Genomic DNA, 131,838 nt, shown 5'->3' with positions numbered 1-131,838 from the left:
TCGGTGATGGCTGAAATCCAAGAAGGGGATTAGAGAGGTTTTCCTCCCCAGCCTGGTGGTGGTGATGGTGCGGGTGATTTCCAGCCCACACCTGTTCAGGTGTGTGCGGTGGCTGCCTGCTGCAAGGTGGGCCTGAGGTCAAGCCCGTCTGGGGCCCGGGCTCAACCTGCTCCTCTTGACGCACTACTCCTCGGAGATCGCTGGGGCTGGTGACCTTCGGACGGTGCAATCTTTCAGGACAAAAGCCAGCTTTGAGGAAAGCAGAGAAACTGAGGAGGGCAAGGTCCTGAGGAGGGTGAGAGGGGCCGACCTTATCCCCTCTTGCTAGGAGTACAAAGACTGCTTCAAGCCCCCCCCCCCAGTCCCCTCAGTTTGCCCAGTGGGATGGGGGCGCAAAAGGAGACAAGGTCACCTGTTGAAGGGTGGGGAATGAGTTCGCGCTGTTGGAGGGGGCAGGGGCCGGTTCCCAGGCCGCCGGGAGCGGGGTCTGGCCGTTCCCACGGGTGCCCTCTCGGCAGATGGGCCCGGGGCTCTTTGTCCCCGGTCCGCAGCCGCCGCAAGGTCAAATGTCACCGCGGGGCCGCGGGCAGGGGTCAAGGGGGCGGGGCCGGACCTCGACCCACTCCCATCCCCCCCCAGGGCCCCAGGGGTTTCGCGGGGCTGCGGCGCTACGGGGAGGGGGCGGGGCGGCCGCCGAGGGGGTGGACCTACCGGAGGTTCTAGGACCTGCGGCCGATATTTCCCTAGTCTCCAAACCGGCCCCAGACTGCCACTTCTGAGCCTCTCCTCCCCCGAACTTGTATCCCTCAAGCCCCAGGTCCCTGCCCCCTCCCCTCTCCAGTCCCCCTCTGACGTCCTTCCCTGAACCTTGTCTCCCTTCCGAGATGCCCTCTGCCCAAGAATGCTGGAAAGCCCAGTCCAGGGACCTGGGACCCCTGTCCTCACCCCCAAATAACTAGCCAGCACTTCCACATTCCCAGGCAGCCCCAGAACAAAATGGTCTCTAACCATCCAGACCCCCTTCTCCAGCAGGGCTTACAGGGGAGGGAATTCCACTCAGTCCCACGGAAAGTCCTTGCTCATGTCTAACCCCAGTTCTTGCTTCCTGTACTTGCTAAAACCTCCAGCTCGCACCCAGCCAGATGCTCCCTGGGAGGCCCACAGGCCCAGGGCTGGGTGTGTGGTGCCTGGCTTTTACAGAACCTTGGTATCCTCTAAAATGTTGTATAATCTCCAAGATCTCCAAGATCTCCCAGCACCCCTGCCCCCCAGCCAAGGTGTCCCCTCAGATGTAATCTGGAGAAGGGGATGCCTTTTCCCAAGACCCCTTCCTGCAGGGGGAGGGCCAGTGCGGGCAGAGGGCACTATTTTTCCTGCCGGCAGCTCTCAGAGGCCCAGCCATGTGCCCCGGTGTCCAGCTCTGGGCCCAGGGCCCAGGGCAGGGCAGGAGATAAGGCCGGCAACTGGACCTGGGGGACTCCAAGGTGAAAGGTCACGGTAGGAAGGGCTTTTGCAGCTGGTTAAAGGTTAACAGGCCCAGAGCAAGAGGCTCAGGCTTGCCCAGCCCAGAGCTGCCTGGGCAGGGCGGGGTGGGGGGGGTGGGTGTGTGTGTGTGACAAACAAAGGGCGCTTAATAAATGCTGGTCGTCCCCACCGGGGTCCAGGAGGGCAGGGGAAGCTGTAAGCCAGCAGCAACTGAGAGGCTTCAGGGAGCTGGAAGAGACATCTGCAGTCCAGCCGGTGGCCTGGCCAAGGCCTTTATGTGAAGCACAGAAAGAAAAGGAAATTAAAGAGGAAAAGGGGCAGGCCCCAGTAGGGATGGTGGGCATTCCTGCTGACACTAGCCTAGCTGGGCGTGTGGGTGCCCTGCCCCCGGAGGCCTAAAATTCTGGCGAGGGGGCCCCTGACCTCGCGCCCCCGCCGGCCACAGACCACAACATCCCTTGGCCCTGGAGATTCCCAGCACCAGGTGTTAGCCCAAGCTGAGAAAGGGGGGGGGGGAGTCGGACGCGGCGACTTTCTGGAAGAGGAAGCAAACACAATCCATCATGCAACTGTGCAAAGAAATGCCCCAGGGTGTGTGTGTGTGTGTGTGTGTATACTGCGCAGGGGCGTGCCCCCCGGGTGCAACTGGCCCCCCATTATTGCTTCTGCGGGGAATGCTGGGGTAGAGTTCCGAGGTGCGCCTCGAGGGCGGTGGAGCAAGGCATCGTCCAAGGCCGGAGGTGGAGGGGAGGGCCTTGGAGAGACATCTTGGCGAGGCTGCGGAAGGGCAGAGGGCAGCAGCGGCGAAGGCTCCCGTCGCGGCCCGGCAGGGGTTAAGGCTGGAGTCGGGCGAGGGCGGGGGCAGGGGGGGAAGGGGGGGGAGGGTCAGGCCGAGCGGCCCCGTGCTCCGCCTTCGCCCCTCCCGCCGGCCCGGGCGCCGGGCGCCGAGCGAGGCCACCCATGCCCTTATAAGGGTGGCCGTCGCCGGGGCAACGAGCGCCCGCCCCCAGCCCGCGGCGCGCGCCCCTGCCCCCGCCCCCGCCCCCCGCCCGCCCCGCGAATGGAACGTTGTGTGTCAAACCGGCCGCAGCGCGAGGCCGGCGCGCGGGGTCGGCGGCGGCGGCGAGAGCGAGGCTCGGGCCCAGGCGCAGGCCCAGGCCGGGCAGGCGCGGCCGCAGAGGGGGCGGCAGCTCGGGAAGCGCCGGCCCGCAGCCTTGCAGGCCCCGAGCGGCCGCCTGGGGGCCCGGGGGAGCCAGGGGGCGCGGCGACCGGCCCCAGCGCGCGCCTGCCGCCCCTCCCCCGCGCCGCGGGCGGCCGCGTAACTTGCGGCCAAACTTTCCCCCCGGCCTCCCGCGCTCGGATGGCGGCCCGCTAAGTTGGCCGCAGCCCCCGGCCAAGCGGCGGCCAGGCCAGAGGGCGCCCCCTGCGCAGCCTGGGCCGGGCCATGGCCCGCGCGCCCCCGCCGGGGCCCCAGGGCGGCGGGGCGCGAGTCCCCGGGGCCCCCGGCTCGCGCCTCTAGCGCCCCCCCCCCCCCGCCCCCAGGCCCGGCCCCGCGCACGCGTGGGAAAGTTGGCCTGGAACCGGCCCGACCAGTTCTGCCCGGGCGCGCGGACCGGCCGCAGGAAGTTGCTGCAAAACTTTTTTGGGGGGTGCAGCCGGTGCCCCCCGCGCGCCGGGCCCGGATGCGTGCCGGGTAGGGCCCCCCCGGGCCGAGAGGGGTGCCCGGAGGGAGGAGCACGGAGGGGGCGCCCCGGCCCCGCTGCCCTGGGGCTATGGCCATGGTGACCGGCGGCTGGGGCGGCCCCGGCAGCGGCGGCGGCGACACGAACGGCGTGGACAAGGCGGGCGGCTACCCGCGCGCGGCCGAGGAAGACTCGGCCTCACCCCCGGGCGCCGCCAGCGACGCTGAGCCGGGCGACGAAGAGCGGCCGGGGCTGCAGGTGGACTGCGTGGTGTGCGGGGACAAGTCGAGCGGCAAGCACTACGGCGTCTTCACCTGCGAGGGCTGCAAGAGCTTCTTCAAGCGGAGCATCCGCCGCAACCTCAGCTACACCTGCCGGTGAGCCCCCTATCAGCGCACGGCCGCTGTGCACCGGGCCCCGGGTTGGGCCGGGCCTCTGACCTGCTCGGTCACCTTGGGCCTGGCGCTGACCTTCCCCGGGCCTCCACTCCCCCCTCTGAGATAGGGGCACAGCCCCCTCTCCCCCCCTCCATAACATTCCTGGGATTGTGTATACAGTCGGCGCTGTATCGATGCAGGTCCCCCCGTCAGGTGGTCCCTTGCGGCTTCCGCCCCAGTTCCTTGCTCCTTCTCTCTCCCTCCCTTTTCTCCGAAGAGGGGTCATCCCCGCACGGGGAGGGGTCGGGGGGTGCTGTCAGGGGTGGGGTCCTAACCCCAGGGCATCCCTTCTCTTGGGGATCTCGGCGCGCAGGGGATCCTGCGGGAATCGAACGTGGAACTTGGACTGTGGAGCTCGCAGCGTCCAGGGGCCATTGTCTGCGGCCGCGCGGATCGATACGGCGCGCCCTTGGGGTCAAATATCACTTCCAAAGTCGCCCTGGCCACCGAGGCGGCGGCGGCGGCGGCGGGAGCGAGGCAGGGGTGGCACCGGGCGGCCTCCGGCCTCTTTCGCATGGGTAGCCCTGCTGTGGGGGGAGCTGGGCTTGCCCATCAGGGGGGAACTCCCCCCACCCTGTGCTCACCCTGGGCCTTGGGTCACTGGAAACCGCCGCTGGAGGGCTGGGAGGGCGGCTGGATTTGACCACACCTCGGCTGCTCCAACCCTCCCCCCACCAGGAGTGGGTGCAGACATGGGGCTCCTGGAAAATCCCTGAAACTTCGGTCATCTCTGACAGGGTGGGGGTGAATGTTTCCAAGAAGGAGCCCTGGGCCCTCCGAGGTTGGAGTCCCCGCTGACAGGGTGTGGCCTTGCTAGTTTCTCTGGCTGGTGCTGGGGTTGGGTGTCTAGCCCAGGGTCCCCTTTCCCACCACTCTTCCTTGAGTGTCCTTTCGCTCCACTGACAAGCTCCTATCCTGCACCCCAACAGGAACATGTGTAGGCTCTGCAGAGCCAGTATGGAGAGTCCCATTTTCCAGATAGGCAAAACTGAGGCCCAGAGTGGTCCTGGCGCTGCCCTGGGGCACCCAGGGAGAGACCCTGCCCCAGCTGGGGCTTAGCAAGGGGAACTGGGGTTGGGAAGAGGGGAGCAGCTGAGTCCTGGTCAGGGTGTCCTCAGGGAGAGGGCAGCTGATGGAGGGCTTGTTGGTGAGGCCATAGGGCGGGGCCCCAGGCACCAGAGGCTGGAGTTTGGCCCCAGGTCTGCGGTCAGGGCCTTGTCTGGGGTAGCTCTGTGTGTGTGTGTGTGTGTGTGTGTGTGTGTGTGTGTGAGCTGCCTTACTCCCTCCAGTGCTAACTGGGCCACCAGACTTTGGCCTCATTCTTGTTGCTGGAGTGACTGCCTGCTCTCTGGCCGAGTCTTTGGGGAGGGCAAGGGAGGAGCTTAGGTGGCTCTGGGGTCCCAGGGGCTCTCGGAAGGTGGGAGCAGGGAGCTATAAGACAGGGGAGGGGGGCGTTGTTCGGGGCTTGCAGGTTCTCCAGAAGCTCTGCACTGTGTGACCTGGTGAAGTTGCTGCCCCTCTCTGAGCCTCAGATTGGTTTAGCAAGGTCCCCTCAGGGCCTAGCCTGAGAGGTTCGATGCCTGCCCCTCAGAGAGACCCCAGCTCTGATCCCAGCTCTCTCTGTCTGGAAGAGGCACAGTGAGACACAGATTCTTCCTGCCTGTGGAGTCTAGGCTGGGCCAGAGGGAGGGATGGGTCTGGAGTCCCAGGAGAGAGCAAGGGGCTGTGCCTGAAGTTCAGGGAGGGCTGCCTGGAGGAGGCCCGTGGGAGGTAGGCCTTAAAGCAGGAGGGGTTTGGCAGGTAGAGGAAGTGAAGGGCACTCCTGAAGAGAGCGTGGCCCAGGCAAACACTTAGTGGCAGGTTAGGGGAGCAGTGTTGTAAGATGAGACCACCCAGGCATGGGAGAACTTAGAGCCTATTGGATCAGAAGTGCTGGACTGAGGATGACAGGGAGCCAAGGAGGGTATGTGAGCAAGGGAGGGGAGGGATCAAATTGGACCAGAGGCCAGAAGCCTCGGAAGGAGGCTGAGTTGGGCCACGGGTTTGGGCAAAGCATGTGCTCTTTAGGTGGGATAACAGGTGGAACTTACTGTTTCTCCATCTGGAGGGACAGGAGATCTGTCCCAACTCCACAGCTGGGGAAGTTGAGGCAGAAGGTTCAGGACCTCCCCCGGGGTCAGGGGCCCTGAGCTGGGTCCCTGCCTGCCTGCCTGCCCGCCCCAGGCCTGGCTGTTTCCACCCGGCTGCCCAGGACCCTCCCCCTGCCTGCCTGCTGGGCTTTGTTCTGGTTCTGCCTGAGCTCCCTCCACCCTAGCAGGGCCTCTTCCTGGGGGCTCAGGCCAGGCAGGGGACAGAGGCCTGGGCTTAAAGGCTGGTGCCATGGGACCTGGGCACTTGGAGAGCCCCCCAGGACCTCAGCTCTCCTGAACCTGCCATTGAGTACCCCCCAGCTTGGGCTTGGGTCCTGATGCCCTCCCCAAAGCCCCCCAGATTCCTCCAGACCCGGTGCATCCCATATAGAGCTGGCATCTGGCCTCCTATTTCCAGATGAGGAAACTGAGTCTCGGTGGAGAAGTGGCCACCCCAGAGCTGGGGCTGAGTGCGTCTGAGATGTGTTTGATTTTTAACTTCATCGAGCGTTCGTTTTACTCTGTGACTGTCTCTGGGCACCAAGAGGGTACCCCAGGGGTGTCTGCCCCAGATCTGGGACTTGGAGAGCCTGGAGCCCAGGGTAGAGAGACACCGAGGGAGCACAGGGATAGGGGCCAAGGCGAAGAAGTACTGGAGAAATTTGAAGGACAAGGGCCTGAACCTTCCTGCTTGGGACTGACCCTGGATGGGGAGCTCACTCTCTTGCCGGGCAGGGCCCCCTGTCCCATCCCTGGAAGAGGCCATGATCCCTGAGGGCCACCCAGAGGAAGCTTCTTAGGTTCAGTTAGGAGTTGGAAGGTCTTCCCCAGAGGAGGGGACCTGGGTATGGGGTCTTAAAGGGAGCAACAGGGTTCATTCATTCATTCATTCATTGGTGGTAGTCTTGTGCAGGGTGATAATACTGGGGTCCTACTGTGCCCATAGAGGACTGGCCCTAGCCTGGCCCCTAGTGTCTTTGTTAATCCCCAAAGCCCAGTGACCTGACCATGGACCTTTGCTGTTCTCACATTGCCCTTGGGATGAAGACCCCACCCGTTTGCCCCTCAGTAGCCAAATAAAATGAAACTGTTGAGGCTTTCGTATTTTCACGTTTCCAACCTTAAAAGCTCTCCTCGCGCTCTCTGCCTGGAATTGCCTCTCTGCTCTGGGGGAACTTCTATTCATCCTTCAAAACCCAGTTCCAACATACCCTCCCAGGCGTGCTAATCTACTTCGCTGTAGACTCCCTTCGTCACCACCCACTCCAGTTGCCCTTTGCCTCCTTGCAGACTTAGCCCCTGTGCCCCTCGGGGATACCTGCCCAGCCCGGGGTGGGGGGCACTGACGTTTCTCAGGTGCAGCCTTCAGAGGTGGTGTATAGGGTGGCACCGGGAGCAGGACGTGGGTGTCATGGTGACCCCCTGCCTGCCTCTAGGTCCAACCGTGACTGCCAGATCGACCAGCATCACCGGAACCAGTGCCAGTACTGCCGCCTGAAGAAGTGCTTCCGGGTGGGCATGAGGAAGGAGGGTGAGTACCCGCCGGGGGTTGGGGGGGTGGCCCGAGGGTGAAAACGCAGCCCTGGCCTTTGCCTTCACCGCCCAGCTCGGGGGTCTGGGAGCCGTGGACAGTGGGGTCTGGCGCCTGCTAACCTTGTTACCACCGATCCCACGATCTCGTGGGCCTCAGTCTGGCCATGGGCTGGAGGAATCCAATTAGCACAGTCACCTGGTGGCTGCGGCAGAGCCGGGGACGCAGGCGACACCCTGATTCAGGCCCCCGGTGGGGCTGTTGTGCTCCCCAGCCCCTCTTCTCCGGGCCCCTTGGCTTCAGAGTCAGGTTCCTTGGCCCTGACACCTCGGTGACCCCCGTGCCCCTAGTCTGGCCAACGCTGTCTGAACAAGGATGTATTTTTGTTTTGTTTTGTTTTGATTGCTTTCTTCCATCCTCCACCCCATGCTTTATGTTTGTCCAAGGCAGGAACTTGCCCGATTAAGTCAAAGGGCAGCTTACCCTTCCGCCTGCCCCTGGGCACCGGGAGCCAGAGGGAGGCCCAGCCCCTTGTCTCTGCCCTGGGGACTTGTGTGCACTCATGCCGGGTGGCTGGGCCCAGAACTGGGCCAAGCACTCTTAGAATTGCGTTGGAACCCAGAGGCTTCCACATGGAGCATGGTGGGCTTGGGAACAGGATCTGGCTCACTGGATGAGAACCCCAGGCTGGGCTTCCTGTCTCCGACAGGACTGTCATGGGGCAGGTTGGCAGCTCTTCCCTGCCTCTCGAGTCTCCCCTGCTCTAAAGGTGGTGTTTTCTCTGCTGGCCTCTGTGAAAGAAGCTGGCAGTCGCTGCTCAGTCTTTCCCTTAAGACTGTCTGATTACTCTCTTTGGTCCTTTTAAGTTTGGGGATGACTTACTTGCCCAACCTGGATTTTGCCTCTACTTGTCCATTTGACCTGAAGTTCTGATGTACGTCAAATCAGGGCTTCAGATCAGGGCTTTAGATCTCCAGAGTCTTCAGAGTGGGAAGAAAATCGTAATCACAGCTCATGCCCCAAGCACAGTCCTACCTCAGGGCCTTTGCACAGGCTGTTCCCACTGCTTGGAGCACTCTTACCCCAGATACCAGCATGGCTTCCCTACCTCTTTTTTTTTTTTTTTTTTTTTTAAGAGGTGAGGGGAAGGGCAGCAGGAGAGGGAGAGAGAATCTTAAGCAGGTTCCACGCCCAGCGCAGAGCCTGATGGAGGGCTCCATCTCACAACCCTGAGATCATGACCTGAGCCGAAATCAAGAGTTGGATGCTTAACCAACTGAGCCACCCAGGTGCCCCTTACCTCCTCTAAGATTTGCACAAAGAACACCTCCTCAGAGAGGTCCTCCTGATTATTCTCCACCATTCCCCTTTATTTTGCACTATCTACCGTGCTCTGTAATTTACTTGCTCCCCCACCAGAATGTCCACTCCCTGGGGCAGGGACTTGTGCTTGTCTTGTTTTCTGACCTAGCCTCAGTGCCTGTCCAGGGCATAGAACATTGAAGGTGCTTAGTACATGTTTCTTGGCTTGAATTACTACCCGTTTAGCCCTTGCTATATGCCTAGTGCTGTTCTATGCAAGTTAGATTCTCATAAATTTAGTGATTGGTATCGTCACTGTCATTACCCTGTGCATCTTACAGATGGGGAAACTGAGCACAGAGAGCAGGGAGGTGAAGCGTTTGCCAGGGTCGGAGAGCGGTAGAGTTGGGTTGGGACTTGAACCCACACAGTTTGGGCTGAATAAAGAGGAAGAGCTGGGGAAGGGGTACTCAGGAAGCAGGAACAGTGAGTGCAAAGGCTCTGAGATAGGAACAGGGCTGGGTGATGGATGAATGGTGGGGATGAGGTTTAGAACTGAGTGAGCAAAGGGCCTGAAGGAAGAGGTCCCTCCCCTCTGGGGGCCAGGGGGTTGAGCTGGGATCCACTTTCTGGCCTTATCCAGCTACACCCATTTGACAGTTGATCCTGAGACATAGAAATTCTGTGGAGCCTCGAACCCAAGCTCCCACTTCCCTGCTCAGCTCTACTAGCCCCTGGCTCCCACACACATTCTGTTCGCCATTCATTCCCTGGCCGGTTGACCAGGAGTTCACGGAGATGAGACAGGGAGATGAGGCAGGGCATGCCGACTCATTAAAGATCATTAGGTAGTTTCTGTCTGGCTCTCAGCCCAGTCTGCCCCTCCGCCCCCCCCCCCCCCCCCACCGTGGCACAGGTCAGGTGAGCATGTGGCTACCGCTCCTTCTCTTTGTGCCTCAGTTTCCTGCTTCCCATTCACCTGAATCCTGGGGACACTGGCTGAAGCCAGCCGTGGGTGCTCCCCTCTCCCCTTAACAGCAAGGCTACTGATGGCAGTTAATGTTTATTGAGCACCTACTATTGGCTGGGACTCCACTCCTAGCACCGGTCACTGCAGACAGAGGAGACCTGCCCTTGGGAGCCATGACCTGGGGGTGGGGTGAGGCTGGGAGCTGGAGGAAAGATCCCTTCTCTGTAGGAGAGATCATTTGCTTTAAGGATACGCTGGCCAGGGGTCCCAAGTAGTATGAAGGTGGCCCCTCCCTGGCTGCGTTGTCAGTTCTGGGACCCCCATGATTGACAGATGGGGGCATGATTGACAGGTCAAGCCTCCACGGAGGCTGAGTGGAGCTCACAGGCAGCTGAGTGGAGCTCACATCGTCCAGAGGGAGGGGGCCAGGCGTCCCACCACCCATGCTCCTCTGCAAGCAGTGGGGGTGGCAGTGGTGGCTGGACATGGCCTTAGGCTGAGGGCACAGGGCAGAGAAGGGTGGGGCCGGCAGGCCCCCCTGGCCCCTGGCCTCCCATTCAAGCTGTGCACCTATGGGCTGGGGTGGGAGGTCCAGGGAAAGGCTGGGTGTGGGGAGCCTTTGAGGGGAGGGGCTGAGTGACCCTCTGATGACTTTATCTTTCCCCCTTTCTTCCTCTCCACCTGCCCCCCATGACCCTGGTTACCCACTTTTCCCCTCGTTCCTTCCCTCCCTGTCCTTTCTCTTCCTGCCACCTCCCTCTCCCCTGTCTGGTCTCCCTATGTCCCGCAATCCCTTTCCCGTACCCATATTCGTCACGCCGCCTTCCCCATCCCCCGGCCCCCTCCCCGCTCCCCGCCCGATTCCCGGCGGCGGCGGGGTGGGGGGCCCTCTCTCCCCTCCCTCCGCTCCTGCCCCCTTCCTTTCCCTCCTTCCCATCCCCATTCAATCCCCGCAGCGGTGCAGCGCGGCCGCATCCCGCACTCGCTGCCAGGCGCCGTGGCCGCCTCCTCGGGTAGTCCCCCGGGCTCGGCGCTGGCGGCCGCGGGCGGAGACCTCTTCCCGGGGCAGCCGGTGTCGGAGCTGATCGCGCAGCTGCTACGCGCCGAGCCCTACCCCGCGGCGGCCGGGCGCTTCGGCGCGGGCGCGGCGGGCGCGTTCGGCGCGGGGGGCGGCGCGGCGGGCGCCGTGCTGGGCATCGACAACGTGTGCGAGCTGGCGGCGCGGCTGCTCTTCAGCACCGTGGAGTGGGCGCGCCACGCGCCCTTCTTCCCCGAGCTGCCCGTGGCCGACCAGGTGGCGCTACTGCGCCTCAGCTGGAGCGAGCTCTTCGTGCTGAATGCGGCGCAGGCGGCGCTGCCCCTGCACACGGCGCCGCTGCTGGCCGCCGCCGGCCTGCATGCCGCGCCCATGGCCGCCGAGCGCGCCGTGGCCTTCATGGACCAGGTGCGCGCCTTCCAGGAGCAGGTGGACAAGCTGGGCCGCCTGCAGGTCGACTCGGCCGAGTACGGCTGCCTCAAGGCCATCGCGCTCTTCACGCCTGGTGAGATGCTGAGATGCGCTCGGGTTTGGGGGTGGGGGGGGGGGTGCGCGGTGGGGGGCGACCTGGACCCTGACCCCGGCCCCCACAGTCTTCCACTCCCTGACCCTCAGCCGGGCGGACCTGGGGCCCTGCACGTGCCTGAGCACTGATGGGGGGACAGTGGAGGAGATACAGGCGTGTGACACCCTGATGCCCCCACCTCCTGATCCCAGGTGTCCCTAAGAACCCTGACCCCGGCTCTCCAGACCTGGAGCTGGGCCTGGACCTGTGACTCGGCCCCTAACAGCCTCTCTGCCTGATTCCCAGGCTCCCTGAGACCCCCCTCCCCACCCCCTCATCAAGTTGCTCTTCGTCCCCATGAGCAGATTGAGGGTGGGGGGATGAGGGAGGGAGGTCCCGGACGCCTGGTCCTCAGTCCCTGATCTTTGTCCTCCCCAGCACCTCTGACCCTCATCTGCCGAATCAGGTGGTTCTTCCTGCGTACGGTGCAGATACGGAGGGCTGCCAAGCCCGGATACCCTGACACCTGGCTCTGGCCTGCCCTGCGCTTTCCACTCCCTGATTCCTGGGCCCTCAGACGTCTGACCCGGGGCGCCCAAACTGTCCCCCAAGGCGGCCTCCTGGCAGCCAGGGCCGCGTGGGATTAGGCGTGGGATCGGGCAGGGGCGTGTCTTGGAGTCCTTCCCGTTGTGGGCGGGGCTAGGGCGGGGCTGTCCCAGTACCTTCCTTGTCATTAGTTAACCATCTAGCCACCGAAAGCCCTACCTTACTCCAGAGACTGGTGGCCCAACTGGTTCTACACGCTGAAAGGTTCTGGATCCCACTAGGTGTTTTCGTGGGGTCAGGCATGCACGAACCAGACCCAGGCCACTCTGAGAGGTGGCTTTCATTTGATAAATATGGCTTTGCCCTTTCTTCCCCCAGAAGATTCTTTCTCTACCTTACCCTTCATGGGTCCCCAATTTAGATGCTGTCACATTCACTGACACCCTAGGCCACGCTGTCTGAATACTCCCTCTGGGCCTGGCCTTCCCAAGTCCCCTCCCTAGCTCCTCTTCCCCTTGAGCTTGATTAGAACTTGTCACCCTGCCAAAGGCCTCAGTCGGGGCTCCTCTGTCCTTGAGACGCCACTGTCCACACTCCTGTGTCACGGGCCTCAGTTGAGGCCACCTGAGCCTCTCTTATGGTCTGGCACTGCCTGAGATGCCCCATTTGTGCCTCAGGCCTCCATTTCCCACCTGAATGCCCCCCCCATTACCCCCAACCCCAAGTGGTGCCCTCCAGTCACCCCTGGGGCCTCGTGGCCTCCTGCCACTTCCCACTTGATTGACCTTGCCCTTATCTCCCCAGATGCCTGTGGCCTCTCAGACCCAGCACACGTGGAAAGCCTGCAGGAGAAGGCGCAGGTGGCCCTCACAGAGTACGTGCGGGCTCAGTACCCGTCCCAGCCCCAGCGCTTTGGGCGGCTGCTGCTGCGGCTTCCCGCCCTGCGCGCCGTCCCAGCCTCCCTCATCTCCCAGCTGTTCTTCATGCGCCTGGTGGGCAAGACACCCATCGAGACGCTGATCCGAGACATGCTGCTGTCAGGAAGTACCTTCAACTGGCCCTACGGCTCAGGCCAGTGACTTCGCAGGGTTGGCTGCGCTGTGGCTGGGTCTGCAGACCTTAAGGGACACGGATGCTTCGGCCCCACGCGGGGCCCCCAAGTGGAGGACCTTGGCTTCTCTCCTCAGACTCCTATTTTTTAAAGACTGTGAAATGTTTGTCTCCTCTGTTTTTTAAATGATCACGAAACCAAAAAGAGAGTGCTTGTCCAAGCTCCGGCCTCGGCCTCCCCAGAACTCCTGGCCAGAATAGAGGGGGGAGGGACCGAGGGTCCGTTCCTGGGACAGCCGGAAGCTCAGCACCCCAAGCATGAACTTTTAAGCCGGTGGGGTTGGCTTCCCTTGTGTGATGGACAGAGGCCTGGTGTTTGGACTCAAGAGGCAGGGGTCGTATGTGCCAGGCAGATCCTCTGGACACGTAATCCACGTTGGACACTACATGATGAATGAATCAAGGCCAATAATAAAGATGTTTCCTACCTGTGTGGCCTCCATCATCTTTGTGAGAGGAGGGCAGAATGGGGGGCACCCCACCACGGCTACCCACTCCCAGCCATCTGGAAAACCCACAACCTAACAACAGCCCTACTTGCTGTTTTTGTGGGACAGTTTTGTGGGGAAGCAGCTGGGGGCAGGGAGGCGATCCTACGGTCAGCTAGTGAGTCCGTAGGAACTGAGTCCTACTGATGGCTCGGTTTCAAGCTCTGGCCTGTGCGGGTGGGCCTCATAGATTCACACAGGCCCTGGACCAAATACCTTATTGTTTCCTTTGATCAGCCCTTAATCACGGTGTCTGGGCCCCTGTGTCCTCAGGAGAAACATTCGCGGTAGTTCCACCACGTGATCGCAACCCAGACGGAGCCCTCCATTCCCCTGGCCACAGCAATCGGTTCAGGGAGGGTGTGTGGCCCAGAGCTGGCCACTGAGACTCGATGGCAGGGAGTGGAAACAGGATGTAATTGAAAGCAGAGCCAAAAGAGGAAGACCAACTTCCCAGGATGCCTTTGGAGCCCCTGGATCAAGCCACATCTGAAACCATTAGGAGCTTCAGTTCCATGATCCCAGATTTACCCTTTTGTGCCTGAGCCTGAGCCTGAGTTTGGTTTCTTCCCACATGTAACTAAAAAAACCTCTCGTTTCGGAGATTGGCATCTGGAAGGCGGGCTATCGAAGGACAAACCGCACTGGGGACTTAATTAAGTTGATGTGGGGTGATGCACGGGACCTTGCCATCCTGGCCTCAGAGGCTTGTGGCCCAGCTCTGGCGGGAAAGGTGCCCGTAGGACTGATTGTCAGGACTGTGGCTCTAGAGGGCGGGTAGAAAGAGCCTGGATGCTGGGGGCAGGCCAGCAAGACAAGCCGTCCACCAAAGATGCCCCTGTGATAACCGGGAAGAACTCAGGTCTCGCTCTGCAGGCTGGGCCTGTGCTCAGCCCTTAAACCTCCTCCAAAACGCTCCCCATGAGTACCCAGCCTCCTTCACGTCCCATCTTGGAAGAGACCTGAGTGGGAAGACGGGGTGTTTGAATCCATTTCCTGGGGAATGAACGGGGGTCTCGTGGGTATACTCTGTCCCCAAAGGGACTGAAGTAGGAATGGGCTGGAGAGGATACTGGGCTGGAGAGCGATGACCTATTAGATTCACAGGACATCTGAGAACTGAGTGAGACCATTCTGTCTGTCCTGCTGTCCAGACCCCAGGCCAGACGTAACTGTCTGTTGAAGCCTGACTACACAACTCCTAGACAACCCGACCCAGATGGCTCTTCTGGCAAAAAGCCTTTTAAGGTTCTGTGGTTGAGACTGCCATCCGGCCCTCTGTTGCTGTTCCATCACACTAGGCCCGGGTCCATCTTCCCTGAGGACAGAGGCCCCAGGAGGACCGATCCTGGGACTGAGGACTCTATGATTTGGTGGCTGACACTGCCTTCCCTCCCATCCCCTAGAGCTCCCCTGGGAGGCTAAAAGTAAAGGGGGGGGGGCGCCTCAGTGGCTCAGTTGGTTAAGCTTAAGGCTCTGCCTTCAGCTCAGGTCATGATCTCAGCGTCCTGAGATCGAGCCCCGAGTCAGGCTCTGCGCTCAGCAAGGAGTCTGTTCTCTCTCTCTCTGCCCCTCCCTCCCACTCATGTTTTCTCTCTCACACTCTCTCTCTGATAAAATCTTTAAAAAATAATAAAAATAAAAGTCAGAGCAGCTGCTGGTCCACTGTCACACGGCCCCCCACAGGCAGCCTGGCCCTACCACTGCCCCACCCACCCTACCTAGGGCCTGGCATGGGGCGGGCGCCACGGGATTCTCCCCCAGGGCCAGGCACAAGAGCTGTGCTCCCATGGTGCCTGGTGTCAATCACCGTTCAGCCTGCAGGGCCTGGGGAGAAGAGGGGCTTTTTAAGGGCTCACGTCTCTGGGTTGGCATCAGGGATTCCAGCAGGGCTCCTGGGCTGAGTATGCCCCCTTCAGGAGGTCCCCAGCATTCTGCCCCATGAATTTTGTAGGATGCCTACTAACCAAGACTAGGGAGGGTCCTCTGCCAGTCCTGCCTCTGTTACTGGAAACTTTTTAAAAAAAGATTTATTTAATTATTTCAGAGAAAGAGATGGGGGTGGGGGGAGAGCAGGGGGAGAGGCAGATGGAGAGGAAGAGGGAGAAGCTGACTCCACTGAGCCTGGTGCCCGAGGCAAGACTTGATCACATGACCCCTGAGACCATGACCTGAGCCGAAATTGGACGGACGCTCAACCAACTGAGCCACCCAGGCGCCCCAGTTACTGGAAATTTTTGGCTCCTGGAGCTCCCCCAGCCCAAGCCTGGCTGAGCAAGTAATGCTGGATGTTGGCCCCTCAGCTTCCCACCAGAAGGCCACGTGAGGCTCTGGGTGGAGAGTCAGACAAGAGTTCACACCCAGCTTGGGTAAGTCCCTTTCCTGGAATTTCGATTTTTAACTCTGGAAAATGGAAGAACAATTTTTTGGTGACAGTTGAGTGAACTCAGGAGTGTGAAGCAGCTGCACACAGTAGGCATTTCATAAGTGTTTATTACACTGAGATGGAGGCAAGACCTGCTTCCAGGGGATGGGCTGAGATCTGGGCTCAGAGCCGCTGGTCCCTGAGGAGGTTCTGGGGCGGCTTCCTGGAGGAGGCGCCATCAGAGCTGGGTCTCAAAGGCCGAGGCATCTGCCAAGGCTACCCTGATAGGGGGTAAAAGCAGGAGCTAAAGCCGGGAGGTAGGAAGAGGAGTGAGGGCAGGGTGGGACCGCCACCTCGGGGTGTCCCTCTGCCCGTCTGCCAGGGCACTCAGAAGTACACAGAGCCCTCGCAGTCTCCTTGCTCATTGAACTTCTGGATCTGCATCTTGAGGTGCCTCAGTTTGCCCTTCAGGTAGTGGCAGCGAGCCTGCTTGTCCAGGAAGCTGGGGTCCTAGGCAGGGCAAGACCCAGGGAAGTCCTTGTGGTACTTTGGCCTTTGGCCCTCCGCGGCTCCACCCTTTGCCTCTTTCTCTCTGGGCCTCAGTTTTCTTTCCTTGAAACTGGGCACACTGAGCCTCATGGGAGGGTCGGGGTGCAAAGGCCAGCCTGTGGGGCTCAGGGAACATGACTCACCATCTGCTTCTTCTCAAATTCCCTCCAGACACGGGCGGCAAACTGGGCTTCCTTCTGCAAGTGGAGAAGGGGGTGGGGGGCTCAGAGAATGCTGAACCCAAGGAGGGATGGGGAAACTGAGGCTCAGATAGACAAAGTGACCCGTCTAGTGAGGACTTCAAGGGCTGACCTTGGTCCTATGCTGTGGTGCCCACCCAGCCTAGAGGCGGATGGGGCCCAGAGACTTGGACCCAGAGGCCAGAATCCACTCCAGGGAAGGTCTGTGGGGCAAGGGTTTCTGCTGGGGCTGACCTGGCTTCGGGGCCTGGGCAGTGAGTTCAGCAAGGCCTCCAGCTGCTGGAGCTTTGCCAGTGCAGAGCCCACCTCCTGCTGGAGCTCCAAGAACTCTGTGTACTGGTCCTGGAACACCGCAGCATAGCGGCTCCGTTCCCTCTCACTGCTCACTTGTGGGTACTTACTGCGGGGTTAAAGTGGGGCAGAGTGTGAGTGGAAAGAACCCATCCCTTTCCCCCAATCAGTTTAATTTGTTCTTCTTTGCCCATGTTGGACTCCCTGCCCCAAACGCCCCTTTTCTCTTTCTACTATTTAGTAAACTCTTACTCATTTGTCAAAGCCCCAGCCTCAGTGCCCCTTCCCTGTTCTCAGGCATCAGGAACAACGCGGGGGACACTCACAGCTCATAGTCGGGCACTGGGTGAGGCCTTGGCATATGCCCCGTGGGGATGGCTTCAATAGGCTTCTTGGTGCTCAAAAGGGCCCGGGAGGGCAGCTCATCCTCAAATACAATCTTCTTGGGCCTTGGCCTGTGCGCTCCTGCTTGACGCTCGCACAGGGCGCGGGGGGCGCTGTTTTTCGGGCCTGGAGGCACCAATCGCTGCGGATGCCGCAGGAATCATGGTTTGGAGTTAACCAGGGGATGGGGAAGCCAGAATCCTTCAAACTGGGGGGGAATGAATCTTTTGCCTAGGCTCGGCCTGGGGACCCTCCTCCCGTTCAGACTCACCGGGGGCCCAGGGCCAGGCGGGCGGGTCTGTAGGTCCCCCCGGTAGCCGCGGGTCTGGGGGGACTCCCGGGTGGGCATCGGCTTCAGGGAGGCACGGCTCGGGCGTCCCCGGGGCGGCGGGCGGGTCCTGCGGGGGGCGCCATGGCCCCCGCGCGGGGGGGGTGGTCGGCGAGCGGCCTGCGGGCACCAGAGAAGGGCGCGCCTGGAGGCGGAGAAGGCTGCAGGACGCACCGGGAGGCGGACCCCCGAGGGGCCAGCTCTCCACCGACGGGCGGGAGCGCGAGCTCCGTCGCTATTTGCATAGATGCACTCGATTGGCTCACCGAGCAGCCCGCCCCTGGCTGCGTAACCCGGAAAGGCGCGACGCCCCTGACGCCACCGCGTATCCTGGGTAGGCCCGCCTCTAGTTAACCCCCGCGCTGCTGCAGCCTCGCCCGCTAGGGCGCGTGAAGCCCACGGACACCGCCCCCGAGAAGTCCCCCGGGACCTCCGCCCCAGCCGCGGGCCGCAGGGACCGCTCCCGTCCGGGGTTACCTGTCCCAGCGTCCGGGTCTCCGAGCCTGGGTCCGCTGCGGGAGAAGTGCCCGAGTCTAGGTTGTGCATTAACTTCAAAGGCTGAACCCAACTGGTGGGGTCGTTCCACAGGGCGAGGCGGGGCCTAGGGAGATCGGGCGGGGTTGGCGGTGAGGGGGCGGGACCCAGCCTTAAGGGAAGTGGATCCACTTTTGTGTTTTTTGTTTTTTTAAAGATTTTATTTATTTGACACAGAGAGAGACAGAGACAGCGAGAGAGGGAACACACGCAGGGGGAGAGGGAGAGGGAGCGGGAGAAGCAGGCTTCCTGCTGAGCAGGCAGCCCAATGCGGGGCTCCATCCCACGACCCTGGGATCCCGACCTGAGCCCAAGGTAGAGGCTTGACTGAGCCACCCAGGCGCCCCTGGATCCAGTTTTGAAGCGCAGGTTCGAGTCCAACAAGACCAGACCTGTTTGTTGTGTGTTTGGAGCCGGTGATTCACCTTCTCTGACCCGCAGGTTTTTTTGGCCTGAAAAACAGTGCTTTTGGCAAACTTGTACTTATTTATTTACTCAACAATTAAATTTTAAAAAACATTTCTTGAATCACTAGATCATTATACCCTGGCCAGCTGTGAGAGAAACACTGGTTTCCCCACAACTTTTGTTACTCCAGGTCTATTCCGGTTTCTCACAAGTCTATCTTCAAAGTTTTAAGTCTTGATTAATCTGGTGAGAGAAAAAGTTCAGAAACTATTTGTCTTTCTTTTCCTGCACCTTTTTTTTTTCTTGTTGATTTTTGGGAGCTCTTTGTATGCCAAGGATGTAGTTTAACCAAGCAGTGAAACAGTGTATTTTCTTTTACTGTTATAGGTGAGATGGTCCAATACATTTTGCAGGCTTTTTTTCCCCCCATGTAGGAAACTAAATATATATTAAATCCCTTGCTGTTTTACTGAATTCTCTTGTTGAAAGAGCTTTTTTTAGTTAGTTTGGGTTTTTCATATAGGTAGTCGTATCATCTGCAAATAACTTTGCCTTTTTTCTCATTTCTTAATCTAATCTCTTCTTTCTTGTCTGTTGTATTGACCAGCACTTCCAGACAATGTTCAGTCTTTGAGGGAGTTGGGTCAACTGTGGGCACCCCTCCACCTTCCTCTCTTTGATGGCGGGATTGCCAGTATTTGTTCATTAAATTCAATGCTGTCTTTGGCTTGAGATTTTGCAGTTAAATGAGGAAAATATCTATCTTGGCTTATTGTTTATTGAGAGATGTTGAGTAATGGATACTGAACCGTACAAAGTACCATTTCACTCTATGATTTTGTTTCCTGATGCATTAATGTGGCTATTAACAAACTTCCTATTGAACCATTTCTCCATCTTAAGTGTGAGCCTTCTGAAGATCTACTTTTTTTTTTTCTTCAAAGATTTTAAGTAATCTCTATACCCAAAGTAGGGCTCGAATTTACAACCCAGAGATCAAGAGTTGCATGCTCTACTGACTGAGCCAGCCAGGTGCCCCTTAAGATCTATGTTTTAAAAGTTGCCATTAGAGCTTATGAAAAGTTTTACTTGGTGTTTTTGCACCTATGTTGACGGGGGTCCACGTGGGCACTTCCACGCCTGTCCCCATAGTGCCCACTCACACTCCCACGGGTCTGGGACAAACACCCTTGTGCACCTGTCACCTGCCCAGCCTCCCTCACTGAGCTCCCTTGGTCACCCCCCTTCATAGGCTTCGCCTTTGACATCTGATGTGAGGGCGAGCAGAGCCCAAGACCAATGGTTCTCCTGGGACTCTCACTCTACAACCTCTTCCAGGGTCCCAGTTCTGGAGTAGTGCCCACGCAGTTCTCATCTGAAATGATCAGGCTATGACCTTGGCAGGGCAGTTTCCACAGACCCTCATGTGTTTGTTGAATGATCTGGCAAAGACTCTAGTTTCCTGAGAGCTCAGGTCATGGCTGGACTAAATCCTGTCTCTGAATTATCACCTTCAGTCTCCGGAAGGCCCAGCCCTGATGCTCCCTCCTCCAGGCTGGCCTCCAGACACAGCCCCGTTTCTCCCCCACCCTCCAGCCTCACCCGAACCGCACAGGGCTGAAGGCAGTGTTTGGCTCTGACTCTACCAGCCTGGGGGCTCCTGCGGCTTCTTGGGGCCTGGCCTTTTCCGGTGCGGGGTAGGTACCAGCGGGGAACTGGAGGGGGAGTTTGCTGCGTCACTACGCCTTCCAGACTGACCTTCCTCTCCTGCTCATGTGTTTTCTGTGGCTCTCAGGAACCTTCAAAGACCCTCCCATACTGCTGCCCAGCCCGAAGGGCAGCGCTGGACACAGTGGACGGCAGACGGAGGGCAGACGGAGGGCAGCCAGGGTGGGCCAGGACGGGTCTTTATTTGAGTTTGGGCATGATGCGGATGAAGAGGATCATGCTGATGAAGATGAAGCAGACCACGATGAGCATGGCCCAGAGCAGCCAGTTGACCGACTTCTGCGCGTGCTGCTCCAGCCGCTCCGATTCCGTCTTCAGCTTCTCCAGGTTCTGGTCAGCCATCTTGAGGGAGTGTGACAGGGTCTGTGGGTGAGGTGGGGAGCGTGTCAACAGCCCTGCGGCCTCCAAGTGTGGCCTCTCCCTGCCACCCAGGGGGGCAAGACTGCTCTCTAGGCCCTTGCTGGTACTGCGCCCTCTGCTGGGTATTCCACCTTTGCCTTCTATCAAACTTCTATCATCCAACAAAGCCCTGGCCACAATGCCCCTAGGCTGGGAAGCCTTCCTGGATGTCCCAGGGCAGAGGCTGGAAAGTTCCCACAGTCCTCACACCTGGTTGTCCTTCTTAATGACGCTCTGCGCGGCCAGCGTGTTGGTCTTGAGGCTCCGGGCCAGGCCCAGCATCTCCTCCGCCAGCTTCTCCTGGAGGTTCTGATGTCGCTGCAGGACGAGGTCTAGCTCGGCGGCCGACTGTTTCTCATCCCCTGGTCTGGGCCCTGCCGCCCCGCTGACCTCATACATGGGGGGACAGGTGGGCATGAGATGGGGTGGGGGAGGGGAAGAGACCAACATGTTCCCAAGGAACCCAGAGATTACAGCTCTAGCCACGGCCCTGCTTGGGGCTCCGTTTCCCCTTCTTTACTTTGGCTTTTAGGAAGAGCATCCCCCGAAGTGGCTTTTGCTCGGTGGCTTGGATGCTTGTGGGGGCCCTCATGGTTAGGTGCCTCAGTGGCCCAAGGTTTGTCCAGCTGCACCTTCCCCCCAACCCAAAGGCTGAAGACACTCACGTTCTCTTCCTCAGATCCAGCTGGGGATCTGGAAGTGAAAAAAGGCAAAGCAGGAAGAAGAAGAGAATTGGTTTCCTGTTTTCTGGCTTCCTAATCATTGCCTGCGATGTGTCTGCTACTCATAATATCATTTCCCATCTAGTCAGCTGCCCAGTGAGCTCCTGATCATGCTTCAAAGCCCTAGCTCAAAAGCCCTCTCTCTCAAGAAGTTTTCCTCACCCCTATCTGGGCTCCCCCGGGCCCCAGGTCCTTTCTGCTGGCCTAACCTTGGCCCTGTGGCCTGGGAGTACCCAGCTTTATTTCCTCTGGGGACCAGCCCCTTTGTCCTGGCACCCTCATCAGGCATAACTAGGTGACACCCCTGGGGCTATGCTCCCTGGGCTGTGGAAGATCCTGGGGGAGCCAGGTGAAGGCTATGAGGCAGCGTGACAGTTAAGCTTCAAGTCCTGTTTCACTCAGGGCGACTCACCTCCAGCAGAGTCCTATGGGAAAAAGAGAGAGGCATTAAGTCACCTACCTTGTCCTGTCCCCCCAAACTGTCCTTTCTGCTCTCAGAACCCCCCCACCCCAACACACACTCAGTCAGGGCCCCGGGCAAGTCCTATGACCTCTGGGCCTCAGTTTCTTCATATTTTGAAGAGTTTACCCGATCCACATAAAATGCTTAAAAAGACACTTGTCATCTCATTTTACAGATGGAAAAACTTGTCTATTTGTGGCAAAATGAGATAAAGTCATCTATCTGTGGCAAACTCGCCTATCTGTTGCTCTGGGCCAACTCTGGGGCTTAACTAGATATGTGCCATTTTCGCCTTGGACCAAACTCCTATACATTCAGCAAATTCCTGGCTTGGCCTTTCTGTTGGGAAGCCAACTGATGGCCCAGGGCAGAGGCTGTTGGGCCCCCTGGGGTCCCTGCACCTGCCAGCATTTGTTGCTCTGGCCACACCTACGCATGAAACTGTCCCGACCAAAGGGTTCCCAGGGACCAGGGAGGAAGCCCTACCGTGCCTAGAAGCTCACTCCTCATTTCGCTGGTGTACCGAGCCCGAGACTGCAGATGCACGGTCTTCGTGGCAGGCACACGCTCCTTGGCTGTGGTGGGTACACGGCCAGGGGCCAGAAACTGGTTGGCTAGTGCCTTCTCTGAGGCGGAGGTCTGCAGGAGAGGGAAAAGGGGTCACCAAAGGGGCAGGTCCTGGGCAGGTGAGTGTGATGAGGGCTGAGGAAGTCGAGCACCCCGGCTCACCAGCTTCTCTGCCTGCAGCATCCCCTTCAGGAAATCTACCTTGCGGGAATATTCATTGATCACCTCGGAGGCTGGTTTGCTGGAAGGCGAGAAGAGGAAAAAGAAAACCTGCCCACTGTCCCTAGCGGGAAGGGTCTCAGCAGGAGCTGGAGCACAGGGATTCCCCAACAGGAACCGGCCCTGGCCCCGACTCCCATCCCAGCTTTGAAGCCCCAGTAGTGCCTGCTCTCACCTTGCCTGGGCTTTCAAGGCCTGCAGCATGTCCTCGAGGGCTCCCACGTACTAGGGAAGGAAAGTGGGGGTGTAAGCCTGGTTTGCCACACCCTCCCACTCCTCCCTGTCCTGCTCAAAGTGGGGGTGGGGGTAAGGGGTGGGGGCGTCGGGGCCAACAAGGGGCGGGGCCAGGACGGGGGCTGGGCTGAAAGGGGAGGGGCCACGTGCCAGGGGGCGGGGCTAGCTGAACTCGAGGGAATGGGGCGGGAGCCGCAGGTGGACGTGGCGGAGCCGGCCGGAAGGGGCGTGGTCAGAGCGGCTGTTAGGTCTGGGGCGTAGGGCCCTGTGGCCGTTAGCCTCTGACGCCGCAGTCCGTGAGTGGGGCTTTGCTTGACAGTACAGATTTCCCTCACCTTCTCCAGACGCCACTCGTCCGGGTCCCGTTTCTCCGCTGCCATCGCCTCGCAGCGGCACAGCAACCGTACTAGGTTCAGCTCCAGCCTCGACGCTGCCATCATCTCTCGGCGGTATCCTGCCCCTTCCGCCGGCGCCATCTTGGAGAGGGGCGGAAGTGTCCTCATTTGGGCTTCTTCCGGGCGCGTCCGCCACTCATTCGCTGTTGCATCTTTGGGGCGGAACTAATGTTTTGTTTCAAGGAGAGGCAGTAGCCTGTCTGTATTCACTCAGGGCTGAATCGCGTTTTCCCCCCTCAAGCGTCTTAACCCTTCCTGAAGGGTTAAAAGGACCGGTCCTTCGATGTCAGGCCCATGTGCAGTATGTCCTCTGTCTATTCCTTTCCTCCTACTCAAAATCCTCCCCCACGCCCACTCCTGCTTGGGTTCTTTCCCACGCTGAATTCTTCCGTATCCAGGCAGCCTTCCCCCGTTCTTCCCGGGGTACGGGCCTGGGACTAAGGAACCCAAGGCTTAGGGGCCCCTCCAGAGTTTGTGGTTATAAGCTTCCGGGTCTGACTCTGACTCCACCCCCCGCAGTGGCCCTGAGGAAGTTTAACTTTTCTGGGCCCGGTTCCTCCTTTGGGAAACGGGTGGTGTGACAAAGCCTGCCTCAAGGAGGGACATTAGCTAGCTCTGGGGGTAGGAGGTGGGGCAGGATCACCCTTAACACCCAGACCCCCATGGAGAGAACCCCCCCCCCCCGAGTCCCCAGGCAGTCAAGGCCCATCCTGTGACACCCCCCCACCGGCCCATATGCCTGCGGAGGACTGGGTAAGGATTGGAGCTTCGGAGGGACTGGGAGGGACTGGAGTGTGGCATGCGGCACTCACCCCTCTTCCCACCCCTTGAGTCACCTGTATCCTGGCCACACAAGTGGGCCTGGTGCCTTGCAAAATACTACGTGGATGAAGGGGGCAGTAGAGGCAGATGGCGGCAGGCTCTGAATCCCAGCCCTACCCCATCCCAAATGCGTGGCCTCCAACAAGCCTCCCAGCTCTCCCTCATGTGCCCTCTGGACTAGGGTTCTTCGCTGTCCCTGCACCCCAGCCCCACGGGCCCCACCTGCCAGCAGGTTCCCACAACTGCCCATCTGATTGCAGCCTGGGAGCTGGTCTGAGAGGGGATGGTGGGGGTGTGTGGATTCTGGCTCTGTTGGGCCCACCAGGAGCTGATCCCTTCATAGGGAGATGGCCCTTGTAGCTGACATTTAAGCCCTAGCTGGGGAGAGGCTGGGTGCTAAAACAGGGCAACAGGAGGCAGCTCCCAGGACAACAGCCTCTTTGCCACCCCCCCCCCCGCCATCTCTAGATCAATGAATAAGCACCTCCAGCAAGAACACCACCCTAGTGTGAGGAGTTCATGTGAAATTCCAACAGCAGCGTTTGCTAGAGGATCAACGCAGGTCCTCCCTGACAAGGGGCACAGCACCACCCCACCCCTCTTGGCTAATGCCACTGGGTGGACCCCCACCTGCCAGCCTCTCCTCCTCCAATGAACTCTGAACTCAGTCTGAGCAGGAACTGCACGCAAACACCTTTCAGGCACTTTTTATTTTGCACGGCTTGTGGGGCACCTGGGGCACCTCTCGTCCCAGACCTGTGGCCATGTGTCTGGGGAGTGAGCCAAGCCTGAGAGAGGGGGAGCCCAACTCCAGAGATCCCCAGGCTGTCACCGTTGACCAGGAGGAATGTCCAACCCCAGGCCTTGCCCCACCCCCCGCCTGAGAGTGGTCCTGAGTCGTGGCTCCTGTTGGCCACACAGAGTGGGCAGTGTGCCGAGGGTGGCCTCCTCTGGCCTCCCGAGTCCGGGGCACGGTGGACAGAAGAGTGATAGCCACATTCAAGTCTCCCTGGGATGTGAGGTCTGTGGTGGAGGCTGCAGGTGGAGGCTGCCGACTGAGCCCCTCGTGTCCTGACTCCCGCCACCAGCCTGATCCTCAGAGAGGCTCCAACACTCCTTCAGATGCATGCCAGCTGGCCAAGGGATGCGTCTGAGACACACCTGGGGCAGTCGGGGGCCCCAACGGTCCAAATCTCTTGTGCGAGGCCCCAGTCCTCAGACTGTGGGCCCTAGGCCGTCCTCAGGGCGGGTCTGAGCCCCCGACGTGCGGCGGCTATGCAGGCTTTGCTCTGAAGACTCAAGTCCAGGTTATAGGGAGATGTAGGGCGTTAATATAAAAGTTTGTACATACACGTATAAAAAACAATTTGGTCTCTTGTTAAGGCTGTTACAGTTTAAAGTTATGTAAACCACGCACAAAGAAACAGTTACCATATAAAACAAAGAGGGAAGTGGGAGATGCCAGTTGCCAGGCCGCCCACCATGATTTGGTGCTCTGGGTGGGCGCATCTATGTGGCGTGGGGGCTCAGCAAGGGCGGCCGGGCATTGGCTGGCCTCTCCCTGCTTGGACTCTGCACTTGGGGCTGGTGCCCACCTCACATTGTCTTGGAGCTTTTCATTCGGGATCCTTCTCAGCCAAACGCTGGCTCTGCAGCTCAGTGCCCAGCTCTGGCACCGGCTGGTCCTCAGACTCGCGGGGACTCCGGCACTGTGGGCCCTCAGCCGTTGGCCTGGCCCGAGGTGGGGGGCAGGCAGTAGGTCGGGGGGTCTGAGTACCTCCGCTTGGCCCCAGGAGGCTGGTCGTCCTCATCCAGGGGCTCCCGTGTGCCCTGCACGGGCAGGTGAGCGCTGGGTGTGATATACACAGAGTGTACCTGGTCCGGGCGGCGGGCAGGCGGCTCTCGGCGCCTCACTGGGGCAGCAGCCTCCTGGGCACCCGGTGCCCGGCTGGGGAGGTGGGAGGGCAGGCCGGGTGGGAGCTTGATGTTGGTTGTGGGCATGATGGGGGTCCGCCGGGGGGTCTTCACTCTGACCGTCACGAAGGACGACGGCCTTCGTCGTGGAGGGGCGGCTGCCACGGGGAGGGGGCTCAGGGCGGGCGCGCCGGGGCTGGGGAGAGCAGGCGCGGGGGGCCCTTTTGAGAGACAGATGGCAGGGTTACTGCAGCTTCGGGGCCAGTAGATGGACCCTTGCCCCCGGGCCTGCCGGTGGTGGACATGGGAAGGAGAAAAGCAGACGCGGCCTTAATACTGACCTTCTGAGGCCCCCCGCCCGGCCCGCTCTTCCAACAGGCTCTCGGTGCTGGCCGACGTTTCTGAGTCCAGGTTTTCCTCATCGGAGCCCCGAGGGTCCAGTTCCGGCAGCCGGTAGGTGATGTCCTCCCTGGGGGGTAGGGGATCATGGTGTCCAAGGCTGTTCCCAGGGTGAAAGACCACCCAACAAGAGTGCCAGGCCAGCAGGGGGCGGAACGGGCCTTCCTGGTCCTGGATGGGAGTCCCTGCCCTCAGCACCCCTGGCACCCATCCCCAAATCACACCTGGCCCAGAGAAACTCCGGGGAGGACTGTGTCAGGCTGCTGAGGGAAGCCGTCCACCTGGCCCTGTACTGAGCTAGTGATAGGCTCCTGCCTCAGAGCCTTTGCAAGCGTTGTTCCCTCTGCCAGAGTGCTCTACCCTGTTCCTAAGACTAGGGTGGCCAAGTGGCCCAGGTCACACCTGTCCTCCTGGCATAATGTTAATGGTGTCCCTACTCACACTCATATGTTGACTGGGTGACAGATTAATTGGTCACCCTAGCTAAAACCAACTAGAAGACAAAGTTTGGGCACTACTCTTCTGCTGACCCCGGTGGTCAAGCAGGGCGTTGAAAGAGAGCCCTAGGCTGCATTTTAGGACAGCAGCTCCCCCATAAGGCAGGGACCGGATGATGGGAATGAGCCTAGCCCGTCAGCCTCCTAATGGCCACATCCGCTATGCAGAGGGGCCTGGGGATGGGGGCCGGATGGCATAGCCCAGGGAGGAAAGGGGACAGAGACACTTGCTTCTCCTCCTTGATGGACTGGATCCGCTCAATGAGGATCTCCTTCTCACGGTCCTCGTCGCCGCTGGGCACTTCCTCTTCCGGCAGCACCCCCAGCTCCTCCGGGCCACCAGCACTGCTCGCCCGGGCCTTGGGGCTCTTGTTCTACGACAGAGAAGCGGCAGGTGTGGCTGGCCCTTCTGGGTGCGTGGGCCTGGTGCTCCCGGGAGGGGAGAGGGTGGTGTGAACAGCTTGGGAGGGGGGGGTTAGTTCTCATGTGGGAGGGTGGGCTTAGTGAGGCTGCTCCCGGGATCACGTGGGGACCGAGTGGCTGGTGCTTGGCTGATTAGTCATCCTCCGCGCAGGTGGTCAGCAGACAGCAGGCCTCCCCCAGCATGCACTTCCAGAAGGTTAGGACATGCTGTCTATCTTATGAGACCATGGGCACGAGGGGAACCCAGCATGCACTGCACCCGGAGACATGCAGGGCGGGCCCACGGAACGTGTACCTACCAGGACCCCCTCATAGGGAGACGAAAACCCCAGTTTGAGAGGCCATGGCTGGGGAAGAGACGAACAGAGGGTGACCACACAGGGCCACGACCACCACATGGGCACTGAGCCACATCGGACTGCGGGGACAAGGACAGGGTCCTCCCATGGGAGCCCAGGACCTGCCCCTGTAAGTCCCCCAGCCCCAGTGCGGGGCCACTTCAGTGGTGGGGATTTTTCCCTGTGGAAGGGGCTGGAGGATGACCCGAACCATCAGTGAGTGGATGACAGGTCCCCTGCTGCCCTTCGAGGGGCAGTCAGCATGAGGCTGAGCGAGGAAGGCGGTCATTTGGCCGATGTGGGGAAACTGGCCCCCGACCATGCTCCCATGAGGCCCTTGGCCAGGCGGCTAGTGGCCAAGAGTATGCAGGGTGTGCAAGGGGTGGAGAAGTGAGACCCCACCCCGCCACCCAAGCCCCGCGCGCTCACAGCGTTCTGTCGCAGGAGGGAGAGCCTGCGGAAGGCAATGCTCTCCGCGGCTTCCAGCTGGCTGATCTCCTCCATCTTCACCTTGTACTTCCGCATCTGTTCCTTGATGAGCATCTCCACGCAGCTGCGGGGAAGGGGACTCAGTGACCGTCCGTGGGCTGGCCGGCGTCAAGGCCTGGCGTCTAGGGAGGCACTGGCTGGAGACCGGGGCCCGGGACAGAGACCCAGGGACCAGGCAGGGTCACAGACACAGCTGTGGGCCGTGGCTCCCATCCCCGTGGCGGTGCACTAGGTGACCTTGTGCAGCTCACTCCACCTTTCTGAGCCTGAGGCCAGGTCTCAACAAGCCTCCCGGTTTGAAGGAGGACGCGCAGCACCGCGGATCAAAGTGAACCAGTCCCTCACAGCCCCCTGCAGGGCGGGGATTACCCCGCGGCACACAGAAGTATGAAGAACAGGGAGGCTGCGTGACCTGTCGCAGGGGCTGCAGGCCACCCACCCCTAGGGCTCCAGGAGGTGCGCCGGGAGCGCTAAGTGTGGGGGGGCAGGCTCCTCAGCCCGGATGGAGAGGCAGTCACAACTCAGGGTTTTCCATCATCACAGCCGCATAAGAAAAAAGGGAGCAAAGAAGGTGCTGGAAGAGGCTGGAAGCAAATCTCTCACTACCCGGGTAGTGTCAGGACCACACAAGAAACAACTTAGGGTGACAGGTTCTTAGTTTTACAACTTGAAGCCTAAACAGTATCCTCTTAGTCACTGACATCTGACGACTTCCGAGTTTTTTGGAAGAACTCTTTGAAAACTTTTGAAGATGGTGCCGGGGGCAGAAGAGACCCTCAGACAGCTGCTTCTTTCCTGACAGCTCTTGCTGCTACCGGAGGCCAAGGACGTCGGGCTTCCCCGCCTGCCCCTCACCCTGCAACTGGACAGGAGGACTTTCTCCTTTCCTCTGTGTTCTTTAGCCTCAAAAGCACTTGGCAGGGTGGCCCTAGCTGCTGGGGGAACTGCGGGGGGGGGGGGGGTGGTGGTGCCCGGCACCTAGCACTCACGTGGTGACCTTGAGGACGTCCTTCATGCTGGTCAGCGGGTCAGAGTTGTCGGGGCAGCGCAGGAGGCAGGGTGCGAAGATGATGGCTAGAGCGCTGGGCGACATGCGGTTCACGTCCTCCAGCAGGGCCACCCTGCGTGGTGAGCGGCAGTTAGGGGTGGCCAGGGAAGCCCCCGGACCCGAGGCCGGAGCCCTGGGGTTGCCGCGGGAACGGGGCCGCCGTGGGAACGGGGCCGCCGCACCCTGGAGGTGGGCAGGGGTGGAGAGGCATCACCATAGAAGAGCCTCCCAGACCCCCGAACATAGGCCCAGGTCTTGGGGCAGAACCACCAGAGAACGCCGGCCCCAGGCACACCGCGGCGGGGCTCCGGATGGGGACCCCCACCCCGCAGACAGCAGGCAGCAGGCACTTGCTTGACGAGGTGGAAGATGAGCCGCTCCAGCGAGTTGTGGTTGGCCTCGGGCAGGTGCTCCAGCACGGCGTAGATGGCGGCCAGCTGCTCCTGCTTCTCCGGCAGCTCTAGGAGGGCCCAGGCCGTCAGCTCCCTGAGGCCTGGCCCGGACGCGTTCCCGGGCTGTAGGGGAGCCTCCCGCTGCGTGCGGGCTGGGACGGGTGCGTGGCAAGCTGCAGGGCCACGGAGGGGGGGGGTCCCGGCCCAGCCCTCAGCTAGGCACCTGCGCCAGGCCAGCTGCTCCGAGCCTTGGTTTCTCAGCTCTGCCTTCCCGACTGGCCACAGTGAGCGCTCGTGGCTCCGACCCCCACCGTGGCCATCCGCCTGCCCTCCCTGCTGCTGCTGTGGGACTCACCTACGGCTCGGAGGAAGTCGCCGTACTGGGCGAAAGTCATGAGCGGCTCCGGCAGCTCTCGGAGCCACTGCTTGAGCACACCGGTGATGGCATGGATGGGGAAATTCTCCAGCTTGACGGCTGCGGGGTCTGCGGGGAGGCCGGGCGGGGGGGGGGCAGGTGAATGCAGGCAGGAGGGCAGTGCCTGAGCCCCCCGCCCCGCCCCCGGTGTCCACCTGCCCCCGACACCCACCTGTCTGCAGTGCCTGTCGTAGCTCCCGTGTGCGGTTGGCAGCGCCTGACTTGCGGTAGAGGCCTTCGGTGTACAGGCCGTGCATCTCCACATGTTCCAGAAGCTTCTCCAGCACAATGGGCACGGAGACCTTGTCATTGGTCAGGCTGTCCACGCACACACCAAAGTGGCCTGGCTCGGCACCCGGCTCGCTCTGTAACACCAGAGGTGGGGGTTAGGTCTGTGTGGGCTCCCTCCCTCCCTGCCCCTCACCCGCCCTACAGGCTGCTGGGGGTGCCCAGCTGGGGAGGTGAGCTCCCTGGCCGCTAGGCAGGGGCTCCCCCTGTGGAGCAGCCACAGCTCCCTCAGGGCAGTCGGTCCTGCTCCTGCTGCAGCCCCAGGGCTTGGGACCCGGCCTCCCTTGTGCACAGAGCTGGAGGCTTCCCTCCACCTGGAGGAGGGAGGAGCAGGCCTGGGGGTTGGAGATGCACACCTAAGCCCAGCCCTGCCTCGGGGACCTCAAGGGGCTCTGACAGAACCGGGGCGTGCTCTGCTCTGGACCAGCCCTCCTGTCGGCTCCCTGCTCCTACCTGACACCCAGCCTTGGCCTGGCACCAAGCACACCTTCTCCTCCCCATCCCTTGGGATGGCCTTCCCAGGTGTTCTGGAAAGTTCCTGGCCCTGGGGGCTGCTCACCTTGCTTCCGCATGTGTAGGAGCAGTAGGTCTGAATCTTGTGTACACACTTCTTGTGGCAGGTCATCTTGCACACTAGAAGGTCATGGGGGGGAGGTCACAGATGGTGCATCGAGGGCCCCAGGTTCCCATGGACAGGCTTCTGAACTTGAGACATACGAATTTCTGCCCCAATTCCCAGGCAAGGAAGCCATGTGGGCAGATGCTCACAGCTGGTGACAGTTAGTGGTGACAGACAGCCTGGCCAATGGGACAGGAGCAGGGATTGGGGGGGGCCATCCTTGAGAGAGAAAGCCATCTGAGACCAAAAATGAGGGGGCACCGTCCCTGTCTCAGGACGGTGACAACTGTCTGAGTACTGGTGACAGACATAGGGGGATACACAGGGACTGAGGAGACAGGAGGCCCTGGGCGGAAGAGAGGCCCGGCTGATCACGGCAGGAGCCCATAACCGCCAGAGACCCGACTGACTGCGCCCAGGGCCAGACCCTCCTGGCAGCTGGGTCAGCTGGGGCTGCGTCTGTGTCTCAGGGGTCCCCTGGGGCTGACTGGCCTTGCCTGCCACATGGGGGAGGGACTGAGGGGGTCTAGGGAGGTGCTGGCTGTTCAGGTAGCAGGAGCAGCGTGCACGTAAGCTGGGAGGTAGGACATGGGGTAATCTGCTGAGGTGGGTGTGTGGAGGGCAGGGTGCAGAGGTGGGTGGGGGCCTCAGGGTGACTGGGAGGACTGAGTGGGTGAGGCGTGGCCAGGGCAGTGTTCCAGAAAGTTTCACCCCATGGCTTGAGTGAAGACCCTGGTGCACACTCAGGGGTTGGGGATGTGGTGGGGGCTGAGGGGGTGTCGTGGAGCATCAGGGGGCATGGTGGGAGGGTCAGGAGGTTTGGTGGAGGGTTGGGGGGGTAAGGAGCACTCACCGCTGCAGAGCAGGGCCTTGTCCATGAGCCAGATGTAGGAGAGGCACTGCTCGCACGACTGCGGGATGCTCACCTGGTAGCTGACGAACACGTGCCCGTTGTGCTGCTGGACCTGGGGGGCCACGGGGGAGGGCGCTCAGCGGCGAGGGGAAACCCTCCACACTCTCACCGTGAGGCTGCCCAGCCTGAACGCGGCGTGTGGCACCTCAGGGCCGAGGTTCATGTTCACGACCAGGGTCCCCTAGGGCGGGGCGGGAAAACACGCTCACACACGCTCGCACGCGCCCAAATACTCACGGCGCGATCCTGCTTCCGCTTCTTCTTCTGCGCTTTGCTCTGCTGTGAGGGAGCACACAGGCGGAGCCAGTGAGGGCCCCGGGAACACCTCCACCTCCCGCTGCCCGCCGCCCCCACTGTCCCCGAAGTGGCACCACCAACCTTGGGCGGCTCGAAGTCATTCTTGGTGTGCCCGCGGGTGAACTCGTCGAGCAGCGACTGGAAGAGGTTGAGGACCAGGTTGGTGTCCTTTTCCCCGCGCTCGGCCGCCAGGTTGTTCACGACAATCTGGTAGTTCTCCATCAGGTCCTTGTAGCCGACGTGGATCTTCCCGTTCTGCGGGGATGCAGGTGTGACCCCCATGGGACAGACAGATGGGGGTGCCCTGGCAAGGGCATGGGGGTCCCCACAGGGGTCCTCCCCAGGGCTGGGGGCTGCACGTACGGGGACGGAGTACATGGTTTTGAGGTTGCTCCTGAACTTCTCGGTGGCTTCTATGAACAAGCTCTCGATGGGAGTCTTCTGAGAACGCAGGTCGTTTATCTGGAGAAGGAGAGAGACATGCCCTGACCCGGAGTTACCTCAGGCTTGGCATCTGATTGCCGGCTGCTCTGCTCTGTCCCAAGTCCTTCCCTGGCTCCTCTGGGATCCCAAGAAAAAATTCCAGGCCCTCTTGCTAATCCTGGTCTTTCCAATCCCTTCAGTCCAGGTTTAAACTAAACACCCAAACATTTGGGGCTGGATTACACTGGGGGTGTGGAACAGCACTCCTGGCCCCCACCCACCCGATGCCAGCAGCACTCCCCAGTCATGATAACCAAAAACATCTGCAGATGTAGCCATCGGCCCCCTGGGACACAACCGTCCCTGAGGCCCCTCCTGCCACCACACACAGCCATGCCCCAAATGCGTGCGTGGTGACCGATTCGCCTCCGCTGTATACACTAAGTGCTCAGTCAGCATCTGCCCTGACAGTCTATGCGTTTTGTAAAAGTGTATTCTAAACAAAATGAGTTCACGGCCAGGGCTGAGCCACAGCGAGGCTGCAGGACCGCGGAGTCACCCAGTGGGACTCAGCTGTGGCCGGTGCCCTCCTAGTTCCAGGTACTTCCATTTCCGTCCGTGTGAGAGAAAACAGGCTCCCAAGGGCGCTGGGAGACGACACACAGAGTGTCTTCAAACAGCAGATGCTGAACTTCCCTGGCAGGTACTGCCGGATCGAGTGCATCTGCCTCGTGCCCAACCTGCACGCACAGGTGCGGCGGATGATGCCGGCCCAGGCCACAACCCCTTGCCTGAGGCCCCTGGGACAGGCGTGTCCCAGAATCAGGTACCCCGGATGTAACACTGTTCCACAAGTTCTGCGCAGCCCCTGTAATCAGACGCGCTGACTTTTTTTTTTTTTTTCAAAGTAAGCTGTACACCCAACAAGGGGCTTGAACTCACGACCCTGAGATCAAGAGTCACATGCTCTACCGACTGAGCCAGCCAGGCGTCCCAAGACACCACTGCCTTTTCACATGAAATGTAAATATCCACGGTGAGCAACATGAAGGTAGCGTATAAACATTCTCTCGTGAGTCCAGGTGGAAGTTTGCAGTAAAAGAGCCAAGGTCAACTGCTTTCTGGAACCTTCTGTGTTGGAATGGTGCCGCTGGATCTTCTGTTCCTGGCACACTAAAGGCCTTGGTGTGGCAGCTCCGAGAGTACCGGGTGGTGACAACTCTCCTGGGGAGGCCTAGGTCTGACCCCGCGTATGCCCCCAACCCCATAGTTGCCCCAGGACGACCCACCTTGTTGAGCAGGAACTCATCCAGATACTTGAGCTCGTTGGCGTTCGTGATCTTGCGGAACACTGATTCTCGCCACTTCTCTGACACTGTGATTTTGCCGATCTTGAGGTTTCGGTTCTTCTTCCCTTTGCCTCCTGGCTCCTTGGCGTGCTTCTCGCCTGCTGGGTGGCGGTGCTGGTGGCTGGAGGAGGCTGGAGGGAGAAGGAGCAGCTGGTGAGCTGGGTTCCGGGAGAAGCAGGGTCCCACACGCAGACAAGCAGGACCCTGCCCTGTTGCAAGCTGGGGTCTGCAGTCAGAAAGCACCCTGGGGTTGGTGGGGGGGGGGGCGATCCAGGACCAGCCCCGAAGCTCTGTGCCCAGTACATGTCCCTAGGGACCCTGGTGGCTCTGCCCTCCATCCCTGAGGCCGCCAGCGACCAACCTTCTAGATTCTTTTTTGTGGTGGTGGCTTCTACCACAGTGTGCCCGGGCACTGTGTTCTCGGTTTCCTCCACCCCCTCCAGGCTGGACTTTTTATCCTTATTCTTATGCAAGAAAAGTCTTTTAAAAGTGGATCTGTAGGAGAAAGTAAGGAGTTTCGTTTAAGTCTCGAGAAGCACCAACAGAAGCAAGGCTGAAGGAAAGGTCATCTTACTATAAAGAGAAAAATCACCCTTTGCTTGGTTATCCACGGAAGGTGCTACTAAAATTGAGACTGATTTGCGTGAACTGACAGGGGAGTCAGGTGAAAAAGCAGACACAATGCAGACATTACAGCGTGAGCCCATTTTCATATTAAAAAAAAAATGAAACTACCCTCTGCCCCCTTATGTGTGTTTATGGGCCTGAGTTTTAGGAAAGAAAATCAGAAAGAATGAAAAAGTATGCGCCGAGTGGTGTGCCCCATGGAAGATGTGTCGGTGTGCTCATGTCAGGACCTGTGAGTGTGATCGTACTTGGGAAAAGGGTCTTTGCAGATGGGACTAAGTACTACGTCTCACGCTCCGAATGTCTGTCTCCCCCCAAATTTATACGCTGAAGTTGTACCCTCAGTGTGATGGTATTGGGAGGTGATTAGGTCACGAGGGTGGAGCCCCCATAATGGGATGGGTACCCTTACCAAAGGGGCCCCGGGGAGCCCCCTGGCCCTTCCTGCCACGTGGTGCCCCAGTGAGAAGGTGCCATCCATGAACCAGGAAGTGGCCCCCAGCACATACTGGTGCCTTGACCTTGAACTTGCCCCCAGAAGATATGTCTAGAGTTTAAGCCACTTCGTCTGTGGTGGTTTTGTGCCAGTAGCCCAAATGGACTAAGGCCTCAAGATGAGGTCATCTTGGATGACCCAGACGGGCCTTACGTCCAGGGACCAGCACCCTTATGAGACAGAAAGAGAAAACACAGAGGAGAGAGGAAGGTCCTGTGAAGACGCAGGTGGAGATCGAGGGTGGTGCAGCCACAAGCCGAGGATGCCTGGAGCCCCCCAGAAGCGGAAGCAGCGAGGAGCGCCCTTCCCTAGAGCTTCCGGCGGGGCGGCCCTGCCAACACCCTCATTTTGGACTCCTGTCCGCCAGGACTGTGAGCAGGGAATTCCAGCTGTTGGAAGCCCCCTGGTTTGAGGTGCTTCGTTTTGGTGGTGGGGTGTCCCCGCAGTGGTGGGCACTCTGTGAGCCCGTTCTAGACCTTCCTCAGCCTCCTGTCCCTGCATTCAGATTAAAGCTCCCCTGTCCCATGGCCCATCCTCTCTGCTCCTGTGATGGAACCATCTAGAGCACTTCTGCAGGGGCTTTCTGGGGCCAGAGCCTTGGCCCAATTTCTTCTCTCCAGGGACCCAGGAGGGGCCCCGGAGGTAGGGGGAGCCGGGAGCTAGTTCTGATGGATAAAAAGCCAAACGGAGACTGTCTATCTGTGGACCCAGAGGAGGTGACCCAGATTGGCTCTAGGCTGCAGTGGGAATCATGACGCTGGCATGAGGCCACAGTAGCACGAGGAGGTGACGACCGGGGCTCTGTGAGGGGCCACTTATCCTAGACTGGGAACACCTGCCCAACTGTGCTTCATAAACGCCATCAGTTTAGGAAATGAGACAGCCCTGAGATGTGCGGGTCCTGGCAGGGACCCTGGGCATCCTCTGGTGACCGGAGCCCCCTCCAAAGCTCACACTTACTTAGAGTCGGCCTGGGGGCCTGGGGACAGCCCGGAGTCTGTGCCGACAGATGTGTCGCCTGACTTCTTCTTCTGGACGGCCAGCTTCTTGGTGCTGGGCTCCCCGTCCACGGTTTCTAGAGAAGGCTGCAAGGGAACAGGGCTGGGTAAGCAAAGGCAGGCAGGACTCGCTGGAGGGAAAGCAAGGGCGCTCTGCTCACCATGCCGTCCATCCACCAACTTCCCTTCTCTTTTAAGCTGCGCTTTGGGCAGAGCCGGGGCAGCCAGGGTGGGAGCTGCAGCCTGAAGCTTTACCTGCATCTTGGTCTGGGATGGGGACGGGAGGAGCTTGGAGACATCACTCGTGGATAAGGAAATGCGTCGCTCCCTGCGAGATCACAGAAACGTGGCTTTTATTTACAAGAGCAAGTTAGGAGATGTTTTTGGTTGTCCTGACTCGGGTGGGAGGGGCTTGGGCATCTTGTGGGTGGAGAGCAGGGTTACTGCTCCACCCTCCATGGTGCATGGGGACAGCCCACCCCAGAGAACTAGCCGGCCACAGATGTCGTGAGAGGCCGAGAAAGCCCAGCCTGGCAGAAGGCCTGCATCTTCTTCCATCTCTTCTTCCCTCTGGCTAAGCAGGCCTCTGGGAGGAGGGGCTGGGGAACTCGGGGTCACCGGTATGTAGCCAACTAAGGGTCAGGCAGAGTGGGTCAAGAGCTGAACCCCTTCTTCAATTCCTGGGTGAAGGTAATCACCCCTTTTCTCTGATAAGGACACGGAAACCCAGGCAGACCGGGGAGTGGGATGTTGTCCTGACAGGCTGCCTCCCACAAAGCCAGGGGATTTCTGTGTGAACACAGCTCATTATGGGGTGGGGGTCGGGGAGAGGACTCAGGGTCCCAGCTGGCCCCAGGCTCCGTGGCTCCTGGCAGATGCCAAATCTTCACGTTCCCCTGTCCCTCCTTCCTTCCTCCTTCCTCGGGACTCCTACACAGCCGGTGTTGGCTCTCGGGCAGGCACAGAGCTCACGTTTTGGGGACATGTGGCACTGCCTGGGTCCTACTGCTAGGCCTCTGTGCATGCCTCCACGCTGCCCACCCAACTCAGCCTGGCACCCATGGTGTTCAGACAAAGGAGGGCCCGGGGCTTACTCTGTGGGTGTGAGAGTGGCCCGGTGCCGCTCGCTGAGGTCCAGGGACTGGCTCAGCATGGTGCTCGAACCAGGAATAATCAGCTTCTTGCCCCGCCACAGCTCCACGGCGCTGGCCAGCCGCTCAGAGTCTGGGTCCCGGTACCGCTGGATCTGGGTGGAGCCTCCAGGGCTCTCAGGCCTGTCTTGTGCCCTCAGTTCGCCCCCCAGCTTGCCCTTGTCCTTGGGGGTCTCAGGGGTGGTGCTGGGGGCCGGCACACTGACCCTACTGTCCAAGGGTAGGCTGGTTGGCCGTTCCACGTGGCCAGGCGTTAGGTCCCCACCCTGTGGCACCTTCAGGGTTTCTCCAGAGAGCTGGCTGGCCAGCATGGCCTGCAGTGGCTCCTCAGGCTCCTTCTGAGAAGCATTCTCTGTCTCTGTCCCCAAGTCTGAAGGGCTTTTGTCTTCTCTGTTCTCCTTTCTGTCTTCTGGGAGGCTCTCCTCTTGCTCTAGCACAGTCCTTCCAGAAGGTTCTCTGAGAGCGCTCTCTTCCTTGCAGGACTGTATGTGTTTGTTTTGGAGCTTCACGTGCTCCAGCCCCCTCTGCCGCCGTGACTCGCGCTTCTCCCGGCTGCTGGGCACTTTCTCATGACTTTCAGCTGCAGTTTTCTGGGGTGGGAGAGCTTTTTCCGGGCTGGGGACCTCCTTTTCTGGTTGGGAGCGCTCTGCCAGGGGCTCCTCGCTTGGCCACACCTCGGGTTCCAGGGAATGCTCCCTGTCCTCCGATGGTTCTGGGTCCTGCCTGGGCACCTGCTGCTGCTTGGCTGCCTGGCCCGGGCTGCCCTCTGCTGTTTCTTCCCTCACGGCTTGCTGGGCTTCCCTCTCCTCTGCAGCCTTCTGCTTCTCTGCGACCATCTGGCTGAAGCTGGTGTGAGAAGAGTAAAGGGGGCGGGTTCAGGGACAAACGTGCACGTCGTTTCCAGAATCCACCCGGGGTGTCAGGGACCCCCGGGCTGGTGGCCAGGCTCTGCCCCTGCCAAGTGGGGTAACCCTGGCCCTCAGAAAGGCTTCTGGGAAAGGTGGAAATGCCTCAGCTAGGAAAGGGAGCTAGAGGAGGTGGCCCCTTATTGTCACGGCCACCTCTGCCCTGGGTCTTCCTGTTGTGGGGGGGATCTGTTAAGAAACCCCTAAATTCCTTTGGGGTCCCTGGCCGGGTGGATGCCTGAGCTTCATATATAAGCATGGGGTGAGGGGCACCCGCCACGGGCTGGTCTTAGCAGCCTGAACCCTCCACCCCTGAAGCCAGCTGTTTCATCAGCGGGCCCAGGGTGGGTGGAGACAGTGAGGGAGGTCCCTGGCAGGGACCAAGTCCCGCCAACAGTGACCTCGGTCTTCGTCTACAGGTGCTGCCCACCAGCCCTGGAACATCTCTCTGGGGCCGTGTGTGTCCAGGTGGCCAGACTCCTGACAGGCCCTCCCAGATTCCCTCACCTAAAATGAAGTCCTGGTGGCTCCACTGGCCAGGTGGCGTCTCAGGCAGCGTTTGGGTGATGTTCAGGGCCAGGGTGGGGGCTGGGGGAGGGATGGGAGGGGTGGCCTTGCTCTGCTCACCTCTTGCGCTGAAGGTGACCCCGGCAGAGGCTCTGCAGGCGGATAATGCTCTGTCTACGACGCCGGTAGGCCACCCGTTGCCGATAGCCCCTCCACGCAGCCTGGAGGTACACGGCGGCCTGTGTCCTCTCCAGTGCCCGTCGGACGCGGTAGGACCGCCAGCAGGCCTGCGGGTGGAGCGAGCGTTCAGGGACTGCGCAGGACCCAGGCAGGACCCAGAACCATTGCAGGGCCCCTGCGGTACCTGGATGGTGATGGCTGCCTGCCTCATCTGCAGGAAGTGCCGGCGTTCCAGCACCATCCGGAACCAGCTCTGAAGGAGCAAGATCTTCCGCACGACCTCCCGGTGCAGCGTCTCCTGCAGGGCTTGGCGCTCTGTCTCCTTCAGGAAAACCTGGTGGGCGTGGGCACAGGAGGGGTCAGCGCAGCCCCCAGAATCCCTGTGCCCCAGAAATGCGTGAGACCAAGCTGGTGTGCCGACTGACCTGACCAACGGGTTTTAATATGTCGAGAGAATTCTTGTAACATGAATTTAGATCAGGGGCATTTGGTACGTTCACAACATTGTGCAAACATCACCGCCATCGAGCTCCAGAACATTTCCACCCCCATCCCCGTGAGCAGTCACTCCCCCTTCCCTCTCTGCCCCAGCCCCTGGTAACCCCTGATCCGCCTTCTATGGATTTGCCTGTTCCTGGACGTTTCATATACACGGGATCACACGCAAGGTAGGCTTTCATGTCCGTCTTCTCTCACTCAGCGTGTTTTCAAGGCTCATCCGTGACATAGCGTGTAGCAGGGCCACACAATATTTCCTCATATGAATGGCCCACAGTTTTGGAATCCGTTAATCAGCTGATGGACCACACGGGCTGTTTCTACCTGGCTATTGTGACTAGTGCCCCTACGGACATGCGCATGTAAGGATCTGTTTAACCACTTCGTTTTCAGTTCTTTGGGGTCCATACCCAGGAACGGAATTGCTGGGTCACGTGGTAACTCGAGTTTTAGCTTGCTGGAGAACAGGAAGGGACTTTTCACATCAGATGAGGCCCTAACGGGAGCTAACCTTAGCTGTTGTTGGACAAGGACAACGGCTGGCACCCCAACAGTAAGAAACAACCAGCACGTACCTAGAACTGGTAGACGGTGTCTGAAAGGAACACCAGAGAAGGAAGCCTTCTGTCAGACACTAAAAGCTAGCAAGTGGCCTCTGAACACCCTGCAGGAACCCTGGGCCGTGTGAGGGAGTGGGAAACGGGAGTGATGCCCGAGCCCCACCCCTGAGATGCACCCCTGTGCCTTCTGGGAAGAAAGAATGTGCTGGGCCCCAAGAAAGACACTTCCTCGGCAGAGCCCCTTGTCTCTCAGCGTGTGGCCTGGGACCTGAGGCCATGGGAGGACCCTGCGTGTGGTGGGAGGTGGGGTGTCGGTTTGTGGTCCCCCCACCCTGATAGGCGGTAGCCCTGACCTTGGTCTTCCCGATCTGGTAGTTCCTCTTGTCCACGTCCATCTTTTCCAGCAGGGCAGAGATAACCTCCCTGCAGGGCTGGGCGTTCTTGGGCAGCAGCACCTGGAACTGCTCTGTGAAATCCTGCAGGATTTGGGCCAAGAGAAGAGAGTCTCTGTGGAGGGTTTCCAGCACCGGCAAGGATGTGACACTCCAGGGACTCCCTGGCCAAGCCAGGTTTCCAAAGCCGGAACGGTACTGACAAAGCGAGAATCTCAGGCTCTCTGAAACAGCCTAAAGCTTCAGAAAGACCCGCCCTCCCCACACCACTGCGTCTTTCAGTTCCTTGGTGAGTGGCTCTTAAGGGCCTGCCAGTGCTGGCACTGTTGGGGGTGGTCAGGAAACTGGGCTGCCTTTGGGGGGCTCACGGTCCATGGCTAAGTCGAGAGCTGAATCACAGCTGGAGAGACACAGCTTTTACAAGAACAGTAAATTTTTATTGTAAATAAATCTCAAATTTTTAAGAACTAAGCATTAGTAAAATACACCGGCATTTCCTCCCATTTCTGTGATTTTGCTTTTCCTATATCTACAGGGTCAGAGATGGTATTTCCATTCTGGGGATGAGAAAAAGGGAGGTGTGCCATGATGCAGCCATGTCCCCAAGGCCATATGGGTACAGCTGGATTGGGAACCAGGTGCCACCACCTCTAGCTTTAGGCCCAGTGCTGACTCCAGTGCTCACACCGGGGATGCCAGCTCAGGGCAGGAGCCAGGGGTTCTCAGCCCAGGCCGGCTTCCCAACGGGGATGTGTGGCGATGTCTGGAGACACCCAGGGTTCTCCCAACTTGGGAAGGCTGGGTGCTGCCAGCATCGAGTGGGTGGAGCCCAGGGATACCGCTCAATGTCCCATAATGTATAAGGCGGCCCCCACCGAAAGAATGACCAGGCAGCCCCCAGGGTCAATGGTGCTGCGGTCGAGAAACTGCTCTAGCAGTTTGGGCTTCACTAATTTGAGATCACTAATGATCCTTTGTGTTTCTAAAAACCCCAGGGAGCCATCTCTGAAGTTACCACCTCCCTGGCAAAACAGGAACCAGGACCACTTGCTGCTGGTTGGAGGAATAGAAGAGATGGGTATAAAAACATGTGTCACTGAAGATGGTCAACAGAGGGCAGAGCTGTGCAGGGATCTGCTTGTGGAACACCCTCTTCCCAGCATGGCTCGACACCTCTGTATCCTTCCGGGCTTGGCCTGGGCCCAGCCACCTCTTCTGAGGACACTTGCTGCCCCCCACCCCCTCAACGACAGAGAATAATCTGGTATAAATGCCAACAGTGCTGGGGTGGAGAAACCCTGGTGTGAGGTGACCCCCTGGATTCATGTTCCAGAGCAGCACTCTAGAGAGGGAGGTGGCCGGCCCCCTGCCGCGTCACGACAGCCACGCGGGGGCCGCCTACCTGGAACGTGTACTTGGCGCTGTAGCCTGACCTCCGGATCCGCACCGTCTCCAGCATGCCCGTGTAGCGCAGCTGCTGCAGCACCAGCTCGTCGTCGAAACACAGCTCTTTCTGAAACGGGGTAGGGGCGGTCAGGACACGGCCCGCTGCTGGACCACGAAGCGTCCGCGGCCGGGGAAGGGGAGCTGTGGGGCAAGGTCCTGCAGGATTCCAGACAAGAGCACGGTCGGGGAGCAAAGGCGGGCTCCGGCGGGTCGGGACAGTCCCAGCATGGCAGCCATGGCCACCCGGAGGACCCATCTTTCCTCGCTCCAGACCTTCTTTTTGGAATAAAGAGGTGGGGCTGCTCGGCAGTGGTGCTTAAGGGATTCACCTCTCCTGGAAAATCTGGCATCTGATCTGCTCTATTCCCTGGTGTCTGGGAGACACGTGCCTTCTTACTGGTTAAGTTAAGACGATGTGCTGCAAAGAGTTCTTAAGGCCTCCGATCAACACCTGGTGCTGAGCTCATACTCTGCGCCAGGCCCTGGGGTACATACTAGGGATTCGGCCAAGAGGAAGTAAGGTCTGGAGGTGGGAGCTGGGCGCGTATGTGAATAGGGCAGACACTGCCAGGGCCCCCTGGAAAGGGTCTAACAGGTGAGGGGACCCTGCTGAGTCCTGAGGAAGAAATGGGCAGGGAATGGCCGGGTGAAGGCCGAGAGGAGGATTTTTGCCCAGGACAACAGAAACCGCAGAACCTGGTAGGGAGAAGCTGGGCTCTGGATGTTGACAGAGCATCCCAGGAGCAGGGGAAAGCCAGGGAAATGGGAAGAGTAGAGGCAAAGGGGGTAGGCTCAGATCCTGAATAGCCCCCAGCAAAGTCCTCAAGGGGGCAGAATGGCCAGTGGACCCACGGGGCAAAGGAAACCTGGCAGCGAGGGCTGAGCCACCACTGGAGCTCCGTGAGTCTTTCTAGAAACTTTCAGATCAAATGAACAGCAGGCTCTATGCTTCTGCTGCATGACCCTCCCTTCTGGCACATTTTCTATGCTGGCCGACTTGGGGATGTACCGAACAGCGTGCTTGAGCTGTCCCTCCTAGGGCTCCTCCACGTTTCAGATGAGGTCCCTGCTGTTGGTTGGCACCTGGCTGCCCTCACTGCTTCCTGCCGGACCCCCTCCACCTCAGGCTGGCCATTTATGGTTCCTGGAAACTGTGTGAACACTTGGTTCCTTGAGACTTTTCCTGGCCCTCCAAGAGGCCACAGCAACACAGGAGCACCCCCTGCTGAGCTGCCAGACTTTGGCCTTCACCTCCCGGAAGACATGGGAGCTACTCACCTTCTCGGCATTGGAACGGATGCAGCGGATAAAGAAAGGCTCCGCCTTCCCCAGTGCCTCCAGGAGCTTGTTAAGGGACGTCTGGGGAAAGAGGGAGAAATCTTAAGCTGAGACCCCCAGAGGCAAGCTGCTCAGTGGGAGGGGACCCAGGTCACTCGCTGACATCACTGATGCAGAACATGGGAGGCTGTAGCTGGGTGTTCTGACTGGAGGCTGCACTACCTCTGGGAGCCCTAAAAAGAGCTGTGGGGTCCCCAGCACTGACAGCTGTCATCTTCCTAGGGTCTCCCAGCTTTTTGTCTCAGTGGGAATGTTGGGGGTGGGTGGGACCAGATAAACTCCTTCTGGGGATTTAAAATGCTGGTCAGCCTCAGAAAGAAGCACAGGTTTTGGTTTTGGTCTGCTGTTTACAAAAAGGATTTGCAGGAGCTCCCAGGTGAGGGTATTACAAAACATGCCAAGGTGGGCACAAAAGACTCAGACTGAGGAAAGAGGAAAGGGACAAAAAAGGTAATGAATGGTAAGTAAGGATCAGCAGCAGCCTTTGGGCCCCTCTTAAAAAAAAGTGCCTCTGAGCTTCCTGGCAGCCAGGGAAAAAAGGGAAACATGATCTAACAACACAGTTCAGTGGTCGCCTTAATGGGCTCACCTGCTATTTTAACTCAGTGGTTCACAACGGGGGTGATTCTGCCCCACCCCCCCCAGAGCATGTGGCAACGTCTGGAGACATTTTTGGTTGTCACAACCAGAGGATGCTACCGTGTGTCCCATAATGCACAGGATGGCCCCCACCGTGGAGAATGATCCAGCCCCAAATATCAAACAACGCCGAGGGCAGGAAGCCCTAGAATAACCATTTGTCGGGTTTGTTGTGGCCAAGGCGCGAGAGCAGCAGGCAGAGCTCGGCGCCACCCCCGGCCTCTCTGGGCTGCCTACCTGGAACTGGGCGCTGATGCTAGGCGGCTTCTTCTTCTTGTGTAGGTGCAGCAGGGACTTGGTGGTGCGATCGTGAAGAGTCATGCTGATGATGAGTTTCAGGGACTTGGAGTCCAGCAGGTTCTAGGACAGACACATGGGGTCTGGCCTGCCCTCCTGGGGGGCCCCAATGGGCACCGGGAGGCATCATAGATGCCCTGGAGCCAGGACTATGCTCCCAGGGGCAGCAGCTCTTAGGATCAGTCTCAGGACAGTGCTGCTGGAGGGCAGGGGTTGGTGGGTTTGGCAGGAGGCAGGGGCAGCCCTGGGGCTGGGCCTGCGCTGCGCCTCACACATGGCCCCAGCTCCGGGAGGACTGATTACGGCCCCTTTTGCAGCCCGGATGGCCAGAAGCCAAGAGCTCCAGAGTGTCACCTTCCTCCTGGACGTGACCCCTCCAGGGGTGCCAAGTCCCTGGCACTTTTGCAGGAGCTTCTCTGGCGGGTTCCCCCATGTGTGCCAACCCTTAGTATCAGCTCACAAGAGAAACTAGCACTGTCCCATCTGTTGGCCAGACTGCTAGGTTTTTCTCCCTTTTGCACATCTCACAATCTGTCTGCACATTGTACGTGGAGACTAGACCGAGGCTGGGTGCACTTCACCCGAGGCCAGCTGCTGGGGTCCAGGCTACTGGCCACACATGGTTGCCCCCCTTCCTGGTGGGACTTCCCTGGCTGAAGGGCCTCCTCTCCCAGAAACGCCTGGGAGGTGCTGCATCCCGTGCTGCCCTCCGGAGATAGCTGGTAGCTAAAGACCCCCAAAGTCAGGACAGGAGGGTCCCATTGCCTTTGGGCGGGAAAAGCTCTTTGGTGCTGTTCACACTCCTCGGCTCCCGTGGGATCAGGCCGAGCCCGCCTCCTTGCTCAGTCCTCCCCCTGCCCCAGCCTGTTTCCCCACCTCTTCTCAGGTTCCTCCTGGGAGCTCCTGTCAACATGCTTGTGCAAATATCCCCAGCACACGCCCTGCTTCCGGGAAACCCCAAAACCGCTCCAAATCACTTCGATTGGAGAAATTATTTTTGGAGGGGAGCGGGCGGTGATGGCGGGAAGAGGAAGGAACTAAAAAGATGGAGATGTGAAAAGTGCCTCGCCCCCCTCCCCTGGCCCCCTATCTTCCAGAAAGCAAGCTGAGTAAGGTGCTCTCAAGACGGGCAAAAGCAAGGTGGCCTTGGGCGGTGTCGCGAATGTTTACCTTTGGAATGAGCTGCTTTTGTTTGATACCTTTACTTTTCCTGTCAAAATATTAAAAATTTTTTGTGAACAGAAGGAACACGGTGTCTGGATCCGGGTTAGTTCAGCAAGCCGTGCCTCGCGGGTTAGACGGAGCGAGAGCAGAGAAAGCAGAGTCAGGGCGCACAAGTGCAACGAGGCCGCCGCGCCGCCTCTCCGAGGCCCTGGCGGGCCCAGCCCATGCACGCAGGAGCATCTGGCTCAGGGCTGCTGGTCCCCAGCGGGGCAGAACGTGCGTCTGTGAGAGGTCAGCCACGGGGGAGCTGACAGGTCTCAGAAAATGACAGTGGACTGCCCCTTGTGGAGCTCGGAGGGACCCACCACCGTTCTGGCGCCTACCAGGTGTCCTGGCTCTATTCCCTACACGTTGGGAAATGCCAAGTAGGCCCACAGAGCCCCTGCAGGACCCCCTGGCAGGCTGTGGGGGGATCTGCCCGGAAAAAACTGAAATGGGGCTTGGGTAGGAGTACATTTTAGAATCATGCTGGTGCAATGGAAAAGACAAAAGCCGATCTTTTGGGCACGGGCGGGGGTTACGGCTCTTATTCTCAGACACTTCATGGAATCTTGCAGACAAACAACATTTTTTTAAGTTTGCAGCTTGGGGACGCCTGGGTGGCTCAGTTGGTTAAGCGTCTGCCTTGGGCTCAGGTCATGATCCCAGGGTCCTGGGATGAGTCCTGCATCAGGCTCCCTGCTCAGCGGGAGGTCTGCTTCTCCCTCTCCCTCTGCCGCTCCCCCTGCTTGTGCTCTCTGTCAAATAAATAAATAAAATCTTAAAAAAAAAACCCAAACCCACACAACTTGCAGCTTGGCTCATTTTTAAAACCAGCTGAGGAGGGGCGCCTGGGTGGCCCAGTTGGTGAAGCGACCAACCCTTGGTTTCGGCTCAGGTTGTGATCTCATGGGTTGTGAGATCAAAACTCCATGTCAGGCTCCGTACTCAGCGGGGAGTCTGCTTGGATTCTCTCCCTCTACCCCTCTCGTGTCTTCTCTTAAACAAATAAATAAAATCTGAAATAAAAACCCAACCAGCTGAGGAGATGGTGCCCCACAAATGAGCAAGACGCTTGGTTGTGAGGTCCTATGTTGTCACATTCTATCTTAACCCACATGAGGTAGAATAAGCATAATAAAAACGAATTTGAGGGGCGCCTGGGTGGCACAGCGGTTAAGCGTCTGCCTTCGGCTCAGGGCGTGATCCCGGCGTTACGGGATCGAGCCCCACATCGGGCTCCTCTGCTATGAGCCTGCTTCTTCCTCTCCCACTCCCCCTGCTTGTGTTTCCTCTCTCTCTGGCTGTCTCTATCTCTGTCGAATAAATGAATAAAATCTTTAAAAAAAAAAAAAAAAACGAATTTGAGAACCGGTTCTCTTGTGGGCACAAGCCCTGAGTGGCTCCGGGCGCCCCACTGGCCGAGGCTGCTGCCCACCTGGTGCTCCGCAAGTCGTCACCCTTGCTTTGCAGACAGAGGCCAAGAGCTCAGAGCACTCGGGCCACGTGGCGAGTGGGCGAGAGAGAGACCAGGTCCAAAGCTAGTGTGTGTGGTTTCTGGGCCCTCCCTACCACATTCGCCGTCCACACAAAGCAGGGCCGTGGATGTGTGTGACATCAGACGCCCTCCTTCCGAAAGCTCCTTCCTAAGCTCACAGTGGCAAGGGGTGGGGGCAGCAAGCCTTGCTCTGCACGTCTGAGGGCAGAAAAAGAGATGCTCTGTGGGAGGAGCGTTCCTGCGAAGCTATGCCGGGCACTGGGGAGCTGGCAGGGATTTGGGCCATGGGGAAGACACTGGGGCAGGAGTGTTACGAGGGCCATTTAGCAGAGGCTGGCGTAAGAATGGAACCACAAGACAGCACGTTTGCAGCGGCCAATTCAGCACGACAGGAAGCCCGCAGGCTGGGGTCCTGGGAGCGGGGGGAGGCGGTCGTTGCACTTGCTGCAGGGGTGGGGGGCGGGCGGGGAGGCGCCACAGCCTTGGGGGGACTCACAGGATGAAGGTGCGGGATTTCTGGAGCCGACTGAGGGACTGGAGAAGCCTACGGGGGTCCTCACCCTGCCAGGGCAATCCTTTGATGGTCTTGATGATTTGGTCATGCAAATCGCTGAGGGTAGGGTGGGGTGGGGGTGCAGTGACAGGGAGAAGACCGAGTTAGAGCAGCAGGCCCACCACCTTGGGGTCCCCAGCACGGTCGGGGCCATCCCCAGGCCACTGGAGCCGAAACATGCAGCGGGGGAGTCTGCACGCCACTGGCTCTCCCCTGCCTGCACCGAGAAGGGGGTGCAGCCAAGAGTGGCTGGCCACCCCACGGAGGCTCCCCCCTGCTCTGGGAGGGCTGGGCCTGCTTCAGGCAGAATGGGTTTTGCAACAGGGCTTCTCAGATCACTGAAAAAGGCCTCATCTAGAACGGCCTTCTGGAATCTGCAATAAGCATCGAGGGCTACTGAAAAGAGACCAGAGGGTGCCTGTGGGACATAGCTCATCAGTTTTTCTGGTTGATTCTGGGGCCATATGTCGATCTCCTTGTCGGCTCCAAGAAAGGCCTCAGGAGGAATGGATGGGAATTCACACTGTGGCCCTCCACCAGGGGCAATGTTACCCTCCAGCCGATGTCTGGAGACATTTGTGGTTGTCATGATTGGGTGGGGGTACTGCTGGCATCTGGTGGGCTGAGGCCAGGATGATGCTCAACCCACCCCTACAGGGACAGGGACGGTCCCACCACAGAGAGGGACCCAGCCCAGCACCAAGGGTGGGAAACCCTAGTTGAAGGAGAGCTTTGCCCCAAAGAATTCAATCTCCTTGACTTCCTTTTGTTCGATCACTGTGGGTTCAGGGCTGAGGATACGTCCTAGGCCCAAACTTTGGCACCAATGTGTGAGAACAAGAATGGATGAGATGAAAATCAGATGCTCTGGAAGTGACTATTCATAAAGGATGTCTAGACGACAAACGTCCTTATGGAACTTCTGGAAACGAGGCAGCAGTGACTGCAGGGTGAGTCGGGAGGTTCTGATTTGTTTGTTTCTTTTCAAAACCCCTCATTCCAGTTATTTCAAGTACATGTTTAAGCTCTGGGCAGTTGGCCTGGAAAGACCCCGATCGGCAGCCCTTCGTCGTGTTCCATGCACCATGCCCAAGGGCCTGGACAGCCGCACTTACCTCTGCTCCCTCGCCCTCCAGGGAGGCACAAAGCAAAGACAACAGAGGGGTCACATTTCACCTCCACACCCTGAGCGGTCAGCGCGGCGGCCAGGGCTCCAGACAAGGCCCACGGCTTCGGCCCATGCCCCCTGACCCCGCCAAATCTGGCTAGCGCGTCCCCAGCAGGCCCGGTGTCCCCCGGACTGCTGACTCCCACTCCTGGCCCCGGACGCCACGCTGAGTGCCTGGGGACGGCGGCTCCTCCTGTGCCTCCCTGGTCTTGGGTTCGAAGGCCCTTGCTTCTACTTACTTCTTGCTTTCATAGAAAGCAATGATGTCCTCAAAAGCGTTAATATCGAACTCCTCAGAGCCGTCAAATGAGAAATCTAGCATTGAGCAGCTGAAAGGGAGAATCTGTATAAACCAAACGTGCTCCTGGAGTGCGACGCGCGGCCTCGGGGCCAGGCCCTGGGGAGTCTGGTATCACTTTAGCGAATGTGGGTCCGGGGCCACATTCAGTCTTTGGGGGAGGGGTGGGGGAGGAACACACAAGCAAATAAAGAGATGCATTCTCTTCCTTTTGCTCCCTTTTGGGTGAAAAAGCAGATTTAAAAATGCACCTTTTAAAAGCAGGAAAACGATACATGGTGCTTTCAGACAAATCACTTATGGTCACTTACCTAGGTGCTAACTCTACCTCCATACATACATGTTTATGACTCTTGAGGAAGTTTTTACAATGAAGGGCTCAAAAATAAAATGATCTTTTCAAGTTTAAATATCGAGTAACTTGCTCTTTGGGAATCTGGAGTATTGAGAAGAAAGCTGGGAACTTGGCTGCCACAGGGCCTTTGCAGGTGCCTCCCCGACTGCTTAGCATGCCCTGCCTGCCTTGCCTGGCTCAGCTGGTCCCTCTTCAGTACAGCCTACTTAGCTCTCTCAGGATATCAGAAGGGTCCCTCCTCTGGCTTTGTCATTGCCGTGGAGGTCCGTCCAGCGTGGCCTTTTTTTACCCCACCTTCCTGGGAGCATACGCTTCTCACTATTTTACTCAGTGCAAACTGGGGTATGTGGAAGGCCCTTGGTCATTGCTAGGTGGCCACAAAATACCCTCATCATCTTGTGTGCAACGAGGCATACTGTGTTCTGAGAGCAAATGAAGGAACTCAGCCTATCTGTGTTTGGGCCACCCTGGCCACGCTAAGGGAGGAAGTGCTCTTAAATCAAGCCTGCTGCTCGATGCAACCAGTCAGCGGCTTCCTGGCCCCACCCGCCAACGGCCACAACGGGTCATGAAAAGAATCCTTTGTAAAGTGAGCCGTCCAACATCTCCCTAAAGCAGATGCTGCATCGAGGCCTGCCTCTCTGTGTGCAGAAAAGCAGCAGCCAGATGCCATGTGTCCCTGGGTCCTTTTGATTCAAGTGGTTGCTGGCTTCCTTATTCAGGTCAACCCCAACCTGGGTGGAGGGTGGAGGGTGTCTGGCATTGTTTTAAACAATACCGCTGTGTACCAGCTCCGGTTCGGACAAATCAAGGTCTCGCTCACCGGTACAGTTTTTCCGACGGGGTGCTGGTTCCTCTCTGCAGCTCTCCCAGGAGACCGCGGCTGCCCGGGCTGCCCGTACCTGCTGCAGACACAGAGCAGATGGAGTTGGAGGCGGGGGCCTAGGGCCTGGGGCCTGGAAGGCGTTTGTCTTGGCCACAGAGGCTTCCATCCTGACTTGAACTCGTTTAAAAAAAAAAAAAAAGGACAAAACAGTCTGACACTCAAGTTTGGGCAGAGCCGGGAACCGTGAAGGGTCTGATTTCCTCCCAAGCAGCACTATTTATTCCTACTTTTCAAAAGGCTTTATCCTCCTGGTCCTGCTTTTAATCAAGGCCCTTTGTAAAGCGGAGACCCGTGGCTGGTATCTAGAGCCTAGCTCCCTGTGGGAGTCACTCAGCCATTCTGGGTCTCAGGTTGTCCTTACGGAAAGACGGGAATGTGCCTTCCTGCCTTGTGACAATGAGGAGGGTGAACTGCATACCCTAGTGCAGAAATTCTGTTTGGGACGATCAAAGTTTTGGAGCAAGAGAGGTGGTGGTCACGTGACATGGTGGATGAACTGAAGTCCACAGAACTGTATGCTTTTTAATGGACTGAGTATCCCCCTCTTGACGGTGACAGGTGGGCCCCATACCTGCAGCCTTCTCGGCCCTCTCGGCCCGCAGGCGCCCGGCCTCCCGGAGCACGGCCATGGCCCGGATGGCGGCCCGGAGCACGGCCCAGCGGAACACGGCCACGGGATCCATGCCGATGAGCTCCCGCACATAGGAGCTGTCGCTGCCCCGCAGGAGGGCCACGATGTCGGGCCGCATGTAGTCCATGTTCTTTTCCCGGAAGTCCTGGTGGGGGATGGAGGTGGGTGGTCACTCGCCAGTGACCGCTGAGGTCCTGGCAGCCAGCCCGGGAAGGGCTGCTGGTGGGGTGGGACCCATCTCAACAACAGAGGTAGGTCCTGCCCCTGGGGCCTTCAACAGTAAGAGCCAGGGACTCTGGGCTGGGTCTGAGGGCCCCTGAAACCTTGCCCCGAACCATCAATAAAGGGGATAGGCCGAGCACACGCCAGAGGTCAGGGGCCTCCGGGGCATGCACCCTGCCCCTTTCCTGCCTCCACCCTTGACCGATGATGGCAATGGACAGACACGTACCTTGATCTGATATTTCACTTTCCCTGCGAAGTGCTGAATGATGAACGCTGGCTCCATGACGGGGGTGCCAAGGAAGTACCTGTTGTCTTCGTGCTGCTGTTTGAACTTGGCCAGCAGGGTCTGGCTCGTGGCGTGGGGAAAGCTGGGAAGAGGACGTGGAACTTTTAGCTGCAGGGAGAGCGATGACCACTCGCTCTGCCTCCCGGCACAGGCCCTCGGTGGATGAGGCCCGGGCCTTTGTGGCCAAGGCAGACATTTGGTGCAGGCAAGACTGGGACCTGGGCCCACTACGGGCAGCTCCCAGGAATAAGCTCAGGATGGAGGGGGACTTCTGGTCTCAGATTTGTATGTATCTGGATGGTGTGTTGTGGAGGGGGTCTGGCCCTTGCTCTCCTGTTATAGGGAGGGGCTGGGAGATGAGGATGGAGAAGAGAGGGGGGCGAGGGCAGAATAAGGGCCCCGTTGTACCTGGCTATTTCTGCCTCCCAGGAAGGAAATGCTGCCGTTGGCTTTGGCACGCCCTGCCTCTGCCCAGCCTCATCGCAAACACAGGCAGAGCAATGCGCCTGTGATGCCCAGCGCCAGGCTCCACAGCTTAACGGGGATGGGGGAGCGGGGAGGGGGGGAGGTGGGTATCTGCAGCTACAAAGCACACTGCTTCCAGGGCCGGGGAAAGGGTGTGGAGTGAGGAACCTGTTCACTCAGTCACTGGGATAAATGCCATTTTAAAGCACTATTTTAGAAAATCCAGATGAAAAAAAAATCCACGATGAACAAAAACAGCAAGATTTTAAACAAAGACAGATCCAACCCTGCTTGGCCTGGCCCTGCCTCACATTCCTCCCCTGGATCCCGCTTCTGGGTTTCCTGGGAGTGATGATTTAGCCGTTCCTAGCAACCTGCCTGTTCTCTTATCTGAACATTCTCTACCTGGATCCCAGCTGTAAATGGATGTGCCTGTCCCCTGTCCCAGGTGGGGCCGGGGTCTGAGACAGGAGAGGAGCCTGATTTAACCCAGTTCCCCAGGGACTTCAGAAGCCGACCAGGGGCTGATCAAAAGTTGTTGATAGAAAGTTGGGTCCATGTCCTGACCCCGACGACCTGTGAAAGTGACCTGATTCAGAAATAGGGTCTTTACGAACGTACTTAGGTAAGATGAGGTCATGGGGGAGGCATTAACGCAGTGGATTGGAATCTTTATGAGAAGAGCAGATGAGACAGAGACAGACAGAAGAGATGGTGATGTGACCACAGAGGCAGAGACTGGGATGACGCAGCCACAAGCCACGGAACGCTGGGGGTCCCCAGGGGCTGGAAGAGGCGAAAAAGGACCACCCCCTAGAGCCTCTGGAGGGAGTACAGCCCTGCCCACCCCTTGATTTCAGCCCAGGACCCTGAGAGAACACATTTGTTGTTTAAAGCTGCCTGTGCTTTGTGTTGTGGTCGTTCAAGGAGCCGCAAGAAACAAATTCAGGAGTGAATTTCAGTGACTGCGGCTGGGTGACCAAGCACGAGGCACCTCACCCACTCCCCTCCCAGCCTTCAGTGTCCTCTGGACAAGGGGTGCCAGGCTTAGCGGTCAGTCTGGCGTCTGGGCCCCGGATTCCACACATGGCCCTTTGCAAGGATGCACCAACCCCGTGCCCAGTTTCAAGACTCAGGCCCCGTGTCCCTTCCTTAACAACTGCCAGGCGTGCGTGTTTCAGACTTGAGTTACTCCTTGTGTGAATGTTTCTGTGATAAATGCTGTGTGCATTTTGCTAACGTGAGGTCAGGATTTGTGGCCAAATGAGTGTGACAAACTCAGAAGTTCTTGGGGATGCTGTGGATTCAGGGTGTGGCTCCAGGGGCTGGAGAACCAGGTTTGTGGGGGGCACTGGGCCGTGGACACTCACTTGCTCTCTTCGTCCAGTAGATAGAAGAGCCCGGTGGGCTTCTTGCTGATGAGATGGATGCAGCCGACGTTATCGGTGTAGTCAATGTTGTGCCACGAGATCCCTTCGCTCTGGTACTCCTCCTGCAGGGTTTGGGGGTTAGCTGATAATCTCACCACCTCATGGCTATGTTAACGTTCACACAGCATGCATTATATATGGTATATTTATGTATGCATTCATACATACATGTGTAAATAACAGAACATGGATTGATAGATCAATGGAAATATATTCATAATTATACAAAACTATTAATAACAGGAAAAAATTATTAATAACAACAGGAAACAAAACATACATCCTTAAACATCTATCATACAAGATGCTTAAAATCACTCTTAACATGTCCCTTTCTCTGTAAAGGTCCAGATGGTAAATACATTAAGCTTTATGAGCTGGATGGTGTCTTATCACGATTTTGCCATGGTAGTGTGAAAGAGGCCACTGATGATATATAGACAAGTGGGCGTGGCCACGTGCCAATAAAGGTTTATTTACAAAAACAGGTTTTGGGGCCAGATTGGACCTGTGAGCTGCCACTTGCCGGCCCCTGCTCTGGAACCTCAATGTCCAATAATGCGAGTGATATAATGCCATGTAGTGCGAGTGACCTGCGTAACTTCGAATTTTCTAATAATCATGTTGAAACGGTAAAAACAAACAGGTGACGTTAACTTTAATAATATACTTAATTTAACCCAATATATCCAAACTATGATCGTGTCAACATGTGATCAATGTAAAAATGACCAATGAGCCATTTTATATTCTTTTCCTTTTGCACGATGTGTTGCTAATCCCCCGAGTTTCACTACTGCCACACAACTCAATGTGGACGAGCCACGTTTCAAGGGCTCAACAGCCAGAAGGAAAGTTGAATAGTAAAGTCAGCTAGATACTTATATAAGCCCATCATTTTTTTTTCCTGTCCAAATCATCAATGTGAATGATAACACATGGGTGAAGATGGCTGAGTGTGTAGTAGGAAGAGAGACGGAAAACAGATTATCAAAACTGTTGACCAAAGCAAATCCTTACAAGGTAACTCCATTTCTCTCTCATTGGATGGATTTTTACATTTGAATGGAAAGAAGATATAAAATTGACCCACAGACAAAAATGCCCCCAGTGTCTGCCTCATCCAAGGCTAGGCCGGGTTTTCCCAGACTTTCTCTTCTGTAGAGAAAGATTCCGGGGCTGGTTAACCAGCAAACTGGGCCCCGTGGGAGATCCCGGTGCCGGCTCATTCCATCCCCGCTCTGGGCTGCATAGGCAACACGATGGCATTTCCTTACCTGTTCTAGTTTGAAAATGTGCTGGTTGAAGTAATACTGAAGCTGCTCGTTGGCATAGTTGATGCAAAATTGTTCAAAACTGTTCCTTTCGAAGTCTTCAAATCCAAATATGTCGAGGACCCCAATGGACAGGCACTGGGAAGACAGAGGACACAGTTAGTACTGGTGGTCCTTCCGTGGAAGTGACCTGTTCCATTGTGTGGGCTCTGCGCTGGCCCGAATCCTCTGCTGTCACCGCCCTGGAATCTGTAATATGTGAACCGGGGGGGCCATGTGTTCACTGTGCCTCATCCCGTTCCCTGGGCCTGCCCCTCAGAGCAACAGGCCTCTCGCCTGACACCAACCAAAGCCACCTTGGCTCCCGACACCACAGGCCATCTGCTGAGGGTGTGTGACCCTTGAGGGCCTGGCCTTCCCCAGCTCTACTTGGTGGAGCAGGCAGGGATGGGGGCTCTCACCGAGACAGACTCTTCCATGTCTTTCTTGTTGAGGAGGGCGTGGTTGATCCGCAGAACGATCCAGTCAAACAGAGCGCTGTAAAGGGACTTGGCCATGGAGTCGCGGGCAGTGATAGCCTGTGGGCACAGGGCGGGGAGCGTCACACCTCGACAATGGGGGCCCCCCGTGCTGTGCCACCCAGAGGTCTGCACACATGGCGATAAGCCAAGCTGTGACTTTGAACACCTGACTCACTGGACACGCCCCTCTCGCTCTGTGTGCCACCTGTCCGCTCGGGATGCCCCTGCACACCGAAGCATGACATATGAAGCCCGGGCCCCCGGCAGCCTACGGTTCAGCAAAGTCTTTCTCCCGAGCCAGCCCACTCCTCAGAGCAATGGATGGAACCCAGGCTCAGGGAGGCTGCCAGGCTGGCCTGTGAGGAGAACCAGCCAGGTCCCTTGTAGTTCTGGGAGCATAGTGGGGATGCCATCGTGTGCATAAAAGCAGTAATGGCTTTAAAAAAAAAAAAAAAAGGCTTACGGAGGTCTAATTTACATACAAGAAATTGTTTCTCTTTATGTACTCAGATTTAAGCTGTGACAGATGTGCTTGGCTACAATTAAGATCTAGAACACATGTCCTGGGAGGCTGTGGAAACAGGGCCACGAGGGATACAGAGTCCCACACCTGGCATCTGTCCCTCGGCGTTGCGGTCCCCAGGGGCAGCCACACTGCTGGGGGGCTCAGGTGTCTTGCAGCAACTTTTACAGAATGTTTCAGGGAATCTTTGTGGGGCTCAGATCGGTGGGGGCTCAGAACGTCCACGGAGCCCGCTGATGATGCCCAAGCAGCTTCTACCACCCACTAAAAATCCCCGCCACGGCTAGGGATTTTCCTGTGGCCAGCCAAGCTGCAAGCTGTGAGGCCCACTGCCCTTGAGATGTAAAAACACAAGAAAAACCCATCACAAGGAAAACATCCTGGCTGGGCCAAAGGCCAGAGAGAGGCGCCCTATCAAGATTCAGGGATACAGGGGTGCCTGGGTGGCGCAGTTGTTAAAGCGTCTGCCTTCGGCTCAGGGCGTGATCCCGGCGTTCCGGGATCGAGTCCCACATCGGGCTCCTCCGCTAGGAGCCTGCTTCTTCCTCTCCCACTCCCCCTGCTGTGTTCCCTCTCTCTCTGGCTGTCTCTCTGTCACATAAATAAATAAAATCTTAAAAAAAAAAAAAGATTCAGGGATGCATTGAATGGTTGTAAAGGTCATACGCTAGCCTGGGGAGTGGGGGAGGTGGTCAACAAACTTTAAAGACCAGAAGGTCAGTACGTTCAGCTGTGAGGGCCAGATGGTCTCTGTCGTGATCACCTGGTTCAGCCAATACAGTAGCAAGGCAGCATGTTATGAAAAAAAAAAAAAAAAAAAAAAAGGTGTGGCTGTGCCAATAAAACTTTATTTAAAAAAGCAAGTAAAAGGCTGGATTTGGCCTGTGGGCTGCAGGTGACCATCCCCTGCTAGTGAGAAGCAGCAGGGAAACACCAAGGAGAACACGTGTGGCCTGAGATCCGGCCCTAGGGCTGAAGTGTGCTGTAAAAGCTGCTCTGAGCTGTGCCTGGGCTCACATGAGAACCAGAGACACTGTCACTGCTCTCTAAAGACAGGGAAAGGGCTATCCAGGCCGGCTGTTTCCAGAGCCCCCACCCCAACTTGCGGGCCCAGGCAGTGCTCACCTCGCTGAGACTGTAGGGAAGGATGAGTTTGTCATTGGCTGTCACCGTTTTTCTTTTGGTCAGGACCTCCACCAAGATTTCTCGCTTCACCTGTTTCGAGGTCAAGGAGGGAGAGAAGGCTTGTTGGGCGGGTCCTCATGTCACTGAGGTAAGGCCCGAAGCCTGAGGAAGGTGGGAGGACCTCCAGCAGCCGCACTGGGAAGTGGGCCTGAAGCCCTACCCTGTGATGTGCACTATGCTCACATCTCACTCTCACAGGCTCGGTCGATGGCCCTGGGAGGATGGTCACTTAGGCCTGGGGGTCCCTGTGGGCCTGTGTGCTGCCTGGCAACCTGCATTTATAGATGTCACTGTTGGAGTGGGTTCCTGGCCTGTTCCCTCCTGACCGCCAAGCCCCAGCCAGAGGCAGTCAGAGCAGGGGCAGGGCAGCTGTCCCAATCTCCTAGGCAGGCGTGGTCACTCGTCCCCACGGACACGGCAGAAGCCGGGCTCCCGCACGCAGGCACACGCTCTTTAAGAAGAGCCACAGGTGGGATGTGCACTTAGAAAACAGAAAGATGAGGGCAGGACTTCTCAGATCTGGCACCACGGACACTCGGGGCCGGATCATTCTTTGCTGTGGGGAAGCTGTGCTGCACGTTATATGATCTTAAGTGGCATCCCTGGCCTCACCCACTACATGACGGTAGCTCCTCCGAGTTGTGACAACCCCCCAATGCCTCAGACATTGCCCAGTGCCCCCTGGGGGCTGACAAGTGCCAGCGGACAAGGGCATGGCATAGGTCCAATGAACACATGACCTCGCTGATCAAAGTGTGGTTTCGAAGGGCCTTTCACACGAGGGGCTGAGAGGGGAGGCAGCCATGCTCACAGGGAGTCCTTCAGAAAGGAGGAAGGGATGGCATGCCCTTGAGGGCATTGTGCTAAGTGAAATACGTCAGAGAAAACAAGTATGATCTCACTGGTATGTGGACTCCAAAAAAGCAAAGGAAAAAAACCAACAACCTAAAAAACTAAAAAACCCAAATCCCAAAACCCAAAAAACCCCCTCCCAAAACCCCCCAAACTAAACCAAGCTGACAGATACAGAAAACAGACTGGTGGTTGCCAGAGGTGGGGCAGGGGGTGGGTAAACTGGCTAATAAAGAGGGTCAGAAGGAACAGAATTCTAGTTATAAGATAAAGAAGTCCCGGAAATGTAATGTCCACCGTGGGGACTTCCGTTCAGAATACTGTATGGCATAATTGCAAGTCGCTAAGAGTAGATCTTCCAAGTTCTCACTGCTAGAGAAAACCGATTCTGTAACCATGTGTGGTGACAGATGTTAACAGGACTCACTGTGGTCATCATTTTGCAATACGGACAAATACCAGATCATTCTGTCGTAATGCCAAAACTAACATAAGGCTGTATGACGATTATACCTCAATTAAAAAAAAAGAGAGAGAAAGAGAACCAAGGAAGAGGTGTTGCACAGAGGGCGGGGAGGAAACAGGTAGACAGACCCCAGTTTACAGACGTGCGGCCCATGCAGGATGTTCTGGGTCCTTGCTGGCCACCGTGGCCAAGTGCAGGGAGCCGTACCTTCAGGAGCTGGGACAGCGTGTCCAGCACCTCGGGGGGCCCGACCTCCAGACCTTCATCTCGGCCCGTGGCTCTCTTCTTGTACGTGACGTTGCCCAGGTATAAGATGGCTGAGAGGACGGAAAAAATCCTGGAAGAGCAAAGGAGCCTAGGTTGGGGTGGTTTCCAGAGTCACAAGATGACAGAAGCTTCCAGCCAATTGGGCTGAATTCATACAACCAGCCAAGTCCAGTCGGACATAAGTTTAAAAAAGGTCCAATCTCACTGCTGGGGACGCTCTGTGGAATGTGACTTTGTAGACAGATGGTTCTCCTGGGTGTTTTTTGTTTTTTGTTTTTTGGGGTTGGGGGGGGTGATTAACATTTTTTTATGGAAGCCTAACATGCATGAAAAAAAAATGCAAAGAAACCCACCCCACCATGCATAAAAAACAGGCAAAAAAAAAAAAAAAGCAAACAATTCTTAAGCATAGAGTTTGATGACCTGTCACAACACACACCTCCCTGTAACAAGTGCTCAGAGCAAGAAATAGAACATCCCAGGCACTGGAACCCACCCCAGGTCCTGCAGAGGAATGGCTATCCTCCCATCCTAACACTGTCCGTGAACTTGATGTCAACGAAATCACATGTACTTGTATCTGGTCTGTCACTCTAAGACCGTGACGTGGGGGTGCTACGTGTGGTGTCCTGGTTTGGTCATACTCAATGCTGCAAGCCAGCATTTCTTAGCCTCGGTCCTGCGGACACGTGGGGCCGGATCATTCTTTGCTGGGGAGGGCTGTCCAGTGCACTATGGGACACGGAGCCGCATCCCTGGCCCCTCCCACTAGGTGCCAGCAGCAGCGCCCGTCTCCTCCTTCTGCTACACAGCGTAATCACCAAAAAACGTCTCCAGACACGGCCAGCTGTCCCGTGGGGGCGGAGCTGACGCCAGCTGAGCCCCACCACTGTGTGTGGAGTCCGGGGAGCGGCACTCTATGGCCCATTACTGGACAACCTCAGAGCTAAGAATGGTTCTTCAGTTTTTAGAGGGGGGGGTTAAAAAAGTAAACCCAGAGAAGAACGCGCAACAGTGACCATCTGGCCCCCGAAACTGAAAATTTGACTATCTGGCCCTTTACAGAAAGTTTGTCCAGCCCTGCATGATATATAGCTGTTTCTTTAGTTATTTAATTCCTGCAGGTGAGCATTTGTGTTGAGTGTGTGTGTGTGTGGGGGGGAGGGGTTCCAACTTTTGGGCGGTTAATAATAAGGCTGCCACGTGCGTATCTTCGAGTCAGCACACGCACGCATGGCGTTGGGCAGACACAGCTCTGGTAGAAATTGCAAATGGATTTCCGAAGGGGCTGGCCCGATATGTGCCCTCTCAGAAGCATGCAGGCGTTCCCACTGGGTAGACTGAATGTTGGGCAGGTGTGGTGAGGACCCCGTGTGGCTTTCAAAAAATTTTTCAAAATTTTAATTGTGGGGGCGCCTGGGTGGCTCAGTCGGTAAGCATCTGCCTTCGGCTCAGGGTGTGATCCCAGGGTCCTGGGATTGAGCCCCATATCGGGCTCCTCTGCTGGGAGCCTGCTTCTTCCTCTCCCACTCCCCCTGCTTGTGTTCCCTCTCTAGCTGACTGTCTCTCTTTCTCACTGTCAGATAAACAAAATCTTAAAAAAAAAAATTTAACTGTGGTAAAACACACATCATGTGAAATTTACCATCGTAACCATGTTTAAGCGTGAGGTGCCTCTGCACCGTTGGGCAAGAGACCCGTGGTTTGACATCTCCCAGGGACTAATGACGAGCCCCTTTTCAAGAGCTTGTGGTCATCGGGCTGCCCTGCTTTGGTGTTTTAGCTCCTATTGGGGTGTCAGTCAGCTCCCAGGGAGGGGCCTTATTAGGTAAGATGTAGGGGCGGGGGGGGGGGTCCACGCAGGAGATGGCGGGAGGCTGGCCTGCCCACTTACTGCTTCTTGGTAGCAGGGAGGAAGCCCACCATCTCCATGGCCTGCTTGAGTCTCTCAAAGTCATGTTTTAGGTCTTCTCCATCTTCGATCTTCAAGTTATGCTGAAAAACAAACTCAGTGGCACTCTGGGTATTTCTGGGCTGGTGAGGGTGGCGTGCAAAAGTGATTTTGGCTGGAACCGATGGGGCAGGGCTCAGGACACGGGGAATGAATGGGCCCCTTTATGCCACCTCCTCTGGGCCTCCTTGGAGTCGGTTTGGGGGCCAGAGAAGGCCCAGGCAGACAGCCTCTGACCTCCCAGTGGCGCGTAAACAGCCCGTGGGGAACAGAGGCAGCGTTTGTGGTTGGGCCGCAGGGCTGTTTACCTGGTTGAGGTAGAAATAATCTTCAGGCTGCTTGAGCTGAAATTCTTGACGCTCTTCCTTGCTGACGCCAAGTAACAAATAATAAAACACGTGGTAGTTCCTGTGGGTGAAAATGAGGAGAAAAAAATCCGTTTTTGGAGGCCATGCCACGGCCACTCTTCAAACCACTGCTAATATTGCTTTGGAGACCACACCAGGGGGAAAAAAAGCACCTCAAATATGTACCAATTTGAGACAATAAGTCGATTCTTATTATGTCTTAAAAAGAAAACTACACTGTGAGCTTCTCCGGTGAGTGGATGTCTGCGGATGGGGGTGGGTATTACTCTGGGTAAAAGCCTGGGGTAGAAACAAAAATAAGCTCAAAAAAGGTGGCTTAGGAGGTATGAGCTCAAAGCTTGCAGCCACAGAGCAGCTTCGCTCCTGGGAGATCGGCCACCGGCTCCCGTAGGCCCAGGACACCTGCGTCTCTCCTTTGTGGGGTAGAAGGCAGATGTGGTGGGTCACCAAGGAAATTTCCTCCTACCTCTCATCCTTCTCTTGAGAGACCAGGCGGGACTTTTCAAGCAGGTATTTTTCGACAACAGCCCTGTCATTAAAAGGAAGATGAAGGAATAGGATGTTAACATTTTGTTAAGAGTTTTCTGGAAGAACTAGAGTAATTTGTTACCATAATGACAAATGACAAACAATATAGGAAGGTCGCCCCCTGCATTCACCAGCTCCTCGGCAATTAAATGCTTCTCCTGTGAAAAATTTAAATATAAGATAACAGGTTGATTTTCTATATGTATATATTTTTTACAGCTTCATTATTGATATAAACCACACATACTTCAAGTGTGCAACGTGGTGAGTCTTGACTGGGTCCTTTCCTATTTTGTTCCACCAGCTTTACAAGCTGTCACTGACGTACAGTAAACTAGAAGCGTGTGAACGGATGACTTGTGACACATGCAGACACCTGTGTGCCCACCACCATGACCCAGTTTCCTGGGCCCTCGGTCACCCCTCCCTGCCTCCCACCCCCAAGTGGCCACTGATCAGCCCCACTATAGATTAGTTTGCATTTCTCTAGAATTTTAAAGAAATACAATCCTTTGGTATATATACTGGTTCCGCCTTGTCACTCAGCCCGAGGGTTCTTGAGAGTCAGCCTCATCGTTTACCCGTCCATTAGCTGACGGGTGTTTGATGGTCAGGGGTCCACGAGGCCGGGTGGGCTCTGAGCCAGGAGCCAGGGACCTCTACAGCCACACTCTCACAGCTAGCAGGTGTAATGGTGACTATTCCTTGAGCATCTGCTGCCTTCTCAGCACTGTTCTGCAGGGATTAAATGCCCTGAATCCTTCCACCCTCGGGGTGGGCACTGTGGCTCCTGTCGAAAGATGAAATACTAAATGCTGAAAAGGCCACCTGCTGCCTAGGACCCCACGGGAGGGAAGTGGCCTGGCGGGGGCCCGAGCCGGGCATTGGCCTTACTCCCTCCACACCCACTGGGGCTGGAGGGACTGGGGTTTCATGGGTTCCACCATCACCAAGTATGGGAACTGGACGGCTCTGCAGGCCACCCTCATTTGAGCCCATCCTGTTTTATAGGAGGGGCAGCTGGTGCCTGGAAGGGGGCAGGCCCGGGGGACAGCACCGGGCCCCTGGTCCAGGGCTTGCTGGATGCTGCCTGCCTCTCTCTCCAGGAAGGCAGTCTCCTGTTTGCAGCCTTGCCTGGGACACATGCATGGGTGGATGTCCATGGACTCGGCCTATGTCCTCTCTTCTTCCAAATCCATATGTTTTTTTCTATTCCTTCCCTGCTAGTAACTATTTTAGTTATCGGTGGTTTGTTCTCCTAGGGAGGGAGGCCGTGTCTGGTTCTAGAATCAGACCCCTGTTGGAATCTCTACCTGTGGCCAATTCCCTGTGCTGCGTTGGTGGAGGGGGGAGGACAGTGACCCCTTACTGGCATTGAGCTGTCATTTGACAACGACAACCCCTTCCTTTCCCTGATCATTTCTTTTTTTTTTTTTTAAAGATATTATTTATTTAGTTGACAGAGAGAGACAGCCAGCGAGAGAGGGAACACAAGCAGGGGGAGTGGGAGAGGAAGAAGCAGGCTCATAGCAGAGGAGCCTGACGTGGGGCTCGATCCCAGAACGCTGGGATCACACCCTAAGCCGAAGGCAGACGCTTAATGACTGCGCCACCCAGGCGCCCCTCCCTGATCATTGCTAAGGCCCCAGCCCCTATCGGGGTTCGTAGGGGGCCAGGGAACCCCCAGCACTGAGCCACTGAACCCACAGGAAGACGAGGCCTTGCAAATTGGGGAACTGGAGGAAGGCTTGGACTGCCCCTGACCCTTGGCCTCCACAGGAAATGGCACTGAGAAGTGTCACTCCCCAAAAGCAGAACCGGGTCTGGGCCTGCTTCTTCCCCAGCTGGCTGTGGCCACTCCCTGGACAGGAAGTGCACCTCGTCCTCGGAGCGTGGGCAGGCCACGGTCATGGGCTGAGGTGGGACTTCCTTTCCTGAATCTGAGGCCACAGACAGAGGAATTTCAAAAGTTGGTCTCTAAGACTCAGCCACCCAGGGCCTCTGGCCCGGAGCTCGATGGGGGGGCTGTAGCCAGCAGAACAGGCTGTACCAGTGAGCTGGGGGCTGACCCTTGCTGGTGCACTGGGTCACACGGTGGCCCCCAGGAGATGTGAGTGTGACCTTATTTGGAAAAAGGGCCTCTGTAGTTGTAATTAAGGGAAGGCATCTGGAGACATGATCATGTCCATGATCAGGGTGGACCCTAAATCTGAGCACAAAGTCCTAAGAAGTAGACGAGAACACTGAGACACAGAGGAGAAGACCACGTGATGGTGGAAGCAGAGACTGGGGTGACGTGGCCATAAGCCAAGGAAGGCCCGGGGTCACCAGAAGCCGCAAGAGGGCATGAAGAATCGTCTCCTGGACCCCCTGGGGGAGCACTGTCAGACAATAAATTCCTGTTGTTCTGAGCCCCCCGGTTTCTGGCACTTTGTTATGGCAGCCCTAGGACACCAAACAGACCATAGAGAGGAGTGAGCTGGGAGCAAAGGCTCCTGGGTCTGGCCCATGGCTGCAAAGCGAGCCCGGGACCCAGGAAAATACGAGGCAGCCTTCTGGCATCTCTGGGCCCCTGAGGGAGCCCCCAGAACTACAGATGGGGTATAATTCTGTGTCATGTGCCCGACGAGCTACTCTGGGCAACTCCTGCTATTCAGAGGCCCTGCAACGGGGCTGGGGGGTGGCTGTGCCCATGCAAGTGCCCAGCAGTGCTGAGCTGGGGGGACCACTGGATGGTCTGTGGGGGGCTGAGGGCCGGAGCAGAACTGCCTTTTATTGGGGGGGTCTCTCCCCGAGACCACTGCCCATTGGAGCCTGGGCAGTGGGAAAAAGGAAAGACACCAGAGGCTGAAGGATTCAACATTCCCGTTTGTGTCCTGAATATGAATCATCATTTGAGATGATCGACAATCAGGGGAGACAGACAGAAGAACCGACATACTTTGGACTCAATCTCCAGGCCCCGCCACTCGAGGACTTCTCCATTCCTGAAATGCTGGAACCTTCTCTAGGACTCTAGCCCTGTTGCTCAGGTCTCCTCCCCACGTCGAACAGTTGGGCTGCTCAGAGCATCTCCTGGAAGCGGTATAAATCCTGCTCCCACCACAGACCTTTACACCAGAATGTGGAGGCAGGGGCAATCCCTTTGAGTAACCCCAGGCTGTGCCAAGATTTTTTTTTTTTTAAGATTTTATTTATTTACTTGACAGAGATAGAGACAGCCAGCGAGAGAGGGAACGCAAGCAGGGGGAGTGGGAGAGGAAGAAGCAGTCTCATAGTGGAGGAGCCTGATGTGGGGCTCGATCCCATAACTCCGGGATCACGCCCTGAGCCGAAGGCAGACGCTTAACTGCTGTGCCACCCAGGCGCCCCCCCAAGATGTTTTTTGTTTCTTACTTTGAAAGAGTTTTATCAGCTCATGAGACCTTTGCATATTAAAAAAAAAATACCAAAAACATTATGCAGTATTAAATCACAATGACATTTTTTAATCAGCTGTAACTACCCAGCATATACACTGAAAAAAAAAAAAAAGTCACAGAACCGAATTCTGAAATGACATTATGACTTAAATACGATGACAAAATAGGTGATTCCTTATAACATTAATTCACTTCACAAAGTTGCCAGACATTTTTGTAAGCATAACCAATGCACAGAGTAACGGACACAATTTCCATGTTATACATTTAGTTGAAATAACTGTACCTTCACCTAAGGAACTCACATTTCTGGCACAAAATGCTGGTGTGTTTTAACTTTCACCAGACAATCAACTTCACAACCCAGTTACCATCTACCCACTCACCCATCTACCATTTCCATTCACCCACCCACCCATCCATGAATCCAACGATCTACAAATTTATCCATCTATGAATTTTCCCATCTAGCAATGCATCTATCCATTCACCCACCCACCCGATCCATGAATTTACTCATCTACCCACCCACCCACAAATCCATCCACCTACCCATCCACGCAACTCATGAATCTACCCATCTATCCATCTACCCACCCACCCACAAATCTATCCATCCATCCAACCCATGAATCTATCCATCTGTCCACTCACCACCCAACTCATGAATCTATCATCCATCCATCCACCCACCCACCCACAAGTCCATCCATTAATCTACCTACCCTCCCTCCCTCTCTCCCATCCACCCACCTACCTACCTTCAGTACTTCCTTGAACAATCACTTCAATCTGCTACCCAGCATTACATCTCCTCCTGGCTAAAGGGGCACATGTTTGGCACATGCCACAGTCCATATCAACTCTGCCTATATGGCATCCCCAGACCCACTGAATTTGAAACCTCATTAAGACCAAGACATAGGTTGGTGTGTCCTTGCCTGTTCTTGGCAAACTCCATCATGCCAGCACCTTCAGGTCACTGTACCTGCTTCTGGGGCACCTGGACCCATACTCGATGACCTGGGGACAGAGGTCCTGCCCCCCTCACAGCTACACTTCCCACTTGGACCCACAACTCAGATCTTCACATCAATGACTTAAATAAAACCACACTTGCTTCCCTGTACGACTCACGTATCTGCAGAGCCACAATTTCTACATTGAGCTCCCGGGCCGGCTACTCCTCGCAGGGATGCCCAGGACCCCAGACCGAGTCTGGAGGCCCACAGCTAGGCGGCTGTCAACTCACCCTCTTACGATGCCACTCTCCAGGTAGTTGACCTGGATGAATTTCCCGAATCGGCTGGAATTGTTGTTGTGGGCCGTTTTGGCGTTTCCGAAAGCCTGCGGAGAAAAGAAGAGCAGGTTTTCAGATCGTGAGGATGGAATTTCTACACGCCGCAGCCTGGAGCCTTGGAGGTCCCCCAGGGTGTCATGGACGCTCATTTGCCTGAAGTCAGCCGGCGGCCCTGAGGAGACTGGTAAACACAAAGGCGTGTGGGAGCCCAGGTGTGCGCCAACATACTTCATCTCTGTGTTTGGGCTGTGTGAGGGGTTCAAGTTTGAAGTCTCAGATGTGAAAAATGCTCATCAACCGTACTCTCTTTCCGTTATCATTGCTCTGAGGGCGAACTCTGGCCCAGGCGCTAAGTCCAGTCCATAGTTTATTTCTGAATCGCCTGTGAGCCAAGAGTGGTTTTTACATTTGTAAATCGTTCAAAAAACCCCAAAAAACAAAACCCCAAAAACCCAAAAAGACTAGTACTTCCTGACACATGAAAATTCTATTCACATTTCAGTGTCCATACACAAGGTTTTGTTGGCACGCGGCCAGGCCTGTGCATTTATGGATTGCCCATGGCTGCTTTCACACTGGAGCAGCAAAGCAACCATGACAGAGACCGTTCTGGCCCTTTCCAGAAGGAGTCTGCTGGGCCCTGGGCTGACGCTGGCTCTGGGCCCCAGAAGATGAGGCCAGTTGGGAGGGAGCAGATGTGGAGACAGGTCCTGTCGTCGAGGGGGTCCTGCGACTCTGTGGGAGGACAAGCTGGTTCACAACAAATTTTCTGACTGGGGTGAAACTGGCCTAACATAAAATCCATCATTGAAAAGTAAACAATTCAGTGGCATTCAGTACACTCACAATGTTGTGTAACCATCACCTCTGTCTAGTTCCAGAACATTCCCATCACCCCAAAAGGAGACCCCCCCATCCCCATTAGCTGGCACTCCCCATCCCCCGTCCGGCCTCCCCCAGCCCCTGGCAGCCACTGGTCTGCTTTCTGTCGCTATGGATTTGCCTGTTCGGGATATTTCGCCTAAGTGGGAGCATACATTATGTGGCCTTTTGTCTTGCTTCCTTCACTCAGCAGGATGCTTCTGGGGTTCATTCTTACTGTGGCATGAATTGGGGCTTTATTTCCAATACATAGAGAAAAGGATGCCTAGTGCAGGGAGTCTGTGACTCAGTGGGGTCCCCCCCGGGGCCTCCTATGTGCCCATCACCCAGATTAAGACAAAGAACATACCCTGCCCAGGTTCCTCTCCATGAAGGACCCAAAACCCCTAAGGGGTGAACAGACAGGGAGAGGGTATGATAAAGCCTTGGGGGAATGCAGGGCAGGGAAGGTGCTGGGGGCAGTTTCAGGGAGCAAGACGCTGGCAGAGGTGGGAGTAGTGGGGCTGGGCAGGGGAGGGGAGAGAGGCAGAACTGATCACGGAGCCTGGCACTCAGCTGTCCAAGCCCTTGTGGCTCCAGGGGCCAAAGAAGGGGTGACAGGGGGGCGAGGTGATGCCCTGCTCACACACACAAAGGGAAGCTTGGTGGCCACCAGAAGGGCCAACAATGTTCCAGTTTGAGAAGGCTGAGCTGTGTGGGAGGCTGGGTAGGCATGAGGGCAGCAGGGAAGAAGTGGCAAGGCCACTGTCAAGGTTTGCAGTGGGGGAGGTGGGGACTGAGCGTGGGTGTCTAAGGGTCCGGTCCGGTGGGGCAGAGGGAGGAGGGCAGGGTCGGGGAGACGGCCAGGCTTGCAGGGGACTCAGGAACCAGGAGATGTGCTGACACAGAGAGGAATCAGGATTTTCTTAAAGGCTTCATTCTGCAGGGAAATGAATGCAGGTGGACTACGTGTGGCAATCTGAAGCCAGAAGCCCCATAAAAAAGCGTCTGCTGTGGCGAGGCCCGGGACACTTCCTTTGAGAACGGCTCCATTCTGCAGAGCTCGGGACCAGGACAGCGGCACCTGGCTGGGTGGCAGGGGGTCACAGGACAAGAACTTCCTGCCCCACTGCCCCAGGAGCTCCAGACCCCAGGAATGGGCCCTGCCAAAGGACCTGAGGCCACAGCCAAATCACCTGGCAAGAGTGTAACAATGAAGGAGGAGTCCCAGAGAGCCGACCTGGCCCACTGGTGCAAAGGGGGGGATCTGCTCAGGGCAGGTGGTGGCCGGGCACTTTCAGTGGGGGAGTGGGCACCACACGGCCTCACCGAGGCAGAACCCAGTCTGAGGAGGCACATTCCCGAGTCAAGACAGTGGCCACAGAGCCCGCTTCTCTTCTTCACAAATACTTCCTTAGGACCTATCCATTGCCAGGTTCTGACAGTCTCTGGAGAGTTGGATTAAACACAGGGGCTCTTCAGCCAGTGGGAATGACCCTGTCCTGACGTATGTGACTGAGCTGCTGGCCGGTGGTTGGGTGACAACAGCTGGGGGCCAGGTCTGAGTCTGCCTGGTCTCCCAAGTGCCTGCAGAACCCGGCACTGGGTCCCCAGCCTCGGCCCTGCTGATCCATGGGGCCGGATCATTCTCTGTGGTGGGGCCATCCTGTGCCCTGTGGGGTACTGAGCAGTGCCCCTGGCCTCCACCTGCCAGAGGCTGGCAGCACCTGCGACAACCAGAAATGTTCCCAGAGCTGGCTGAACTGCTGAGTAGGACTGCTATGTACGGACGGAGGTAAAAGGGGTCTGCAGGGTTGGGTGGTTGAGGGCTCTGGGGCCCTTCATCCTGTCGTGAGGACCCCCATGGGCACTATAGGCCTGAGGAGTCCTGTGAGGAAGAAAACTCTTTCTAGGTTTAATATCTGGTTTCCCTCAAGTTCAGCCTTGGAACTGCATTTTTTGTTTGGGGTAAAGCCCAGGGACTCTTGACGTTCGGCTCCGGGAATCAGGGACTCGGCAGGCAACAGGTCCGTTTCCTCCTTTCATTCCAGGCTCACGAGACCCCGCGGGGTGCCATCTGAGCCGAGGACAGGCCTGGGCCCTCCGCCTGCTCCAAACTAAAATAAACTCCGTGAGCAAGCCCGCCTGCCTAACTGCGAGCAGATGGCGCAGCAATGCCCGAGCTGTGTGGCCTCCTTCCCCGGGGAACGGACCTCTCTCTCTGTACTGGGGCCCCTGCAGCAGCCAGGTCCAGGGCCCGCTGCAGAGGCACCCCAGCGACGTGCACGCGCATCCCAAAGACCCACGACACTCCCCCTTTTGAACTCGGGACAAGACTCCGTGGGATTTCTAAGGAAACAGTCAGGGCTGGTGTTTTGGGGACCACAAGAGTGAAAGTCTTCAGGATGCGAGGGCCCACCAGCCCCACGCAGCCCAGGCTTGGGGGGGGGCAGTGACCTCATGCGTCTGGTATGCGGTCTCAGCACACTGCGACTTTTCAAAGCCAGTCTAAAAATATCCGGTTGCTGCTATTATACGTCCGAGGAGGAGGAAATGCTGGCCTGGCGCTCACAGCCAGGGGAGCTATTACGTAGCTGCTGCTCCCGGGGCTGGATGGGTGCGTGCACGGCCTCAGAGCGCATGGGAGCACAAGGGAGGATGGTGTGCCGGGGGTCATGTGGGGGGAGGGGGGGGCCCAGAGTGGATGGGAGGGAGGCAGCGGGATCCAGGCGCTGGCAACGCTGCGATGTAATCTGGCATTGGGGCTATGGAGGCCACATGCTAATGCTGTCTTCCCACCAGGCCAGAAAACCCAGTGCTGGCAAAATGCTATGGGAGAAGGGCCTCTACTTTCCTGGAAACACTTTCCCCCCTTATATAACATAAAGTACACATTTCTAATATAAGTTGTACATTTTTGGGGAAAAAAAAAACAACCCAGAATCACGACAAGAAGGAAAAAACCCATGAAGAGACAACTCTGTAGTTCAAAATCCTCCAAGCAGGGTTTCTAGGTAAAACTAACAAAGAAACAACACACCCGCCCCTTCCTCTGATGGGGCAGATGATCCCGGGCCCAGGGAGGGCGCCATGTGCACCCCCGTCCCAGCACCCCCCCCCCCCCAGCCAAGGATGACAAGAGCTGGGGGGACCTCTGACATTCTTCCAACTGTCCTTATCTTTGAGGTTCTTTTGGGAAATTCAAAAATGTTTCTTAATTTGGAGAAATGGAGGTTGAGCATCTTAGCCAGAAATTTGAGAAGGGGCATTTTCCATCTAAACAGGATGCCGCCTCTGCTCTAGGCTGAAACGCACGGTAAACATTTTAGGAAGAATGGTGGTAACATCACAGAAAGACCCATGGTGAGTCCAGTCCCACGCCAGGCACACCGGGGCTTCTCTTTCTTTTGCTTCTACGCCTCTGAGAAACAAGTGTGCCCCATTTCAGAGGAAACTGAGGCACAGAGAGGCCTGCTAACTTCCCTGAAGTGTGAGGGGCAGGCAGGCAGTTGACGCGACCTTGGGTTTGAACCCAGTGAACTCACTCCCAGCCAGTGCTCCATGCATTGGCCCCTCCATCCCCGCAGCCTGGGACCTTTCGGGGTACCTGCCTGCCCTGGCTGAGGCCATTCACCCTGGGCCTGGCGACCAGGCAGATGGACGCCCGAGCGCCTTCTGAGCTTATACCTGGTCTCTTGGGCATCCCCCACAAAAACCAAACAAGTGCTGATGGACTGCATTAGGCAAACTGTTATGCTTTCAGATTTCAGAACCGGAAAGCCCCATGGGATGAGCTCACGAAGGCAAATGCTCTTGCCTTATCTTCCACGTTAACAGGTGAGCCCCCAGTTGGGATTCCCTTGTGGAGAAGTCCCCCAGCGTCACCACTCAGGATGGCTGTCCTTCCAGCCAGGCTGAGGTGGCCTAACCCAAGATAACTCCACCGCCCCCCAGATTTAACCGTGGCCACTCTTTCTCAGAGGAAAGTTCTAGGTCATTCTAATGGCTTTGTCTTGGTTGCAGGGTCAGCCTTCTGTTTTCCTGACCTTCTAGCCACAGGGACCTCACTTCCCAAGTGTCTGTGAGGCTTTGGCACATGTGGTCTCATTCACTCAATCATTTGTCCGTCCGTCCGTCCATCCATCCATCCTTCCACTTGATAACAATTTATTGACTGGCTGCTCTGTGCCTGGCATGGCTGTAGCTTCAGAGGGCCCCCTGCAAAGTGGGGCTCTGAAGGGGGTACCTACACGTCCACCCTGGCCACGGATCAAGTGTCACCCCCTCAAGGAGCCCCCCAGTTGGCCTAAGCAGGGGGCGGCCATTCACCACCTTTTGTGGCTTTGATGCTGCCCCTCCCTGGGCAGTGTCACCTCGGGGTGAAGCCTCTGTCCCTGCCTCAGACCACGCGCCACACGGGACTTCCAGATCTCTTGTGTCCAAGCCCAGACTGGGCGTGGTGACGGAGGAGTGACCGGGGTTGTGGGGACAGGCGCCCATCGGTGAAAGAACATTATTAGCATGTATTACACAACAATGCAGCCTAAAGACGGGGCCAAACGAGATAGTCTCCCCCTTGCTGGGCTCCTGTTCCAGTCATGGGTGGGGGTGGGGAGAATAGGACACTGGGAGCGACACGAGGTTGGTGGTGGCAGGGTGGGACAGACTTATTTTTCTCCACGATATTCTCCATGTTTCGGGGATACTTTGTTATAAGAAACAGCACTCGGCCTGCACCCACTGACAGGCTGTGCCCACTTGGGGACATAGAGGACGGTCAGACAGGGCAGGAGCCACCCCGGGAGGTGTCTCATGGGCCTGATGGGAGCACAGAAGCTCGACAGGCAGTGTCCATGGACCGAAGAGCCTGGAGGGTCCACTCTGCCCTGTGTGCTGAGCAAACAGCCCCAGGGCGTCCACCCGAACTTGGGGCTTTTCTGTGTGGAAATGCTGGGAAAACAGCCCTGCGTGGGGTGGAGGCTACTTCTGGCAAGGAGCCCAGGCAAATGGCTCTGTCTGCAAGGATTCCAGGGGGTCCCAGTGGCCTAGGGGGAGGGTCACCTGGGGCAAATTGGTTCAACGCTCTTGGGTTTCAGATTCCTCTCCTGTCAAATGAAGGAAAGAACCTCTGACTCCCTGGCTTGTTTAAAGATGAAACGAGGCTATGGGAACCAGGGAAACTTGTCCTGTGAAGGGCCACGTAATACATATTTGGGGTTTTGTCAAAATGACTTGACTCTGCCATTGTTGCCTGAAGCAGGGACAGATGGTCTGTACGCGAATGAAACTTGGCTGTGTGGAGGGCACCTTCCTGACGTTCGCGGGGTGGGGTTAGGCTCGGGCTCTGATCTCTACCGAGGTTGGCAAATTACGGGCCAGTGACCTGTTTCTGTATGGTCCACGAGGTAAGGATGATTTTCACACTTTCTAACACTTGAAAAAAAAAAAGTCAAAAGACTATTTCACAACCCATGAATACAATAAACAATTCAACTTCCACAAATTCGCGAATTCATTTCGCAAATAAACTTCCACTTGGTGTATAGCTCCATCTGTTTATGTGTGGTCTGTGCCTGCTCTCGGACTACAGCGGCAGAGCTGAAAATACAGGCCCTGGGGTCCTTCACAGGATGAGCTACTGTTCTAGGGGCCCTCCGTTCCACAGGCAGGAGAAGACTCTGACACTCGGACACGGGGCGGGTAAACATGAGAGGGTGTGAGCCTCGTCTGGACTGACCGGTCTCCCAGGGCACAGAGGGGACCCGGAGAAGCAGGACTGCAAAGCACGGAGGGGGGGGCCGGATGGGCCAGCAAGGTTGCAGGAGGTGGGGAAGTGAGAAGTACAGCTAAAGCGCTTTCCAGAGAACTGCCATACTGGGAGCGGTGGCCAGTTCTAGGGAGGGAAGATGCCGGGTGAGGACAAGGATGAGGATGGGAAGAGGGTGGTGGGGAGAGGAGGTGGCTATGGGATGGGAGACAGGACCACCACTGCCAGCCTGCCCAGGTGGCAGTACAGGCTCTGTGGGCTTGCAGGCGCAGGGCAGGAAGTGGAGGGGTCACATCTAAGCCCATGGCTCCTGATTCTTAGATGAGGAAGTGGAGGCTTTCCAGGGCCCTGCTGACACCTGGTCTCTGCCTGGATTCTGTTTCCTTCCTGTTACCCATGGGGTTTGGGGGTACCCAGTGGGCTCTTGACAGCCAGCTGCTGGACAGGCGTGAATGGACAGCAGGCATCTGCACAGAGCCGAGTGACGATGGGATGGGACGCTCAGCCTACCTTTGTGCCCCCAGTTTGTAACATGCTCTGTCACGCTTATCTGGACTGGCACCAACGATCACCCACAGACTCGGATGGATAGAAACACTGAAAACCAGCAAGGGCTCCTGGGGCCAGAACAGGTTCTTTGAAATGGACAGATTCCTCCCAAGGGCCAAAGTTTCAAGAAAACCGTGCTGGGGTGTGGGATCAGCGAATCTTTAAAAAAAAAAAAAAAAAAAGGAAGAGGAAGATGAAAAAGAAACCAAGTATGAAACAAGTTATTATATCTGATATTTCACTAAATTTTTGTTTAAGTTATAATGAAACCACGTGCCAGATCACAGAGAGTAAAGAACAGATCAAGCTTTGATGGGGGAGGGCCTTGCTTGGTTCTTGCGGCACCAAAAACATTTGAGGAATTTATCAAGATCCCCGAGGGCTCATCTTATTCATTTTGACAGCCAATCATTCTCTTTGGGGTTTACTTGGTTCTTTTTCTCAGGTCTTTGAGCTGGGAAATTAATTCACTTCCTTTCATTCATTCTTATTTATGAATATCAAGTACTTATGGCTACAAATTGCCCTCTTGGTACTGCTTCACATAGTCCTGTGGATTCTGGTAACATACAGTTTCGGTCACTGATTTTTAGAAAATCTGTAACTTTGGTCTATAGATCCCTCTTCATCCAAGGGTTGTTTAATAGAGATTTATAGTTTCTTTCTGAAAAAAATTTCCACGTGCAAGGGTCTTTAAAAAATTAATTTCTAGTTTCATTGCATTGTTAAGAGTGCTGCTTGTACACAGTTCTACTTTTGGAAGTTCTAGATGCTTTCTCTGTGGCCTGATATAGGCATGAATCTTGTGAATGTTCCATGAATACTTGAGATTTAGTCTCCTATCAAAGTGAAAGGTTTATGATAGGTCCACAGATCTGCCTACACACATGGTTTGGGCATATTATATCCCTGCCAATTTGCTGTCCACTCAACCAGTCTCGCGCTATGTGTTTACGTCTGTTTCTCCCAGGATCTTCCGTAATTTCCACTTTGTAAAGGCTGAGCAGCTGTGTTGTTTGGTGCACAGATATTGCCAACTATTATACCTCAAGTGTAAACTGAGGTTTTTGGTATTATGATGACTCTTCTTTGTCCCATGTAACATTCAGAGCTCTGAACTCTGCCTCCTCTGTGTCCGCGGAACTGCAGCTCCGTTCGCACCTGTTTCTATCTGCCTGCTACATCTGGGCCTGTCTTTTCATTTTTAGCTCCCTGAACTGCTTCGGTTTAGGTGCGTCTTGTTCATAAAGCACAAGGTCGGAACTGAGCTTTGTGAGCCAAGCTGAAAACCCTCTCCTTTCAATAGACTGACTGCACCCCTTTATATTTAGCCCATGAGAGACTCATTCTCTTCGGAAGCCCAGGCTGCCATCATTCGCTCTCTTCCCCACCTGCTGCTTGTGGGTGTGGTGCACTGACTGGAGTCTGAGCAATTCTCCCGGTCACTTATACAGCCTGAAATTCTGCACCTTTTGCAGGACTTTTCAACCTCACTTTGCAACTGATTTGCGTGCCGTTTGTGGGGCGGGACGCGCCTGGGAGAGAGCACGCTCTGGGGTGGCTGAACTGAGAGGAGAGTGTGAGCAGGGGACCCATTCTGTAAGTGGGCAGTTCTTTACGGAAGGTTTCATCTTGGGAGGACAACTGCCTTCCTACCCAATTCCCAAACTGCATGGACTCTGGTGCCAAGGATGAGAACAGCAAGGGCTTTTGGTACTTTCTATGCAGCAAAACCGAGCATTTGCCTGCATGGGGAAATGTGAGCTCACAGGGGTGGGCTGGAGGGTCTCTAAAGCATCTCTCCACTCTTCTGCAGGCACTACAAACTCTCTCCACATCCCTGGGGAAGGGACCACCTTTGAACCTACCCCTAATACCTGGGGTGGGCAAACATGTCATCTTGGGTCTCCCTGCTTACAGTAGTGGGGAATCTGTCAGAATTGCTAAGACTTCAGTGGCCGCTTCTCCCACAGCAAGTCACCATTACCGTGCCACTCTGGTGGGTTGGGGAGAAGGAGAGAAAAGGCGGAGACCCCAAGTATGAGCTGTGGGGGCTTGTTAAAGATACAGAGTCTTGGGCCCCATCCCAGACCTGCGGAATTTCTGGAAAGGCCAAGGAATCTAAATTCTTAAATCAGAGCCTGAGGGGGTTCTTCTGATTCAAGGACGAGAATTATGGCTTTAGGGTTTGTTATGAGAAGGAATTATCTCCAGTGGAGGTGTGAGAGGTCCAAGTTCAGTTTGCCAGGGTCTTCCCTGTCTGAGATTTACTTTGAACATCTCATCAAGGCGGTGCAAGCTTATCTAAGCCCTGGTCTGCAAACTATGCCCCACAGGCCAAACCTGACTATATTCTTATGAAAAATATAAACTTTAAATTTTAGAATAGTTTTAGATTTACAAAAAGTTATAAGACTATTTCAGCAAATTCCTGTGTACCTCACATTCAGTCGCCCCCCCCTTTTTTTTTCTCAAAGATTTTATTTATTCCAGGGAGAGAGAGAGAGAAGGAGCAGAGGGAGAGGGATAAGCAGACTCTGCGCTGAGCATGGAGCCTGACGTGGGGCTCGATCTCAGGATCCTGAGATCATGACCTGAGCTGAAACCAAGAGTCAGACGCTTAACTGAATGAGCCACCCAGGTGCCCCCACTTTCCCCTATTAATATTACCTTTGACACAACTAACAAACCAATACTGATTGATAAGTTCTTATTAACTAAGTCCACATTTTATTTTTATGTCCTCAGTTTTTCCTTAACACCCCTTTTCTGTTCCAGGGTCCCATTCAGCATCTCCTATTGCATTCAGCCATCCTGTCTCCTTGGCGTCTCCACATCAAGTTTCTCAGCCTTTCCTTGTTTTTGAGACCTGGACAGTTCTGAGGAGGACTGGTTGGGTATTTTGCAGAAGGTTCTTCAATTTTGGGTCTGTCTGATGCTTCTTTCCCACCACCTGTCTTTGTAAATAGTTTTATTGGCACACGGCCCCACCCATTCATGCAGGGATTATCTGTGGCTGCTTTTGCTCTATGAAGGCAATGTAAAGTCATTGAGACATAGACTGCATGGTCCTAAAATGGAAATGTTGACTACGGGGCCCTTGGTAGAATCAGCCTGCAGAACTGTGGCCCAAGCCTCTGCATAAGGGCGGTGGCCTAATCCGAGATACTGACCGTGGAGTGGCCAGTGCCAACCCACTCTGGCCCATTTTACCATCACTCGGCAACTGGAGTTTCAGCAATTAGTGTAATGACTGTTCAAAGTGGGCTTCCACGGACGGAAAAGTAGGCTGGATAAAACATTTTTGAGACATTTGCTTCCCTTGTTTGAGAAATTCCATCTAAGGGTCCTGCGGCCCATTCTTTAGGGATTGGGGCTCAGGGAGATGGAGACGTGGGAGTATGCCTTAAGTCACCAAAGAGGCCAGAGCCAACTGAACTCTAGGCTCTAGGATGTGTCTGGGCTCCTAAGAAGCTGTGTCTGCAGAATTTGGTCTGGGACTTGCACTCATTATAACCCTCTCTGCTCTAGCTACTGATGGCAGCAGAATGCAAGATCTATGGGAGGGGATCAGAGGGTGGAATGTGGCAAGTCCCCATGGGCAGTGATCCAGATATGCAGAGACCACTCTGCATTTCCGTTTTAACTGTGAGGTCCATATAACATCAAACTCACCATTTTAACCACTTTAACGTGCAATTCAGGGGCCTTTGGTATGTTCACCATGTTGTGGCTACTGTCACCTCTATCTAGTTCCAGAACATTTCATCACCCCAAAAGACCTTGTCCCCATAAGCAGTCACTCCCCGGCCCCCTCCCTCAGCCCTGGCAATTGCTATCTGCTTTCTGTCTCTCCAGACTTGCCTGTTCGGGACATATATGGATGGGATCATAGATTATGTGGCCTTTTGTGTCTGGCCTTTCACTCAGCATGGTGTTTTCATGGTTCGTCCGCATTACAGCACATGCCAGTGATTTATTCCTTTTTGTAACTGAGTAATCTCCACTGTATCCACTCTGCCTTGAAAAGGGGCAGTAGGAGCAACATCCTGGCCTGCCTCGGTGGGTCACTCAATCTTCCCTGGGTCTGGGGGAACCATGACTGCTGCTGACCTGAGCCCAGGAGGACGACTGGATCCGAAAGCCCCAGCAGTCAGGGATCAGGTGCCCCAAATGCCTCTTTTTCAGGCAGACACAATCTTCCCTTTGACTTTCTACCACCAGCCTGCTTCCAGCCTTTGCTTCTCTCGAAACCCCCTCCTTGGCGTCTCCCATCTTTATGGACTTAGCCCTGGAATGGGTGTGGAAGCCTGCTCATGCCCAGGAGGGCTGTCCTTGGCTCCCCATGAGACACCCTCCCCACCTGGGGGTCACTATGACCTCATCTCAGCACACACTTACTTCCTGCTCTTCCAGAGCCGACACTCGGGACTGCTGAACTAGACTAGCCTGCTATTAAAAACGAATGGCCCTTGAATATCAAATGGCCCCTCTGAGCCTCAGGATGTGGAGTGGCAGAAGCCATGCTATGTGCTGGCTCTGTGGCATGACTCTGCTGGCCACATGACATTCTGGACCTTTGACTCTCCCAGAAAGCCTTGGGGTGGGACTTAGCCAGATTACTGCGGGCAAGAGCATTCTAGACTGAGAGTGTAGTGCATGCAAAGGTCCTGGGGTGAGAGATCGGGAAGGAGGCGAAGCAGAGAGGTAGGCTTGCTGCAGGTCACACAGAATGCAGGCAGCTGAGCTGGGCTGCCTGATCCTGCTCCTATCTTCCTGGCAGAGGCAGCTCGGGGCCCTCAAGTCCGGTGGGTGGTAAATTCGGGTGGAAGGGGGCGTGGCTACATACTGAAGGGCAAGGACTGGTCCAGGCACTTTGGCAGGACTGAAGATGTTCCCTCAGGGGCTGTGTGTCCTTGTCATCTTCTCTCTCCCCTGTCTGCTTACCATCTCTCAAAGCATTCACACGCCCAACAAGCAGCTCTGTCCCCGTGGTGCCTCCAGAGCCCCAGGCTGGATTTGTAACTGCATATCCTGGAGGCCTCGAAACTCCAGCAGATTGCTCGGCCTTGGCACTGCTGGCATTTGGGGCCAGATCCTTGTTTGTGGAGAGGGCTGCCCTGGGCACTGGAGGGTGCTGAACAGCACCCCCGGCTCCTACCCACTAGATGTCTGTTTGTAGATGTTGTCAAACATGCCCTCAGGGCAGAATCGCCCCAGCTGAGAAGTGAGCCTTGAACTCCATTAAAAAATCAGCTGCCCCAGAGACCCCGCAGTCACAGAAGGCTAAATGGAACTCTGTACGTTTTGGGGGGTTACCTTATGGGGGTGATGATACCATCCCTTGAGGGCCCACCTCGTGGAGGACTCTGGGCCTGGGTGTCTGACTGCTGCCAAGTGGTGCCACCCTCCCCTCCCCCCAAGAAGAACTGGTCAGCAACCCCATACTGGGGCCACATGGTTGGTCAGTAGCTGGGCAGACGACCACGAGCCTCAGGCTCAAGGGGCCTCAGGTAACTGCGGTCTTGCAGGGCCTGGCCTTGGGAGTTGGCTGTGGCCAGCTGGTGGCTGGCTGACACAGGAAATTTCAGAGGGCAGCTTCCCGGTGATCCTGGGGATGGGGCACTGGAGTCCCTCTATCCTGGATAATTGTTGGGAAACAAATTGGCTGCCAGGCCGTGTGGTTGCTCCTGGCCCAGCTGCGTTCCCGCCCCAAACAGCAAGGCAGATGTGGCTGATAGATGGGCAGACATTCCCCAGCCCTCTCCAGTCCTGGTGCAGCAGAGTGTCCATAACATTCGGAAAGGGCGGTGGCTGTGGCAGGGGTGTCCCAGGCCCAAGATCTGCTTCGCCTTTTAATCAACCTTTTCTGTAAATTCCAAGGAGGCCTTTCTGGGTGCTTAAAATACACCCCATAATTTCACTTTTCTCTTAGACACAGCGTTCCCAAAAATATAAGTTCCCCTTTTGTCTAAAATATCCTTCGATGGCTGCAAAGTGTCAGGGCTCCGCACTTTTTTTAGGCAGCAGACCAGAAAGGCAGCCCCAGGTCTGCAGGGCACAGGAGGGACAGAGAGCACCGCTGAGCTCCGCCACAGATGGCCACTCCTTCCCTGGCGCTTCCCCCCACACCACTGCCATAGGGCACTCCTATGCTCTCCTTACCTCCCTCAGACACCCTCTCATCTTTCTGCAGCCCCTCCCGCTTTGCAGCTGGGCTGTCTCCTGACTGTCACCCTGCCTCTCTTCCCTGTCTCTGATCCGGGTGCTCCCGGTAGTTGCTTCCCATTTTCTGTCTCTCAGGACATCCTTGTAGTGATGTGGGAATACCCATACCTGCTGGTTTGCATTAAGCCCTGGGGCTGGGAACGCTGCCAGCCCCCACCCTGGGCCACAAGAAACTCGTCCTCATGCTCCTCTCTCTGGCTGAGTCATCCCCCAGCTGTGAGCTCCAGTGTCTGCCTGGACACACATCTGACACCTCAGAGGCTAGCTAGCTTCCTCCAGGGGGGTCTTAGCCCGGGTGCACGCTTCCGGCCTGGCCCCATCAGCTCTAGTGCTTTCACGCTGCTTCTCTGAGCAGCTTCTGGAGGATCCAGGGATTGCTGTGGGGGGGGGGGGGTGGGGGTGGAACTGGGGTCTCATTCTGTGTCCTCATCCCACTGTGACCCCAACAGACAGTGCTGCCCTGCCAGCAGGGTGCAGCTGGAAACCCTCTGAGGGCCGTCCAGGAGGGTACAAGCCTAGGCAGAGGCCCCCCATGGCCTCCACCACCTTCAGCCAGAGCTCAAACATGCCGGCTATTAAAACACTCCCAGGTGCCCATGGGACACAGAGTACGTGAGCACGAGAGCAAGAAGGCCCGCACAGAGCCCCAGGCTGGAGCTGGCCCTGCTGAACTTTCTGGGACATCGACGTCCCAGTCCTCCTTTCCTGACCCCTCCCAACCACTTTAAGACTCTACAGTTTTGGGGCACCTGGTGGCTCAGTCGGTTAAGCGTCTGCCCCACATCCTGCCCAGGGTCTTGGGACTGAGCCCCGCGTTGGGCTCCCTGCTTGGTGGAGAGCCTGCTTCTCCCTCTCCCTCTGCCCCTTCCTCCTGCTTGTGCTCTCTCACTGTCTCTCCAATAAATAAATAAAATCTTAAAAAAAAAAACAACCTCTAATTCGGACTCTAATTCTGACGTGTGGGTTTTTTACCCTCCCACACCAAGCTCTCCTCCAACATCGGCTGGGTGTCCTACGATTCAACTCACTTCTGATACAGTCTCCCCTGTGAGAGTATCAGCTCCCACAGGTTAAGGGCTCAGTCCCACAAAGGCTGCATGCTTCCCCCTTCAGATGCCAACTGAAAGGTTGTCATCCATTTTTCTGATCGACTGGCTATCAGTCAGAGGTTCCTACAACCCCCTCTTTGGGCTTGATTAATTTGCAAGAACGATTCACAGAACCTGGGAAACCAGTTTACTCACTCCATTTCCAGTTTCTCCGAAGAGGACATAGCTCAGGAATAGCCAGATGGAGGAGATGGCCAGGGCAGGGTAGGAAGGAAGCTCCAGGCCCTCGCTGAGTGTGTCACCCTGCCAGAACCTCCATGGACTCACCAGCTCACAAGCTCTCAACTCCCTCCTTTCTTGTTCTAGGGAAGCTTCGTCACTCAGGCACAGCTGATTAAATCATGGGCCACTGGGGACTGATTTCGACCTCTGGCTCCTCTTCCCCTCCCCAGAGGTCAGGGGAACGGGGCTGAAAAGTTCCAACCCTTTAAGCACATGGTTGATTCCCCTGGGAACCAGCCCCCATCCTCAGGTGCATTCCAAAAATCACCTCATTAATATAACCACCTTATTATTCTCATCACTTAGGAAATTCAAAGGGTTTTAGGAGTTCTGTGCCAGGAACAGGAGTTAACCCAAACATATACTTCTTATAAATCACAATACCGCAGAGCCCACTGTGGGTAGATGTTTACGAACACACGTATCCATACCTGGCATAGATACAAATGCAGAAAGATTTCAGTTGGTGATAGCAGTTCTGCGGAATGAGAGTGGGAACCTGATTTCCCAGATTTGAGTGTGGGGAGCTGAGCAGAAGGTGAGAAGAGGGCATGAAGAAAGTTAACTGCGGAAAGTTCCAGAATGTTCTATGTGAAGCTACAGGTATGAGGGGGTCAGCTAACCTTTCCTATAAAGGGTCAAGTGATAAATATGTTCGGCTTTATGGGCTCTCTGCTGTCTCTGCTGCAAAGGCTCTGCTCAGCCTTTGTGAAAGCCTGGGCGAAAGCCATCACAGATAATATGTAAATGAGTGGGCATGGCTATGTGCCAATAAAACTTTATTTATAGAAACAGGCCCTGCCAGATTTAACCTGTGGGCTGTAGTCTGCCAACTCCTGGTACTACAAAAAGAAATTATACTTCAAATATGGAAAAAGATACTAAAAAAAAAAAAAAGAAAGAAAAAGAAAAAAGAAAAAAAAAGAAGCATTATATGAAAAAGGCAAAGAAATGGACCTGGGTAGAACCAAAAGCAGTAATAAAATGTGTCACGATTTTGCCGAAGTGGGGCAGATAACCACACGTGCTCCCCAGCAGCACAAACCATGATGGTGGCCCTGGTGTGCTTCCTGTCGGGGAGACACTAAGGGAGACATGAGGCAAACCACAGCCAACACCTGCAATTATATTCTGAAAGTCACACCAGGAGGACAAGGGTGGAGGGATGACAGAATTCCAGGGCTTAGGAAGCAGCATGAACTGCATCAGAAATCCGCTTGCGGGGCGCCTGGGTGGCACAGCGGTTAAGCGTCTGCCTTCGGCTCAGGGCGTGATCCCGCCGTTGTGGGATCGAGCCCCACATCAGGCTCCTCCGCTGTGAGCCTGCTTCTTCCTCTCCCACTCCCCCTGCTTGTGTTCCCTCTCTCGCTGGCTGTCTCTATCTCTGTCGAATAAATAAATAAATAAATTAAAAAAAAAAAAAAAAAGAAATCCGCTTGCGTGCTCTCGTAAATTTCCTTTGCAACAACACCCACAGGGAGTGTGTGACTTCTCGGCTCTGGGTGGGAGGGGCTTGAATTGGGCAACTGCATTTTTTGGTATCGACCAGCAGCTCTTAAAATATCACTTTAAAGATGTCACTCAAGGTCCACTTCCAAGGCCAAACCCAAGTGTATTTGGGCAGCAACAAAGACGTGAGGCAACTTCTGGTCTGGGGGCGGGGTGGGTGGGGGCAGTGACCATTTGCGAGACTCTGGCTAATGGCAGGGCGAGAAGTAGCACCAGCCTCTTCTTTCCGGGAATGACTGAGAAAGCCAGCAGGAGAGGCATCCCTGCCTGCCAGCCACCCTGACTGCTGGTGCTGAATATAGTTGGGGTGAAGTGTAAGTACAATGGCATAATGTTACCAAAAAATAAATAAATAAATAAAAAGGAAAAAAAATCTGAAGCTATTTAGGCATAAAACATCTGTGACACTGAAATCGTTCTTTGCATGCAGTCAACCTAAAACTGATTCTCAATGGGGGAGATTCAGCCCCACCAGGGGGACGCCTGGTGATGCCTGGACACCATTTTGGTTGTCCTGCCTGGGGTAGGGACTGCTCCTGGCACGTGATGGGTCAAGGCCAGGGATGCTGCCCAACGCCCTGCAGTGTACAGGATGGCCCTTACGACAGAGAGGGCCCCACATCGATGGCCTTCATCTCTATGTGTTTCTATCCGCAAGGTCTGAAGCTGACCTCTTGGCCCCTGTGGGGTTTGCCCAGCCCTATCCCCCCCTTGCTCCAGGTTCTGGCTTCAGCTCCTATCTTCCTTCAGGTTGGTCTGCCAACCTGGGCCCCCTCACCAACGACTCCCCCAAACATCTGGGGGAGGCCACACTGGAGACAGAAGCAGCCAGAGATTTAACTCCTTGCTCTATGTAGTCAACCAAGTGGGGCCCACCTGCCTCTTGGGCTCTCAGTAGCTCGGCCTCCAGCACCTTCTCCGATTTCTGCACCACTGAATCTCCCTATAAGGCCCATTTTCCCAGGATTCCACCCCTGGCTCTCCCTTTCCCTCCCCTGTTGATGGCTGACCCTGATGTTCACATTAGTGACCTTCCAGCCACCCAGCTTCAAGGATGGCCCAGAATAGCTCGAGCCTTGACTGCTGGCCAGGGTGTGGGGGATGACTTCTGGGAGCTCAAAGTCTGTCCCACTCCTCCCCTAAGCTGCACGCCTACTCCAGCTCAACTCCAGGTCAGGAGTATCTGGGGACTCCAGCTCAAGGCCCACGGCGGCCTGTGCACCCAGACTCAGCCCTGGACTTGTCTGGTCAGCATACCTCTCTCTAGAGTGTCCCATGCTGCTGCCCTAAACCCTCTTAAGCTCAAGCCCCACCCCCTAGCAGCAGCCAACCTTCCCCTCGACAGACCAAAAGAACACGTGCTCTTAGGACTCTCGCTCCAAAACACCATATTCACGTCCAGCAGCTGCAACCCGGCTTTTGGGGCCCTCAGATCTGGAAAACGGAGGGGTACTGGATAAAGGCTCCTGGCCCAAACCCGTCTCCTGCTGCGAAGGCTCTGGCTCTCCTTTGTGAATGCGCGACACCAGCCGCTTCCCTCCTTCCTCCCCAGCCAGAGCCTCCTCCCTGCTGTGTGGCCCATGCCCTAAAGCGGTCCCCTGGAGGCCTGTCCTTGGCCACTTGCCCCTTTCTCAACCCTGGTTCCTCCTGGCAAGCCCGCTTCCCCCGTGGCTAACACACAAAGGGCAGGGAGCAGCGCGCAGCCAGGAGGCACCCCAGCCAGCCACCTGCTCCTGCCCCCTCTGCCCGTGCAGCCTGCTAGGTCACGCGACTGGACAACCCCCCCCAGCAAGCACTGGGGGCAAGGGGTCTTTGTGCTCCCCGTGCTCAGGTCCTCCCCTCCCCCGCACCCCCGGATGACAGCAGTCTGCATCAGCACCCAGAAGCAGCTCCACACAGCACTGTGCAGCCACCTCTGACCCTGTCCTGCTTGGACACCTTGGCGTGGGTAGCCCAACAGCGTATGTAAATGCTCTCATCTGCCTCTGGAGGCCCTGGGTTGGCTTGCCCAGTGTGCTCACTGGCCACTGCTCCTGAGCGCCAGCCTCCCTCTGCCTGCCAGCCTCTTAGCAGGTGCAGCAGGTACACACAGATGGGTGACACGGACGGACAGACGACCTAGGCTCCATTCTGCCCTCGACACACCTAGGAGGGCCCCGTACGTCTAGAGCAGGCCGCTGGCCAGGCTCTGCTTCCCTCCTATTGGCATGCATGGCTCAGGCAACCCTGAGAGTCTTCTGATGAGGGCCAGGGAGGCACTGATGCGGGGGTGGGGTGGGGGTGCTGGCCTGGGAGGGGGCCAGGGCTCAGGAGAAAACCCAACTGCAGACTCAGCCGTACAAAGGAATGAAGTCCTGGGACAACTGGCGAGAGAGGAACACAGTGTGGTCTTCTCCACAGGACGGAATATTACTCAGCCACAGAAAGGAACGAAGCCCTGATTCCTGCTACGTGGGTGAACCTCGGGAACATCGTGCTGAGCGACAGCAGCCAGACGCAAAAGGCCACACAGTGTAGGATCCCATTGCTAGGAAGTGTCCAGAAGAGGCAAATCCACAGAGATAGCAGGCAGACTGGTGGTTGCCAGGGGCTGGGGGAGAGCGATGGGGAGTGACTGCTTGTGGTGTTTCTTTCTGGGGGGATGGGAATGTTCTGGAACTAGACAGAGGTGAGGGTTACACAACATCATGAATGTACCGAACACTACTGAACTGTACACTTCAACATGCGTGAATTATGTCTCAGGAAAGGTCTTCAATAGAGACCCTACCTGCAGAAGCATACATATCCCTGTTTTTGGAACCTTGTTTCTGGAAACCTCTGTCACCCTGGCTGAGTGGCTTCAGCTGTGTGCCCCTAACACCGGGCAGAGGCTGGCCTGTCCACGCAGTTGTGGGAATAAAGGATACGGCCTGGGCCGGTGTCCCTGAGAGCAAAGGGCAAGGTGGGTAATGGCATGCAGTTCTGGGTGACCTCTCTGGGTGGACCGAACCAGTGCTAACAGATGGTCCTGGGAACAGACCCAGCAGCCTGGTGGGTGGAGCAGGGCTGGGAGCCGCCTGGGGTCACATGAGACTGGGTTTGTGGGTCCTAAAGGGGACTGGTGTTCAGGACTGAGGTTGGCACAGATGTCAGTCCCCGGACTGGCTCCTTCGCAGCCCCTCGAGGCGAGTCAGGGGCAGCCGTGAGCTCCAGGACCCCCACCCCCTGGGTCCCACATCTTGCTGTCCCGGGTCACTGGCCTCCTCCTGCGGGTGTGGCAGGTGGCTCAGGGTGTCACAATCTCTCAGCCTCCCGCCTCTGCATGGGCCAGGCCATGGTGGCTACACGAAAGGCCTGGAACCCCAGCACACAGTAGCAGCCTTTGGCTGCTTGGGAAAATGGCCTGGCCAGCAAGCATCCTTGTTTCGTTTCTGCTTTCGAAATTATAACCCTGTGCGCATCAGCAAATGCTGGTGACAACTGTCACAGTTCAGGAAAGAGAACCCCAACCTTGAGGCCCACTCCATCAGCCCTGATGCTGAGGTCTGCGGGCCCGGGAAAAGGAGCATGTCTGGGCACGCTCTGCGGCCAGCCCTGCAGCTGAGGCCTTGGTGGTCGTGTCTAGAGTCACCAGGTTCTCTGAGGGCCCCCCAGGATGGGCAGAGGACCCCAGCACATGGGAGGGAGGAACCCAGGCTGCTCACTGACCTAGTGAGCCTGCCTTCTGTGCCCTCAGTGTTTCTGAGCTAAAACAAGAGTCCCGCACAAATGTCATGTTTCTGGAGGCAGCGGGGAGGCCAGGCTGCAGGGAGGCCGAGCAGGGCCGAGTGACATCGTGTGAAACGGTGACAGTAAGTGACAGTAACAGTTAACTGCAGGGGCAGGCAGACCAGCTGATTGGAACTGGCTTCCACAGTGCCCCCTTCCTGTTTTCTGGTCAGAATTGCACAGCGAAGCTGCAACCCACAGGACGGGGGGGTGGCCTGGCGACACCCAAACCTCAAAACAACTCCACTTCTCCTTTCAGGGAGCTGAGAAAAAGTCCCAAATGCTACAAGATGTGTCGATCTTTGGCCTTCTTTGGCCCTGGACAAGGTGAGAGAGGAAATCTTTCACAAAGACCATAGAGTGGTACCATGAACTCAAGCTCAGACCCAGGCTGGGTTCCCACCATGGTCCAGCCACAGCTACCTGTGGTGTGGCCTGGGGAACCCAGACTGCAGTGGGCTGACTGTGTCCCTTCAAAAGATATGCCCAAGTCCTGATCCCTGGAACTCATCATGAGGGGGGCCTCATTTGGAAAATAGGGTTTCTGGAGATATAACTCAAATAAGGATCCTGAGGTGAGATCTTCCTGGATTTATGGTGGGCCTTGAATCCAAGGACAAGTGACCTTATATGAGGAAGGAACTCAGAGACACAGAGGCACAAAGGGATAAAGGCCATGTGCAGGTAGAGGCAGAGATCGGAGAGATGCTACCACAAGCCAAGCGACAAACACCGAAGGGCTGTTGATGGCCATAAGAAGCCTGGAGAGGGGCCTGGGACACATTCTCCCTCAGAGCCTCCAGAGCCTCCAGAAGGATCCCACGTGCCCACAACTCGATTTCAGACTTGTGACCTCCAGGACTGTGACAGAATCGATTCCCGTTTGTTTTAAGCACTCCCCAACTTCCACCCTTGTTTGTGGCAGCCCCAGGACATTTGCACACCAGCACGCCTCTCTGGGACCCTCTTGCCTCATCTTTAAAATGAGCAGAGGTGTTGTAAGGACGCAGAGAGATGGAAACTGGACCCGAAGAAGGTACAACAAATTATTTCTGTTATTAGAAAGTGACTCCTGGCTTAGCTCAGAATGGCTGCAACTTGTGAACAATTTCTAAACGGTCAGCGCCGGAATAAAGACTTGGTCTCATGGGATCCAGAGCTGTGACTCTAAGACAGTCGTTCCCACCTGGGGAATAATCTGTCCCCAGGGGACACTGAGTGATGTCTGGGGACATTTTCGGTTGTCACATCTGGGGGGAGGTGGCACTGCTGGCATCTGTGGGTGGAGGCCAGGAGTGCGGCTCTGCGACCCGCAGTGCACAGGACCGCCCCGCCAGGGAATGGCCTGGCCCCAGACGTTAGTGGGGCCTGGCCGAGAAGCCCAGCTCTAAACTAAAACAATCTTCTCCCTTTCCAAACGGTCGCCCCAGGAAGCACGTTTATGGCCATGACGTGGATTTGGCTCCAGTCTGTTTTGGAAGCCAGCGTGGGCACCGCCCTCCAGCAGCAGCTACCCTAACCGCTGGGGAAATTTGGCCTTGACGGCTCACACTGCGGAGGCTGGAGGGAGGCAGCCGGGCGGGGTCAGAGGCATCTGACTCACGAGGTGCAGACACTAGGCAAGAAGGGTGACTAATGGCCCTCGAAGAATGTGCCAGAATCCCTTGGGGCAACTTCAGGGGAGGAGCTCCCAGGACAACTACTGAGCAGGGGCGGCCCTCAGGGAAGAAGGCACATTCTCACTCGCCCCCCAGGGGCTTGCTGTGGGCGGACCTGTCACCAAAAACGGCCATGTTCGGACCCCCCTATGAATGTAGCCTTATTTGGAAATGGGGTCTTTGTCGATGTAATTAGTTAGGATGAGGTCATCCTGGCCTAGGGCGGGCCCTAAATCCACTGACTGACGTCTTTATAGGAGAAGGCCACCTGACCAGAAGCAGAGATTGGGGTGGTGGGGCCAAGAGCCAAGGAACGCCAGAGCCTCTAGAAGCGGGAAGAGGTGAGGAGCCCTCCCTTGAACTGACTTCTGCGAGAGAAGAGGTCCCTGTTGTTTGAAGCCACCCAATTTGTGATCATTTGTTACGCGAGCCATCGGGTCTCAGCCCGCTGCCCTGGATGGGCCTTACTGGAGAAGGAAACAGCGCCACGGTGCCATACCGGCCTCCTCACCGTGTTGTGTTGAGACCTCTGGGCTCAGAGTCCACATGGGGTATGGACGCCGCCACCTGCCTGTCTGGTTCGGTGAGGGGTAAACAGTCTACTCGGCAGAACACCTGATTTGGTAAATGCCAGATCCGCCCTCCTGCTCACGCACTTCTGATGTCACTGACGGCCTGTTCCATCTCATGTGGGACCGTGGTGCCAGGCTGTGGCCTAGAGCACCTGCCGTGGCCCCTGACTGGTGCTGAGGCTGAGTTGTGGAGCTGGGATGGCGTCAGATCAACCTATGGACGCCCTGTGTAGCTCCCACATCACACAAACCCCGTAGTTCACAAGGTCCCAAACGACCTGCCCATCGCTGCCCTATCACCTCCCCGTCCCCACTGCCTCCTGCTCTGCCCCTTGCTTAGTCTGCTCTGGCCCCATCTTGTGCCCTCCAGGCCCCCCGCCTTTCTATCTAGCCTCCCGGCCTTTCTCTGGCTCATCTGACCTCCGTCTGGGCCCAGCTCAGTGTCACCCCTCACCTCCTGCTCCCTTAACCCTTCTTCCCTGGGCATGCCTGCTGTTCTTACTGGCACCTCGCTCGCAGACGAGGCCTGCTGTTTATTTTGCTGCCTGACTCCTCATCACTGGGGTGACCGCTCTGCGGAGACAGGCCTTTGTGTAGATTTGGGCCACCATGCAGGCCGGGGCCTAGAACGGTGCCTGGCACATGGCAGACATGCTCACAGTATTTGTAGAAGGCACTGATGATCAAAACAAAGCAGGCAAGACATGCGGGGCGCACCGCATTAAAGAGAAAAACACACTCTGTGGCTGATTACTCTGTAGTTTTTGAAAAGTTTGCACAAAAAAATGACGACTAACACAGAGAAGAAACAGGCTGGCTGTACCTGTTGGCGCAGGGCCAGACTGCACAACCCCAGTGACTTTCTTGCTCATGATCTCAGAGATCATCAGAGAGGAAGAGGAACTGAAATGTACTCGGCAGGCACAGCCTCGATGGGCTTTTAGCGAATTTGCATGGCAGCAAGGTGGCTGTGTCAGGCCTTCAGCTTGGGGGCGGGGGGGGGGGGGGAGGTCAGCCAGAGGCTGGAGGCCAACACTTTGGGAGAGATGAATAGGAGGTGCCCAGACCTTGGGGACCGTGTAATGGTACATACGTGACACTGTGCCTTTGCCCAGACCCACAGAGTATACAACACCAAGAGTGAACCCCAGTGTCAATCATGGACTTCAGTTAATAATCATGTATTGACAGTGGCTCATTTATTGCAACAAATGTACCACGCTAATGCAAGACGTTAATAATGGGGAAAGGATGGGGAGGGCGAGTGGGGGGGTATATGGGAACTCTGTACTGTCTGATCGATGTCTCTATCAGTCTAAACTGCTTTAAGAAATATAATAACTTATATTATTATATTTAATAAACCTTATTCAGAATTACTTACTTATTATAAAAGCTAATTAAAGGAAAAAAAAGAACAGAGCCCTGAACTCTAAACCCATAGGCACAGACCCTGGGCCCATGCGTCGTCCCAGCCCTCACCAGGTGATGACAATCAGAGCACGTTCTGAGACATGGATGCACTTGGTCCCAAGACCCCAAGAGTGAGGGATGCTGTGTGGTCGTTGCCACCGCCCCTGCGTCCAGAAGGCTCAGGCACAGTGACCCATCATTAGTGGCTTCTGTGGAGTTTGGCCAATGGGGACACTGGATGGAGGGCACTCCATCCCTCACAGACTTTACGGTGATGCCAGGAGGCTCCCTCCCTCAGCGTCACTGTCCCCCTAGCCCCCAGGTCTGCACCCTGCCTTCCTGGCTCCCTTCTGAACCATGGGCTCCACCGCAGACAACACCCGGTCATGAATTTCTCAGTTTGGACTTGCCACCTTTTTCTTTCTGGGAACTGGAGTATAGACTGCTACCCCACACACATTAATAGTGTATTAATCAGGACTTTCTCCCCCCCACCCCCCACATTCTGATGCTTTTATATCAGGGGACGCAGCTGACCTTGAAAGGACTGCCCCTCCCAGGGCTAGCTAACTGTTGAGAGCAAAGGACTCGCCTGTGAGTGCGCCTTGTGTAGGCAAACCAACCATTTCGGAGCCCACGCCCCCACCACGTCTGTTTCCAGGCTCTTGCACCCTGGGCCACTAGCTCCTGCCCTGATCACCCCAGGGCCAGGTACCAGACAACCAGGGCAGCCGCCCTACTTCCCAGATCCCTGGAATCATTCCACTGAGCCAATCTTAAGTTTGCATACTCCGGCTCACCTGTTCCTTCCCATGACCACCCCAGCAAAGGCTCTGCCCACGTTTCTCCCTACCGGCCCTGGTGCTTCCCAGTGCGGCCCTGTGTGGCTTGCTGAGCACCCCCATTTCTAGGAAACTGACAGTGGGTATAACCAACTATCTTCTCGAGGGCAGTGGTCTCACCGGACCTGAATGAGAATAAAACCCGCGCTCTGAGGCAGAGGGCCCCTCCCGCCGACGGCCCGGCTCACCTCCAGCACAGGGCCGGCGCCCAGGATGGTCCTCTCGACGCCGCTGGCGTAGCCCTTCTGGCTCAGCGCGGTGAGGCAGTGGATCAGGAAGTTCGTGCTCTGCGTCTTGCCCGAGCCGCTCTCGCCCGAGATCACGATGCACTGATTGACGCGCTTCCGGAGCATGGCGTAGTAGGCCACGTCGGCCAGTGCGAACACGTGCGGCTCCAGCTTGCCCAGCTGCTGGTTCTCGTACATCTTCACGTACTTGGGGTTGTAGATGGGGAGGAACTTGAAGGGATTGACAGCCACCAGGATGCTCCCCGCGTACGTGTAGATCTTCTGCTGCAGGAAGCGGTGCTTGAGGTTCTTCAGGAGGTTCTCCTCGGTCAGCTCGGGGAGGTTGCACAGGTCGTCAAAGTCCGCCTGCTGCCGGGGCAGGAGGCCGCGCTCCACCAGGCGCCGGGTGGCCGTGGCCTGGGACACCAGCTGCATGTGCACGTACTTGATGGTGCCGTCGGCGTTGCGCTCCTGCAGCAGGAAGTAGTAGCCGTCCTCCTGCGGGTGCTCGTCTTGGGCCCGCCGGGGCCACAGCAGCACGCGGTGCACAGGTGAGTCGTTGGCATCCAGCACCCACTCCTCCCCACCTGTCTCCTTCACCTCCACCAGCACGTAGCACTTGGTACAATCTAGCTGCAGGCTGGCGATGGCATCCTGGATGACATCGGACGTTGTGCTGTCCTTGGTGGCGGTCACACGGCATGAGGCCCGGCTCTCGCTGGTGGCCAGCTGCGGGTAGATGTGCAGGTGGTAGGCTGCCTGCCCCCCGCGGCCGGAGCTGCCTGCCTCGTTCACACTCATCCTGCCAGCGGCCTGGCCTCAGCATGCCTCCCGGGCTCGGGGCACGCGTCCTGGAGCTAGAAGGGAGGGGGTGGCATGGTCAGAGTGGTGGTGAGTGGGTGGGTGGGTGCGTGGGGGACGGCAATGACACCCACCCCTCGGCCAGAAGGAAATCTCCTGCCCCTAACAGGGCTCTCTCTTGAAGCAAGAAGGGCAGAAGAGCCTCCATCTGTCCTTAAGTGTGACCCAACCTAAGGTGTGTGACTCTTACAAAGTGACATCATCAGACCTCCTACCCCCCAAGACCAGACTCGTCCCCTGGAGTTTGCACCATCCCAACCCCTGTTCTTGCCCCACCACCCCCACCCCAGGGTCAGCCTCTTAGACTTTCAAGTCTAATGGCCATGACCATCTCTTGGTCAAGCCCTTCCCAGCCCACATCCTTCCTGGTCTCCTCTCTCTGACAAAACCTCCCCCAGTGGCTCCCCAAGCCCCCCCGTGGGCCTTGGTTATGTCCCCAAAACACACAAGGGGCAGCAGGAGGCGTGGTGGGTTGAGCAAGACTGAACCTGTCCTGAAACTCGGGGATTCTGAAACTCCACGGGGGAGGACTTTGTCAGGGAGAGCCCCCCAAAACTCATTTGAGAGAACTGCTCAGAGTGCATTTGCTTCTAGAACCCACGAGACAGACCCACATCAGAGGTATCCTGCTGGACACCTGGCCAGTCTTCCCCCAAGACTGCCAAGGTCTTAAACAACACAGAAAGACCAAGGAACCAACCAGACAGGAGGAGACTGGGGAGGCTTGACAATTAAATCCAGTGGGGTTCCCTGGATGGGGTCCTTGACTGGAGAGAGGACACGAATGGAAGAACTGGTGACATCCACATAACATCAGGAGGCTGGTTAAGAGCAGGACACCGACGCCCATCTCATAATTGTACAAATATGTCCTGATATTGTAAGGTGTTTATAAGATCATCTAAGATTTGAGGAAGCTAGGGGAGGGGTATAGGGAACTCTGCTGTCTCTGCAACTTTTCTGTAGATCTAAAATGACTCCGACATAAAAAGTTTATTTAAAAAAAAATCATTTGCTTCTTAAGACATATTATAGGAAAAAGAGAAAATGCAGCCAATGCTGCCAACAGTTCATTTTGCGTCTTGGAGTCAGAGACACAAATGCTGTGTGGGTCCTGTGTGGGCTCAGTGTGGGTCACCTAAGCGCAGCTGAAGATACAAAGATGAACTAGACCTTGGTTCAAAGTCCGGTGGGAGCAGCTGGTATGCAAACAAATGTGAGAGTGTGTCAACCCTGCAAACGAGAAGTTATTGCCCTTGAGAGCCAGAGGCTTTAGGAGAGTGGCAACATCAAAGAAGGGTTCTGAAGGACGAAGAGGAGTTCGTTCAGCAGGAAGGCAGAAAGGAGGGAGGAAGGTAGGGAAGGCCCACTCCTTGTTTTTGTAAATAAAGTTTTATTGGAATGTAGCCCATTCGCTTACATATCATCTGTGGTTGCTTCTGTTTTAACAGCAGAACTGACTAGTTGTGACAGATTGTAACCTTATGGCCTGGAAAGCCAAACGTACTTATTCTCCAGTCCTTTACAGAAAAAGTTAGCTGAAAAAAAAAAAAAAGTTTGCTGACCTGTCTCCTAGACAAAGCATGACTCAGCAGCAGGAGTGTGAGGGGCCGCTAGAGGCTGAGATGCTTCGAACTCTGGGAAACCAAGTCCTGCGGCAGGGTTAGGAGGGCGGGGGAGGGGAGGCTGAACAAAACTACCAGTAATGAAGCTGTTTTAAAGACTTACGTGGCCGGCTGTAGGCAGCGGCAACAGGTAGGTAGGTCGGGGGGGAGGTGGGAATATTTATTTTTTAAAACTTTCTCCTACATTAAGTCATTTTGGTGTGTTTTATCTTCCAGTTTAACAGATGTCACATACGTCTTAACAGAACTCGGATTGTTCTTTATGTGTATGTTGGTACACGTGAATGCTTCCCCATGTCATAAGATACACACTGACACATGATTTTTAATGCCTTCCTGGAATGTCACTGTACACACAAATCGTGAGGCACGTGATCCTTCTGCTACCAGTGGGCAGCTGGTTTCTGATTTCTTGGACACACATCTTTATGGACAACTCTAAGCATGTCCTTGGGATTGATACATTTAGGCAGGAGATCAACAGATACAAACGTTGCTAAATGTCTTCAAACAGCCACAGGATAAGGCAGACACACTGTATTAGATTACACGGCTCATCTATTTTGGATATAACTTAGGCAATTTCTTTAGAAGTTAGTTATACTACTAGCATGTGACCCAGCAGTTCCCCCTCCTAGGAGTTACTCAAGAAGAACGAAGCAGATGTCCCTACAGGGATTGTACACGAATGTTCTTTGTGGCAATGTTTCTAAGAGCTTCACGCTGGAAACAACTCAAATGTATATCAACCAGTGAATGGATGAACAAACCGGCCACACGACGAACACTACTCAGCCAGGAGAAGGGACCAACCTCTGATCCGCGCAACAGCATGGAACCACGCGGAACAATCTCAGAATCTGTGTGCTGAGTGAAAGAAAGAGGACGAGAAAACAAAACAAAACGTACAGACCCAACAATTCCGCTCCTAGGTATAGACCTAAAATAACTGAAAATAGGTGTTCAAAGAAATCCTTGTACATGCATGATCATAGCAGCATAATTCACAACAGCCAAAAGGTGGAAACCACCCAAGGGTCTATAAGCTGATGAACGAGCAGACTGTGGTCCCTCCACGCAATGGAATACTCAGCCATAAAAAGGAACGAGGCCCTGATTCACGCTACAGTATGGATGGACCTCAAAAACATCGCGTTGGATGAAAGCAGCCAGACACAAAAGGCCACACAGTGTAGGATCCCATTTAAATGAAACGTCCAGAACAGGCAAATCCATAGACACAGAAAACAGATTGGTGGTTGCCAGGGGCTGGGGGAGGGAGGTGGAGGGAACAGGAAGTGACTGCTAATGGGGACGGGGTTCCTCGTAGGGGATAAAATTGTTCTGCAGCTAGACAGAGGTGAAACCTGCACTATATGGACAAAGTACAAAACACTACTGAATCGAACACTTTAAAATGGTGAATTTTAGGGGCGCCTGGGTGGCACAGCGGTTAAGCGTCTGCCTTCGGCTCAGGGCGTGATCCCGGCGTTATGGGATCGAGACCCACATCAGGCTCCTCCGCTGGGAGCCTGCTTCTTCCTCTCCCACTCCCCGTTTGTGTTCCCTCTCTCGCTGGCTGTCTCTATCTCTGTCGAATAAATAAATAAAATCTTAAAAAAAAAAATAAAATAAAATGGTGAATTTTATGCTGTGTGAATTTAGCCTCAGTGAAATTTTTTTCAAGTTTATTTATTTTTAAGTAATTTCTACGCCCAACGTGGGACTCTAACTCACGACCCCGAGATCAAGAGTTGTATGCACTTCCAGACTGAGCCAGCCAGGCGGCCTCAACCTCAATAAAGTTTTAAGAAGAGTATACACTGTATGATTCCATGTGTGGAGAATTCTAGAAAATGCAGAGTATACAGACAGAAAGTCGATCAGCGGCTGCTTGAGGGAGGGGCAGGCTGGGATGACCAAGGAGCCCCGGGAGACTTGTCGGGTGATGAATGTCTTCACGATCTCAGTCGTGGCGGAGGGCTCATGAGGGTTTGCATGCGTCACGACTCGCCAAATCGCAATTTAAAGAAGTGCAATTCGTTTATAGTGTATCAATTACAGTTAAGAAAGCTCTTTTTTTTTTTTTTTAAGATTTTATTTACTTGACAGAGAGCACAAGGAGTGGGAATGACAGGCAGAGGGAGAGGGAGAAGCAGACTCCCTGCTGAGCAGGGATCCCAATGTGGGACTTGATCCCACGACTGTGGGATCATGACCTGAGCCGAAGGCAGATGCTTACCCAATGAGCCACCCAGGTGCCCAAGAAAGCTCTTTTAAAAATTACATGGATTATAAAAGAACCCAGTCCCCTAGGTGAGCCTCTTTTAAAAACTTCTTGCTCTCGGGGCACCTGGGTGGCTCAGTTGTTAAGCGTCTGCCTTCGGCTCAGGGCGTGATCCCAGAGTCCTGGGATCAAGCCCTGCATCGGGCTCCCTGCTCTGCTGGAAGCCTGCTTCTTCCTCTCCCACTCCCCGTGCTTGTGTTCCCTCTCTCGCTGGCTGTCTCTCTCCCTGTCAAATAAATAAATAAAATCTTAAAACAAAAACAAACAAAAAAAGCCCACTTCTTGCCCTCTTTTCAAAATGTCCAACCCCTGAGCCCCGTCAATGAGTTCCTTGGATGCCGCAGTGGGCAGACTGCTGGGAACCCAAGTCAGGTGTCCAGAGGTGCCAGGTGGTGCTGCCCGCCTGGCTGGCCCCCGACGTAACTAGAGCTGATCATGGAAGCCTTGTGGGCAGCACCGTGCGGCTGTGGAAGGTGGGCAGTTTATGCTGCTTCCAAGGCAGGTGAGAAATGCAGGAGCCCGAAATTGTAGATATGCACCTTCACCAGGGCCACGCGAGGGCACGCACATGCTCATGAGCACATGACATGTGCAGACACAGACACATATGGACATGTACACCCTTCTGCATGAATATACCCACACTCGTGCGTCCACACACTAAAGCACACAGGCAGGGACACATGTGCATGCAGTTTCACGTGAACACACCCACATGCATGCATGCACACGCAGGGACAGGCGTGCATGCACAGCACTTTCATGTGGACAGGCACGCGCACGTGCACACACACACACACACACACGTGCGCAGAGCCCGGGCTTCAGGCAGAGCAGGCCCCTTCTGTGACTTGCGCTTGTAGACACGGCTGATAGACACCACAACTTCTGGAGCTGAGATCCAGCCCAGACTCAGGGCTCTGGGCTATCTCACGTCCAAGGGCAGCCACGCGGGTGGTGGAAGGGTCGCGCAGATGCGCCCGCTTTCTCCTCTCAGCAGACACTGCCTGACCTGAGTGAGAAGCCATCAGAGCCCACTGATGCGATCTTGTTCCTGCTCCAGAGACCTCCCCCACCTGCCCCGGCGAGGGCCTGGTCAAGCTGGACGTGGCCAGCTAGATTCTGTGCCACACCACCCCCTCCCCCGGCCGTCCTCCAGGGTCAGTCAATCATCAGATCCTCTCGGAGCCCCACAGAGGATGTCCAAGCTCTGGGCCCCTTGGTGTGGGGAGCAGAAGACAACCCCGTGCTTAGAGACTGGGGGCCATGTGGGCAGTCACAGGACCGGCTGATGCATGCCCCACCCCCCCCAGGCCAGGAGGAAGGAGATAAGACTTGCTCAGGGTGGCTGCTGACTACCAGGGCTGCAAGGAGGGGGGCTAACCAAAGAGTAGGGTCGGGCAGGACAGACAGCATCTGGGTTCCCCTGTAGGAGCCCTTCTCCCCAGGAAGCTCACACTCTCCTTTCCCCCCTTCCTGAACGGTTCATCTGAAGGAGGATTCTCCCCTTGAAACAGTTCATGTGCCTCAAAACCAAAGACACTAATAAGCCCTTTTCCCACCTAAGGTAAAGAAAGCCTGGTTCCCTCCTCCCTTCCACGTGACTTGGAGCCAGCCCTTCCCACTCCCACCTGTCCCTCAATCCCACATCCCCTTCCCACCATCAAAACCACTGTGCCTCTCCCCAGAGAGGCCACCATGCACCCACCAGTCACATCTGCTGGCCACTGGCCTCTCCTGGTTCTGCTCACTTGCTCTGCAGCCCTGGGGACGGAGGCAGCACTTGGATCTGCTCCGTGCTGGGCCCTCCCCTGGCTCACTCTGCCCTCGGGGCCTATCCACTCTGCTGCACACTCCCAGGGGCCACGCTCCACCTCCAGCCCACCACGGGCCACCTCTCCCAGCCCTAAACACCCAGAAGGCTTGTTCCCTGCTCCCCCTGCCACATCCTCCCTAACCACATCCTGACTGCTGTCACCGTGTCCCCAGAGCTGGCCTCTCTTCTCACCAGCCAAGCAGGAGGGCCGCTGGGCAGAAGCTCCTGCCTCCATTCTCTGGGCTGCTGCAGGGGAGGCCCTGGCCATCGGGCCCGATTAAGCATGGTCTCTACACTGACTCACTGGAAATGCTCCAGGCCCTCCCGACCCAACCAGGCCTAGGCTCAAAGACCAGACCCTGCAGGCTTCTCGAGCCCCTGACCCACAGTAAAAAGCCTAGTTCTCCTGGACTGGGCTGTATCCCTGAGAGATAACCACCAGGCCTTCACCATAGGCCTAGAGGGCCGACTCCCAGGCACCTTACCCTCCCTTTCCCTCATCTGCACCTCAGATGGGGACCTGCCCCACCCTGCTGCCTCCCCTGGGTGCTGTTCTTGTCCCCTCAGGTCAGAATGCCCTCTGAGCCCCTCTATCAGCTCCAGGACAACTCTGCTCTCAATGCAAAATCTTAGGGTACGCTGTGTTGCCGACAGCAGAAGCACAGACCAAGTTTCCTCATTCCATGGGTAGCATCATTTTCCCAACAAGACTGGGCTGATCTGATTTCTTCTGCATCCTCACTGAGAAGCAACCCCCCCCCCCAGTCCATTCTGCCAAAGTGACTTCCTGAGAGACCCACCCAAGGGAGAGGTCCGCCTGGAGTGGTAGGAGAGGGTCTGCCTCCCAGCTTCCTCGCTGGCACCAAGTGTTAATATTTTTCTCAACCCACAGCCCTCAGTGGGCACAAAAGAGCATCTTGTCATTTACATTCCTTCAACTGTCAGATGGGGCTTTTAAAAAAATTGTGTGTTGTGGGCGCCTGGGTGGCTCAGAGGGTTAAGCGTCTGCCTTTGGCTCAGGTCATGATCCCAGGGCCCTGGGATCGAGTCCCACATTGGGCTCCCTGCTCAGCGGGGAGCCTGCTTCTCCCTCTGTCTGCTGCTGCCCCTGCTTGTGTTCTCTGTCAAATAAATAAATAAAATCTTTAAAAAAATAAAAATTAAAAAATTGTGTGTCGTGAGCCACTATTTTTCTGTTTCTGTTAAGTTGTTCGTGTCCTTTGCCCATTTTTTTCCTGCTTATTGTTCTGAAACAGCTCTTTGTATAGCAAGGGTATTAACGGTTTGTCAGGCTCAAGGGCAATTTGTTTTTACTTACGGTATTTTTGGATATAAATACTGGATTTTCCAGGTAGTCGGATCTATGGGGGATTTCTCTTCTGCTGGCCATTCCTCTTCCAGGTCTGATGAACACAGAACTAATATTTTTGGTTTGCATCCCTCTCCTTCCCCGGATTTATTCTTTACAGTTAGGCTCTCATCCATCTGGAAATTATGTTGGTGGTGTTAGGAGTTTCCTAGGGGGCCGCTGTCCCAAAGTACTACAAACCAGGGGGCTTAAAACAACAGACATTTCTTGTCTCCCATTTCTGGATGAGTCCAAAAATCAAGGTATTGGCAGGCAGGGCTGCCTCCTTCCGGAGGCTCTGAGGGAGAATCCATCCCATGCTTCCCCCAGCTCCTGGCAGCTGCTGGCAACCCCTGGCGTTCTTTGGCTTGTAAATGCATCACTCTGACCTCTTCATCCGTCATCACACAGCGTCTTTTGTTTCTGTGTCTTCTCTTATAGAGACACTGGTTACTGGATTCAGAATGAGTTCATCTTGGGACCTTTCACTTATCATTTCTGCACAGACCTTACTTCCCATCAAGGTCACATTCTGAGGTTCCAGGTGGACATGAATTTGGGGGAGACATGAGTCAACCCAGTATTGCGTGGAAGGGTGAAACGGGGACCCAGGTGATCTCTTTAAAGAGATCCTCTCCCCGGGGGCGCCTGGGTGGCACAGCGGTTAAGCATCTGCCTTCGGCTCAGGGCGTGATTCTGGCGTTACGGGATCGAGCCCCACATCAGGCTCTTCCGCTATGAGCCTGCTTCCTTCTCTCCCGCTCCCCCTGCTTGTGTTCCCTCTCTCGCTGGCTGTCTCTATCTCTGTCGAATAAATAAATAAAATCTTTAAAAAAAAAAAAAAAAGAGATCCTCTCCCCTGATTGGGGAGTCTTCTCAGTTTGTTAAATACAGTATATTACATGATTTTACGCCAGCGGGTCTGCTTCTGGGCTGTGGATGTCTGCGCGGTGCCATGCTGTTGTGATTATCACAGCTTCGGGGGCCATTCTCAAACAATGACATCTCTCTTGGGGGGGCTAGGCTGTTTTCTCTGGCTTCCAAGCACCACCTTCCTCATTCAATCTTCACAGAGCCTGAGACCTGGAAGTTAGTCATGCTGTGGCTTCAAGGTCCTGGTCACAAGTGGATGTGAAACCTGTGCCCCGAGAATCCCCAGACTGTGCCCAGAATGAAAGGAAGTAGGTCCGGGGCTGAAGAACTGGGGGCGGCAGTTCCCTGGATGAAGGGGCGGGGGACGACAGCTCGGCCAAGTGGCGACCACAGGCTGTCGCTGTGCTGGGGGCAGTCAGTGCTGAAAACCCGCGCCTTCATCCTTACTCTGAACCGTAAGGCCGTCCCATCCTCAAGTGATGCTCGCCGAAGCACTCGCAGTGTGTGAAGGGGAAGCAAAACCCATCTCCAGACTGATGGGACCTGTCTACCCAGAACTGCATGGGTGAACTGTGCCCTCATCACCGAATGGGAGGCCCAGCTGGCAGACTATAAAGCTGCCCACGGAAAGAGCCAAGAGGCAGAAACAAAATGCCCATCAGAGGGATGCGTGGATAAATAAAATGTCATCTATTCATACAGTGGAATATTACTTGGCCATAAAAAGGAACGAAGCTCTGACACACGCTACGATGTGGGTGGACCTTGAAAACATCGTGCTGAGAGTCAGAAGCCGGACGCAGAAGGCCACCTAGTGTAGGACTCCATTTATGAGACGTCCAGAACAGGCAAATCCATAGAGACAGAAAGCAGATTAGGGGTGGCTGGGGGAGGGGAGTGCCTGCTCACGGGGGGGGGGGGCAGCGTTTCCTTTTGGGGGGAGGGAACTGTTCCACAACTAGATAGACGGGGGTTGCATAGCACGGTGAATGCACTCGATGTTACTAATGCTAATTCTGGGGTTATGTGCATTTTGCCACAGTCAGAGAAATTCCTACTGAAAAACCTAAACGCTGGAAAATTAAAAGGTTTTGCAAACACCACGCTTGTATACTTTCTGCCCTTTGAAAATTCAGGGCCTTTCTCTTATTTGGTCTTCGAGAAGGGAGGGGCAGGCAAAGCCGGCGGGGGCGGAGGGGGGGGGCGGGGAACGACACAACCAAAAATTAGGCCCTGGGGGTGAGTGGGCAAACGTGAAAGAGGCGCTCTCGAGGCCTGGCCAGGGCCCTGTGCTCAAAAACGTAAGGTTCTGCCTACCAGCCTGGCGAATAATTCGGAATTCACTGGAAAATAAGGTGGACAGGGGGCCTCCAGAAAGTGTAGTGTAGCTGCTTCGTTTATATAAGGCCATAATTTGAAGCCGCATGTTTATCAGATGAAATCATTCTCAAGCTAAAAGGAGAAGGCCAGCATTATAGCAGAATCATGTAGGAAGCACCACTTAAAATTCTGCGCGTTTCTACTTTCCAATGCACACTTCCTTCAGCCTGGGGAGACTTTTTAAGAAGAAACGATCATGTAAAACGATCGTAAAGATGGATACACTGAAGAACAGCCACAAACTAGCTTATTTCTTAGGCGTGCAGCTCAGAGCTGCAACTCTGAGCTCAGCTCAGAGCAACTGAAGGTCTACACTGGGGTGGTGTGGCCACAAGCCGAGGAACGCCTGGAGCCCCCAGAAGCTGGAAGAGGCAAGGAAGGATCCCCCCACCTCTGGATCCTTTGGAGAGAGCAGGTCCACTGATGCTTCAATTCTGGACTTCTGGCCTCCAGAACTTTGAGAGAATACCTTTCTATTGTTTAAGCCGCTAAGTTTGTGGTACCCATTTCCATCAGCCCTAGGACATGAATCCAAGTGTCCAGAGCAGAAGATACCAGATGCTCTGAGCAAGGCCTTCATCAAGAAGGACCGCTGCCTTTCTTCTGCTTTATATGCATATCCCCGAGAAGCCCATCCCAAACACCCCCGCATGACTTCCCTTTCTTCCCTAAGTCCTCCCCTCCAAACCTTCCAGGCTGGCCCAACCGGTCTGGGCCCCGGAGACAGCCCCTCCCTCAGGCATGTACCAGGGGCAGCATGTTCCGTTCAGTCAGCTGCCCTTGGAGGCAGAGAGGCTGATCTTTCTCCCTGGGGTCTGTGACTACCTCCCTGGCCCCCTCTGAAACAGAACAGGCTGTCTTCTTTCAATGTCTCTCTGGTCAACAAATGTTTCTCCAGCGCCCGCCCCGTGCTCGGCCTGGGGATGTGGCTATGTGGAAGTGAAGGAGGCCAAAGGGGCCTGGCCTTTAGGGAACTTGACGACAAACCAACCCAGGAGCGGAGGGGCATTTCCAATGGCGAGAGCACTGGGGGAAAGGAAAAAATCTGGTGTAGTATTCGACCCGTGGTTATCACCTGAGGGCAAATCTGCGCTGCCCCAATGGACACCTGTCACCTGGCTGTCACTGCTGGGGGCGTGGGGAGGTGCTACTGGAGGGAGGAGGCCAGGGATGCTACACCCTACAGTGGACAGGATGGCCCCCACCACAGAAAATGACCCGGCCCCCCGACGTCGGCAGTGCCGCCATGGAGACAGAAACTGACCGGGGTAGGGTGGTCATTCTGGACGAACCAGGAGGCAGGGAAGTGCTCAGAGAGGACAGTCGCTGAGGCTGGTGCAGTGAGAAGGCAGACGGACTGAGCTCTTGGGCAGCCAAGGCGAGGGCGGCGAACGCCAAGGGCAGGGGCAGCTGGAGCTGGCCTCAGAACAAGGGGACCAGTGTGGCCAGCAGGGCTGAGGCTGGAGGGGGAGGGGCCGAGGTCAGGAAGGTCAGATCCCGCAGGGCCTTGTGAACGTGGGATGGAGTTTTAATTTTCAGGCAAGTCGGATGGGGAGCATGGCTGGTTGGAGGCAGTGAGAACTGGGACAAGACTGACATCTGGAAGGGGCCAACCAGGCTGTGTGAGGCAGGTGGACCATGGGGGGCTGTTGGTCCACGGCTCCAGCAGGGGTCTGGGACAGGGAGGGAGAAGACTGATGGTGGTCAGGCCAGAGGGACACAGGATGGCTCTGGTTACAGGAGGAAGGCAGGCTTGCAAGGTCTTAATGGGGACCCACACTTCACGTCCTTCCCTAGTGACCTTAAATGGAGACTCAGAAGTCCCCCAGGGAAGAAGGTCTAGATGGACAGAAGAGACCCCTTTGGGGGACCCCTCTCCAAATCACACAATCCACCTGTTGTCATGCCCAGGTGGAAAGCCACCTTGAGAACCTCCTATGGGCAGCCACAGTGACAACACACAAAAGCTCTGCTTGAGACCTTGGCTGAGCGGCCCCTGGAAAACATGGGGAAGGGTGCACGGAGCCCCACTCTGCTTTTAAAGGCAGTCTGGATCTTCACAGACCTCAGGCTGGGCTCCAAGGCTTCTATACCACACTGATCGCAAGGGGGGCCACTCCTTGGCCAAAGTGCCCAGCATGGGTCAGCCACTCGGGTCCAGGGAAACCCCCCCACTTGGAGGACAAGTCCCCGGGACACCTCGCTGGGGGAGCAAGTCCTGCCTCACTGGCTGCCTCATGCCCGGAACCTGGAGCAAAGCAACTGCTCACTTGGCCGCTCCTGAGCTCTCTGCAGATGAGTGGTTATCACCTCAAAATCCACGTCGCCTCCCACCAGAGCCCCCTCTTGGTTCTGGTTTCAACAACATCCCCTTCGCCTCACCCCTCCCGGTGGCCCCCTGGCCCCCTGGTTTTAACTTCAAAATGGCGTTTGGGTCTGATAAGACTCTTCCTTCCTTTTAATACAACTTACCGAGGTCGAATCCACATACCACACAGCTCACGCATCCACAGGGCACAGGGCTGCAGTCTGAGCTGTGTTCAGAGACACCGGCTGTCACCACCACACCCACTTCACAATATTCCCCTCTCAGAAAGAGACCCTGGACCCTTTAGTTATCACTTTGTCCTGCCAACAAGACCCTCAAACCCATCCTCAATTTCCGTTCCCGAGGAACTGCCTGTGTCACCGGCCCGACCCTGTCCCCCAGAGTCGCCTCCTCTCCTTCACCTGTGACCCTGGGCCTCATGGCCTTCACCTGGGCAAGGGCTCCTCCTGGCCATGAAGTAGCCTACCCTCTGGCCTGGTTTCTGCCATAATCTGGTTCCACTTTTGGACCCAGTGAGATCTCCCAGGCAGCCCACAGCCCAGGGTTTTGCCTTGTCAACATCTTTGTTGACAGCCACCGACTAGTTCCCCTCGCAGCCTATCCGCACATCATCACAGAGACAGGGGTAACAGTGTCCCTGCGGGCCAGCCACAGGCTTGACACATGGTGTCTCAGCCGGCTCTTCTTGCCCTAGAGCTTAGCATTCTTTCATACCGGCTTTCTCTCCCAGGCTGACTGTGGCCCCAGGGACATCTGGCAATGACTGGAGACGGTTCTGATTGTTCCGACTAGGGGAAGGGGAGCTATACTGGGGGGAAGGGGGTAGGGGAATGGATAGAGACCAGGGACGCTGCTCAATATCCTATCCTAGAGAACAGTCCCCACCACAGAGAATGATCCGGCCCTAGATGTCACCAGCGCTGAGATCGAGAAATACTGTGTTAATTATTTAGGGAAAAAATTGATTTAGGTCCCTAGCTTACGTACACATCAGAATAAAAATCCTGATGAGTTAGGGGCGCCTGGGTGGCGCAGTTGTTAAGCGTCTGCCTTCGGCTCAGGGCGTGACCCCGGCGTTGTGGGATCGAGTCCCACATCGGGCTCCTCCGCTGGGAGCCTGCTTCTTCCTCTCCCACTCCCCCCTGCTTGTGTTCCCTCTCTCGCTGACTGTTTATTTATTTATTTGACAGAGATAGAGACAGCCAGCGAGAGAGGGAACACAAGCAGGGGGGAGTGGGAGAGGAAGAAGCAGGCTCCCAGCGGAGGAGCCCGATGTGGGACTCGATCCCACAACGCCGGGGTCACGCCCTGAGCCGAAGGCAGACGCTTAACAACTGCGCCACCCAGGCGCCCCTAAATAAAATCTTTAAAAAAAAAAAATCCTGATGAGTTAAATAGTACAAACCAGGGTGATCCCTCCCAGCATCTGTGAGTTATGCCCTCTCTCCCTCTTTCCTTGGTGCCTTTACGTATGTGCGGCATCCTAGGACCTCAAATAAATAACAGAATTATAGAACACAAAGTCTTTTAGGTCCCACAGAACCCCTAAACCAGTCAATCTGGTGTTGACTTTTCTCTAAGGGAACACTTAGTGATATCCGGAGACATTTTCGCTTATCACAAGTCGGGGGCGGGAGGGCCGCTACTGGCATCTAGTGGGTGGAGACCGGGGATGCCCGATCAAAACACTGCAGCACATAGGACAATCTCCACCACGATGACCCAGGCCCAGGTGTCACCAATGCCCACGCTGAGAAACTGTGACTTAAATAAATAAGGAAAGCAATGGTCACACAATTCAAGGGCTTCCCAGGCACAGGAGACATCAGCAAGATTCCAAGCCCAAGTTCACCTGACTGCACGATATTTAGAATGAGGGAGTGAGAGAGTGGGCCGGCCTGGTGGCGGGACTGCCCCAGCTGCTGAGACCTAGAGACACCTGCCCCAGTTCAGGCTCTTTTCTCTACCCAACAGCCCACCCTCAGCTTCCCCATCTTCATCTCTGCTCCCTTCAAAGCCAGCAGGCAGACTCCTATGGGACTGCTGAGGGGTAGGACTGGCTTTTTGAGGGTCTCTGAGCCAGGCTTGGCTCTGGCACTTTCTTTGCGCCCCCTGTTCTCCCATTACTGTCTGATAAACAGCATCTCCACGTGACAGCCGAGGACCCTGGTGATCTCTGGAAGCAGTGACCAGAGGCCCTTCTTGCCAGGAAATGAAAGACCCAGGGGCATTCCAGAGATCTGAGAAGCAACATCTCAAATACTGCCCCTCAGCTCCCTCTGTTCCACCCATCATAGGACGGGATGGAGATGCTCAGAGAGATGAGCCCGTAGATTTGGGGCAAAGCCCCAGCGGGCCTGGCACAGATGCACTGCTCTGACTTCATTTGCGAGGCTATGGAGGCAGCAGCCTCTAAGGGAGATGACCTTGGCCGGGGCTCACTGGGGGAGCTCTCATGTGTTCCTCTTCCTCCCCCAACAAGCCCTGCGAGTCACAAGTTTGCCTGGTGCTGGGCGCCTCTCCATGGGCACGACTCCTGACATCTGCACTCCGGGCAAAGAGGCGAGGGCTGTTCTGTTCTCTCGGTATCCCTGAAACCCAGCTCTGCACCTGCCTCGTTAACACTTTTTGCTGAATGATTTTCAGATCTTCCAGAAACTTTTGTCCAATCACCTATGGCAGCAGCTGGTCCCAAAGTCATTTTGATTCATTAACAGAGTCGCTTTTAGATCCCCCTCCCGTGACCATGGCAACACTGAGGACAGAGACCTCCATACGCCTAATTATAAACCTTAGCCAGCCCCCAGGCAGGCACACACAGTCTCCCAGGCCTGGCTCTAAATACACCCCTTGTGAAGTTCCACGAGATCTGCTCCCCCCCCGAGCTGGGTCCTTGCCTTTCTGTAGTCACCCCAAGTGTAAGGACATGTGCGAGATCTGGAAGATTCCTAACAGGACGCTTCCAAAGTTGATGTGACCAACTTGCCCACCTCCCTTAAGATGTTTATTTAAACGAGTAAGACTAAACAAAATGAACTCTATTGGTGCAACTATTTATCCAAAACTTCTTCACTAAATAGAAACGAAATCTGTCCATAACCCGGTGTTAGGGGCTGAAGTGGGTCCCACCCCACTCCCACATTCATTATGTTGAAGTCCTACCCCACCCCCCCGGCAGCCCAGAATGTGACTATACTTAGAGACAAGGTCTTTAAAGAGGTGATTCAGTTAAAACGAAGTTATTAGGGTGGGCCTGATCCAACAGGACTAGTGTTCTGACAAGAGGGGATGTGGACACAGATACGCACAGAAGGATGACGACCTGGAGACACAGGGAGAAGACGGCCGACTACACGCCAAGGAGAGAGGCCTTGGGACAGATGACCCCCTCAGAAGAGACCAACCCTGCCACCATCTTGATCTTGGACTTCTGGCCTCTGGATCCACGAGACAATAAATTTCTGATGCTTAAGCTGATGGGTCTGTGCTTCTTTGTCCCAGGGGCCCTGGCAGACTCATACACTCACAGAAGTGACAGTAATGAAATGCCCGTGGCTGGGTCCCCTCTTACACACACAACCCCGTGGAGCAGGGCAGAGCTGGGTTATAAACGAGTGAGTCAGACCCCGACAGCTTATTCATTGCTCCGACTAACCCACAGGCCAAACCTTTGAATCACTACTTTATTTATCATAGGGCATGGGCTCAGAAAGTCTCGATGAGGAAATGAGTAGAACCCAAACTCATCAGCTGTACTTCTGAGACATGCCTAATTTCCGAAGCCCTCTCTGGGCCAAAGTGAAAAAAGGTGAAGTGACAGGGCCCTTTGGGGACCCGGTGGTGCTCAAACAGAGCCCTTTGTTCTTCGGCTCTGTCCGTCCCAGACGAGGGCAGAGAGAAGGGCCTGTCTTGCTCTGCGGGGAGGCAGAGCAGGGGCTGCCTGGCACAGTTGGTTGGGGACTCTGGGCACACAAAGGCCTGGTGGATGGGGACTGGTGGGGGAGGGCAATGTCCAGAAGGGGTCGGGCAGCCCCAGAATGTGCTGTTTCCTCCCACGGAGTCAGAGCAGCAATGTCTTGGTTGGGGAACAAGCAGAGGAGGACGCACGAAGAGCAAAAGTGAGACAATCTGTCCTCGAGGAGTGGCCAGCGTCTGGGGCCACGAGGGCGAATGGGAGAAGATAATGTGGCTTCAGGAGCCACACTGATCTGGGGCCACCTCCAAAGTAGCTCTCGAGAAGAGAACCTAATACCTCTAATCTCGGAAGAAAAGCAACAATTTGTACTGAGACGAGGGACGATTCCTGCAGAAATCCAGGTCAGTCGTAACACAAAGAGAAAGACAATGGCATCTGCTGTCTCCGTGAGCGAAGACGGCCCTGGCTCGCCTGTTGTTCCTCCTCTGCTGCCCATTCTTTGGGATGTGCTGCCTCACTCCCCCTCAGTCCTTTCCCAGTGGTGCCTCCTTTTTTTTTTTTTACCAGGACTCTAGATTAAGAACTGACCAGACAGCAGAATTCAGTTGCTGGCTGCTTTTCCCCACGCCTGCCCTTGGCAGCAGTCCCCTGGGAGCTGACCAAACACCAGAGACCCACTGAGGCAGAGGTAGGCCTCGGGCAGTAACCAGATTTCACTACAGAGTGGTGGATCTTGTGCCCCAAGAGACACACAGCTGCATAGGGAGACATTTCTGGTGGTCACGACTCAGGGGGTGTATGCTATCGGCGTCTAGTGGGTGGAGACCAGGGATGTTGCTTGATCTCCTGTAATGGGTGGGACAGCCCCCACAGCAAAAAATAACCCAGCCCCAATGTCAATGGTGCTGCGGTTGAGAAAGTGTGCTCTAGCAATTTGGCCTTTGCCAATTTGAGGTTACTAATGATCCTTCGTGTTTCTGGAAAGCCCAGGGAGGCATTTCTGGAGTCGCTGGCTGCCTGAGTCCCAGTTTCCATACTGAGAAAAGAACCAGGACTGCTTGCCGCCGGTTGGCAGAATAAAAGAGATGGGTGTAAAAGTGTCCATCACAAAGGATGCTCAGTAAAAGGCAAAGCAGTGCAGGGATCTGCTTATGCAGTTCCCTCTTCCTGGCCGGACTTAACACCTCTGTGTCCTTCGAGGCCTGGCTTGGATCTTGCCACCTCATCCAAGGAAACTTGCCAGAATCCCCCAAGCCCTGAAGCTTGCATTGGTCATCCCTGATTCTGTCCCACAGCTTCCTGCACCACCTCCGTTGCTGCACTGACCACCCACTCTGCATTTCATTATTCCCAGGGGAGGGAGAGCACTGGAACATCCCTCCTCCAGGGCATGAGGGCTCATCTCTGTCACTGGGGCCCCGGCCCCAGTGTTGGAAGGATCAGCCCTTGCTTAACTGAACTCCTGAGCCCACTTAAGACACAATTTTGGGGAGATGAGGTAAGGGAAGTGGCAAATTAACAAGCCTCTGTTGGGGACAGAAAATAGATCATATAGCCAAACAGAAAGGGGACATTGCCGAGTCTCTACCCTCTCCTCTGAGCCAGAGGCCTGGAACTGAGGGAGAGTCTCACTCAGGGATTTCTGACCAGAAAGGTACAGCTGAAGCTTTGGGAACAGGTATAACGTGCAAAAGCAAACATGGAATTTGTGGAATTTTCCGTGTGGAAGATAAAGGAACAGTAAAGAAGGTCATTTTTGGATATAAACTATACAATGGAAAGCTGAACACTAGTGGGATCACTGCAGTGGGGATTCATTGTATAAAATATGAGGGGGCTGTGTGCCAGAGATGCTAAGATTTTCAAGAGGGATTGGGTTCTAAAGTTGAGAAATGCTGACTGAAGCCAACCCATTCATTTCACAGGTGAAGAAACAGACAAAGAGACTTGACCGAGGTCGGGACCTCAGACACAAGAGCCTGCCAGGCTGCACTCCTGCTACTGGGAGACAAGCACCAGAGCCATGCAACCAGAAGATTCCAGTCCTGTTCATTGGGGGGTCACCTAGCCAGGGCAAGCCCACACTCAATGTCTGTAGGAGGCATAACTTTGGGTTCTGATCACGTGCCCTGGGCAAGCAAGGCCAAAAGCCACCCTCTATAAGGGCTAGAACATTCTGGAAGTAAAGGGAGAAGTTATCTTTCTGTGGCCCTCTTTACATTCAATCTATCAAGATTCATCTCCTGAATGAGCTATAAACCCAAGCCCCCCAGCCCTTCTGGCAGATCCTGGACAAGGATCCCCATGGTTAGGAAAGAAGAGAAGTTAATGCCGATTAAAACCGCCCAGTGCAAGGCCCTTGCCAGAGCCGGGGCCCATCAGACGATGAAACAACTTCCCAGCTCAGCTGCCCAAGAGGCCTCCCACTGCTCCTGGATGCCGTAAGAGTCTGGAGACTCCAAGACCAGAATACACCTCAGGAAGGTAGGAGCTGGGACCCTCCAACTGCAAGAAATGTCCCCACCAGCTCCCACCTCAGACAAAGAGGTGCAGGAGTGGCTTTCCCTTAAAGACCCCGGCCTACTGGGCGCCTGAGAGAGAAGGGAGAGCACGCCGGCTGACTGCCCCGTGGCTGCGGGCTGCCCTGCCTCTCCCCGGCTGAGCTCACAGCCGCCGGGGGACAGATTTCCTGTATGTCGTTTTACCCATTTAAGTCCAAGGATGCAACTCCGAGGAGGTGGTGACAGCCTAGCACACGCGGGTGTGTGCACACCCACTCCCTCCCCTCTCAAACCCAGTTCCGGGCCCCGAGTGAGGTCTGGAGGCTCCTTCCTTGCTCCCTGGGACCCCCCACCCCCGGGGCTCCAGCCAGCCCTGTCTTAGGAGGAGAGTGGCGTGGTTTTCAAGTCTGGAATACCAGAATACCAGCCCAGAGGGCACTGAGACTCGCCTGGGTTACCCAGCAGTTGGGGGTAAAGTCAGGAAACAGATGAATCAAGAGGAGGGGGGCCCCAAAATCCCATGTCTGTACCAGGCTACCCTTGTCCTTTCCTCTCCTTCTCAGCACCCCCCTGAACTGGCTCTCAGTTCTTGCCATGACTTTTCTCCCCCTTTCCCATCCCCCATTGCCCCTTCCCCATTCGCAGGCCACCACACCAGTGGGTTTAGACCTCCAGAATTTGAGCACCCACAGAATCCCAGGCGCCTCCCTCCCCCAGGAGCCATTCCTCTACCCCTTCAACCGAGGGCAGACGCCCCCAGGCCGTACTGTAACTCTTCCCCCAATCGTACCCGGGCTGTACCCCCAGCGGCCTTGCCCCACGTCCCCCTCCTGGGCCTCTCAACCCCGCCTCCTTGCCTTTCCCCCTCCCAGCCCCGTTTCCTGCGACCCCCAACTACCACTAAAGCCACGTCCTCTTCAGAGAAGCCGCTCAAAGCCACAAGACCTGCTCCCTCTGCATCCGCAAACTCCTTCACCAGGCCCATTCCATCAACTTTCTCCTTAACCGTCCCGTTCCCACTCCGTCTCCTGCAACCTCTTCGCGACCCCCAAGCTGGTTCCCGCTCCCTCGACCCCAGCCTTCGCGCCTCCCCCCATTAACCCTCAGCTCCGTAGCCTACAAGGCAACCCGCCAATGCGAGCTTCGAGATCGAGCCCCCAACCCGCGGCCGCCGCCACTCACCTGGGCCTCGGCTGCCGCGCGCCGCCGGTCCCGGGCCGGGTCCCCGCCCGGCCGCCCGCCCGCCCGACCGCCCACCACTGGTCGGGCCGCTCCGCCCCGCCGCGCCCGCCGCTCCCCCGCGCGCTCCCGCTTCCGGGTTCCGGAGGGGCGGGGCGGGGGCGTGACGCCAGCGCGCCACGGGGCCGAGCGCCGCGAAGACACGCCCCCTCCCAACGGGCTCAGGACACCGCCTCCTGCCGCTGGTGGATGAATCCAAGTGTGAGGGGAAGACAGAGAGGCGCGCGCACAAGGGTCGCCCGCTCCATCCGCAGGCACGCTCCCCGAGGCCAGCGGCCACCCCTCCCATGGCGGCGCAATATGGCTCGGGCCGGGGCGAGGGGGCGGGGACCCGGACTCGAAGAGCCGGCCTTTGAGTTAAAGGCGGGAAATGGCGGATTCCTCGGGGCGTGGAGCTGGGTGAGTTGAAGCGCCACGGGTCTGGATTTTGTGGGTGCCGGCGAGTAGGCCATGGCCGAGAGCTGGGGGAGGTGGGGCAGCAGAGTTGGGGATTGGGGATTTGACCCCTTCAGGACTTGCCGAGGGTGCACAGGCCCTGGGAGGCGGGAGGCGGCCTCTGCGCATGCTCGGCAGCCTGGGCGCGGAACTAGACTTCGAGTCCCCAGTCAGTTGTCTGGGTGCGGGGCGATCCCTGGCTGGTGGCTTAATCTCTCTGTGCTTTCGCTGTCCTCCGCGGAGAAACCGGGCGAATGACGCCGCCGCTCAACCTTGTAGGCCTCGGGTGAAACTTAAAAGCTCTTAGAACAGTGCGTGGCTCTCGAATGTGATCTGTCGTTACAGTTATCATTTCATAGTGGACAAGTGCTGAGCCACTAAAGTATCTCCTTTAATCCTCCCAACCCCTCTTTTCTATGCTTCCCCTTTACAGATGAAATCATAGAGGCTCAGGGAGAGAAGGTCGTTTGTCCAGAGTCACACAGCAAGAACAAGAGAGACAGACTTTGACCACTTACCCGGTGCCAGGCACGATTCCTGGGCTGGGTTTGTTTTACTTGTTCACTGGGCCGATGTTTTATTGTGCGAGTGCAAATTAAAGTTAAATAGACCAGCTGAAATCACTTGTGTCTTCTCCAGGGTCCCTTACCCTTTGAGATTGCTGTTATCCTCTCCGAGGTTTGGGGGAAGGTACCTGAGGCTGGCTCAGGTGTAGTGAACCCGCCACCCCCATCTGGTTTGACTCCAGAGCCCTGGCTCAGACCCCATAGGGAAACCATGCTCTGTCCCTTGCCAGCTCTGAGACTTGCCAGGGGTGACTTGTTCAAACACTCAGGTCCTCATCCGAAAACAAGGATAAAGCAGGCCAATGGGGAGGTATTTGTAGGGTTGGGGGGGTTCTGTGAAGGAGCAGAGCTGCTGGCACCCAGTGAGCATTTATTTGGTTGTTGCCTCTCCCCACTATGGCCCAGCACCTGCTGGGTCTCACTTGGAGTCCTCAGAGCCTGCTACGCAGGAGGTGGCTGCAGTGAGCTGAGCAAGGGGACCACCGCTCTGTGACCAGTGGAGCTTGTGTCGTGACGTCAGCTGGGGTTACAGCGCCCAGGCCCCCGCCCTGCCCCTCAGTGTGCTCCTTTCGAGTTGCTGCTCTCTGTTGGCAGCATCTCCCTTGCCCAGACTGCACACCTGGGGCACATCCCCGAGTCTTCTGTCTCAAGGTTCCCCCTCTCCTATTACATCGGGCTTCATTCTTTCCTTGAATAGGGGTGAAACACACATAACATCATTTTGAAGTAAGTGATCTATGGCCTTTAGACTGTGCAACCACCAGCGCTGTCTAGTTCTAGAACATTTTCATCAGCCCAGAAGGAAACTTTGTATCCATTTTCAGTCACTCCGCATTCTTCATCCACCCCTCTGCTCCGGACAATCACAATCTGCTTTCTGTCTTACTTTCCCTGTTCTGGACATTTCAGATACGTGGAATCATACAATATGTGGCCTTGAGTGTCTGTTTTCTTTCACCCAGGATAATTTTTTTTAAGAGATTTTATTAATTTTTTTTAAGTAAACTCTGCTCCCAACGTGGGGCTCAGACTCCGGACCCCAAGATCAAGAGTCGCATGTCCCATGGATGGAGCCAGCCAGGTGCCCCCAGGGTAATATTTTTTTTAAGTTGTTGTTGTTAAGATTTACTTATTTATTTATTTATTTATTTGAGCGAGAGAGTGCGGAAGCAGGGAGAAGGGGCAGAGGGAGAGAATCTCAAGCAGACTCCGCCTCGGGAGTCCGTCTCAGGACCCTGAGATCATGACATGGGCTGAAATCAAGAGTCAGATGCTTAACCGACTGAACCGTCCAGGTGCCCCATCCCAGGATAGTACTTTTTAGATTCATCCATTTTAGCATGTATCAGTACTTCACTACTTTTTAGGCTGAATAATATTCAGGGTTTGTTATTTCTTGGCAGGAACATACGGCCCACAAAGCTGAAAATATTTGTTGTCTGGCCCTTTACAGAGAAGGGTTGCCAGTAGGTAGGCTGAGCCCTTAAGCTGGGAAGTCAGAACTCTGCCAGCAAAGCCATAGGGCTGATCGGTTCCGATTTCGACATCATTCTCCTCTGCCCTTGGGCCCTTCGCCTTGTTGATTCCTGTCCCTGAATGTCCTTCCCCATGTACTTGAGCAAACGGGTCTTTGTCTCTCACCTCTCCTCACCTCTGTACCTGTCTGGGGCACTCTTCACATTGCCTGACAGGAATACGCTGCTTCCCTTCTCAGGGAAGGAGCTCATCTCTTGTTCACCAGGAGCATACAGTAGGCACAGAAGTGCCTGATGAATTAATGAACCCCTGACTTAAATTGAGATCTTTGAGGCTTGGCAAACCTGCTTGCTCTTCTCACTCTTCTTACACTGGGCCCTTCTCAATTTCAGCTGAGCAGGGGCTATGTGTCTCTGTTCCAGTCAAGGCGGCTCTGCCTTGCACACACCAGCATGTTGGAGGGCGGTAGGGGGAGTGCTGGCCCTGAGTTGTCCCCAGGAAGCCCAGGCTCCTCGCTGCCTTCCCTGAGCTTAGCCAACTACATAACTATGTTAACAAGACCCCTATCTCCCTCTTCTAGGAAGCCTTTCTCAGTGGCTCCCGGTACTCCTGGTGGCACTAAGATGAAAGGAAGAAGAACACAAGGTGAGCAAAGTTGGAATCTAGCTTACAATCCAGTTTCAATAAGTGCTTTTGGGGAAGAAAAAAACCAGGCCAGAGCAGGGGAGCTAGGGCTTTATTGCCTTCTAGTCACACCTTTGGGGAGTCTGAGTCTGGTCACCCAGTCCTGCAGCCAGGGGTGTGGCAGGACCTGGGGGAGGTCATCTAGGGCAGTGGGCCCTTCCAGCAGCGGGGATCATGGGCTGTGCCCAGGCCTCACCACTAGGAAGTGGCGTGAGGAGAGCCGGAGCTGAATTCATTAGCAAACACTGGAGTCTCAGTCTCTTCTCTGGAAGCACCTCAGGGGCGCCCACATATCTGGTGTCCCCCTATGGGTCTGGAGTCATTGTTCACAGCCTCCCTTGACTCTTAGCAGTGCTGCTTTGGGCAGTGGACTCAAGGATCTCCTTCCTTGGAGCTCAGGCCTCTGATACAAGGAACTATTTTCTTCAAGTGTCCTGCATGCCAGTGCTTGTCTCCGAGAACTTAGAGCAGAATTCTGGTTGCAAGTGACTGGAGCCATTACAGCATCGCTTGATGGTCTTGTTTATAACCTCTGTTATGTTTACACGTGGTCTAGTTCTTGAACACAAATTATATCCTTCATCATAACATTGCTTCTCTGGAAAATCCACTACTGTTCAAAACAAATATGTACGTTCTAGTTTCTGGAAACTTGAAACTGCTTTTCAGCTGTCCACGGAACCCCAGGCCTTGGGTATTCCAGAGGAGCGAAACCCTTTGCTGATGGTATTAGACTGAAAGTAGGATGGTTTCCTGTGCTTGGAAATGGGGGTGTTCTTTGCCCTGATCCCTCGCTGGACATCCAATGGCAGACCCTTGGTGTGTCTTGATTTTCTCCCCTGGACTCACCTGGCCTTGGCCTTGACCCCAAAGTGCTTCCTGCCTGATTGTCTGAGCCCACTCACCCTACAGGCATGGCTCTTCCTTGCCTGGCACTCACTCAGGGCAATCGCTAGTTCCTCGTCCAGCTCCATGCTCCCCGTTAACTATGGATGCACTCCCTTTCTACTCAGGGTTGTGGCTGCACCCCCAGCCCCAGTGAAAGATGAAATCCTGGCGTGAAGATCCAGTTGAAATCATCGTGTCACTTAACCAAATTGTTAAGCTGTGTGACATTAACCATGTCCTCTTCCTGGGTCTCTTCGTTAAAAAGGGAGAGCCCTAAGCTTTAGAGGAACTTAGAAAAAGTGTAGAATCGTGCACTGGATGCATGGCTGAGCACCTACTCCCTGCTGGGTGGTGGACTGTGGTCGTAAGCAAAACAGACAAAAGTCCTTGCCCTCAACGGTGCTGGAACGGAAAGAGCGGGGGCGGTGAGGTGAGAGGGAGGCCCCTCGGGGATGTGAGACCTGCGAGGTGCCTGGAGGTGCTCAGGCTTCATCAGCTAATGGACCTGCAAGGGAGCCCGTTCTCAGCTGCCAGCGGGGCAGCCAGCCTGGAGGACACAGGATGTCAGGGAGGAAGGTGCCAGCAAGTGCCGTGTTCAGAATGAGGACTGGGAATGGGCCGGTGGGCTTTGGAGCAGGGAGATCTCGGTGGCCTTGCGGAAAGAAGGGTCTTTGGTGCAGTGGTGATCGTGAAAGCCAGACGAGACGGGAGCGGGGTTCAGGAGTGAGTAGAGGAAGAGGAGCTGTCATTGTAAAGGGGAGTGGAGAAGTAGGGGTAAAAGGTGTAGGTGGGGGGGGAAATAACAGGAAGACCGTTGAAGAGAGGAACTGGGGGAGGGGTTTTGCAGGGCAGTGGCAGTGGGGTGAGGGCTGGCCTCTACCCCAAAGCACAGAGGTCCCTCTGCATGGTGGGGCCAGGATATGGCCCTGAACTTGGGAGGCTGCTAGATGCTGAGGTCGGAGGGTCTTCTGGGGCTACTTCTGTCTTCCTGGTGAAGTAGTAACTGGTCACTAGGTAACTGGAGGGGACCCAGTGTGGGGGAAGGGGGAGGAGAAGGTACAAGGGAGGGGCCGGGAGAGGGGTTGGGGAACAGAGCAGAGGACTGTAGGTGATCACTGGGGCCATTGTGAGAAACCTCTTCACTGTGAGGCACGCATGGAATGGGGGGAACCTGGGGCTGGGCTGTCACCAAGGTATATGATCTGAGCATTGAACATGTCTCCCGAGAGGTCCTGAGCTAGGTGAGGACATATAGAGGCATGAAAGGCCCATACTGTGAGTGAGTTGTGCACACACTTTGGTGAAGGAAGGGGTGGTTGGGGTCCTGACCACAGGGAGTGAGTTGGGAAAGGAGAAGGAGGAGGAGGAGGAGGAGGAGGCGGTGGCAAATAGGTGCCCCCCTGTGGAAGGTCTTTTATCCTGTCCCTGCCCTGCTCCTGAATCCACTTTCTGCTTTGAGCGTATTCCCTTACATTCCTGTGGCTCTCTGGGGCTCTGTCCCTAGCCTAGGGGCTTAGAAATTGTAGGCATCCCACATGTTCTTGCATACAGTAGGTGTCCCATACATGCTCGAGGATGCTGAAGCACGGGATCTGAGAGGAGCAAGGGGGAGCAGCTCCCCCGTTCCCGCTGTTGATCAGGGAAGGTACATAGTACCTGGCTCTTGATGGGGGGAGTTGGGGGGCCTTCACACTCCACGGTTGTAGTCTTGTTATAAACCAACAGTATGTCCCCCCACAGGTGGAAGAATAGTTGAGTCCCGATACTTGCAGTACGAGAAGAAAACCACCAAAAAGGTAACAATGTTGGTTTGAGTGTTCTGAATGGGGTTCTGTTGGACTTGGAATTCTGATACAAGTCACACGGGCTGGGTGCAGCATGGTCCCAAGTCCCTTTTGCAAAGGCACGATCTCTACTGAAACCTGAGACTGTTCCTTTCAACCCGATAATTCCTTTCTGGATTCTGTCCTGAAGCAGCTCTGTCGGGTGCCCAGCACACAGTCCCTGGCCTTGGCTGGCATTTAAAAAACACCTGCAGGGTTTTAAAGAAGGACTACAGAGGGAAAACGACAGGTCTGAATCACCCAGTATCAGAGGCAGGTTTAGTGAACTCTGTGTAGCCGCAAAATCATGCAGCCGTTGAAAATGATGGGATGGGGCGCCTGGGTGGCTCAGTTGGTTGGGTGCCTGCCTTCAGCTCGGGTCATGATCTCAGAGTCCTGGGATTGAGTCCTGCGTCGGGCTCCCTGCTCAGTGGGGAGTCTGCTTCTCCCTCTCCCTCTGCCTGCTGCTCCCCCTGCTTGTGCGCGCGCATTCTCTCTCTCTCTGACAAATAAATGGATAAAATCTTAAAAAAAAAAATGCTGTGATCTAGAAAGTAGAAAACAAACTTAAAAAAAAAATGATGGGATGAAGCACTTAATGATATGAGCATGTGCTTTGTGTGGCGTTTAACAGAAGCACTCAGTAGGTGGCCCAGTTACGTATCTTGTTTCATTGTGCACGTACTGAGAATTTGGGGAGGTTGTGTTATTCCTTCCATTTTCCAAATTTGGTTTATGGTAAAATTCAGTGAACTGTTAATTTCTGCTCCCTACCTTTTACTCTGGTAGGGTGGAATGGCAGGTCTTAATAATGTGACTTAAGGGGCGCCTGGCTGGCTCAGTCAGAAGAGCATGCTGCTTTTGATCTCAGGGTCCTGAGTTTGAGCCCCACGTTGGGTGTAGAGATTACTTAATAAACAAACTAACTCAGAAAAATAATAATGTGGCTTAAGATTCAACTTGAGGAAAAAGGAAACCTTTTCATTAACTGATATCACTTCTTGGGAGTGATTTGTTGTTTTTAATGGACTTAATTTTTTTTATTTTTTAATTATTATTTTTGTTTTTTAGAGAGAGAGTGAGTGAGCACCCTTGGGTGGACAGGGGAGGCAGAGGGAGAGGAAGAATCCTTTTTTTTTTTTTTTTTAAAGATTTTATTTATTTGACAGAGAGACGCAGTGAGAGAGGGATCATAAGCAGGGGGAGTGGGAGAGGGAGAAGCAGGCTTCCCACTGAGCAGGGAGCCCTATGCGGGGCTCGATCCCAGGACCCTGGGATCATGACCCGAGCTGAAGGCAGACGCTTAACAACTGAGCCACCCAGGCATCCCAAGAGAGAGAATCTTAAGCAGGCTCCACACCCAGTGCAGAGCCCGACGGAGGGCTCGATCTCATGACCCTGAAATCATGACCTGAACCTAAATCAAGAGTCAGACACTTAACCGACTGAGCCACCCAGGTGCCCCTGGCCTTAATTTTTTTTAGGGAACTTTTAGGTTCACAGCAAAATTGAGCAGAAGGTACAGAGATTTCCCATATAACCCCTGTCCCCCACCACAACTCCCTGCTGCCATCAACATCCCCAACCAGAGAGGTGCACTTTGATATTTGATGAAGCTACATTGACATATTACCCAGAGTCCATGATTTACTTTGTGTTTTTTAAATTTAAATTCACGTGATTTACTTTGTTGAAGTGATTTTCGACAAAAGATCACAGTCCATGTCTCATAATTTTAGTGTTGCCTTGTGAACTTGTTTACAGGCATCCCTGTATATCTGCATGCTCTAGTATTTTCGATCTCTAGAAGCTTGTCCGTTTTCTTTCTCCCCCCACCCCATCTCTTAAGGGAGAATTTACGTAGAGTAAGTATCACTCTTTAGCATATAGTTCTGCGAGTTTTGACAAACTCATCCTGTCACAGACCCACTGCAGTCACGATACAGAACAGTTACCCCCAGGATCCCTTGGTTCTCCGCTGAAGCCGGCCCCACCCCATCCCAGCAGTTACCTGATTTCTGCCCCTATAGCTTTGCCTTTTCCGGAAGGTCATTAAAAAGGTGTCACATAGGATGCAGCCTCTTGTACCTGGCTTCTCTCACATAAAGGAAAAGAGGTCCCTCCCCGTGGCTGCCTGTCACAGTTAGTGCTGGTTCCTTCTGGTGGATGAGTGAAGGACATTTGGTTTGATTCTCGGTTTTGGCAGTGGTGAACAAAGCCACCTTAAACATTCTTGTGTGGGAGTGTGTGTGGACATGCTCGCGTTTCTCCTGGGAGAGGAATTGTAGGTAAGTGTATTTATGACTGACTTGTAGGAAACTGTGCAGCTATTATCCAAAGTGGCTGCAGCTCTTTGCATTGCCACCAGCCAGAGGAGAGTTCGGTTGGTGCTTGAAGATTGAAGCCATTCTGGTGGATGAGAAGTAGTATCTTGTTGTGGCTTTAATTTACATTTCCATAGCAACTAATGATCTTGAGTGTCTTTTCATGTGCTTATTGGCCAGTCTTTGGTGATGTGTCCTTTCAGATCTTTGCCCGTTTTTTGATTGGGTTATTTGTTTTCTCATTGTTGAGTTTTGAGCACTCTTTCTTTATCCTGGATACCAGCCGTTTATGGTGATTTTCAGATATTTTCTTCTGGTGGTGTAGCTTGTTTTTTCCTTCTTGTAAGTGTCTTGGGAGGAGCAGAAGTGCCCAATTTTGATGAAGTCCAACTTACATATTTCTGCTTTTATGGCTTGTGCTCTTGGTGTCTTACCTAAGAAATCTTTGCCTAACCCAAGATCACAAAGATTTTCTCCTGTGTTTTCTTCCATGATTTCCATAGTTTCAGAATTTTACATTTAGGTCTGTGATCCATTTTGAATTAATTTTTGTATCTGGTGTGATGATGGAATTGAAGTTCATTTTTAAGTGTATGGGTGTCCTCCTGTGCCAGCACCATTGTTGAAATGACTTTCCTTTCCCCATTATATTATCTCATCATGTCTGTTGAAAAGCAATTGACCTTTTTTGTATGCATCACTTCGGGACTCCATTTTTTCCATTGTTCTCTGTGTCTGTCCTTAGGCCAGCCAGTCACACGCTGCCAAGATAGCTTTGTAGTCTTGAAATCAGGTAGTGTGAATTCTCCCACTCTGTTCTCTTCCGAAGCTGGCTCTCATAGTTCCTTTGCCTGCCTTTCTTTCTTTCTTTCTTTCTTTCTTTCTTTCTTTCTTTCTTTCTCCCTTTCTTTCCTTCATTCTTTCTTTCTTTCCTTCCTTCCTTCCTTTTTTTTTGCCTTTGAGAGAAAGAAGGAACGTGCTCATGTGCGAGCAGAGGGGGGGAGGTAGAGGGAGACAGAGGAGAGAGGTTTTTTTTTTTAAGATTTTATTATTTGAGAGAGAGCGCGTACATGGGAGAGTATGAGCGGAAAGGTGGGAGGAGCAGAGGGAGAGAGAGAAACAGACTCCCCCCTGTGCAGGGAGCCCCAGCGACTTGGGACTCTATCCCAGGACCTGGGGATCATGACCCGAGCTGAAGGCAGATGCTTCACTAACTGAGCCCCCTAGGCGCCCTGGAGGAGAGAGAATCTTAAGCAGGCTCCACAGTTAGTGCGGAGCTCAACGTGGGTCTTGATCTCATGATCCTGAGATCATAACCCATTCCTTTGCTTTTCTATATAAGTTTTATACTTAGCTTGCCATTTTCTACCAAAATTTCTACTGGGATTTTGAATGTATAGCATTTTTGCATTGGTTTAGGGAGAAAGACATCCTAAAAATGCCAAGCCTTTCAATCTATGAACATAGTTACACCTATCCATTTAGTTGGTCGTGTTGGATTTCTATCATCAGCGTTTTGTAGTTTCCAGCATATAGACCTTCCCTATATTTTCTTAGGTTTAGATATGTAACATAGTGTTTCAGCATTTGTACATATTGCAAAATGATCACTACAGTAAGTCTAGTTAACACCTAACACCATGGGGCGCCTGGGTGGCACAGCGGTTAAGCGTCTGCCTTGGGCTCAGGGCGTGATCCTGGCGTTATGGGATCGAGCCCCACATCAGGCTCCTCCGCTATGAGCCTGCTTCTTCCTCTCCCACTCCCCCTGCTTGTGTTCCCTCTCTCGCTGGCTGTCTCTATCTCTGTTGAATAAATAAATAAAATCTTTTTAAAAAAATAATAAAACACCTAACACCATGCATAGTTTTGGTTTTTTCTTGCTGAGAGCTTTCATACGGTACGATCTTTGAATTTCATTTTCCAGAGTTGTTCATTGGTAGAAATGTGATCTTTTTATATTGACCGTGTATCCTGCAATCTTGCTAAACTCACTAGTTTGTTTGGTTTTTAAATATTTTATTTATTTATTTAGAGAGCCCATGCACACACACAAGTGAAGGGGAGGGGCAGAGGGAAAGGGAGAGAGAGAATCTCAAGTGGACTCTATGCTGAGCACCGAGCTTTATGCAGGGCTTGATCCCACGACCCTGAGATCATGACCTGAGCTGAAATCAAGAGTCCGATGCTTAACTTACTGAGCCACCCAGGAGTCCCTTACTTATTAGTTTTAGTAACATTTGGGATTTTCTTTGTAAATCATGTAAGAAGAGAGTTTTATTTCTTCTGTTTCAACCTGTTTGCCTTTTATTTCTTATTCTGAGACTGCCAGTAGGAGCTTGAACAGGAGTGGTACTAGTCTACACATTGAAATATTCTTGCTCTTTACAAGGTTTTCTTTCGCTCAGAGGCTATTATATTATAATGGCTTGCTAGCTCCATGCATTGCTTGTTTTTTTAAATAAGTTTTGAAAATGGATACTTGTACAAAAACTTTTTTTTTCCTGATGACCACAGTAACATGTTCTCTGCAAATACTATAAAGTATACAGAAAATCAGTCACCTGGAATCTGCCACATCAGAGATAATCACTGGCAAACATTCTGGTGGTTCCCTATGTTCTATGCATGTGAGGGTATCCTTTTTGATTAATTCATCCTGTTTATATGTAACTAAATGTCAGAACTCTAAGTCTGTCCCTGGCGTCGAAGCAATAGCAGATGCAGACTGCACAGGCCATGAAGGGGAGGTGTCTTGTCCCTGAATCCTGAATGCCAGGTGTTCCCCTAACAGGCTTCTGCAGCCGATGCGTTAAAGACCAGTGGGAAGATGCCTGAAGCGGGAAGGAAGCTCCACCTGCTCCAGAAGAGCAAAGGTGTGTAAATGGAGGGAGGGCGTGAAGCAGTTCTGAGCCCAGTAAGTGATGGACGTGGTGGTGAATTTTCTTTTCAAGTACGCTAAGGCCGAACTCCCTCTTTCTTTCTGGGAAGTGTTAGAAGGAGGAGCTAGTTAAAGAGGGTCTGTGCAAGGACAGATCTGAGGCATGTGGGGAGCTGAAGGGGAAGGGCAGGGGAAGAGGGGAGGTCACTTCCTGTGCGGCCATCATGGCACTTCCTTGATCTTGTGATCATTTCCTGGGTGGAACTCAGAGAGCGTCTGAGGCCTCATCTTTCTGCCTCTCACTACCTTGGGTTAGGTCTTCCTCATCATGGTTTCCCCTTAATCGTTCTAGAAGCCGTCACCAAAGTGATATGGAAAACTTGCAGTTTTTCTGATTGTAGACATAAATGTTTGTTGTAAAACGAAAAACAACAACAGACGGAGAATGTAGACAAGGAGGGTGGACACTCACTCATGAGCTGCCACTTGGATCATTACTGTGTATTTGGTGCCCAGTTGTAGTCCGTGTGCTCATCCTAGAAGTCCGGGAAGGCCCCTCTCCGGAGTAGCACTCCATCCAGCTCCTCACGTGCCCACTTCTCCAGCAACAGTGGGCAGCTCTTCTGCATGAAAGCAGTTCACAGGAAGCAAAGCTGTTTCTTGGCCCACAGCTCCTTGTTCAAAATGGCAACAACTGTGAGTCTCGTAGGAAAAATTAAGTACAGTTGATCCTTGAACAACAGGGGTCTGAACTGCATGGATCTCCTCATATGTGGGTTTTTACAGTACAGTACTGTTAACGTATGTTCTCTTACGCTTTCTTTAACATTTCCTTTTTTTTTTTAGCTTACTTTGTTATGAGAATACAGTTTATAATATATGTAACATGTACAATACATGTTAGTTGACTTTATGTTATCAGTAGTGGCTCCAATCACCAGTAGACTGTTAGTCGCTACCTTTTTGGGGATGAGAAAGTTGGTGATCGGGGTTTAGATGTTTGCTCAGCATCTGTGCTGTTCCTTGACCTACGCATGCCTGAGGAGCAGCACCTGGAGCTGGGGCTGGCTTTGAAATCTTTCCTCAGGCAGTTGGGTTGGGGGCCACGCGTTGAGCAGGGAAAGCTGGGGTCTAGCCCAGAGGGGCGTCAGAAGTTGGGTCAGCCACATCTTAAAATCAGGGTTCCCACCCGCAGGCAATTCAGACTTCGAACTGTCTGGACACGTTTGGTTGTGATGATGGTTGGGGGAGATATGCTGCTTGCGTCCGATGGGTGGACACGAGGGGGGCTCCTCAACCGCCTGCCGCCCCCAGGACAGCCCCGCCGCAGAGGGTGATGCAGCCCCGGATGTCAGTAGCGTCAGGGCGGAGAACCCGTAATTTAAACACAACCACGAGAATTGAGAGGGACTGCTTGCTTGAGTTCCATTGTGTGGCTCAGTAGGAAATTACCTGTCTCCCACCTGAGGTTTCCATCCTCTTACCCAGGAGCTCAACAGACTCCTGTTTACCCAGGGGTTTTCAAAAACTCTTAACAAAGGGTACCATACCCGACACATCACTGTGACGTCGCTCTGTTTGTTTCCACATACTCATTTTCTCAACTGCACGGATGTCCATTAAATCACTTGCTGTTTCCTTGCTCACGACGACGGAGAGTATTTTGCATGCCATCTGTTCATTTCTGCGGCCCGCTGGAGCCCTGGCTTAGTTGAAGCCCGCAGTACCCCACTGCCCATTTTAGGTGGTGTCAAGCATAATTTCACATGGTTAAATAGAGGGTAAAGATGAAGGGAACCCCCAGGGAAGATGAACAGTGCAGAAGCTGCTGGAGAAAGAGGGGAAAAGCCGAGGGAAGAACAGGTACATGGTGTCTATCAGAGCCCTATCCAGAACACGGTGGTTTTTTAAATTTATTTTTAATTAATTAATTTTTTAAAAAGATTTTATGTATTTATTTGAGAGAGAGCTAGAGAGAGAGAGAGTACGAGCAGGGGGAGAGGGAGAGAGAGAAGCAGGGGAAGCAGCAGAGAGAGAGAGAGAAGCAGACTCCCTGTTGAGCAGGGAGCCTGATGCGGGGCTCGATCCCAGGCCCTGGGATCAGGACCTGAGCCAAAGGCAGGTGCTTAACCAACTGAGCCACCCAGGTACCCCAAGAACACTGTTTTTTATTAAGCTAAGCAGCAAGGCCTATTTGCATCCCTGGGTTAGAGAGCCCGCGTCGCTTGTCTACTTCTGCTCTGAACTGTTACACCTTGTTGGCTGGGATGGGAAGAGGCACTTCAGCCTTCTGTAGCGCGCCCTTCACAAGACGCTAACTTTTTGGGAGCAAGGGGTAGTGCACCACAGAGTTGCCTGCTTCCTGGCATATGCGCGCCGTAGCTTGCTGACCTCTGGGGATTCTCCCTGGGCCCACAGACAGCAGTGGAATCGGGAAGGGCGACCTGCAGTCCACGTTACTGGAAGGGCACGGCACTGCCCCGCCTGACCTGGACCTCTCGGCCATCAATGGTAAAGCACTCCCCTTGTGCTTTTCCCCAGCGGGGGGGTTACGGTGCATTGCAGGGGGCTGCCGGAGCGTGCTCTGAGTTCTCACCCTCAAAATGCTCTTCTTGGTCTCAGACAAAAGTATGGTTAGAAAGACTCCGCAATTAGACAAAACGATGTCGAAGAAAACTGAGTCATCGTCGTTTTCTTCTTCCCAGAGAAAGAGCCCGGTAAGTGTCCGAAATGAAAGGGAAGCTGTGCGGTTAGAGACGTCTGATGTTCGCTCCTGCCCTGCACACGTGCCACGCGAGGCCCCAGGCTCTGAGATGGAACAGGCCAGCCACGCGATTTAGGAGAGACCCAAAACCACACGCGTCCTCAGAATATTCGTAGAGTTTAAGTTGCCCCAAGTACATGTACAAGAGTAGTTACAAAGGCGAGATTGTGTGAACAATGAGATTTGGGGCCTCGTTTGCTGATGCTATGCTAGGGAAGGTCCGGGGCAGGACAGCTGGGCTGAGGTCTCTCTGGGGTGGGAGGCCCGTGGCCTGGCTCCAGTGTGGCACTGATTGGATGGGTAACCCCCCAGCTGGCTCGGGACCGGCCAGCCACTGGAAGGGGCCAGACAATCCCCTTCTCACAGGGCGCCCAAAAAGACTAAACGAGAAAACAGAAACAGCGGGTAGGTACACGGGGGGAATCCTCAAACTACCGAATTAAGTAAAGTTCATCAAAGTTAGATTTGTGCCCCTCCGGGGGTCAGAGAGCTAAGTTTTTACCAATTCATTGGCGACCGAGAGAGTCTTTTTCTCCTCCTCCAGGACCTATCAGAGACGATGGAAATGATGGAATCCCAAACGTTGCTCCTGACTCTGCTGACCGTAAAGGTGAAGACAGAACCTCGCTTGCGCATGAAGTGGGTGGGAGGGCAGCCTTTGGCAGCTGCGGGGATGGCGTTCCCTCTGGCCTGAGCTGTTGTGCGCCTGACAGATGGAGAACGGTCTCGCTCCATTCGAGGAAAAGGCAGAAAGGAATTTACTAATAATGTGTAAAGAGAAGGAGAAGCTACAGAAGAAGGCCTACGAGCTGAAGCGCCAACTTCTCCTCACTCAGAGGAAGCGGGAGCTGGCAGACGTCCTTGACGCTCAGGTCAGCTGTGACCACAGTCTCTGTGCCACGTGTCCCGGGAGCGGGGAGGGCCCGACAGGGTGGTCGGAGGGAGTGTTGACAGGGGGTGTCCCTGCCGCCTGGCTCTAACGCTGTGGCCCGCTTTTGACACCACTGGGTGTTGGTGTGTGACAGTCTATAAGAGGATGAGGCTGTAATGTCAAGTGCTAAGCAGCCAGAGAGACCTGTCCCTTCCACGCACATGTGCGCATATTCGTCTAGGCCCCTGTGACTTGTGCTCAGAGACACCAAGTTGTGAGCCGTGTCTTCCCGTGCATCCAGGGTGCTGGTGGGAGATGCCGTCTTGGCACCACGTGGTCAGTGCTGGGAGAAGAGCCAATCCCTAGCACTGTCGGGGGATGGGGCTGGTCGTCCGGGGTATGAGTGGACTGGGGCTGCCGTAACAAGTACCCCAGGCCGGGCGGCTTAAACAATGGCCCGGGATTCTCGCACGGTCCTGGAGGCAGGACGTCAGACTAAGAGGTTAGCGGGGTCAGTGCCTTGCCAGGGCCAAGAGAGACGGCTGTGTCCTCAGCCTCTGTCCTTGGCTTGTAGAGGGCCATCTCCTCCCTGCATCTCTTCACTTGGCGTTCTCCTTGTTGCTTGTCTGTCTCCAGATCTGACTCACTCGAACAACCTCACCTTACCTCGGTTACTTCTGTAAAGACCCTGTCTCCAAGTCAGGTCATAATCTGAGGTGCTGGGGGTTTGGACATCAACAGAGGAATTTGGGGGGAAATGGTTCAACCCATAATACCCAGTGTATGTGTGTGTGAGAGAGAGAAAGAGTGCCCTGCAGCCAGGCCCTGGGCTAAGCTCAGGTCTCTGTCCTCATGGAACTTACAGTGGAAGGAAAAGAAAAGATAAGCGAACAAATGTCATTACAAACCCGCACGAGGACCCTAACAGTGTGTACGAGGGAAGGCAGGGGGGATTATGAGGGGCAGGTGTTTCAGCTCAGTGGTCTGAAGCAGGAGGGCCCAGCTGCCTTGGGTCCAGTGTGATCCCACTTGAGGGCCTGGCCGTGGAATGTTCTGGAAGCCATGTTCATAGTGAGGAGGCCTGGGCCACCTTGCAATTGGCTGGGCTATTGGGGAGCAGCTGGGAGTGAGGGCAGAGCCCCCCCACACCCATGGAAACCTCCTGGAGGATTCCACAGGAGACCCCGAAAGCACAGTGCTGTATCTTCACCTCACACGTACTGTGAACTTCCCGAGTGTGTGACTAGGTTTTGTCTCATAAGCCATTTTCCCTCCTGCCTGCAGATTGAGATGCTCAGCCCTTATGAGGCTGTGGCTGAACGCTTTAAGGAGCAGTACAAGACGTTCGCCACAGCCCTGGATACCACGAGGCACGAGCTTCCTGTGAAATCGGTCCACCTGGACGGGGATGGGCAGCGGTTCTTAGGTAGGAAACGGGACGGCTGCCGGGCAAGGGGCAGATCCAGCGAATGGCCAATGCAGGTCGGTGCTTCTTGTGTGCCAGCCACCTTTATCCATTTGTGTCACATCACGACCTCCTGTCAGGTAGATGGTGCGTCCCTCGTCAAATGGTAGAGGACAAGGGGGCTGGCAAGGCTGTGGTTTGTCCAGGGTCGCACCCCGAGTAAGGACCATGCTGGGATTTGAAGCCAGGTCTGTGGACCGGCCCAGTAATTTCCAGCCCTGCTGAAAGACAGTCCTGGGAAGTAGCCACAATCCCCCAAAGGGGGGTTCTCTTCAGAGATGCTGATTCTCACTCTGTCCTGCCTTCGTTTGTTTGTTTGTTTGTTTTTAAGATTTTTTTTTTTAAGTAATCTCTACACCCAATGTGGGGCTCAAAGTCACAAACTCCAGATCAAGAGTCACATGCTCCACCGACCAGGCACCCCAACCCCATCCTACCTTCTATGAAGAGCCGTGGGATCCCTGTCTTACGTAGGGTTCCCACCTAATCCTTCACGGGAAGAAACCAGCAAGCATTCTTGATCTTAAAATTCTCTTTAGAGCAAGCGTCTTCCCAAAGCAAGTTTGCAGCTGCCCTCGAGTCTGGTTATTTCCAGGCAGGGCCCTCATGAGCCATCTAAATACGCCTTGTTCAAGGCTGATGTACTAAGGGATCACCATCCCAAATCAGGTGGACGTTCCTTCCAGAAGTTTCCACAAACAGTTCAAGATCATAGAAGCTGTTGCTCTATGGGTCATCTCAGAGATGATGTTTTAATCCTGCTTTTCCCAATACGAATAGTAAGGTAATCACATGGAGCCGTGAAGAATGAGCCTTGTGGAGCGATTATCTGCGTGCAGGTGTCCGGTTTTATAATGATGCAGTCAGCTGCACATCTGCGACTCTTGCACTCCGTCCCTGACAAGTGCTGTATGTGGTGGCCAGGAGTCAGGATCGGGGAGCGTAGGAGCGTCCTGAGGCTCCTGGAATTAACGACAGACTGGGTGGCTCGGAACAACAGAAATTTATTCCCTTCAGGGTTCCTGCAGTCTGAAATTAGGGTGTCAGCAGAGTTGGACCCTTCTGGAGGCTCGGAGGCAAAATGCGTTCCGTGCCTCTCTCCTGACTCCCGGTGCTGCTCCCCGTTCTTGGCATTCCTTGGCTGGTGGTGGCATCGCTCCACAAGGCCTGTGTCTTTACCCGGCCTTGCTTCTGAATTGCCTCCTCCTTAGAAGGATGCCAGGTCACAGACCTCACTGTAACCCGGTGATGTCAACAAAGACTCCATGTCCAGTAAGGTCACGGTCACAGGTACTTGAGATTAGGTCCTGAACATGTCTTTCGGGAGGAGGCAATGGAGACCAGAACGAGGAGTATAAATGGATGGGTGTTTGTGGAAGAACCCTTATGATGTTCTCAAAACCTTATGGTGTCCGGTGGTGACATGTAATGTGTACAGGCGTGGCATGTGCCAGAAGTGGAGAGCTGCTGGTGTCCTTAGATGCAGGCGCTCTCTCGGGTGAGGGGTACAGAGATGCCGGGAACGTGGAGTGGGAACCACGGGGTTGTTTTTAAGTTGCTTGCGGGACAGACTTCCTTGGCCGTTTTTGGATTAATTTCTGTTGAGGACGTCGAAGTGGCGTTGTGAGTCCGTTGTGACTGCCTGCCTGGTGGACATGCCTGACCCATGATCTCAGACCCATGATCTCAGGCCCCCGTGATCTCTGGCATGGGGGCACAGAGACGGTACCAACACATGAATGTCGTCCTCCATGACCCTCTCTGCCTTTGAGCTCTTCACGATTCCAGCATAATAAGGGAACAGTCCAGGGAACGAGAAGAATCCAGTCAGCTGCCCAACTCGTGCATCCGTTGCTTGGGGCACCGTGAAACCCTTGGCTGACCACCCCTTTCCCCCTCCAGACGATTTGCAGCAGGAGTTGACGACCACATGCCATCTGCTGGAAGAACTGGGCATCGGCAGTTTAGAAGAAAATGTGAAAGCTCTGGACTTGCTCAGCGAACTCAAGGAAATGACCCAAAAGAAGGATCTGGAACTCCGAAGGTAATGCGGGAAAGATTTGAAGTTGGGAACGGCGGGTCTTGCTCCAGAGAGCAGGCAGCTCTGGTGTTTGCAGAGGCCAGGGGTGCAAGGGTCCACTGAGGCAGGGAGAGGGGAACAGGCAAAGCATCTTGAATTCAGCTCAGACAGCCACGTGTATGTTCTCAAGCAGCCATGTTAGAACGGGGGCTCTAGCGTCACTCGTCCTGTGCTTCCCCAGAGTCACAGCACTTTCGGTGCCCTCGGATGGGTCTGCTTGTGCTTGAAACGTCTCCTGGGGTAAGGGTTGGGGTGATCTTCTTGGAACTTGTTATTGGAAGTATAAACATATATAGAAAAGGCACAGATCCTAACAGTTTAGTTTGATGGGATTCACAAATGTGTGCCCTAAGGAAGCAGCCCCCAGCCTCAGTGCACCCCACAGCCCGCTCCCCCAGCAAGCCACCTCGGCATCTTTCTCACTGTTGAAGCTTCAGCTGGGGGATTTTTTTTTTTTTTTTTTTTTTTTTTACTGTGGGGCTTTTCTCCTCATCTTCCCTAAAAGAATCTCCTTTCATTCTCCTTTGTAATGCTGCCGGAAATGTCTAAAAACATTTGAAAGTCACTCATAAAAAAGAGCTGCCAGCTACTATGATGTTTCCTCCTATGTGTGCACCCTCAGGTGATCTCAGCCCGCATCAGAGGGTTCCACATCACAAGGGTCACGGGTTTGGTGGCCAGACATGCTCCTTGCGTGTGCATTTCCCCACCAGCGTTTACACTCTGTGAGGGCCGCCCGTCCATTCATGGCATGGTTCCTGACACGGTGTAGGTGTTCCCTAAATATTTGATGAATAAATGAATCTTCTTTCGCGCCTGCCTGGTCCCATTCTTGCAGACCTCCCTGAGTTCTGCTCGGATTTGTTCTGTTCTTAGTTGTCCATGTTTTCCCAAGAGCACACAGGAAGCAGCCCCCTTCCCCACATGGCAGCCGCAAAGGCCCAGCCCCCTGCCCCTGGTTCTCTCTGGCTCCCGGGCACAGAGGGCGAAAAGGCTTCATCCATCCTGTTGTTTCTGCAGGAGCTTCGCCCAGGTGCAGGAACTCTCTGCTGAGGCGAGTAAAGAGGCGGCCTTAATCAACCAGGAGGTCTGGGAAGAAGCCCAGGGCCTGGAGGCCCCCAGCCGGTGGTATTTCAATCAAGAAGGCGCCTGTGGGGGAGCTCCAGGAGAGGCCCGTGGCCCGCTCCTCTTGGGCGCCGGTGAGCCACACACGGTATGAGTCTACACAAGCCGTGTCCTCCCGCACAAGTGGGGACCCTCCTGCAAACCGCCGGGAAGAAAGCCCGTCCCCTTCCCCTGGCTCAGGGCACACGTGTGCCATGGCGGTGCGTGTGTGACGCTCTGAGAACTCAAGCACTTTAGACACTAGCTGGGCAATGTAGCTATTTTTGTATGAGTGTATCACTTGATATTTAAAGAATAAAACTAATGCATTCGAGCCTTGGTTGCTACGTCGGGGGTCAGTAGAAGGCTCTTGTTGTCTTAAGTTCTTCTGGGCAGCTGCTCCTAGGAGCCTTGGGACCTATGAGACATGGTGTTTCACCTGCAAGCGGATTTCATGTCCTTTAGTCACCGGGGTGCTTATCCCTTTACTGTCCTTCAGCAAGTTCGGAGTTGGCCCTGGAGTGGAAATTCCCCACCCAGTCCAGAGTCCCGGCGCTGTTGCTGGAGGCGCTGACGGGCTCTGGCCGTAAGCCGTGGTCTACACCGCACGCCCAGTATGGCACAGAGAATCATCCCGCCAGCTCCTGTCTACACTGCGTGAGCTCTAGCCATCTGGGTGCTTCCCAGGTAGCGTACCTCCATTGACGTTGGCTGGTTCCCGTTTACAAGCCTGTGTTAACAGCACTGGGTACGGGAATGTTCCCCAGAGAGGCACGGTATCCGTTGCCATCGTGAGCCCGAGTAAAGGAGACGCAGCCACTGTTGCTAAGGCCTCTCAAACAGGCAGGGCCGTTCCTGTCTGGCTTCTACCTTTGCCCCACCGACCCTTGCACTCCTCACCGGGGCCTCCCCAGGGGTTCAGATGGACAGTTGTGAGTGGGGGAAGTGCTCCCTAGGGAGATGCGATAGTCATGCCCATGAAGCAGACACTAACGGCCTCCAGCTGTTCCCGTCAAGCCTGTGGAAACATTCCAGTCTCTGTCCACACTTCACCTATAATCCCGTCAACCCACACATTCCCAGTCTCCACGTCCATTCAAAGCCTGCTCTGGGGCGTCCCACGGAGCTCCGGGATCAGAGTTCCAGAAACTTCTCTCCCATCCCCAGACCATTTTGTCCCCCATTTATGTGCAGAAAGCGTTGGGTCCACGGGAGGGTACACCCGGGAACCCCGGTCCTTTTGTCAGTAGTTACCTGAACTTACAAACCCGCTTACTGCCCCACAGGCCCGGTCTCCCCTGGTTTTCAACAGTCAGTGTTTCCAAGCCCCATTCCCGTTTCCTATCGAGCTGTTCTCTGCGGAGAGCTTTCTGCCCATTGTTGGACATCGTGGGATAGCAGTATGTTCCCCGGTCTAAGGGAATCCGACTCCGGTCCACACGGTTGCAGGTTCCTTCCCAGTTCTTTTACAGCATTCGGCGTCCGCACGTACCACCAGGTGAGCAAAGCGCATTCAGAATCCCAGTCTGTTCCCATCAGGGCCCTTTTGTAGCTCCCCAGGGCTACCAGCCTCAGTCTCCCTCGCCAGCTATGCCCCAGGCCTTCCCACCAGGGAACCTGCCACAGAGACATCCGCAGGATCTGTCTCTCTCGTGGGCAGACACAACAGTTCTTGGCATTTTGTGCCTCCATGGGTGTGAGAGGACTTTGTCGAGATTCAGCACGTTTCTGCATTGCTACAGACCCCCCCACGTCCACTCATGTTAGGTGCCCAGGAGACCACCCCGAGTGAGGACCCTGGGCCGATTCCAATCCGCTTCCAAACCTGGAAGGCATTTCTTCAGATGGGCATTGGTCTGTGCTATTCTAATGCCCCCCTCTGATTCCCATAGTGATTTCCACAGGGCTGTGCCCCACCTGGGCACCCGTTTCGTAGGCCAGCTTTCCACTGCCATTTGCCTGATTGTGTGGCCAGGCTACTGGCCACGACCCCTGAGTCTAGAAACCCAGACAGAGGGACTCTTGTTCTGTTCAAGTCTTCCATTACTGCTGAGTAAAGGGTGTGCAGTTCAGCCCACCAGACTGGTTTGTTTTTACCCTCTTGGTTGAGGTGCTGGCCTTCCAAACAGGGTTGTTGTCCCTTCACCTTGGCACTGCTGTCCATAAGCCAAGCAGCTCTTTGTCAGTTGAGAGCTGTTTGTAGGGCACTCTTCAAGTGACAATAGAATCTGGCAGCTACTCTCACGGCTTCAAAATCAGTCCTGGGGGAAAAG

The 131,838-nt window shown here is 55.3% G+C and overlaps 5 protein-coding genes and 1 long non-coding RNA gene across 15 annotated transcripts; 3 read left to right on the top strand and 3 right to left on the bottom strand.

Moving 5' to 3' along the window:
* The first annotated feature begins 2,991 nt into the window (after nt 1-2,991).
* NR2F6 (nuclear receptor subfamily 2 group F member 6) lies at nt 2,992-13,163 on the top strand. 2 transcript variants are annotated; one of them, XM_026500465.4, is made up of 5 exons: nt 2,992-3,544; nt 7,170-7,264; nt 10,493-11,077; nt 11,516-11,543; nt 12,428-13,163. In XM_026500465.4, the coding sequence occupies exons 1-5, from the start codon at nt 3,258-3,260 to the stop codon at nt 12,744-12,746; spliced, it is 1,314 nt and encodes a 437-aa protein (XP_026356250.1). In that variant the 5' UTR covers nt 2,992-3,257; the 3' UTR covers nt 12,747-13,163. The 2 variants fall into 2 exon arrangements, with proteins under 2 accessions (XP_026356250.1, XP_026356251.1); XM_026500466.4 differs by lacking the exon at nt 11,516-11,543 and having other exon boundaries at nt 2,994-3,544.
* Nucleotides 13,164-15,696: 2,533 nt separating this feature from the next.
* On the bottom strand, nt 15,697-17,921 carry OCEL1 (occludin/ELL domain containing 1). The gene is made up of 6 exons (XM_026500463.3): nt 17,816-17,921; nt 17,282-17,458; nt 16,953-17,152; nt 16,570-16,735; nt 16,279-16,332; nt 15,697-16,096 (listed from the first exon to the last, which is right to left on the bottom strand). The coding sequence occupies exons 1-6, from the start codon at nt 17,882-17,884 to the stop codon at nt 15,974-15,976; spliced, it is 789 nt and encodes a 262-aa protein (XP_026356248.1). The 5' UTR covers nt 17,885-17,921; the 3' UTR covers nt 15,697-15,973.
* A 2,218-nt stretch (nt 17,922-20,139) lies between these two features.
* Nucleotides 20,140-23,120, bottom strand: USE1 (unconventional SNARE in the ER 1). Its single transcript, XM_026500462.4, has 8 exons — nt 22,948-23,120; nt 22,554-22,603; nt 22,322-22,400; nt 22,079-22,231; nt 21,542-21,554; nt 21,073-21,100; nt 20,618-20,792; nt 20,140-20,371 (listed from the first exon to the last, which is right to left on the bottom strand). Exons 1-8 carry the CDS (start codon nt 23,113-23,115, stop codon nt 20,189-20,191), a joined length of 849 nt encoding a protein of 282 aa, XP_026356247.3. The 5' UTR covers nt 23,116-23,120; the 3' UTR covers nt 20,140-20,188.
* A 1,390-nt stretch (nt 23,121-24,510) lies between these two features.
* On the bottom strand, nt 24,511-110,238 carry MYO9B (myosin IXB). 8 transcript variants are annotated; one of them, XM_057311618.1, is made up of 42 exons: nt 110,148-110,238; nt 89,991-90,886; nt 65,275-65,369; nt 60,539-60,601; nt 60,013-60,112; nt 59,648-59,748; nt 57,694-57,823; nt 56,109-56,198; nt 54,401-54,517; nt 53,943-54,077; nt 52,606-52,727; nt 50,711-50,852; nt 50,200-50,404; nt 49,566-49,647; nt 48,329-48,418; nt 46,865-46,978; nt 44,838-44,877; nt 43,608-43,730; nt 42,672-42,752; nt 41,350-41,460; nt 39,909-40,031; nt 38,682-38,831; nt 38,438-38,604; nt 36,849-37,751; nt 36,010-36,082; nt 35,717-35,841; nt 33,995-34,128; nt 33,574-33,764; nt 32,225-32,323; nt 31,943-32,116; nt 31,802-31,843; nt 31,505-31,616; nt 30,592-30,665; nt 29,917-30,109; nt 29,685-29,813; nt 29,292-29,397; nt 28,879-29,010; nt 27,830-27,953; nt 27,362-27,409; nt 26,867-27,013; nt 26,085-26,208; nt 24,511-25,964 (listed from the first exon to the last, which is right to left on the bottom strand). In XM_057311618.1, exons 2-42 carry the CDS (start codon nt 90,828-90,830, stop codon nt 25,549-25,551), a joined length of 6,567 nt encoding a protein of 2,188 aa, XP_057167601.1. In that variant the 5' UTR covers nt 90,831-90,886; nt 110,148-110,238; the 3' UTR covers nt 24,511-25,548. The 8 variants fall into 8 exon arrangements, with proteins under 8 accessions (XP_057167601.1, XP_057167602.1, XP_057167603.1 ...); XM_057311619.1 differs by having other exon boundaries at nt 31,802-31,840; XM_057311620.1 differs by having other exon boundaries at nt 49,566-49,644.
* LOC130543603 (uncharacterized) lies at nt 67,683-71,728 on the top strand. Its single transcript, XR_008959074.1, has 2 exons — nt 67,683-67,978; nt 68,235-71,728. It is a non-coding gene; the product is annotated as an uncharacterized LOC130543603 (long non-coding RNA).
* Nucleotides 110,239-110,368: 130 nt separating the features above from the next.
* HAUS8 (HAUS augmin like complex subunit 8) lies at nt 110,369-129,899 on the top strand. Of its 2 annotated transcripts, XM_057311617.1 has the most exons (12): nt 110,383-110,603; nt 112,207-112,297; nt 113,262-113,326; nt 115,994-116,049; nt 121,195-121,276; nt 123,700-123,792; nt 123,904-123,998; nt 124,590-124,655; nt 124,759-124,917; nt 126,201-126,342; nt 128,284-128,425; nt 129,482-129,899. In XM_057311617.1, exons 2-12 carry the CDS (start codon nt 112,269-112,271, stop codon nt 129,678-129,680), a joined length of 1,128 nt encoding a protein of 375 aa, XP_057167600.1. In that variant the 5' UTR covers nt 110,383-110,603; nt 112,207-112,268; the 3' UTR covers nt 129,681-129,899. The 2 variants fall into 2 exon arrangements, with proteins under 2 accessions (XP_026356237.1, XP_057167600.1); XM_026500452.4 differs by lacking the exon at nt 112,207-112,297 and having other exon boundaries at nt 110,369-110,603.
* The last annotated feature ends 1,939 nt before the right edge of the window (nt 129,900-131,838 follow it).

This window comes from Ursus arctos, unplaced genomic scaffold (genome assembly GCF_023065955.2).
Source record: "Ursus arctos isolate Adak ecotype North America unplaced genomic scaffold, UrsArc2.0 scaffold_14, whole genome shotgun sequence".
Lineage (NCBI taxonomy): Eukaryota > Metazoa > Chordata > Mammalia > Carnivora > Ursidae > Ursus > Ursus arctos.
This window is presented reverse-complemented; position numbering and strand designations above follow the sequence as displayed.

Coding starts and splice junctions, on each gene's coding strand:
- NR2F6 (XM_026500465.4), top strand. CDS start 3,258: ATGGCCATGGTGACCGGCGGCTGGGGCGGCCCCGGCAGCGGCGGCGGC. Junction 3,545..7,169: donor AACCTCAGCTACACCTGCCG/GTGAGCCCCCTA, acceptor GCCTGCCTCTAG/GTCCAACCGTGACTGCCAGA. Junction 7,265..10,492: donor GGTGGGCATGAGGAAGGAGG/GTGAGTACCCGC, acceptor CAATCCCCGCAG/CGGTGCAGCGCGGCCGCATC.
- OCEL1 (XM_026500463.3), bottom strand. CDS start 17,884: ATGCACAACCTAGACTCGGGCACTTCTCCCGCAGCGGACCCAGGCTCG. Junction 17,153..17,281: donor CGCCTGGCCCTGGGCCCCCG/GTGAGTCTGAAC, acceptor CGGCATCCGCAG/CGATTGGTGCCTCCAGGCCC. Junction 16,333..16,569: donor TGCCCAGGCCCCGAAGCCAG/GTCAGCCCCAGC, acceptor CTCCACTTGCAG/AAGGAAGCCCAGTTTGCCGC.
- USE1 (XM_026500462.4), bottom strand. CDS start 23,115: ATGAGGACACTTCCGCCCCTCTCCAAGATGGCGCCGGCGGAAGGGGCA. Junction 22,604..22,947: donor ACGAGTGGCGTCTGGAGAAG/GTGAGGGAAATC, acceptor TTCCTTCCCTAG/TACGTGGGAGCCCTCGAGGA. Junction 22,232..22,321: donor TGCTGCAGGCAGAGAAGCTG/GTGAGCCGGGGT, acceptor CCTCTCCTGCAG/ACCTCCGCCTCAGAGAAGGC.
- MYO9B (XM_057311618.1), bottom strand. CDS start 90,830: ATGAGTGTGAACGAGGCAGGCAGCTCCGGCCGCGGGGGGCAGGCAGCC. Junction 41,461..42,671: donor TCCGTTCCAATGCCGAGAAG/GTGAGTAGCTCC, acceptor ACCCCGTTTCAG/AAAGAGCTGTGTTTCGACGA. Junction 26,209..26,866: donor CCATCAAGGAGGAGAAGCAA/GTGTCTCTGTCC, acceptor CCCCCCAGGGAG/GACATCACCTACCGGCTGCC.
- HAUS8 (XM_026500452.4), top strand. CDS start 110,575: ATGGCGGATTCCTCGGGGCGTGGAGCTGG. Junction 116,050..121,194: donor AGAAGAAAACCACCAAAAAG/GTAACAATGTTG, acceptor TTCCCCTAACAG/GCTTCTGCAGCCGATGCGTT. Junction 128,426..129,481: donor AAGGATCTGGAACTCCGAAG/GTAATGCGGGAA, acceptor TTGTTTCTGCAG/GAGCTTCGCCCAGGTGCAGG.